At 32.0% G+C, this 140,414-nt stretch overlaps 9 protein-coding genes and 1 long non-coding RNA gene across 13 annotated transcripts; 5 read left to right on the top strand and 5 right to left on the bottom strand.

Annotated features, from left to right (window-relative positions):
• Positions 1-9,265: 9,265 nt before the first annotated feature.
• Positions 9,266-22,709, bottom strand: LOC148627766 (serine/threonine-protein kinase Nek6-like). The gene is made up of 10 exons (XM_088578381.1): positions 22,385-22,709; positions 18,731-19,012; positions 18,073-18,173; positions 15,502-15,598; positions 15,139-15,246; positions 14,580-14,745; positions 12,718-12,792; positions 12,112-12,172; positions 10,957-11,050; positions 9,266-10,556 (listed from the first exon to the last, which is right to left on the bottom strand). Exons 1-10 carry the CDS (start codon positions 22,532-22,534, stop codon positions 10,419-10,421), a joined length of 1,272 nt encoding a protein of 423 aa, XP_088434507.1. The 5' UTR covers positions 22,535-22,709; the 3' UTR covers positions 9,266-10,418.
• Positions 22,710-25,705: 2,996 nt separating this feature from the next.
• On the bottom strand, positions 25,706-34,588 carry LOC148627765 (uncharacterized). The gene is made up of 11 exons (XM_088578337.1): positions 34,377-34,588; positions 32,098-32,373; positions 30,777-30,877; positions 29,743-29,842; positions 29,131-29,238; positions 28,724-28,910; positions 28,275-28,322; positions 27,783-27,827; positions 27,458-27,548; positions 27,131-27,230; positions 25,706-26,493 (listed from the first exon to the last, which is right to left on the bottom strand). Exons 1-11 carry the CDS (start codon positions 34,527-34,529, stop codon positions 26,314-26,316), a joined length of 1,389 nt encoding a protein of 462 aa, XP_088434463.1. The 5' UTR covers positions 34,530-34,588; the 3' UTR covers positions 25,706-26,313.
• LOC148627764 (uncharacterized) lies at positions 34,536-37,635 on the top strand. Of its 2 annotated transcripts, XM_088578359.1 has the most exons (3): positions 34,536-34,614; positions 36,127-36,522; positions 37,097-37,635. In XM_088578359.1, the coding sequence occupies exons 2-3, from the start codon at positions 36,144-36,146 to the stop codon at positions 37,513-37,515; spliced, it is 798 nt and encodes a 265-aa protein (XP_088434485.1). In that variant the 5' UTR covers positions 34,536-34,614; positions 36,127-36,143; the 3' UTR covers positions 37,516-37,635. The 2 variants fall into 2 exon arrangements, with proteins under 2 accessions (XP_088434485.1, XP_088434476.1); XM_088578350.1 differs by lacking the exon at positions 34,536-34,614 and having other exon boundaries at positions 36,012-36,522.
• A 1,334-nt stretch (positions 37,636-38,969) lies between these two features.
• Positions 38,970-39,187, top strand: LOC148627763 (uncharacterized). The gene is made up of 2 exons (XR_015921500.1): positions 38,970-39,040; positions 39,100-39,187. It is a non-coding gene; the product is annotated as an uncharacterized LOC148627763 (long non-coding RNA).
• A 607-nt stretch (positions 39,188-39,794) lies between these two features.
• LOC148627762 (glutamyl-tRNA(Gln) amidotransferase subunit A, mitochondrial-like) lies at positions 39,795-51,697 on the bottom strand. Its single transcript, XM_088578309.1, has 10 exons — positions 51,576-51,697; positions 47,743-47,908; positions 46,960-47,161; positions 45,912-46,115; positions 45,151-45,326; positions 43,545-43,657; positions 42,947-43,139; positions 42,110-42,227; positions 41,547-41,752; positions 39,795-40,020 (listed from the first exon to the last, which is right to left on the bottom strand). The coding sequence occupies exons 1-10, from the start codon at positions 51,597-51,599 to the stop codon at positions 39,851-39,853; spliced, it is 1,572 nt and encodes a 523-aa protein (XP_088434435.1). The 5' UTR covers positions 51,600-51,697; the 3' UTR covers positions 39,795-39,850.
• A 20-nt stretch (positions 51,698-51,717) lies between these two features.
• On the top strand, positions 51,718-66,341 carry LOC148627761 (uncharacterized). Its single transcript, XM_088578324.1, has 10 exons — positions 51,718-51,947; positions 54,046-54,309; positions 55,809-55,912; positions 56,321-56,417; positions 59,460-59,567; positions 60,209-60,349; positions 61,439-61,840; positions 62,298-62,398; positions 62,912-62,996; positions 63,752-66,341. The coding sequence occupies exons 1-10, from the start codon at positions 51,840-51,842 to the stop codon at positions 63,875-63,877; spliced, it is 1,536 nt and encodes a 511-aa protein (XP_088434450.1). The 5' UTR covers positions 51,718-51,839; the 3' UTR covers positions 63,878-66,341.
• A 2,478-nt stretch (positions 66,342-68,819) lies between these two features.
• Positions 68,820-74,123, top strand: LOC148627760 (uncharacterized). Its single transcript, XM_088578295.1, has 4 exons — positions 68,820-68,910; positions 69,839-69,956; positions 71,476-71,630; positions 72,213-74,123. Exons 1-4 carry the CDS (start codon positions 68,853-68,855, stop codon positions 72,401-72,403), a joined length of 522 nt encoding a protein of 173 aa, XP_088434421.1. The 5' UTR covers positions 68,820-68,852; the 3' UTR covers positions 72,404-74,123.
• A 2,419-nt stretch (positions 74,124-76,542) lies between these two features.
• Positions 76,543-103,734, bottom strand: LOC148627759 (inosine-5'-monophosphate dehydrogenase 1-like). Of its 2 annotated transcripts, none has more exons than XM_088578284.1 (16): positions 103,519-103,734; positions 101,032-101,130; positions 96,808-96,856; positions 96,262-96,363; positions 95,458-95,532; positions 90,634-90,840; positions 89,488-89,575; positions 88,715-88,817; positions 88,232-88,328; positions 87,582-87,666; positions 86,038-86,133; positions 84,901-85,044; positions 84,301-84,445; positions 82,348-82,491; positions 81,947-82,030; positions 76,543-80,054 (listed from the first exon to the last, which is right to left on the bottom strand). In XM_088578284.1, the coding sequence occupies exons 1-16, from the start codon at positions 103,617-103,619 to the stop codon at positions 80,033-80,035; spliced, it is 1,641 nt and encodes a 546-aa protein (XP_088434410.1). In that variant the 5' UTR covers positions 103,620-103,734; the 3' UTR covers positions 76,543-80,032. The 2 variants fall into 2 exon arrangements, with proteins under 2 accessions (XP_088434410.1, XP_088434402.1); XM_088578276.1 differs by having other exon boundaries at positions 87,576-87,666; positions 103,519-103,733.
• A 5,757-nt stretch (positions 103,735-109,491) lies between these two features.
• LOC148627758 (methionine aminopeptidase 2-like) lies at positions 109,492-127,311 on the bottom strand. The gene is made up of 12 exons (XM_088578262.1): positions 127,148-127,311; positions 122,669-122,767; positions 119,169-119,216; positions 118,423-118,534; positions 117,177-117,282; positions 116,606-116,661; positions 115,171-115,352; positions 114,700-114,794; positions 114,054-114,150; positions 113,593-113,696; positions 112,699-112,814; positions 109,492-110,547 (listed from the first exon to the last, which is right to left on the bottom strand). The coding sequence occupies exons 1-12, from the start codon at positions 127,290-127,292 to the stop codon at positions 110,295-110,297; spliced, it is 1,413 nt and encodes a 470-aa protein (XP_088434388.1). The 5' UTR covers positions 127,293-127,311; the 3' UTR covers positions 109,492-110,294.
• A 279-nt stretch (positions 127,312-127,590) lies between these two features.
• LOC148627757 (protection of telomeres protein 1-like) lies at positions 127,591-138,266 on the top strand. Of its 2 annotated transcripts, XM_088578226.1 has the most exons (8): positions 127,591-127,766; positions 129,902-130,035; positions 131,349-131,485; positions 132,502-132,645; positions 133,245-133,355; positions 134,016-134,089; positions 134,817-134,952; positions 136,413-138,266. In XM_088578226.1, exons 2-8 carry the CDS (start codon positions 129,906-129,908, stop codon positions 137,505-137,507), a joined length of 1,827 nt encoding a protein of 608 aa, XP_088434352.1. In that variant the 5' UTR covers positions 127,591-127,766; positions 129,902-129,905; the 3' UTR covers positions 137,508-138,266. The 2 variants fall into 2 exon arrangements, with proteins under 2 accessions (XP_088434352.1, XP_088434362.1); XM_088578236.1 differs by lacking the exons at positions 127,591-127,766; positions 129,902-130,035 and having other exon boundaries at positions 133,250-133,355.
• Positions 138,267-140,414: the final 2,148 nt, after the last annotated feature.

Genomic DNA, 140,414 nt, shown 5'->3' with positions numbered 1-140,414 from the left:
ATCATTAAAAAAATTTAAGTTTAAATTTACAGTAAAGTGTTCGACGAAATGCGCAAATTTAGTTTAGGTTTAGATTGTTTATCAATGTAAGTCATGGGTCACCTTTATGTTAGACTAACCCATATTTCGTGGGAAATTATTGGCGCCATTGCTTAAGAAGAAAAAAGATGTGACGGAAAAAATATGTAACTTATTTTATTATTCAAAATATGTTTAATTTAACTAGAAATAAAAATTTTAGGTCTTACAATGTATATGGTTCAACAAGGCAAGGGGTTAAGTCATTACATGTAATATAAGTATCAGTGGTTGCTAAAGTTTTCAAATCCAAAAAAAGTTGGGACATATGACCTCAACTATTAGGGCCAAAAGCAAGCATTTCATAGAATTGAACTATATACTTGTAACTCAAGTAAAAGCAAATGAATATCTCTTATATTGCTCTACAATTTTCTATACCGCTAAGGTTAGACTGATATTGAACCTTTAAGAAATGTTGGGCAAAAAAGGGCCAGAAACCAGCATTTTTCTTAAATACCAGGTACAAGTATATTGATCTTTTTGAGATTGTACTACAAAGTGCCATTTTGGGGGTTGTGCCTTGATCTGATTAAAAAAAACTAGGAGTCAAAAACAAGCATTTTTCTTATGTCTGGATGATAACTTAAGTAAAACAGAACTGATCTCTTTGAAATTGTACCACAATGTGCCTTTTCTCCAAAGAAAAGTTCGAACCAAATGAGTGCCAAAAAGGGCCACATTGATTCTGATGAAATTCTTTTTCTCCGAATAAAGGATTTAGATTGATTTGAACCAGATAAGGTCCAAAAAAAGTCTTGTTGATTCTGGTGAAATTTTCATCCTGTGTCAATGCAATGAAAATTCAAAGCTGCATCAACCTTAAATGGTGTGTCCATAGTTGTCCCTACTTTTTCAAGGTTCAACCCTGCAGTCATATGAAGCTGACATAGAGGACGAACTTTAAAGGGTTATGGAGCCCCGTGCAGGTCCGGGTGTCAAAAGAATAGGCCTGCAGCAGCGTTAAGCTTGTCGTAAAAGGCGACTAAATAGTGCTCAGAACCCTAGCCGGGGGCTAGGCGCTCTGCCCACAGAGCAACTGGGATGTGTGCCCAAGGTGATGGAATGGGGTACCCCTGGCATGTTACATGCTGGGGTTGTCAGGCTATAATACGGAAAACCTGACCGCAAACCATAATGGTGCACCGTGTTGGGAAAGATGCCACGTTCCTCGCACGTTAAAGAACCCTGCTGTGGTATTCGATAGGAGTAGAAACCACTGCGCTCCGCCACAGGAGGCTAAATTGCCCGACCTTACCCATCCCTCCCTTTTTTCTAGTGGCAATCAAAATTTGTCGACCCTACTGTCCTTGTGTCCCATCCCATTTTTCATTTCATCATCGTTTCATGTTCATTTTATCATCCATTTCATGTTCATCGTCTGAATATAGCTGAAATATTGCTGCTCGGACGTTAAACCCCAACAATCAATCAATCAGTCAATCAATTAAAGGGTTATGGGATTTTACATTTTTTACTTTTTTAGAGTACAAAGATTTAACTGCAAGACATACACTGTATGGATGTGTTATTTTATTTTGCAGGGAATTACAGTGTTAGTATCAATGTGTTATCGTGTCATTTTCCGATTAGTAATCGATCCGTCAAACCGATCCGTTAAACCGGTGTTCATATCACATGACCTCCGAGCGGTAAATATATTTTACGGAATTCGATGTTTCGTTTGTCAATTTTTATACGTATTTACTAATGCAATGGATTCAAACATCAACTTTACATTTATCTAATTTTTGCAATGAAATATGTGGATTCAATACCTTAAATTTAAGATATATGTAATGTTATTATATTGGACCCGTTCCAGAGGAAATTCTACAATTTTCATGAACCGATCATCCGTCATTTTACATAAAAAACTGGGAACATGTCGGTCATCGGTTGTCGATCCGTCAGCAATTATTGAGTCAGTGGTAGATCCGTCAAATTGTTGCGGGGTACGGTTAAGGGGTTGTATCAGTTCTTTTTTTCTATGGTGGCCATGTTTTTTACTGTTCGAAAACCCAAACAGAATTTTTGTGCACGATACCCTTAGCCTAAGGAACACGCATACCACATTTCATTGCAATCTGTTGATTAGTTTCGTAGAACAAAAAAATTAAGAAAAGTTTACAGACTACATTGATGACTATAGCAACGGATCCCAAGTGGTGGCAATAGCTCACAGAGCTAAAAAAAGGAGTTACTGTTTTGCCCGATCTGGACAAACCTACTCACAATAGTCTCCACTAAGATTTTTTAAGTTAGGCATTTATCAAAAAGACGGAATTCGAATATATGATTGATTATAACAGTTTACATTTAAGAATTTAACTCTAGACATTATAGATTGCCTGAAGTATTCACGTAGATTTGATTAACTAGAATACGTAAAGTGAAGACCGCCTCAGTGGTAATCCCTTCTGTAATTTGGAGCGGGAGATATTTTATTTTGAGGTCAGACAGGGCCTAATCTAGAGGGACAAAATGAGCAAAAACTTCACCTCGACATTGTTTGTGCTCATTTCTCCCATTTGTCCTGGAAATGGAGAAGTTTTTGTAATATATCATTTAGACAAAAATGCCTATATTGTTATATTTCAAACAGACTTTACTAAAACCTCCTCTTTGTCATAAATGTTCAGATTAGTGGTCAAAAAGAAAATAGGCCTATATAGCACCAAATCCAGACGGTGATTATCTCAGTCGCACTCAACCTGAGCTTGTTTTTATAATTTTAAATTCAATTGTAAATATCATGTAGGCCAATCTAAATTTTTTGTATTGGTCCACTTCTGAAGGCCAGAAGGGCTTTGTTCCCAAGAGAAGGACCTTAAGAGCTACGGTTCCGCAGCTATTGGTCAAGAAGTTCTCACCAACCGATTTTTGCTGACGAGAACTATACTTTGACCAGTACATTATTGAATAGTGGTTTTAATGTGATGTACAACAGCAGATGTGAAATTGTCAACAACCAATGCCATAAATCAAAAGTAAATATTTTTGTGTTTGTAATTAATAACTCAACTGAAAATGTCCTATGTTGACTTAACATCCGAGAGTAAGTAGACTGTTTACTCAATCAGAGAGGTGCTCCTATTTTGGTGCTACATGTATGTAATTAAACCTAACTATTAGATTCCTTTGAAGGGAGGCATACAGTTAATAAAGTATTGATTATACTTTTACATACACAAGTACTTTAATTTTGTATCATTAAATTGCATATATGTTCTATGCCTAATCCAGTTGACTGTTTAGTGTTCGGATGTTTATACCAGTCTGATTCCGATTCTTACCAGAGACTTTTTTACTAAAATTACAGGTCTATGGCAAGCCAAAGTGGACAAAAATGCCTATTTATAAATATTTATAATTCATTTATAAATATTTATTATTCAATTATAAATATTTATAAATCATTTCTTAATATTTATAATTGAATTGTAAATATTAATAAACATGGCAATTATAAATATTTATAAATGAATTATAAATATTTATAATTCAATCCAAAGTGGACAAAAATGCCAATTTATAAATATTTATAAATATTTATAATTGTCTTGGATTTATAAATATTTATAATTCAATTATAAATATTTATAAATATTAATAAATGAGTTATAAATATTTATAATTGAATTATAAATATTTATAAATATTTATAATTCAATCCAAAGTGGACAAAAATACCAATTTATAAATAATTATAAATATTTATAAATGAATTATAAATATTTATAAATGAATTATAAATATTTATAATTGTCCTGGATTTATAAATATTTATAATTCAATTATAAATATTTATAATTGATTTATAAATATTCATATATGAATTATAAATATTTATTATTGAATTATACATATTTATAAATATAAGGCAATTATTAATATTTACAATTCATTTATAAATATTTATAATTCATTTATGAATAAAATCATCATTATAAATATTTTTAAATGAATTATAAATATTTATAACTCAATTATAAATATTTATAATTGAATTACAAATTTTTATAATTATTTCTAAATATTTATAAATAGGCATTTTTGTCCTCTTTGGCTTGCCTTACAGGTCTATGTTCTTACTGATATCATCAATTGGTCCGATGATATGAAGCTTTCCACTGTCGGCAAACTGTTCTTCAAATGGTTTGTACCAAAATTGCTCAAATGAATTGACAATTTTGTAAATACAAATTAATTTCAGGGGTTTCAGACAACGTGCAGACATTTTTCGTTTGCAGATAATGAAGTCAGAGACCTTCCGAGTGATTAAAGGACATATCACACATGATTGATATTGAATAAAAGAAGAACTTAATATACCTAAGCAAATATATATTCATGATTTAGATTGCCATTAGAATGATGAAAATTAGATTAAGTCTTGCATTTTTTAAAGAAAGTTCAAAACTGGAAGAAGCGAGTTCTCAAGTTTTGATTAAGAGTGTAAGGATAATTAGTCTTCTCTTCTCTCTGTTCAGTGCAATACTCGCTCTGGAGCATCGTAGCACTTTGGTGCAGCGTATATGCTGTGCTCTATTTACATGTGGCGGTGACATCAATCTGTGTGCGGTGTGCTAGCTTAAATAAGATAGTCCATGGTAAAATTTCATGCATTATGTTATGTGAATTTTATTTACATTACTTTATGTTACGACTGGAACTTTTGTTACAGGATAAAAGTTTACCGAAACAACTTTTATACTGGACCCACACGCACGAGACAGATTCTCATACCGACAAGTTCCTCGGAGAAATCAGTATGTATCGATACCGCGGATTAATCCAATTTAGTTCGTATGCATGAGAGGAAGCAATCTTTCAGACATGATAACTTTATAAAATGATGCCTGAGACCTTAGGGGAATCTACCTGCTTATATATCTTTATTCAGTAATGCCTTACAGGAATCTGTCATAATGATACCTTTAAAAGGGGAATCTATAAGACATACCTTTATTTATTTCCTTTATAGAATGATGCCTTATAAGAATCTGTCAGACTTGATAATGCCTTCAGAGAATATGTCAGACATAATATCTTTATGCAATGATGCCGTATTGGAATCTATCATTATCCTATACAGTGATACCTTGGAGGAAACTGTCATGCACGACAACAAATTTGTCCAGTGTGGTGGACGTGTTTTTCAGCAAACGGTCGGTATTCCAATGAGAACAAACTGTGCTCCTTTACTTGCTGACTTTTTCCTTCACTCTTATGAGGCTGACTTTATAGCTGATCTGATCCGAAAGAAAAAATATCGTTTAGCTAGATCCTTTAATCTCAGTTTCCGCTATATAGATGACGTATTATCTTTAAACAATCCTAATTTCGGGGATTTGATACATCGTATCTACCCCCAAAGAACTTGAGATAAAGGATACTACAGATACTGTGAAGTCGGCCTCATATCTTGACCTACACTTAGAAATCGATGGTAAAGGAAAACTAATGACCAAACCTTACGACAAACGTGATGACTTTTCATTCAAAATTGTAAACTTTCCTTTCATCTGTGGCAACATCCCCTCAGTACCTACGTATGGAGTGTTCATATCTCACAACTCATACGTTATGCCAGAGCTTGCCGAAACTACGCAGACTTTTTGTATCGTACTAGAACTCTAACAAATAGGCTTCTGGAACAGGGTTATGTTGCTACAATATTGAAGTCATCACTACAGACGTTTTATGGTCGTCATCATGAACTCGTGGATCGTTATGGTGTATCCATCAGCACCATGAAAACTGATTTATTCAACGGGTCATAGTTTTCCTTTCCTCGTTTGTCTACCCCGGACTTGACTTTTTATGAGCAACTCGGCGGGTGTTTCTAGAAAAGCAGAGGACGCTTACCCTACCGGTTCACCTGGTCCATGCTCCCAGTTTTTAGTGGAGTCCGAGTTGCTCATTTACTTTTGTTACTTTGTATGTATGATTTTAGTTACTTTCTGTTCTTTGCTGTGTATGTCTGTTTTCCATGTCTGGTCTTTGTCCCTGGATTACATTCTTTTGATTACCGCTATAACCTTGATTCCCTTGATTACTCTTTCATAATTTACAAGGATCACCATCACAAGCCTTTGACAGGAACTCTTAAATAGACTAAATGCTGATCACCAAGGCATCACTTCTCACCTCAATAATATCAGATTTTATTTATCATATTAATCGAATTTTGCAATAATACTTAAAATACTGAGGTTTTATTCATGTATTACATGTTGTAGAATCGGTGATAGATTCGGCTTCCTATTTCGATAGTTTTGCACTTCTTGTTTACAAGTTTTGGATTATTATCTTCCTTTATGAACATACTACTTAGTCATCGTAGACAGATACACAAAATTGCCAATTGTGGAAGGTCAATTAATGTTACAGCCCCACTGATATCATGTTTACGACGTACATAATTTACTTTTGGAATCCCAGATGAGCTAGCATCTGATGGTGGACCATAATTTACATCTACAGTCATCAGGCAATTCTTGTTTGTCTTCGATGGCATTTCCAAATAGCAATGGTAGAGCTGAAATCACAATCATTGTCTTTAGAAAGAGACAAATAAAAATTGCACGAATTAATGGTTTTCCACTTTTTCTTCTATGTGGTACCAATATAATTATTTTCGTCTACCTCAGATAACAAACATTGGATATAAAGCGTCTTGCAGACAAAAACAATGTTGTTTAGAAAACATGGGACAAAGTAACAATAACGACAAAAAGGAACTAAAACTTAGTTCCGGGCCTAATTCGTTATTTTACACGGAAAACTCCGAGTAACAATAATAATTATAATTTGAGTTACTCATTCGTATTGCTACTCAAAGCAGAAATACAGCTTTGGTAATTATTTTATTCTTCTTTTTTTTGTAATTCAAAAGACATTATCACTTCTTTCATTTTATATATCAAGGAGGAAAATAACTAAACTAACATGGTAGATTTTTAACTGACTGTTTGAAACGAATATTTTTTCATTAATTCTAAAAATTCTAAAATATATTGTTCATAAATATTTTTTTTTTTAAATTGCGTTTGAAATGTATATAAACTATATCGAGTTGCAAATTAAGCAGTATACCACACAATAAGTCCAGATATCAGATTTAATTACATTTTCACCTTGCAAGGTGTCAAAAGGTTAAAATATGTTTACATGAAAAAAGCATGTGCATGTGTGGGTAGATCCTCCGCCTCCCCCATTTTAAGAGATAAAAAAACTTAGTTTTCGATTGACAATTAGAAAGGGTTGCTTTTATTTTATTTATATAAATTTTTTTAAACTCGATGTTTTATGGATTAGATGAAAAGATGTTTGAAATCTTTCAAATACACAAGTCCCATGAAATATTTTGACAAATAGGATGAATGTGAATAGTTTCAAATACCTTTGATTTGAATAAAAAGCAGTTTTTTTTATTTTTTTTCAGCTCCATTGGTTTTTATTTGCAAGTGCGACAACTGTGGAATTGATAAAAAAACCAAAAAAAAACCCCTGAAATTTATGGATGCACTATGTGAAAGGCTAATACTCTAATTATTTCGTACTGAAGCATTAACTTTTGAGCTACTCTTTTATTGATATTCACAGTTTTTTTCTATTGTGTAATAGTTAATACTTAGGTTTTGCTCAAAAACAAATAAGAAATTCGTTGTTTTCTGTATATAATAGCTGCCTAGCTACAAGCTATAAGTACACTTATTTTTAATCATAATAAATAAATCAAATTATAAGTGATACTTTGCAAACATATTTCATTTAATTACTTATGATTATATTTAAAACTGATGATTAATTTTATTGATTTAATATAAAAAATATAGAGATTGAGCATTAAATTCATTGATAAATTTACACCCATTTTCTGAAATATTCATTTACATTTGAAATTTTTTAAACATCAATTCATTGCTTATTATGGTTTTTTTAATATGAAAAATCACTTTATTACTTTTTATTAAACTAGCAATTTTTGTTATTTATTCGGGAAACACTTAAAGAAAAAGAAATGAACCTAATAAGTAATAACTAATAAGTCTTGCTTAATCGTTATAAAAAAAAATAACATCTCATTAGTTTACAGTTTTGTTTTTACAAGAGTTTTTCTCTTGTATAAAATTCCCATTTCGCCTTAGTACTTTTTTACGTTTTTTTACCTGTAATTTGACAACAAAGGCGAAATGACAATACACCCATAATAGTAAAAGGCCATTACTCCATACACGTCAATCTTGATAAGCCCTCGGCATGAACTACGCTATAAAATCCCATTCAATACAGAAAACTGTTTGACAGTATTAGAAAATTTGTTAGAAGGTAAGAACTTATGTTATCTTAAGTGTTATCGATTGATCAAATCAATGATTTCATGACATCCGGGATATAATGGGGTTTACGTAGCATTGTTTTTCTTGAGAAGAAGATGCGTATAAAGAATATTTAAAAAGAGAATGATGTAGAGTCAGCTAGAGAAAAAAGATTCTGCTTATTTCACACAATTCGTTTCTCTTGATTTCATTTATGAGTGAAAAAGTAATCAAGGGAACCAAGGTTATAGCGGTAATCAAAAGAATTTAATCCAGGGACAAAAACCAAACATGGAAAACAGACATACACAACAAAGAACATAAAGTAACGAAAATCATAAATACAAAGTAACAAAAGCAAATGAGCAACTTAGACTCCACTAAAAACTGGGAGCATGGACCAGGTGAACCGGTAGGGTAAGTGTCCTCTGCTTTTCTAGAAACACCCGCCGAGTTGCTCATAAAAAGTCAAGTTCGGGGTAGACGAAAGTGGAAAGAAAAACTATGACCCATTGAACACATCAGTTTTCATGGTGCAGATGGATACACGTAACGATCCACGAGTTTATGATGACGACCATAAAACCTTTGTAGTGATGACTTCAATATTGTAGCAACATAATCTTGTTCCAGAAGCCTATTTGTTAGAATTCTAGGGCGATACAAAAAGCCTGCGTAGTTTCGGCAAGCTTCTGGCATAACGTATGAGTTGTGATATGAACACTCCATACGCAGGTGCTGAAGGGATGTTGCCACAGATGAAAGTTGACAATACTGAATGAAAAGTCATCACGTCTTTCGTAAAGTTTGATCAGTAGTTTTCCCTTACCATTGGTTTCTAAGTGTAGGTCAAAAGAACACTGATTTGATATGTTTATTAAATATTTTTACTAAGTTAACACAATTCATTAACACAGAATAATAAAAAAATATTCACGGAGCAAGATATGGACAAATATAGAAAGGTACAAAAATCACCTCCAAGCACCAACATAGTTTTAACAATCCAAAAATCACACACACACGCTCAAACACACACATATATATCGTATATAGTGAATACAATAAAGGATGAAAAATACAGCAGACGCATGCAAAATTTCACGTAGATCATTATATTCTTAGATGGCATAACATTATGATAATGATAGATGAGATTTTTAAACCACACTAATATTCCGTATTAGAAAAAGAAAAAAAATCATCTATAACATAATACAACACCTTTTAAATAATTTGATATACAAACAAATAAAACAACTCTAAAAAAAGAGCAATATATAAACAAATGTGCTTAACATATGAGCATTGAGGAACAATTCAGTTTATCCACCAAGAAAACTTTTTTTACCTTGTAAAATGCCTATAAACATAATATCACAGATAGACAACACCACAGTCACAGGTTTACAACTATAATCTAATGCTTCAAGCATAAGTCGTTAGAAATGTTGTATAAAGTAAAATGTGCTTTTTCAAATATTTAATTAAATGTATACTTCACATAGAAATGCCCATATTGATGTGTTAAGTAAAAAAAATAATATGCATTTTATATTTATACATTTCAAAGTACAGAATAAATTGTTTAATGACAATTATTTTTATGAGACAATGGGGAATAATAAAACGAGTAAAAAATGAACACTGCAGTTTTCTTTTATTATTTATTGTTTACATTTATCTTTTCTACTAATAAAAACATGAGTAAATTTAATATCTCTTGAGATAATATTTGAATTGATTGTGGAAAAAACCCATAATATCCGCTATAGCACAAACAGCCATGTAACTAATGTTTCTTTTTTTACCTTTTTTTGCAAAAAATCACATGAAAATTTTATTTTAATAGTTCGTTGGCACGTAAACTTCTATGTTCACAGCGTCATTTTCTATTACAGAATTACCATTATTGACGTTATGTACGTATCTAACATAAATTGTTATTGTGAAGTGTGAAATCGCATGATAATGTTAGTACTGGCCATTAAACTGTTTACCATAAATGGTGTTTTATTCAGCTGGGGCAGTGGAAAACGCCTCTTCATGTCCAGGGATTTCCCTGATACCTTCTTCTATCCCTCTCAACGCTAGAATGAACGGAAGGAGTTTTTCTGCCAATCGATCTCCTAGCACTTCTTTTACTTTTGTCTTTAAAGGAAATAAAATATTGTTGGTGAAAAAAAATTAACATGTTCTAAAATAACACAGAAACGCTCACTATAACTATGTGTAGTGTATTTCAAAGCGTCTTCACCATCTCATTGCAGTAGACTAAAGTAGTAAATTACATCCAAAACAAGTATTACAAGTAAGTGAATATTGCATATGTAAAAATACACACACATACCCCTAACACCCACGAAGTGCGTTGATAAGGAAACGCAATTGATAATGACAAACACAAAACAAAATTGATTTGTAAGAATGTTTCACAGTGTCTACAAAAATATATAAAAAAAAACGTAAGAAACATCTATTAATGGTATAATTGCAGTAGATTTATTCGAATTCTCTTCTTTTCATTATGAGTTCAAGATGATTTACTGACCTTCAATCCATTGGTGTCATTATGGTTGAAATAAGTCATTATTGTTTGTAGATTCCCTGTTGCGTTGTGTCTGCCAATCATTTTAATAATTTTCCTGAATGTTGAAGGAATAATAATAATTATTATCATATATTGCGAGTTTATGAAATACATTTGTGTAACCATAACAATTTTTCATTATCATGACTAAACGCTATATTTAAATCGTTCACATTCTAATCATTTGTAGAAATATTACTTATGTATAAAATTTATCATAATAATAGTTAAAATATTAGCGTTGTCAAAATTAGGTTTTAAAATAGAAAGACTTAGCCCAACTATTACGCTCATTGAGGTAAAGGTGTAGGAGCATTATACCTTGATGATATCATAACAAGAAAATTGATCAAAACAGTCACACTCATGTAATAGTTATAAGCAAAATTATTTCATTTATTACTCATACGTTATGCCAGAGCTTGCCGAACTACGCAGACATTTTTGTATCGCGCTAGAACTCTAACAAATAGGCTTCCGGAACAGGGTTATGTTGCTACAAGATAGAAATCAACACTACAGAAGTTTTATGGTCGCCATCATGAACTCGTGAATTGTTATGGTGTATCCATCTGCACCATGAAAACTGATTTATTCAACGGGTCATAGTTTTCCTTTCCTCGTTTGTCTACCCCGGACTTGACTTTTTATGAGCAACTCGGTGGGTGTTTCTAGAAAAGCAGAGGACGCTTACCCTACCGGTTCACCTGGTCCATGCTCCCAGTTTTTAGTGGAGTCCGAGTTGCTCATTTTTTTTTTACTTTGTATGTGTGATTTTAGTTTCTTTATGTTCTTTGTTGTGTATGTCTTGTCAATATAATGCAAGATTTTTCTTGAATCCTTATGGTACCCAAGTTTTTTATGAATTCAAGTCTCTGAAATTTATGTTGGCCCTACCAGTTGTCAAAATCCCGGGGAAATGGCCGAGGTGCATTTGAATCTCATTTAACTTTTCTAAGACATGCACTTTTTTTATTGAAACCATAATTAATTTTTGATTTATTGAAAGAATTAGACAATAATGATAGTAAATGTATAATTTTTGGTTTGCTAGAATCATGGGTTGGGCTAGATATATATATGTTATAGATAATGATGATCTTGTATCCTACTTACGCCTGCATACTCGCTGACTGTTTTTCAAGATTTGAATGTTCTGCATAGGTACTGCCTACAACTGGAACAAGAATTAAATCGTTACATCCTTTAGGATTGTAAAGAGGCTGTATGGTTAGATTAAGATTACAGGATTTTTGTTACATTCGATATTAGACACTGATGGGTGAAATGTAGATTATCCTTCAGTAATGAGTGGTTTAAATCATTTCTTCAGTTGAGATGCTGATATTAAGAACTTCATTATGCGAGTTTATCTAGCATAATAAAATCTTACTTCTTTGATCGAGAGTGGATCAAGAATAGGCTCGAGTAGAATAGGTTTCTCCAACGATATCTGTAGAACACTAATCAAATGTAAAATGGCAGGAAACCTCTCAAAGAAATTGTAAATCACCGTCAGATGGTAAAATATCGCCTACATTTTTTAATAACGTGGGATTTTTTTTTATTATTTATTTTTTTATTTATTTATTTTTTTTTTTGCATTTACGAGACTTAGTGCATGAACATAGTCAGACTTGAAAATGACAAATTAAAATTTTGGAAAGTTAAACAGCCTGTGTCTATCAGTGGTTCAACCAGCATAAAAAAAAACCAGCTAACCCACACTGTCGCCCACCGATTCAGAATAACTCCTATGTCGTGGTTCCATGGTTCCAAAAGCAGACCCATGCGTTACTGCAAAAACAAAACAGATACTCTATATATGATTCTTAAATCAACATCTTAAGTGAAGGTAAAATATCAGATTGATTAATTATTACATTTCCACATGTAGAAGGTAAAAGGGAATTAAATACTATAACGTGTAAAAACGCAGAAAGTGAGGCACAAGTTTTCGGCCTTTCGGCCTAAGTCAGGGGCAAAAAGTACTAATATAAAAAAAACACTGTCAGACCAGACTGTAGAGACAAGGTGCCATTCAAATTGATTTTGATCATAGTAGGGTCGACACGTCAAGTTCGAGATAGATTTAATGAAATTGCATGTATAAATTATTAAATTCAATTGAAATACAAAAAAAAATACCAGTTTTATATATTGTTGATTTCGATATGCTGTACACGTGTTTCAAGGAGTAACCTCTCATCAGCAGCATTAAAATCCAATATGTAGGAAGATCATAATCAAAATATTATTTGTATACAAGAAGTACTCATAACCAAAAACTATCGAAAGAGGAAGCCAAATCCATCACCGAGAGGTTCTATCATGTGCAATGCAAGGAATGAAGCCTCGGTATTTTACGTATTTTAAAAATTTGGAATATTGCAAGATTTCATAAATAGGGTAAAAATTAAATAATGTAAGTCTTAATTTTAATTATAAATGATACTTATCATATTTTAATTAAATGCAATGGAAGAGTAATCAAGGGAACGAAGATATTCTAGCGGAAATAACCAAAAAAATGTAATCCATAGACAAAGACAAGACTCACACAACAAAGAATATAAAATAACCAAAAGTATACATACAAAGTAACAAAAGTAAATGAGCAACTCGGACTCCACTAAATCTGGGAGCATGGACCAGATGCACCGGTAGGGTAAGCGTCCGCTGCTTTTCTAGAAAACCCCGCTGAGTTGCTCATAAAAAGTCCAGGGTAGACGAAAGAGGAAATTGAAAATTTATCATTTTACCTTTATTTCTCCAACATTTAGGTAAAACAGCCTTAAATCACTATAACAACAAAATGATATGTATTCATATCTAGGCCTATAATTAAAAATTGAAGAAACACAATGACATTCCAGCGTTAGCAAAACCAAAGTTTTTTTTATCAGCTATTGGCAAAAAACGCCGAATCGTCAGCAGTGGGATGATTCAAATACGTCAAAATCCAAAACATGGCTTAACCGTGAACACATGAAAGAGAGACGATCTCCAAGCAATGTAGCAAACCGAATAAAAAAGATTACACAAATACGATTAAAACATTAACAATAAGAACTCCCACAAAAATGAAAGTGACATCAGGTGTTTCCTGCTCCACCAGCGGCACCCGGCATATTGCAAGTAAGTATAATCCGGCAATAATCTAAAATACTAGCAATATGAACTCTCACAAAAATAAAAGTGACATCAGGTGTTTCCTGCTCCACCAGCGGCACCCGGCATATTGCAAGTGAGTATAATCCGGCAATAATCTAAAATACTAGCAATATGAACTCTCACAAAAATAAAAGTGACATCAGGTGTTTCCTGCTCCACCAGCGGCACCCGGCATATTGCATGTGAGTATAATCCGGCAATAATCTAAAATACTAGCAATATGAACTCTCACAAAAATGAAAGTGACATCAGGTGTTTCCTGCTCCACCAGCGGCACCCGGCATATTGCAAGTGAGAATAATCCGGCAATAATCTAGCAACAATAACGCAGCTCCGCGACACGTGTCAAACACAATTCACAATCATAATGTTAAGGTAAAATGAAAGATGTATTGTTTTCCTATTCGTACCTCCAGATTGAGTACTTGGCAGTGTCATAATTGTGTTTGGAAGTTGTTCAGCCACAAAATTTTTAACCTCTAATGCGGTTGGCCTGTTCACGGGATCAATCTCAAACATCCTTTGAATGATTTGCTTTACAGGCTGAGAGTAACTTACGGCTGATATATTAGGTAGCTGTTAGTTAAATGAAATAAACAATGAAATATTACAGACTGATTAAAATTAGCCCCTCCGATTTTTATTCGCTTGCGTACATCAAATATAAAAAAAAGCAAGGTCTAATTTTAATTAGACTGTGAAATATTATTAACTCTAGTTAAAAAATTCATTTTGATAATGGCAACGTATCGAAAGAATATGAAACTCCTTACACATGTTTTGATAGGTAACACAAAGTTATAATTTGACTGATCAATTCAATCATTTTTTTACCAAATTACTGAATTCAAAGATAAAAGTTTTTTTTGTTCATTTTTTATTTATCTTTTTTGATTGCTTATGTTATCGTACTTTTGTTTATATAAAATATAACAGATCTTTTTATGAGACCATCAAAACAAAAATTACCTCTCTAGAATTAACTTTTGCAGTAATATTAGAAAAAGATGAACCTCTGACAGCATATTCCCTAGTTGCCATCTCATAACAAACACAAGCAAGACTCCATATGTCGGTCTGAAATGCAGAGATATATAAATATTCTTAAAAAAATACTACGATAATTTAATTGGTGATTCAATGAAAATTTAAGTTATACCTTTTGATATGGCTATGCATTTTGTCAACCCATTTTTTATGTAATTATATATTGTGTAGCTTAATTTTACAATTGTTGTACTTCATTATGACTACAATAGTTTGTGGCCTAGCTTTGAATTCATTGCACTAAAATCATACTACTCTTCGGGAAGAAGTGCAAGCTAAACTCACCTTAAAGTCATAATCTTTCTTCATTAACATCTCGGGACTCATATAGTTTGGCGACCCAACTGATTTCGTCAATTTCATCCCAACTTCTTCCACTTTCCTTAAAAATTACCATAGTCGTATAACAAATAAGCGTATATTGCCCTGAACCGATATGAAAACGAATTGGTAACAAACTACAAATAGAATGTAAAAAATACCTGTTAATCACAATCACAGGAATTAAAAACGAAAATACAAGGAACAAATATGAGTGGACCGAAAGAAATGATTACAAACGAAGAAGCATAAGAGCGTATAATGTAATTGCAAATGCACACTGATCAGAATTCAAGTATGCTTTTTATTGAGAAAACTAAAACAAAATTCGGAAATCTTAAATGGGGACAAGAAGTATATGATTGCCGTGTTATTGTGTATGTTTGGGTATATATTTTAACTTTGACAGGAAAGAAAAAATACAGGTTTTAAACGAACAACATCACTATTTCCCACTACTAATTAAAAAGTATAACCACAATTTGCTATATACAGACTTTATCCTTAGCAACTGATCGCGCGGGTTAGCTCTTGCTGTAACCTGATACCCCAGGATGCATGTACCATTTGACCAATCAGATGAATGCTTGTATATGATCACGCATGTATCATTCTTGTAAACCAGAGATAAATCGATCTTACACTCATGACCCATACAAATCCGATACAATCATTAATGGATTGACCAAACTATTATGTAATGTAATATTGGGGACAAACATTCTTTTATTCTCGTATAAATGTTTTTTTGTGTGGTTATATGATCTTTCTTTCTATTTACCATTATTTTCGCATTTTTCCAGGAGTTTGTCTGTCAGTTCGACAATTTATCTAATTTAAAAAAAAAAAAAATTTTGAAATTTCATTTAATTCGAGCAAGGCTAATAATCCTATTATAATTGAAATATAACTATGTGGAAGAAAATATAAATCTTTTTACTTTGATAGACTGCGAACACCTTTCATATTCCCTTCCAATATATCAAAACATAATTGAAATTTTCAGAATTAGGTGTAAAAAGTATATCACATCGGTGTATTTTGAATATTCAAGAATGTTATGTCATCGAAACAACTAAAACATTATTTTAAAAAAACTTTAAACTGTAAATAAAAGCGAAAATTGCTGCTTCATTGTTTACTTTCGAATTGTTAGCATACTTTTGATGTTCAGTACAAAGAGTTAAAATATCTAAAATTTGATGAGGGAAAGTATACGATTACCCTTGTAATATATAAGTAATAGAAAAGAATATGACTTGGAATAGTTTACATATCTTCAAGTATCTCGATTGTCATGAAAATTATTTTAACGTATTTTGTTTTTTCAAGGGCAGCAACTTTTTTCAATTGTACAAAAACCTGTAATAAGGGTGCATTTATCATTCATACATTCTATAAAGATGAACGGTTGAGCCTCATTTGATTAAAATCTGTTTTAATTACTGTTTAAAAGTAGTTATTTGTGTTTGCTCAGAAAGACAAACGCAAAATTGTTTAGTGTTAAACATTCTTGAAAAGCTTAATGAGTAAATACCTGGAAAGAAAACATGTCGTGTTCAATTTTGCGAAGAAAATAATGTAAAATTTAAAACAGTGATGTTATTGTTTTTTTTTTATCAAATACGCTATGGAAAACGGTATGAGTACAGTTCAAAAGTCAGACCCAAAATAGGATTTTGAACTAGTTCTACAATGGCTTTAAATATTTTACTGAACATTTCTTCTGATAGTTCAAGTAGGATAGTTTTTGTTTGATTATTTTTTGGGGGGTGGGGAGGTGGGGATATCATCTGCAGTAGCTCTGAATATTTTTGTTCTCGTCATTTCATGGAAATCAACTATTGTGATTCTAAAACCGAGTAATTTAATGGTCCTGCATTTTGACCATAAATAGAAACATTGTATCGCTTAGTAAGAAAATTATTTTGGCTATTTTTTTTTGCTTTAAATAACATGTTAATGAATTTGAACAAATACAGTGGAATTACAAACGCGAACTTGTAGATATGACAGAACTATTTTTGCAGAGATTGGTTACAGATTTTGCAAATCTTTGCCTGTTATAACAATTTTCAGACGTGGATCAAGATATTCCACTAAGGGGGATTCAGCCTATTATATGCTTATTTCTGTCCAAATTTTGCACCAAAAAAAAATTAGCAAAAGTTTCCAAAAAAGGGGCTTCAAACCCCAACCCGCCCCGGGACCATATCTCTTGCATCCGCCCTTTTGTCCTTGACTGTGCAGCAATTTTCAGCCATCGAAGACAAAACTGCTTGCGAACAAATCTCCTACACAAAATGTATATTCTGTATTTATAGCTGTATACCTCTGCAACACAGTACTTCTTTATTCAAAATAGTATAAAGTAGCTTCGGGGATTTGTAACGAGTAGTTTATACATTTAAGATAATGCTAAGAAATATCTAGGGTCGGTTTGACAGAATAATGCATTTAATACGAAGAAGTAGCTCAACTTTGACAGAAAATGATGTGCAATTTTTATAATAATTATATTTTCGAATAACAAACCTGGCTACTCCAAAATCACTTAGTTTCAGTTCATAGGTTGCTGACAGTAGAATATTTTTTGTTTTAACATCTCTGTGGATTATCTTCTTAGTGTGGAGGAACTACAGAAATGTTAGTAATTTAGATAAACATGGTAATTTATTTGCCAAAAAAATTTCATCTGTAAAATTAGACATTTTTCGCCGCAAAGTTTAAAAATCAAATTGAAGTCTAAAAATAAAAATGTATTATTCATTGCGCAACTCCATACTACAGAAGGTTACGACCGTCTTCATAAACTTGTGAATCATCATGGTGAATTCATCAGCTTCTCTCCTTGAGAACGAATGTTCAATTTGTCATAGTTTTCCTTTCCTCTTTCTTCTACCCCGGATGTAACACTCCATTCACAACTCGGTGGGTGCTTCTACGAAAGCAGAAGACGTAAACGCTGCCGGTCCGCCTGGTCCATGTTCTCAGTTTTAATGGTGACCGGGTTGCTCATTTGCTTTTCGTTTCTTTGAACGTGTTATATTTGTTTTTCATGTTCCTTGTCTATTTTCTGTCTAAGCGTTATCCTTTAATCATATTTACATAAGTAATAGCAAAATATATTCAATTTTAAACAGTATAGTGTAGCAGAGATATTCGTTGCCGCATTAATATAACAAATTCTTACCTCAAGTCCATTTACTAACTGCCCAAGGTATTCAAGGAACGCCCTTTCCTGTATAGGATTCTTGTGTCTTACATAGTCATACAGAGTCCCTCCTTCGTAGAATTCCATAACAATGAAAAGATACTTGTCTTGATTAAAAAATTCCACATACTTGACTATGTTTGGATGGTTTTTCAATTCTGGATCATTCAATATGCTTATTTCTCTATCAAGCCATTCCTGTTGTTTCTTGTTTACCGACGATTTCGCAAGATTTATCAATTTCAGAGCTAGACTTGTGGGCTACAATTGGAAAAAAATCTTCGATTCATATCAAGTTTGATGGATATCTTTTAACATTTAATCAGTCGTCAATCATTTTTCATTTGCGCAAAAATAAATCCTTCCATGTACTTTCTCTGAGCAAATAATGCAAACGCACATGTTTTGTTTTTGAAAAGTTGAGACGAAAGTTTTATGTATAAAACTATTCAACTATTCAATTTAAAACTAAGCTACTAGTTTGATAAATCATGGACCCTTGATAGAAAGGAAACACATGTACTTTCTTTGTTCCCCCTTTTTTTAAAAACATGAAGATTTGATTTAGTTAATTATAGTAGTGGATAGAATGTTTTAAAACATATTCTTTCTTATTTCATACCTTAACAAACCGCAATCCCCTTAAATACCTTACAAGAAAAAAACAAGACATCTAGCTGGGTGGAAAGTCAAAACCATGGAGCATGCATTCATTAATCAAAGAACCAAAACCAACCAGCAAAGAAAAAAAAAGTAAAGAACATCAGCAACAGAAAACAGTATTTAAATATATACCTGCATATGGATTTTACTTTTTGGAGCTAAATAAAAGAAATCTGGGAAGACAAATGACCATAAGGAATGGCTGCGAGAAATAATGAGTTGCCTATCATATCCATTGAGTCTACATAAGGAATCCTTAACAGGAATTCACAAACAATTGAAACTAATTAACTTGTACAAAAAACACTAACTGGTACAGTTTCCTGAAATGACAAGGTGCAATTCTGTTTAAGTAAGCATAAACACGGGATACTTGTAGGCAAAGGGGTGTAGTCTTGACGAACACAGCGGAGGCACACAGTAACTTAACTGGTAAGACACAGAGAATTTGCATTATCGTACTTATGAAATATATGGAAGTTTCAGTGGCATCAAGAAGAGACACCAAGAGAGGGAAGGGGAAGAAATCTTTTCCACAATGAATGACAGTGAAAAAAAAACGCGGAGTTTTGATAATGACTTGAATGTAATCCCAGAAACAGCAGTTCAATGAGGTGTAGAAAATAAAATCAAAAGCCTTCTCATAAACAGTGTATACAATAGCTAATTAGCTAATACAAAACAGAACACTGCAAGAATATCCAAAATTAGAACACTATTGTACCGCATACGGAAACAAAACAGAAGCTCAACCAAAAGTGTAAAAGCGAAAATGGCTGATTCCAATGGTATAGCATTATAGCATTGTCTTTTTGTTTTACAGTACAAGATTCAAACAGCTGTCTTGTTCTTATCGTTTTATTACGTCTAGATATAGATATAGACATCAGAAATGCTTTATTTTCTACACTCACTTAAGGCATTTCATCTTCGGAAGCTTTGAGTTGAAGACGTTGATCTATGTTGTATGAAATATTACCGGACATAAAAAGACATAAAGATGCGTCCAGTACAAAGGTTAACATTTCTTTAAAGTCTGATATAAAATATCCGACCGAACGATTTATGAAAATATATCAAGTTTAAAGCCATCTAGAAATGCAAACAATACATCAGCAAAGCAAACAGATGCAGCAAGGTAAATAACTGCTTTCATCAAGGATTTATGAAGATTTACAAAACCAAAACAAGAGAAAACGTCTATATGATCCTTTTGTGTGGTAACAGCAAATCATTGAGGGAAAACAACAAACTACACCTTTAAATTATAGGGAATCTACATTGAAAGAATGTAGAATAGAAACCTAAGTCAAAATCAGTCCAGACCTAAGAAGATTATCTTACAAACATACACAAGATCGTGTACAGGGTGAAACGGAGACACACTCTTCTATATAGTGTAAAGCCAGTAGGAAAAAAATATGATTCCAATCGGTTTAAATTTCAAACTTATTAACCCAACAAGTTCAGAACCATATAGCTTTTAGTGTTGAAGGATGAAAATATTTCTTTGCAGTATTTCAGTATTTACACGGAGACGTCCAATTATACATGCCTTCTAACGAAAAGGATGTTTTTTGTTTTTTTTTTAAGAGAACACACCGGAGCCATCTCACTGTTAATAAGAGAAGCAGGAAATCAGGCATGGTGATAAACAACAATGCCAATTGGATGTCCCATGCACACTAAGTCCCGCGATATTTTTGGGCCAAGACCAGAATCAAGGAGAAAGCTACTTTGTGTCAGGCTGAACATTTTCAGTGATATTATTCTTAACTGAAAAAAAAACAGAAGAAAAACACATTAATATATGTATCAAAGTATGTTTACCACATAACAGTGACTTTTGCTAATCTTCCATCATGACAACAATGTATTTACAAGCACAATGAATTCTGGAAGACTTTGATGAGAAATAGTTAGTCTGGGAAGAATGAAATTATGATCACATGTATATGTGATATTTTATGCTGGATTTATCAACACTGTTGACGTTCTAGATTGATATGACTTTTTAGTTTCGAAGTTCCAAGTCCAAATCCAAGCGAAGACTTTCATGAAACAAGACGTCTTGGAAGTACAAAGAGAGTGCAAATAAATAAGTGTTTAAAAACTTCTTTTAGTTAAATCTTTGATTTAAATCACTACAGTTAAATAATAGTTATTGTAGAACTAACAGTACCCCCCCCCCCCCCCCGGATAGAACAATACACAGAGGTCTCAAGTGTACGAGAGAGAGAAGGAGTTTGCTGCTTTTTACATGTAGAGTTAAGTTACAGAGGGATGTCTTTCGCAAATTATGCTGAGAACAATAACATTGTTTTATGTTTTCACTCTTATGAGGCTAGTTTGTTAGCGAAACTTGTCAAACGCAAAACAAAAACAAAACAACGACAGAGCACTGAACCCTGCCATTCTGAATATTAGTTTACGTATAGTCCTGATCATTCATAAATTTTAATCAGCTTCATTTTATCTTTTTAAAGGCAGGCGACTAAGATCATTGTTAACTTTGCAATATCAAAGTCATATACCTTGTTGTTTTGTGTTATGTTATGTCTTTACATATGGCCTTTTCGGTAGGCCTTATAATGATTTAAGTCATCACCACTCTGCAATCATTATAACTTGCTTACCAATGTGTGTTTGGCAAAACATAGAGGTCATAATTAAGTTCTATCATCCAAATTTTATCAGACATGACATGTAACAACTTGGTGGGTGAAAAGCACGGTCGACCTACCTTATTGGGTGTACCTAGCTCATGCTTCCATCCCACATGGCTTTTCTATTTTTAGTTTTCTCTGTGTTTTTCATTTCTTTTCATACATTGTCTGTTGTTTGCTTTCGTTTTATTTGCATTATGTTTGTCACTTTAAATGTGAACTTGTTATTGTTTTAAGTGTAATCAAACTTTATTTTCTGGCAACATGAATTATTCTATACTCAAAAGATACTAAGTAAACTTACAATAAACGTAGCCCCTCCTTTTTCTCTCGCACTTTTGCATGTTCCTCGATACACTTTCCCAAAGGTACCCTCACCGATAAACTGGTGGATGGTATAGTCTCCAAAATCCTTCCCTATCAAAGAATCATCGTTTGTTGTTTGTATATCCATCGTTTACAATGGTGATAAAAATATTATTTTACTAAATACAAGATAAACTTCCTATTCCCATTCTTTGTCCCATTATGATACAGTCAACACTATATGATTGTAATAAGATATCAAAGCCAGTTATACTTGGGTAATCAAATAAATATATATATATCCAAATCAATATCAACACATTCTGTTCTTTAAATAACCCTGCGTAAATTCCTGGAAGCATATAACGTTTTTGAGTAATAAAATCTATTATGTGTCATTGATTACTAAGTACATCCTTATTGGAACTTATAGACTAATAGTTCATAAAATGTAGCTAGAAATTTAAGGGGTTTGGAGAGGATTGTTAGGACGAAATTGTTTCAAATGTAATAGTGCGTCACCAATTTAAAGTTCGTTTTAACAGTTTTACATGCATTTCATTTCAAACAGAGGGGGTACGAAATATGTGTATTTAAGTTATAAATATAAACTTAAATATTATATATGAAATCATTTAATAACATTACTTTATATACTACAATTATAATACTCGTAATTACTTGAAATAGGACAAAAATACAATTGCTCATAAAAGGACAATGGAAGAAAGAAATTAGTCTTCGAAATTTGATTAGCTATCACGAAAAAAATGTGACCGTGTTATTATTAAAACAGGGGATTTCTTCTTTTAATTTTACTTCGGCCATTTTCTTGCTTACCTGACAACCTACGAACCAATTGAGGTGTATAAAATGAATAACTTTATTGCATTCTTATTTTGACATTCTTAGTATGCCTTCTATGTGTTGTTATTCTATTGAGACCTCGAGAACATTATTAAGAAATGTTATTCACATGACTATCAAATCAAGGACAAAGAAAAAAAAGATTTTTATGGTTTGAAAACCCTGATCAACTCACGTAATATTATGAATTCCAGCGTTCATGGGATCAAAGTCTAAAGACTTCCTCCAAACATTGGAAAGAACAATTTCTAAATATATATCCTTGGGAGGACATGCTTACATTGTTAGGGACCCATTAAAGAATGTTCATCATGTTATTATACAAGAAGAGAGTAAAATGAAAACGGGAAATACCGGTACGTAAAAGACGCAAAAACCCTTTAAATAGAGTGGGGGAAAATAAAAGAAAAATATATAGGCCTTCAACGAGAAAATTCCCACACTCGCAAGCTGCATTCCACTGGTCTCTTAAAAAAGTATGCTTGTTCAGCGAAATGGTGTTTATCAAAGTTTAAAAGAGTAATCAAGGGAACCAAGGTTATAGCGGTAATCAAAAGAGTGTAATCCAGGGACAAAGACCAGACATGAAAAACAGACATACACAGCAAAGAACATAAAGTAACTAAAATCATAAATACAAAGTAACAAAAGCAAATGAGCAACTCGGACTCCACTATAAACTGGGAGCATGGACCAGGTGCACCGGTAGGGCAAGCGTCCTCTGCTTGTCTAGAAACACCCGCCGAGTTGCTCATAAAAAGTCAAGTCCGGGGTAGACGAAAGAGAAAAGGAAAACCATGACACGATGAACAAATCAGTATTCATGGTGCAGATGGATACAACGAAACGATCCACTAGTTCATGATGGCGACCATAAAACTTCTGTAGTGATGACTTCAATCGTGTCGCAACATAGCCCTGTTCCATAAGCCTGGCTGTAAGAAGTCTAGCGCAATACAAAGTCTGTATAGTTATGGCAAGCTCTGGCATAACGTATGAGTTGTGATAAGAAAACTCCATACACAGATGCCGAAGGAATGCTGCCACAAATGAAATGAAAGTTGACAATTCTCAATAAAAAATCATCACCTTCTACATTCCTTGTACACTATTTGTTAACAATAAAAATAAAAAAAAATAATTCGCTTGGTCGACAAAAACCCACAATACGAGACAATGTGGATTAAAATTAAACAGGAAAACTAATCACTACTAACATATTTCTTTTTTTTTCTAATATGCTTTAACTTGCGATTTGAAACGAAATAAATGATCTGTGTGAAAGGTATGTGTATGCATCAAATAGCATTCGTGCTTTTACCATACTAGGGACTAATGACATTTGGTTACTTTGAACAGAATATAATTTTCATCACGCACTAATTTCCGTGTCAATATATTTAAATTACTTTATACTGCGCATGTTAAATAATCGAACTCTACCCCATTTTTATATATAATTTTGGCGATGTCTTGACGTTAATTTCAAGTTCATTTCATAAATATTTTCTTGTGTCATAATCACATAAACCTAAATAGATATGCTTCATTATACAATGTTAATAGATATTCCTCAATGGAGTCGTTGTGTTCAATGTACCAAAATTAGACCATTTCGCACTGCAGAACCAGTAGAAGTAGTAATGTCATCTCATTATATTACGCTTATATTCAACCTTGCAAAAATTATAATTTTCGTATTCAGAAATCAAATAAATAAGAATTTGAGACTACTAGTTTTATATTTAATTAATCACGATTAACATGATAAAATCTATCAAATAAACTAAACACTATATCACAGTTTTTAAGAATAATATCAATTCAAAATTAGATATCACAGGTAGAAATCACACCATTATAGGATAATAATATCAATTCCAAATTAGATATCATAGGTAGAAATCACATCATTACAGGATATCATAGAAGTAAATTGCAAAAACAAAAATCATTTAAAGAAAAGAGATTTTAATTACAGTATACTTGACGCAATGTGTGTCTACATTATAATAGTCTCATTTTAGAAAAAAAAACCTGGAACACGGATTTCTGCTCAGAGAAAATCCACTTCGTAAGATATTGAAAACTCTTAAACAAATTTAGAATATTGATAACATCAGGAACTACTTTTTTTCAGCTGTTTTTATATTTTGGTATCTAGATTTTTCAGAGAAGTTTCCCGGGAGAAATTAGGACGTAATTCAAACAAAACATAAAGTCATGAGGTAACAAATGTCATGGATGACATGAAAATGTTCAGATAAGTTGTACAATTAATGGACTAAGACTTATGCACAAAATTGTCACAAGAATATGAGACAGGTCTATGTAAAGCACCTATAGATCTATATACAACATGTATATCATAAAATTATTCGTATTACTCATTGCACTTTTGATGAATATGTAGAGAAATCAAAGCGTGTATGATAAAGAATGGAATATTAAATTGTCTTTTTTTTGTCATGTATGCAACAGACAAGTAACTAAAAACAATAACATTATGATTACTTACATTGAAAATAATTCCGTTTGTATTTCGGTTTATTTTCGAGATATTTGTAATGTCCAATAGAACTTTTAGTTAAAGCTATGCATACTTTACTTTAATAATTTCAAGGATGAAATTGAGATTTATAAATGGACTACAATTGTACAATACATAAAGAACTTTTTATGGGATACCAACTTTAGTGGATTCATGGTTCTACCAAATAACCGACTCGAATTGCAAAAGATACATGACAATTTAATTCCAAAACTGCGACCATGCTATGCTTTAGTGAATCCACAGATTCACAGTCCAAAAATTGATACTCGGGTATAAAATACATTCAAAGTATTTCGTAGTTTCATAAATAGCTATTATAAAACTCATACTTAAAATTAAAACAAGGAGTCATTGTTCTCTAATGCCCTGTGCGGCAATATATTTTTCGGAATTATCAGACATTCTCGGCTTCAACAAACTTCAAGCAATAATCAAGGATGGCACCAGCCTGTAAGTTGAAGATCGCGGTCTCATAGATACATTGAATGTAAACAGACTGATAGTAATCAAGTGTCTACCGGAGAATTTTTATTGGATTTCGGAGACTTTCTGTCCGACTTTTGAGATTTTTTCTCTGACTTTGGGTTGTTTTGTAATGCTATTGCTTCTTCTATTCCTTTTAAAGCCAAAACTAACGGGAAAATTCTGTGGTAGCGCTCTTCTTTTACATACTTCTTAACTGTAGTCTGTAAATAAAGACATATCTTAAACTAGACTGTATTTTCATTGTTATATTAAATTTGAAAAGTTATAACACAAGCAGTATCACTTAAATATTTATATATATAGGGTTTGTAAGTCTCGTTCTAGTTTCAGTTTCCCTTCCGGAATTTCCGGTGTAGAACGTATTGAAATCCGAAGACCGATATGCATTTTAGTGTGTACTTCCGGGAAATTCAAACGCTGCTTCACGATGCAAAATCTTCTATTTTATGCTATTCTAAACATTTTTATCTCTTAGAACTTGATAATTGTCATTTTTAATCAGTATTTTTACCCAAAAATGATACTTCGCTTTTAATATTGAACTCAATGCTATGTTAATGACGAATCTCCATACATTTGAATGGTAGACTAGGACCCATTCTTACGAAACCACGGAGTCACCTGACGAGACTTACCTACCCTATATACAAATATTCAAGCTATAAAATTGCAATTTTTGTTAGGACGTTTTCATATGCTTTTTTTTTATTTGCTCTGTATTTGTTTCGTTTTCATGTAATAATATTGGTGTTGCCAACTTTGGTATGGCAATTATATGTTAATATCTTTTTTTCAATGAGTGCATTCTCTCGACAATTAATTGATAAAAATACCTACTTCTATTTTATCATAGTCAGCTGGATACCTCTTGCAAGCTTTCATGATTTTGGTAACATGTTCACTGGCCTTATTGTCGCCCATTAGCCGAACGATTTGTCTGGAGAAAAAAATAGAAAATACTTTGGTAATCATTTTATGGCACGTCTCTTATCATTGAAAGATTTTTTACAACTCAATTGATAACATTTCATGACTACTTGGATTAAACCATTCACATATAGAAGCAACAAAGATAGGTGTTTTTACTATATTTTTGTACAAATATGGGTGTTTTTGGTATTTTAATATTTGAAAGGGTGACATATATATCACAGTAACACATACGCCTGATATTTGTTGGATTGTTTGGTGAGGTAATCTTGCTGGCTCACTGTATCTGCCATAGAATTGTGTGTGGTACTCATATCAGTAACTACTGTAAAAAAGATCATTTTGAAGGATATCAATAGTTAGTAAAGTAATAGATTTTTCCATATACAGACAATTCGGTTATTATTGCAATAGTATTATTACGAAAAATGTGACTAACTTAAATTCGCAATTATGAAAACTTGCGTTATGCAATGTTAAGCTTCATAATGTAGAATTTTTCACAAAACCATGAAAATAAACTAGATACAATGTTTTATAACTTATTTCATGCACTGACCTGAACTAGGTGGAAGGCCGCTATCATGTGAGTTAATCGGGGTATCTACAACATAACAATTTAAAAAAAATATATCATGCATTTTTTAAGTGAAGGTATACATTTTCTTGTCCAAAGTTTGAAATTTACATTGAGAAAAATTAATGATTTTGATAGTAAATTAATGATCTAAAAAGTATTAGAAATCTATCCTGGTGCGTTTTAATAATTCATCTTAACTGATTCATGAAAGTTTAATTGAAAAAAGATAGAAGAAATTAATTAAGGGCCTATTTAAGAACGGAATAAAAGAGAAAGTCTAATTCTTGTACAATCCTCTGTGTATTTTTTAGAATTAGAATAATGAATAATAATGAACAAAAAATGGTTTACTCTATTCCTTCTCACATGCTCATTCAACAGAAACAAAAGTTATGTTTGCAAAACTAAGAGCAAGCAAGCGTATGTTTATCTAAGTGCACTATTGTCATGCTAATAAAAAAATTACCATACCTGGTTTTTCGCGTCTTAAAACTTTTGAATCCATTTTTGTTGGAGTAACTGCAAATAAACAAAACAAATTTTTATTTAGTATTTGTAATAAAAAAAATGCAATATATTACAACAGTGACAGTAATGACGTCATAAACTAAAATAGCATTGTGACGTCATGATTTACGATCAATTTCACACTTGCGACTTTTTGTGAAACCGACGCCAGGCACAACAAATGCACCAAAAGTGAAACACATTTGCCCTTAAAAATAAATGTTTATCGTCTAAGCTTTTAATATCATCAGATTTACACCCTTTGAAAGTGTTTCTTTCTTTCTTTCTTAATCAGGTCCTTATTTTTGAATTTTGATTTACCGAGTATTTAAGACATAAACAGGAAGAAAAATGACTTATACAACTGCACATTAAGTTATTAGTATTTAATTTCTAATATCACATATAGTTACCTTTGGCAATAGAAATTGCCCTGTTAATTTCTTTTGAAGGGTGAGTTTTTACGTTTGTACAGGTGTGTTTAGAAATGGACTCGTGGACTTGTTTTGCAGTAGGTCTACTGGCTGATTCGTTCTGTAACATACACATAATGAATTTCTTTATATCCTCACAATAGCCTGCAGACTGCATTGGTGGAAGCTGGAAGAAAAAAAAATCATATTTTACGTGGACAAAAAAACACTATATACATACAAATGTAAATCCTTAAATCCTTTATGCGATAACAACTTTGGCTTGATTCAGTTACAATTTGTATCATGGACATTTTGACAACCAAAACGTTCTCGTCTATTCTAACTTAATTTCAAATTTTGAGGGCAAAACAACATTATTTTTTTAGACTAACTACTTAACATACCTGTCTGTTTTTCACCAATTTCTTTATTTGTTGGATATTATCTGCTTTGAATGCATAATCGCCAGTGCCCATTTCATAGCAAGTACAACCCAAACTCCATATATCTGTCTGTAAAATTAACAATTCATTTAAATCTAATTTGCATTTCCTTTAATTATTTTCTTCAATGAGATAACAAATTAGAAAAAGTAAGCTATTGCATTGTTTGGTAAAGCTTTTAATTATCACTCCATATATAATTCGGACATTGCCTATGTTATAGGTGATACGTGAAGTTGAAAACGATGCCTTTTAGTCTACATATGCTATATGAAACGGTAGTCCATCTAGTACTTAGTTCTGTGTTTTTTAGAAACCCGTGCATTCATCTCCAAATAAAATTTCAACCAAATCAAGAATGATTACTCTTGCAAAGTGTTAATTTCTACACAACCGAATGACAAAGTATATAAGACTGGTTATGTGGTCTGTTACTTTTTCTTAATTAGAAATAAATGTGAATTTAATGGGTTTTTGCATGCATGGATCATCTCCTGTCTGATTTTCATAAAGACTGCTACTTAAAAACAAACAAATAAAATCGGGAAAAAATTAACATGAAATCAAATGTACCTTTTCATCATACGGTAGGTTGGACAGCATTTCTGGGCTCATATACTGTGGACTTCCAATAAACAGGGACATTTTACCAGGGACTGCTATAGGAATTTCCCTAGATAATAAAAAGGTTTAATGATCTGTATCAAATTAATATCACAGAAATGTTCTTCAACTATCGATAAATCTTTCCAGTTTTCATCGAGTTTTACTTATTTCGAAAAAATATGTTCTATAACAACAAATGCTCTGCTAGTATAGATTAATTACATGTTTAAGACTAGAATGATTCAGCCTTTACCATGATGGCAAGCAACACCAACAGGGCAAACAACACACAGCCTAAACGGATAAAAAAAATTGTGTGGGTGTGCACAAAATTGCATATACAAAGACATTCAAACACTTCTATCAGACATGACATCTGTAAATAAAACCTCTCACGAATTCAATGTAGGTAATTTACAACGTAAAGACGAACAGTAATTTATAAATCAACCGTTAGCAATTCAGACTGTTGAAATAAACATAATTTTTTTTTTTCAAATTTGGAAAGTAAAAACCATTATAAAAATCCCCTGAACACACTTGAAAACACTTCAATTTCTTTTGTTGAATATAAAATTATTAAAAACGTGAACTTTAAAAAAGATGTTTTGACATTTGTTTATATGCACAACAAGTTAAGTAGTTTAGTGAAAATTAGATGGTCTGAAACACAAATAGGTGACTTCCCCAATCTTCGAGATGGCTATCTACCAAGGTCGTTTGCAACACGTTATATGGTTGTCATTCTTTTAAGTCGAGTATTCAGTAGGGCAACTAATGTTTAAAACACGGTAATGCTTTTTGTAGAAAAAAATGCTTTTATTAGGAGTTATGAGAAACGCAACATTCAAGCTTTGTATGGCGGCTTATATATTATAGTTTTAGATACCTATCATACCACTTTTCAATCCTGGAAAAAAGCCAAATTTGCACCTGTTAGAAGCTTGATGAAAGACATCCTCAATAATACAGGAGAAGTCTCATATTTAACGCATAATTACCTCGCCACTCCGAAATCTGCAATCTTGATTTCATTGTGACCCGTCAGCAGTATGTTTTTACTCTTGACGTCTCTATGGAGAACGTTTTTATTATGAAGAAACTGAAAAGAAAATGAAACCCATTTATTTTCTTGAATATAAATCATTACATCTTTTAATGTGATCCATTTCATACTGTTCATGTTTTCATTTGAAGATTTAAATTTAAATGATCTGCTCATTTCTTAAAATTTGAATACCAAAGATCGAGTAAACTTTACGCCATATTAACTCGGTGTATTTAAAATAAAACTATTGAAATGTTCTACGGACAATCGGTTGTTAAAACAATGTTCAATGTTGGCGTAATACACAAATTATGAAGTTAATATTGTTGGCCGAGGGTTACTATTGAACATACTTTGGCAACCTGTTTAAGTTAAGAATTCCTATTACAGCTGTTCAAAATGCACTATTCAAAAGATATCTAATAATTGTATTTAAGAAAATCTTGTTGTCGCACCAATCACTCAGTGCATTACAATAAGTACTAGGTGGTTCTTTCTTTATCAGACTGAATCTTGTTACATGATGTCTAAAATTCAAAGCCATTCTTTTTGTATTCAGAAAATAATATATTGTATTTGTTTACGCTGAACATCGTTAAATTTCTTTTCAAATAAACAAAAAGTTGCGAGCACGGAAACCTTCTATTAGGTCTCCCCGATTTCTAAAATTTATCGAAGTTAATCTTTAAGGATAATACTGTTTTAAATTCCGATATAATACAAATATACGCATTTTTTTCGTAAAACCCGTGACTAGGCTTGTCTTCTTGGTTGGAGTATTTTTATTTTAGGGTTTCGATGAAGTTTAAGGCACATGGATATATCTTTGTAAAATATTTAATTTATTATTTCTATTGGTATATCTTCATAGTCAAACGATAGTGAAAAATTATATAACACACATTTGCAGACCAAATTGCTTGTGGTTTTGTAAAAGTTTATGTCACACTGTAAATTATGGAACTCCAAATCTACTATAACTCAAATAATGGCAACTTAATTTAAAAAGAAAAAGGATAATAATAACACTCCTCTTCAAGTTTTTTAAAGATACACTGTGTGAGCGTCATGTAGTTTTCAGACGCGGATCCAAGGAAAGGCGTACCGGACGTACGCCCCCTAAAAGTGGGGGATTTTCATGATTTTTGATTTTTTGATTTTTACCATATCTACCCGCATAAGTTTTCTTGCCTAGCTTCACTCCCCTTCCACCTGAAATCCTGGATCCGCCGGGGCCCCAGAACTTGGGAGTACTAATTTAAAATATAGTCTACCTCTAAGCCAGCAGCCATCTGTCTGACGAAATCAACAAATATATACTCATTGACAACTTTGACTTGTCGAATGTAATCATATAAAGATCCACGTTCACAGTGTTCCATTACTATGTATGCACAGTCGTCATCACGGAAACATTCCACATACCGAACTATATTCGTGTGTTTGAACTTCTTTAGGTCAGACAAAATCTGAATTTCTCTGTCTAGTAGTTCCTGCTCACGCCGGTTGGCTTTGCTGATATTAATAACTTTGAGAGCATAATTTGTTGGCTGAAAACAATCGAATTGATTACATTGTATACTAGTTATACTAATGGAAAATACAGATACAATACAAGTACTGAATAGGAACTAAAACAAGTACTATCTTTAAAATTTTTGTTCTTTTTACTTATAAGTTTGTAAATTTCATTCAAGAAAATAACATATGGCACGCAATATCAATTTTTGATACAGTATTTTTTCGAACGCCACTAAGTAATCGGTATTTGGCCGATCGGGAAACAGAATTACGACCAGGTGACTTGCGTTTCCATAGAAGAGCATCCTTAAGGTCGAAGGGTAAAAAGCGAAACTATACCGACAGCGTCGGGAAAAGCTTGGAGTAAAAAGAATACCTTTGCTTTATCTTATTCATATTAACTAGAGTATAATACCTAAAGTATCATATTTCGTAAAGGAGTATAACAGTTGAAATTAACAGTGCAAAAAATGCTTGATATTACAAATAAATAAAACTAGTCACGAAAAAGTAGGAAAGTCGCGGAAGCGTGTTGCTACCGTAAATTTCAAAGGAATAGCTAAACCTTTTTCCGAGTTTTCGAACGATTAACAATACTCATATTTTCATATCATCTTAAAGGACAAAACATGCATCCCGACTCTGTAAATCCGTAATTTTTTTTAAATCCTGGTTTTGTTTCGATGAAATATTTGTGATTTAATTAAATAAAAATGAACCATAAACGTGACCAACAAAATAAAGCCTAAACAGCAAGCTGGTTCAATATTATGTTACTAGTAAGAAGCTACTCAATTACGCAAACAACGATTTTATACAGATGTGCATTGGTACGTTTCGTATTATTTCATTCAATTATTTACTTTACAATTAATCAGGCCACAGAAGATTAAGCTCAAGGATATCATATATAACAGAAGGTAGAAGTTGTTTAGCTTTTTAAAAAACTTCCATACAATACAACAAAAATGATGGTCATAAATGTAAAGAGCTGTCGCCGCACTGCCATTTCCAAACTAGAAAGATTAGTATGGACCAAATCCACAAAAAAATCGATCGAGGGCTTTCAATCGATTTTATCACTCATTCTGCTAATCTGCATTGTAAAATATACGTATTTCGTTTTAATTTTGGTTTAAAAAAATAATTATCTTGTGTTCGGGTTCCTTCCATTCAATCCAAATGCCGATTTGAGAAATCCGAATGTTTACATACGCATTTTACTTGAAAGTAACAGTGGATAGATATGACTTTTTTTTTAATCGACACCAACTTTTATTCGTAGGAATTTTCCAATATCATAAGGATAAACCAAAGAATAAGAATGTAATGCATATTTTAAAGCCACAGACGCAAGAAAAATGTCAGATTAACCTTCAAGTTTTCACGTCTACTAGAATTGCCCCTACAAAGGTAGTCATTTAATTTATATCAAACGGATTCCCACGAAGCGTCCTACTTTAAATCACAAATAATACATCACGAACAGCAGTATATATGTAGACAAATACAATAGGAACTTTGTTTTTAAATTTTATATTGGCATACAAAGGGAGGTATAGACCTAAATTGCACTGACGTTAGCGTGTCATTAGTTTTAACAATCTATTTTAATAGTTCCATGGTCGAAGTCCATAGAAGGGGCCTAACATTCATTACTTTACAACAGAAAACAGAAAATGTTTAATATTACATGCGAGTCAGTTACCCATAAATTAATAGAGCCTATTAATGGCTGACTAGTATTTAATTGACGCTACCTAGATCGAGCCCATTCGTTAACTGATACTTAAAGTTATGTTAGATTTCAATACACCAAAGCATTTATTCTTTCATATTTTGCATAATGTTTACATTGTATTAAAATAGTAATTGACTGGTGTTTTTTTTCGGGCACATTTATCTAAAAAAAAAATGATTAGATTCTTTTCTTGAAAACTCGAACGACGTGTGCCCGTTTGCACACTGATAGTTACTCAGCATCAACACAAAATGAATTGTACTTGCTAAAAAATCAATAACAAGAGCTTACCTGATAGGTCCCAGATGTCTGAGGAGCCTGGTCGCTTCTTGTCGCCAAATAAACTTGACCAAATGTTCCTTTACCAATGTTTTTCTGTATAATAAAGTCGCCACACTTCTTTCCAGTCATTTCTGCCATTTTCAGTTGTCTTTGCACTGACATTTGGTTTGACAATGATGGCACAGTTCCAAATTGTTAAGTTTACGTAGAAAAAGAACTTCCTGATTGTATTAATAGAACTACCTAGGTAGGTAACATTTAAATTGTAAAATATCATTTCTATAAATATCGATTGCGTTAAAATATTTTATTTTTTTATATAGTTTTTAATTGAAATATCGATAATAACTGACATAGATTTGCCATGAGGAAATTTTCAGCAATTTTGAAATTCTTTCGACCGACATTTAAACTGGAACTTAAAGGGATATAACCAGAAAGGCAATAAAGAATAGAGAATATAACTAAAGAAGAGATTATAATAACTTAAATATTTTTAAAATCCGTTAGATTAATCTTATAGCTTCATAAGCACAGTTGCTGATAATATAGAAACTTAAACGAGGCCTGAAAGTCAACACAATAGTTCGTCAAAACAATGTCAAAACATGCCATTTGATCCTGCAAAATAAAAATACGAGAAAATGTGCACCCCAATTATCTTATATTCTGCAAATGTATAATGGTATCAGTTCAATCTAAATTTGATGTTAAGGGACAACAGTAAACACATGCCTTGCACATTTATACTGTGGAAGTTCTTCGCTTTCAAGAATTAATCTTCATCAAGGCATGGTGCTTGCAGTCTGCCACAGGTTCCATAAACTGTCCCCAAAACATTTGGATAACCAGCTATCTCGTAGAACCCTCCCCCCTTCTGTGTTTGTTCTACACATTGATGCTTGATGAAATCGTCGGTCTTCCTACATAATGACTTGCAGAAAGCTTCCTGGTGCATAAAATCTACGGGCAATCATGACTCGCTGTTCTACAGATGAGTGGTTTCCATTTTGATTTTAACACGTTGTTAAGATACTTAATCGACCTATTTGGTATGATTAAATTTATAGCAAAGAGTAACGACTTAACTGTCGCTCGTTATTTTGAACAACACTTAACGAACTCGTTGTTTTAACGACAAATTTAATGCCAAGTTGGCCTAAACATGTTTTGAACAACTGGGCCCAGAATGGCTAAATTATTCAGGTGAATTAATAAAATAATTCCTGTGTTCTATGAACTAAGCAAAAGCAAGTTATATATATATACACACATATAAAATTAAAATGAGCAACTATGACTTTACTTAAAACTGGGAACATGGAACACTTACACTGGCAGTCTCATCCATTAGCAGGTAGAGAAATAAAAAAAACGTTGAAGTAATCAATACAAAAATATATATTAACTTATAAAAGTTATAAAATAAAAGTTTCAATGCCATCGAAAATGCACGAAAGGCGTTGATAAAACAATAAGTACGGAAATGTAATACAAGACACAAGAAATAGCAGGTCACTCTTAAAAGGGTAAGCATTTAGAACAAACGAACAAAAATCAATATGAATTTAAAATTCAAATTGAAATTGAAACGACTTTCTGCTTTATTAACTTACATTGTATTTAAGAACAAAATATCAGCAGGCAAAGAATTAGCTACAATCCAAACTATTTTGTGGGTTAATATACATTAATCAAATGAACTGAGGAAACAGTGTTCTTTGAAGCCATAGAATTCATTTCCTTTTGGACTTCACAGTTACAGGAAATATAATAATGAATCCAACAGCCAGGAATTATTACAGAGATTCTAGAGACCCAAGAAAGAACTACCCAACAGCAGCTAAAGATGTCCACCTACAATTACTGGCAAAGCTGAGTAATTTGATTGACCCATCTGTAAATAGAGTTCAGTACGAAGCCATTATCAAAAGACTCACTCCGTACATGGTATCTGTTCTTTCAAGGAAGAACAAAAATTTCATAGACATATTTGAATCCTTGGAATTGATTCACTTTATTGAGATTGGTAAATATGGGCCGTTGAAAAAAGTTTTGAGAGAATTTGATCAGAGATACGTTCAGATCGTGGAGACGGCTGAGGAGGAAATAAGGATGATAATGAAGTCACACAGACAACCAAAACAACCTGTTTGTAAGTTCAAGATTTTAAAAATGTATATTCCAAAATAGATAATTAAGAGGTCTTCACCATTTTGACCATAGGAAAGAAATTCTAAGATCAAGAATTTTTATTAAGGGAATTTTCAAACGAGTACTAGATCCTATTTGCCCTAATGCCCAAAATCCTATAACAGATTGACGTGTCACACTGGCGACTCTTACCGGATTTTGCTCACCTGGAATGTGGCGGGTGCCGTTAGATAGCAGGGCATGCTTATATATCCCCGAAGTACCAATTGTCACTCCCGTTTTTTAAGGAATTCATATTGAAAGTGCTTTAGTTGTGTGTGTGTGTGTGTGTGTGTGTGTGTGTGTGTGTGTTTCTCTTATCTTCAGTTTTTTTCTTAAATGTAATTGCATTTTATTCTGTAACTAGATTGTGGATGTATATCGTATCTGTTTCCCATTTTTACATTTGACCACGCACTCGGATTCTGATGACTGTATTTTCCTTCTATTTAAGTGTATTCCGTGTATCTTTGCCGATATAAATAGTTCTTGCGTCGCGTATCAATTAAGCTGTAAGTAATTGTTTTCGATTGCAGACAACAGACCACGCAATTCTGAAGACAGCTTCCTGTCAACAGTATCAGAAGAGGCTAGTCAGAAATGGGTTGGAAGAGTACCTCGAAAAACAAAAAGCAGAATTCTTACAGAAGTGGACTTAGAAAATTTCAGCGAGGCCATAAATGCTACAAAGATGGAGGTGGTCAGAACAGCTTTCTGGTTGAATTCGAGAGAGATGGATCAAATCACACAAGAAGCTCGTGGGAGTTTATCTGAAGCAAGATTTCTTGTTCTTCTGAAATGGCAAGAAAAGAACGGGGGTAGGGTCTGCGTTAACGACATAATCAATAGACTTTCTGAAGCACAAGAACTTGACATGCTTTCTATAGACGTAGTTAAAGCTAGAAGTGCAATAGAAAATATAAATTTAGAGATGAAACAAAAGAGACAAGTTTAATATCATGTTTCAGTGGCGGATCCAGGGGGCGGGTGGGGAAGCCCCCCCCCCCCATTAGAAAATTGAAATTTTTAAAAATTATTGAAACATTGTTTAAGATACCCTCAGAATGCAGGATTTGAGGTTTAATATTTCGAAATTTTCTTGGGGGAGCATGCCCCCAAAACCTCTAGCAAATTCAGATCACTTCGTGATCCTGTCAAGAATTTTTTTTGTGCCCCTCTTCGCTAAAACTCGGGATCCGCCACTGTGTTAACTGCAAGGAATCGTACTACTGAACAATGGTTCTAGTCATGTACTACATTGTAGACAAATAGTACCGGTTAGTTGAACTACAACTAATCAATGAGACGCTCATTACAAACAAAACAGAAATTAAGTTCAGATTCATATTCTCTGTTCATATGTGCAATGTCATACCAAAAATTAATTTCACAAATACTAGTATCTGTACTTGTATCCCATGCCTAGATATTGAAAGAGTAATCGAGGGAACCAAGATTCTAGCGGAAATCAGAAGAATGTAATCCAGGGACAAAGACCAGACATGGAAAACAAACACACACAACAAAGAACACAAAATAAACAAAATAATACATGCAAAGTAACAGAAGTAAATGAGCAACTCGGACTCCACTGAAAACTGGGAGCATGGAACAGGTGCACCGGTAGGGTAAGCGTCCTCAGCTTTTCTAGAATCACCCGCCGAGTTGCTCATAAAAAGTCAAGTCCAGGGTAGATGAAAGAGAAAAGGTTAGCTATGACACGTTGAACAAGTCAGTTTCCATGGTGCAGGTGGATAACCTGTAATGATCTAAATTAATAACTCGATTTTTTCCATCTTATAAATGACATGGACAAGATATGTAAAGCACACATTGTCGATCATGCACCGATGTCACTAGTGTCTTAATACAGTAAGATTCTTGCCACGTTCAGATCGGAAAAAATATCTTATCAAGAACGACGTCACTTTTGAAAGAATGTCATTTCCGACAAAAAGAAACAGGACTAATATTTACATTTAAATGCAAATGCTTTCTTGTATTATTTATTTATACTTTTACTTCTTTGTTGAAAGTTCTGCATAATCAGAGGCGTATCCAGAGATTCTCAAAAGAGGGGGTCACCTGACTGGCCTAAGTGCCCCCCCTCCGCCCTTTCATGACTCTGTGATTTCTTACATAAATATGATTTAAAAAAAAACAAAATTCAGGTAGAAAGTAATTGGTATAGTTGACAGATATTAATTGGACCATACAAGATTTCACTTGCATATTTCTTATCATATGGTATGAATTCAAAGGATTTGATCATCAAAATAGTTCTGAAGTATTTTATTTTAATTATCAGAACAAAGATTATTTTTTCCTATTGCCAAGCTATAGAAAATTGGCCAAAATAATTCAAAATGCCTGAAATCAATTATTCCGTCTTTAAACAAGAAAAGTGGAGATGATTGAGTCATTCTTATATACCCAAACTTTGTTTACAGGGGTATAATGAACATACCTGTCAAGAACAGGTTGTGTTGTGGTATACAAATGTTTGTCTGTTATAAATGAACATACCTGTCAAGAACAGGTTGTGTTGTGGTATACAAATGTTTGTCTGTTATAAAGATATTGCATTCTAACTTGAAAACACTAATAAACAGTATTTCAAACTTCAAGCACAATTGTTTGTTATGATCTTATGGTCTGTATTTTTTGGAGTAAATTCTGTTTTAGTTTCAGAGTTGTGGGACTTAAGCTAAGAAGGGGTGTCAAGATTTTATTTGTTGTGCTATATCTTGAAAATGTTTTATTGGATTTACAAACTATGGTTGTTCGTTATTTTGTTTGAAAGTTTGTATTCTTTTTGGTGATCTTTTTATATTTTTTTTCTGGAGTTATTGAATGGTAACAAGCTAAAAAGGGATGTTTTTCACATGATACATCTTGAGAAAGCCCTATTTTAATTGCTTTAAATTATATAATGTATTAGCTATAATGATCTAAAGGTCTGTATACATTTTAGTAAATATAAAAACATTATTTCAGAGTATTTGAACTTTTCTTTAAAAAGAGTGAGTGGTTTTACACGTTGTACTGTACTTTGAAGATGCCCTATCTAAAATTACTTCAAACTACAGAGTAATAAGTTATGATAATTCCAAGGTCTGTGTACTATTTGATCATGGATTTTTTTTGTTTACTACTTATCGTAGTTGTTCAGTTTGTTTCTGGGTGGGGATGGGCATATCATGTGCTCATTGAGCAGCTGTTCATTATTCATTATTTCATGTAACTATATTTTTATTTTTACTTTGACACATATAGCAATAAAATAATAATCAGCTGCTGTCAAGATGATCTAAATTTAACTGTTTAAATTGTACTTCTTGTTCAAACCACTTTGCTAAGGTAAGCATTTGTTGATCTTTAAAGTTTTGTCCAATGAATTGTAATCCAATAGGAAGACCCTCAGCTGATAAACCAGCTGGGACTGATATTGCTGGAATACCTGAAGCAAAAAGCAAAAAAATATGTATTTCGTACTTTTATCATTTTATTTTCATTTATCCTACATATACACAGTTTATGTTAAAACCACTGTGACAGTGTCAACTGCACACAAAATAACATTAAAATTATAAATTACAAAAAATTAACAACATGTATCAAACAATCTACGGGTAACAATAGGAAGACAACATTTACTAATATGTGTGCACAATTCTGACATTGTTCTGTTACCATGGATTTTATTACTTTTGTTGCTGTGGCTTTACTATTTACTATTTTTATAGAGGGTATACAATGGTGTATTTTTTGCATTTCACCATTTCTGTTCCTTTCTATTCTTAAGGTAAATAGAACAGGTTTTATTTTCTACTGTGTTGATTGAGTTACTCATTATAAGGTCAGGGATCTATCTTTGAATAATTAAAGATATCTAATATCTAAGACTCTAACCTCCCATTTTTTATGCAAATGCTTTGAAAGACTGAATTTTTCCTTGAGTTGACATTTTGATTTTAATTAAATTGATCTAGAACCTACTATTCTTTGAAGGCAATCTAATCCATGGTTAGAACACCCTATATGAAGTGTTAGAATGAGTGCAGCATCTGTGTGTGTATTATAATAAAGAAAAAACAAGCAACCTTACAGTTAACAAAAATAAAAATGAAAGGGACAAAACTCTATTTTTACCAAATTTGATTGAACTGAAATTTGAATTTGATCAGTAATTCATGTAAGTACAACCATAAAACAAATATCAAGTCAATACACCAAACCAATACCACAAAGAAAAGAAAACTAACAATACAAAATGAACCATAAAACTATAGGGTATGTAGGTCTCGTCTTGTGACCCCGTGATTTCACGCGAATGGGTCCTAGTCTACCATTCAAAAGCATGTGGATTTTTTATTTAGAGAGCGTAGAATTCAGTGTTAAGGGCAAAACATCTTTTTGTGTAAAAAAACATCGATAAAAATGACAAATACATATTTCTACATGATAAAGGTATTAAGAAAAAGCAATAGAAGATTTTGAAACAGCGTTTCAAGCACCCGGAAGTAAACAATAAAATGCAGATCAGCCTTCGGTTGTCAATACCTTCTACATCGGAAATTCCAGCAAAGAAAATGAAACTAAAACGAGACTTACATACCCTATACCCGGGAGTTCATTTCATTTTTTACTGGTTTTCAAACATAACTAGTTGATGTGTTTTTCATGTGAAATTCATATGACTTCCACCTGCATTGAACAAATCAAATTTGTAACAGACTTCAAATTAAATTTATGTGAATCTAGTCCTCAAATGAATTTCATGTGAACTTGAACAAGAAATTGTGTTGAGTGAATTTCACATGAATCAGATAAATTTTTAATTCTGAACTTAACATGAATCAGATGAATTTCATGTTAAGTTCATGCATAGCTCAATTCTAATACCTGCTTATTTAGAGGGGTAATAACACTTAAAAAAAAAGGAATAGCTGATATGTTATATACATGTATTAACACTGTACACACCTGCCATATTTACTGGTTGGGTCAAGACATCTTGTTCCTCAGTATTGGTTCTGTTGTCCTTCTCTGTAAACCATTTGTGTGATGGTGCTGTCGTCAAAGTTGTTGGGGTCAACAACACATCAATACCAGAAGCAAACACTTTCTTGAAGTCATCAGCAATAAGTCTTCTTACTTTCATTGCTTTAGCAAAATACTTATCATAATTTCTAAAATTGTTACACAAATGCAATCATTAATAATAAGCCAAGTTAAAAATATTGTAACAAACAGCTTATCATGGTCAAAATAAATACCAATACATTTTTCCTAAAATAACCATGACCTGGAACACAAACAGTGACTGAGACACCAGACCCAGACAATAGTTTACTCTCTTCTTATAGAATCTTGGAGTAAAGTATAACTGCCTTTAATACATAATTAAGATAATTAACTGCCTTCAAAAACATATTCTCTGGTGTATTATTCGAGCAATCTTCCTAATCAGACTTAATTTTCTTTTTTATTGGTATTATGACTTACAGATCAGTCTTATTGTATTCAAACTATAGTAAATATCTCACTGTCTAAGTAAGAAGTAGTTGCCAGCCAGTATCCGTCCACGGACTGCATCATTAAATCCTTCATGTCTAGACACTGCATAAAGCTCCTCTGTGGAATCCTCTATCGATCCCCTGTGACCTAGAACATTAAGTAAGAAATAAAGTTTGGATTTGCACATCAGTAATTTGAAATATTTTCATGATGTACTAATTTTCACCATTTTTCTAACTGGAAATAAGGTGTAAAGTTGCGTCCTTGAAATCATTCTTCAGACATTTTTTTTGTGTAATGAAATAATCACATTTAGAATGTAAACATGTATAACAGTAGGGAGGTAGGATCCAGTCCCCTGCTGAATGCAGTTCAGCATTTTTCCAAAAGAAAACATTTTGTGAACTCAAACAATATCACACATCAGTATATCATCACCATGGAAACAAAGCAGACAGGAACCAAATCATTTCTTGCATATCTCAATATTATGCATTTCCTTTACAAAAAGCCATTCAGGGCTTAGGTAGAGTTGAACTGACTGACTTTTTCGTAAATAATAATTCCCCTTGGAACATCAGAAAAATTCCCTTTTCAGCATGCACATCTCTCATATAACGTACTTCTTTTGAATCAAGTTTTATGAAAATTCCAGAGGAGAAATAAAAGAAGCAAAAGCAAAAAAAAAAGAAACGATAGATTTACAGACTGTCTGATTGCCTGCTGAAACTTTTTTTTATAAAAACAAGTAACTACCTTTATATTTTGTACAAATACAAATTAGCCAGAATATTTGTTCTTGTACCTTTCATGAATACTTAATTCAGACTGTAAGTTAAAACTGCACATTTTTAAGTGAGCCTTACCAAACTCAACACCATCATATCTGGCCATATTAGAAGCAACCTCACAGGCATTAAGGATATTATAACAGATAATGGAGTACTGTGTGTGTGGTAGTGATACTTGGGTGACCTTTGCCCCTGCTTTCTCAAACATGTCTGCTGCCTTCATCCATGATTGATGAAATTCTGGAGAAAGACCTGGAGCATAATATTCCTATAATATCAAACAAACAGAAATAATTCAAGTTGGCTTTTTAAGAAAAATCTGCAACAAGCAAAGTTTTTCTTTTTCAATATAAGTGCTCATTTATTAAAGTCTCCAGAAACTACTGTAGTGAAAACAATGTCCTTCCTCAACAAAACAGCAAATGAGTTATTGCCCATTGTAAACACAAATGACAACTACTTTCATCTCTTTTAAATCTATTTATAAGCATTTATTCTTTTTGGAAGTTTACATCAGAGTGCTCATTACATTTCACAGAGTATTTAATCACCTTTTGTATAGCTTACATATTCCAACTCTGTAAAAAATCTTTTTTTTTTCAGGAATCAGAACAAAAGATACGATAATATTTGTAAAAATAATATCTTTTCAAAATTATCAGAAATTCATTACCTTTGGTATTCCTACATGAAAATCTTTGACGGAAACATTATCAGGCAATGTAAAAGATTTAAACTCATCTGTAACTGTTGTGGAGTCCTGGATATCATGTCCTGCTATTGCATCTGGAATTCAAATAAAAAAAATCTTAATATAAGATGATGTGGATACCTAAGTCAGCATGAAACAACATGCATTTTCACATGTTGTCAGGCTAGGTATATTTTCATTTTAAGTTTACAATTTCTATCAATGGTTACCTCTGACTGTTTCCCTCTTTTGTGGTGGATGCTTTTTTCATCAAATGCTCATCATTTCAATGGCAACAAATTGTGCTCCTCTACTTGATGACCTAATCCTCTAATCTTATGAGGATGACTTAATAGCTGATCCAAAAAAAGGAACATTGTTTAGTTAGATCCTTTAATCTCAGTTTCCACAATAAATATGAGGTATTATCATTAAAAATCCTATTTTCGGGGATTTTATACATCATATCTACCCCTAACAACTTGAGATAAAGGATACTACAGACACTGTGAAGTCAGTCTCATATCTTCACCTACATTTAGAGGTCGATGGTAAAGGAAAACTATTGACCAAACTGTACGACGAATGCGATGACTTTTCATTCCGTATTGTCAACTTTTCTTTCATCTTTGGTAACATCCCTTCAGCACCTGCATATGGAGTTTACATATCACAACTCATGTGTTATGCCATAAATATAATATTTATTAATCCCACCAAATTGGGCCATCCGTACAAGACCCAATAGGGTAGTCAAGGATGTTAAAAACCCTCTCAGTCAGTCTGCCAGAGTTTGTCGAAACTGCAGACTTTTTGTATTGCGCTAGACTTCTAGCAATTAGGCTTCTGGAGCAGGGTTATGTTGCTACAAGATTGAAATCATCACTACAGAAGTTTTATGGTTGTCATCATGAACTTGTTGATCGTTACTGTGTATCCATCTGTGCCATGAAAACTGATTTGTTCAACGTGTCATAGTTATCCTTTCCACTTTTGTCTACCCTGGACTTGACTTTTTATGGGCAACTCGGCCAGTGTTTCTAGAAAAACAGAGGACACTTACCCTACTGGTGCACCTGATCAATGCTCCCAGTTTTTAGTGGAGTCTGGGTTGTTCATTTACTTTTGTTACTTTATATGTACTACTTCGGTTATTTTATATTCATTGTTGTGTGTGTCTGTTTTGCATATCTGGTCTTTGTCCCTGAATTACAATCTTTTGATATCCGCTGAAATCTTGGTTCCGTTGATTACTCCTTGCAGAGTTGTCTCTTTTAAACAGCCTTCCATTCACAACTCAAAAAGGTGAAGATGCAAACCGAATTTCAAATCATTCAGATGGATTGAGAGATGAGCAAAGCAACCAGTCAATAGTTATAGGTTTCAAATCATTTAACACCAAAATCAAAAATAAGAAAATATTGACAAGCACAAAGGAGGGGCCTTCACGATTAAACTTCTACCGAAAAATTATGATTTAAAAAAAAAAAAAAACAATTTTGTTCTCTAAAACAACAACAAAAAAGACAAGATAAATTTGTCAAATAAGCAGGCAAATAAAAACAAGAAATAGTAAGTATAAACCTACTAAAGAGTATACTGGCATCATCTACTGTTTTACTGAAGATAGCTGGCACATCCATAGAGTTAACTAGAGGAATCAGTCCATGCCTTGACAACATGCCATAGGTAGGTTTATACCCAACAATACCACAATATGATGCTGGATTTCTTGTGGAACCTCCTGTATCTGATCCTAATGCACTAGAATAAGTAGGTTCAGTAAAGTGTGTATACAAAGTTATTTTGTTATTAGGAGATAGGAATGATACATATGGACAATTACATTAATGTGTTTGAAATCTGAACTTAAGTTTTGTCATAAAATCTTGTCCAAGTTTCTTATTTCAAATATGTAGATTTACAAAACAGTAAAACTAGACGAAAATGTATTTCTAGCACAACTTAATTATACACAGTTAAAAGTTTGAGCATAGAAAACCCCTACTTAAAAATAACTCCTGTACATTAAATATGATATTTATAGTTATATGTATTTTTAAAACATGACCTGTATTTTATGTTTCACGTTGTTGTGTTAGAGACTTAAAAGATTTGGTTGAGATATACTTTTGTCCAAAAAAGTCATAAACTTCCAATTTGAAAATGCCACATAAATACATCACAATCAAACAATTTGAAAATATTTGGTTGAAGGGCTCTCTTTGAATCATTGAAAATCATTAGTGAGACAAATAGAGACAATTGAATTGAGAGTCCAGCTTTGTGGCTAATGTATGCAAACAAATCTAAAGGAAGCAAATTCACAACTATTATCAAAAGACTTACCCAAAGCATGTTCCTGATGCCACAGCAACAGCACTGCCACCAGAGCTACCTCCAGTTATATACCAAGACTCTGTTGATGTATGGTAACTTCTGAGGTCCACTTGTTCTGATGATTCATTTTCCTGGTCTTTTCTGTAATGATTAGTGAAGTTATACCTCCATGGATTCTTGACTGGGCCATATAAACTGTCCACTGAACCTGATCTGTTTGGAATACAGAGATATGTAAATACATATACTATGAAACCTGTTTATGCCAAATCTATTTTGGAATGAAGGTTTTGTTAATTGAAAGTAGGTGTTTGGTACACATATGTTCAAATACACAGAGAAATAAAGGAGGCAGACTTGTATCAATCTCATGTAAGCATCAAAGTAACTTGGACTGATTTCATTCTGTTCCAAATGAAAACTTGATAAACTTTGGTGAAATTAAATATGATGCAAACATATCACTGATTTCAAGACTTATGTCCCTTACTCTAGGTCTACCTCCTTAAAAGATATGTGTTTCAGACATTTTTATTGATTAATTGAGGTTCAGTAAGATGGGATTCACTGTATAATTGCTAAGCTCTTAATTATAATTAACAGTGCATTTGCATCTACACATACAAACATTAAAATGTGCTATCTTAAAACTCAACATGGCATTTTTCTTTGTCATCCTAATGCACTTTGAGACTTAAGGTATACTAAAAAAGGTTGGTACAATCATTCACTAGTAATTGTGAAGTTTTGCCAAATCAAATGAAGTATGTCTATACACTTGATCATTTTTTTCTTAATCTTTGTGTAAAAAGTTTAATGAAAAATTGAAAAAAAAATTATTTTTACAGTGCATTCTGATCCATTTTTTTCAATTTCTATACTTTATCTGTATGTCAATAAATCTAAAACAGTTATAAATAATTTGTTAGTATCTTTGGAAAACATATAAAATTGAGTTATTTATAATAGATGCATCCAGATGGTAAATAATCACTTGATACTATTATGAAAGGTTTCAAGAAAGGGTAAAAATTATTTCTTGTAGAAACTAGCTTACCCCATGGCAAACTCATCCATGTTAGTTTTACCCAGTAGACATGCACCTTCATCCTGTAATTTCTGTACTACTGTAGCCGTGTAAGGAGGAATATAGTTCTGTAACATCCGACTACAACAAGATGTCCTAATACCAGCTGTACAGAAATTGTCTTTCACAGCCACAGGTATACCCTCTAATTTCCTCCATTTCATAGGCTTACCTATTCAAAACAAAAGCAGTAAAAGCTTTAAGTACCATTCTGTGTAAGAATCAGGCAATGGGTGGCACATCATAATTCTCAATTTGGTCTTTTTTGCCTCCAATATATTCAATACATCTAGAAAACAACTGAAGTACTATAATTTAACTTACTTACTGTTTTGGTCCTCATATTTGTTGATACAAGTAATCATTCTTGTTTAGTACATGTATGCTCAAATCTATTACTTAAAAGAGTTCAGAGGTCAACAGTAACATCTTAATTTTCAATTAAAATTTAACCATTGCATTTGAATATGTTTTGTATTAGATAGAATCATGACACATGACAACTGATAAACCAAGAATATAGTACTGGGTTACCATGAATTTTCTTCTAACATAAGACAACCTGAAACATGTACAAGTAATATGCTCAATTCCACACAAACATGAGTGATCATGTGTTCCAAAAAAAGAAACCCAATTTATGATGACTCAAACAAATTTTAAATTACTTCCAATCTCAGTGTAAGCAAAAGACCACTGATAAAAATTCCAATACTAATATGGAACATTTAAAGTTTTAGAATATAGTCCTACTCTTTTGTTTTTGTCTTCTTAAGTCGACTTCAGTTGCTGAATGTCTGCATGCATCATGAGTTTCAGAAATAAATGCATTTAACTGCTTAGTTTTCCCTAGTCTTTCTATACATTTATCACATAGCTCTTTAGCAGTAATACTTCCTTCCCTTATCTTGTGGACAGCCTGAAATAAATCATAAACCCATTTCTAGCATCTTGTCATGAATTTTAAATTTGCTGTCTAGATCTTTATATCAATTTTAATACTTTTGGTTCACCACAAAACCAAGTACTACATGTAAAAGTAGTAAACAAATGATGAATGAATATGTACCTAGAATGCCTTCCCACAAAATAGGCTAGTTCTAGACTTCTTTTATCTTGGTTAAGAAAGTACAACATTAAAATGAGTTCCCCACTACATCATATGCCTCTGCACAGTTAACAGTTAAAGACAAAGCTGTACAGAACTATATACAAGAGGATTAGAGATTTAGATAAAACTATATAGGAAAAAATGCAACATATTTTTTTCATATGTTTTTAAAACAACTGAAAAACATATGTTTTTTTACAAATTACAAGTAATTAATTCATGAAAAAAAAACATGTAATTAAAAATCATTCAGTATTTAAGTTTTCAGTAGGGTTTAACATGTGAAAAGTTTATGTTTTTTTTAAAGATTTTGGGAAAATATATGATTTAATGTATTTTTAAAAGCAAAAAATTACATTTTTACAATACTAAAACATATGTTGCAATTTTTTTCTGTGATGCTGGTGACAAATACAAATGTAATGTAATACATGTGTGCCTTTTGGGGGGTTGAATAGATTCAACACTGTAATTCGATTTGACATTTAACATATTACAACATAACTATAATATAGTTCATTTTTCATATAATTCATCCAAACTACTTTTGTAAAAATATCCTTAAAATGTAGCAGTTAAGATGCATAATTTGATAACCTACAATATTCTGATGACATTAAAAAAATGGCACACTAGATCTAAACCATTTCATTAAATAATTCATTCATTCATCGTTTTAAAAAAGAAAGGATTCTTTTGTATTGTTTTACATACAAGGTTTAAAACAAGAAAAGTAACATAACTAGAGAAGGTTTTATGATAATGATTCAATTGGTCTGGCGTATGGACCAAGGACCTTTTACTTTTATTACAGTTTTTTTTACTGTTACATTCTTTTAAATACAAAATTATCTTATCTACTGATCCAAGGCACTGGGTAGGTTTACAATAAAAATGTAATCCAAACATTACAGTAACATCCTGGACTTGAGTTAAGGAAAGAAAAAAATTGCAATAAGAGAACTGGAAAAAATCACTTCAAACAATCAAATGTAAACTTGAAAACTGGAAAACCAAGACCATTTCAGAAACGTATGTATCACCAATATGATAATGATGTTACAGGCAATTGAAATGGAAAGAGAAACATAAATAAATGTTCATAACATTGAACAACAATTTGAAAACTGAGAAATGCACGCCATTAAAAATCTATCTGAATATTGGACAACATTGGGAAGCACAAAAAATGGACCATAAGAGTAAAATTGAAAATTTACCACCAAATACTACCGTAGCTTTTACTAATGGTTCATGCAAGGGGAACCCTGGACCCTGCAGATCAGGGATTATTTGTTATATGAACAGGAAACAATTCAATATCCATCTCAAATAGAAGATCCATCCTACTTGCAGAACTTGTCACTGTAATTGTACTGGAGAAAGTTGACAACTACATATACCTCTCAATGAACCAAATCAACAAATTATCAGACACTCAGTCATCTGTTGGCATAATCACTCTAAATTGGAATTCGTAAAATAAAAGATAACCAGTTCATGAAATCAAAACAAGAAAAAAGAAATTGGAGGGTAAAGGCATTCTGGTAAAAATATTAACTGGGTCAGTGTCATGCATATATCCATGGCAACATAGTGGCAGACTGACTACCACAGAAGCTGCCAAAGATGCAGAAAAAGCAACCAAACATCAACAGTTATAACCAAAGAAAATATTATTCATGCCACTAGTTTATTGATTCCACTCAAATGGCAGAAGCAATAGGACATGAGTGACATGGGGAGGAAATATCATCACCCTAAGGTCAAATACGAAAGAAAATTAGACCATCAAACTAAATAGCACTTTATTTCATGAAATGAACTCAAAATAGGATACTCGAAGCTAAATGGATATCAACATTAGATTAATAGGCATGTGGAGGATAACAAATACACTAGTGGTGACATTGAAACATTGGAACTATACTAATGTCAATGTAATAAATATGATATGGAAAGAGAAAAAATGAGGCATTTCATACACTGTACATTTCAAAACAGAATTCTCACACTTCAATCAATCAAATTTATTTAGGCAACATCAATCATAATAACAATATAAAAAAGATATCAGCAATTTAAAAACTGTCTTTATGCAATGCACATTATCATATATAAAAATATATACATGAAAAGGAAACTCTTCAAAAATAAATTGGTTGCCTGGGATAACCCGTAATGCTGTATAAGCTTTTTATAACTTAAGATATGGACACCATACTTAGTATCGATGCAGGTGAAGATATTCTATTCACTCTGTGTGGTTACATTGATGAGACACACAGATTCGGTTCATTTAATCTTTTTTTTTCGACAGCGCCAACCTTCTATAGTACAAGAGTAAAAATACATCAGTGTTTACATAAATACAAATGCACAACTGAGAAGTACAAATGTACATATAGGATTATCTGTGTCACATTGACGCTTTTTGAAGATTGAATATAATCCTGGAAAGGTAACACATGGTTGATGAAGTTGCTGGTGGCAGATCCTTTTATATCAGAATTTTCATTTATTATGAAACTTTTAATGTTGTACATAGAAAAAAAAAGTTCTATCTTTTTTTGCGTTTGTCTACCCTGGACTTGACTTTTTATGAGCAACTCGGCGGGTGTTTCTAGAAAAGCAGAGGACACTTACGCTACTGGTACACCTGGTCCATGCTCCCAGTTTTTAGTGGAGTCTGAGTTGCTCATTCGCTTTTGTTACTTTGTATGTATGATTTTAGTTACTCTATGTTCTTTGTTGTGCATGTCTGTTTTCCATGTCTGGTCTTTGTCCCTGGATTGCATTCTTTTGATTACCGCTATAACCTTGGTTCCCTTGATTACTCTTTGCAGATTACTAATATGAATTCAAGTTAACTTGTAATAAAGATCTAAATATCACATTTTTATTTTTTTTCTGGCAGGCTATGAAGACATGATGTAGCAGTTTTTGCATGCAAAGTGATTAATTTTGATGGATTTTCTTTAAATGACCATTTGCATTTCCAATGGCAAGTATAGACATATGATTGGGCTGCCAAATCAGAAAACAGCATGGACACTGAATCAAAAAATGGAATAGCCTATCCAATGCCATATTTAAATGTACATACAGGATTTTTATAATCACATCTGCATCACTAGATCAATAACATAAAATTGGCCGTTAACCAGGTTTCATGTTAAACAGTGAAAGAACTACTGAACGACCAACAATATATATTTTGTATTATATGGTTGTTACAGTGAACAATTAATCTGGATCATATCCCGGATTATTTAAATTACAACGGTACAAATAATCAATGGAAATATATCAAGGCGTATAGTCCGCTTGCAAACAGTCTCTCCTAGTTTTAATACGGCACATACAAGTGTCACAATTTTGCAAAAAAAGTTATGATGATTTTAAGTCAAAGCAAGCAAAAAACTATCCAAAACTACAATAAAAGAATTGATACATGCATGAAATGTGTGCCTACCTCCTTCAATGTTAGAGACAACATTTCAAAACACTGTCAACACCAATTTCTCAGAATGTGTACTCTGCTGGATTCTGAGAACGTGAAATCCAGCCAATGGGAGATAACTTTGAACTTCCGGTTTCGCGTGAACCCAGAAGTAAAATGCAATGAACCCTAAAAATTGTCGTAGTGTATTGTCAAATGGAAATCGGACATTACAACAAAACAAACCCGATGTGAAAAGAGAAAGTTTTCTAGGTTGGCTTTGATAAATTTCACACAATGGCAGCGGCAGCTGGCCCTATTGAGTTCGAGTTGGAGAGGACTCTTGGAGAAGGTGCATTTGGAAAAGTATTTTTATGTTGCGACAAAGATGACAAGGCCAAGAAGGTACCTTATGATTCTAAAGTGTTCTAAAAATGCATGAATAATTCACACAATCTTTATTATAATTTAACAAAACCAAAACACTGTTTGATACCTATTCAACAGTTCAATGATTATGTGTATGTACTGGCACCAGTGCTTTAAAAGCGAAACTGAAAGTGGTCACTGACACTGGTCAACTTTCTAATTTGTAGCAATTTGATATGACTTCATATTTTGGTGTAAAATCAAATGTGTTGCAATTATGGATGTCAAAGTGCAGCCTTAACCATAGTACAGAGTAAAATCAAAATTCATCAATTGTTTGTTAACCTGATTTGGATATGTACATGTATTTCAATACATAAACAGGGGTGGATCCAGGATTTTAGGTTAGGGGGGTGGGGGGTGGGGTGCACAAGTAAAATTTTGCGGAGCGAGCGAGGCGAAAATACTTTTGAGGTTAAATTTTGAAATATTCTTTTAGAGTGGGTGCAATGCAGATATCTTTTTTGGTAAAATTAGCGAGAATTAAAGTTTCAATCTAAATCCGTCTAAATCTTCCACTGACAACCCATGCCTTGCAAATTTTAGGGGGGCACACGCCCGTCACACCCCGCCTGAATCCGTCCCTGATAAGTTTCTCCATATGCAATCTATTGAGTCTTAGCCTTTCGATGGATTAGTATATTTGTCTGCTACTGATGGAAATTTCACCTCAGATCAGTTTTATCTTTTTTTTTAAATTATTTTTTGATTCATAAAACAAACTTTCAAATTTTGGTGTTTATAAAATTTTGAACCAGATTCAGAGGCTAGATCCAGACTTTTAGACTTTCCCTAAAATGAAAGTTGCAGTTCTTTAAATATTCCAGTGGTGATTATACACTAATGTCAACACAAATTTTAATTTTTCCGCTCTTCTCAGTGGAGATATTGTGAGTGGAGTCACAGTGTATCCACTCTCCACTCTGGAGTCACCATTTCAGAAATTGTAGTAGTTCACTTCTCCTGTCTATACCAAGATATATTTAATGATTTTGACTGTTTAATAACATTTCACTAACTGAAAGAAAAAAATATTGAAAAGTATTGATATTGAGCAATTTTATCCCATTTTTTATTTTAGTGGTGTCACAGTGTAGGATAGGAGTGACTCCACTGTGAAGAGTGGAGAAATTAACTTTTGGTTGACAGTAGTGTACAAAATGTGTAAAACCCACTTGGGGCTTGTTGGATTTTTTTGGTAGAAAAAATCACTGTAGTTTTCTTTTTTATATCTTGTTTGTTTTTCACTGTCAGGATTTTACTACAACCCCACCAAAGTTTTGTATTTTTTAATTGTAATATATATACAAATACAGGTACTAGTCTGTTGGAAGAATTTGATGAAGTATTTTATACTGGAAAGATTGCATGTCTTTTTCAATAGATAAAAATATTTTGATCAGTCTTGAATATCACATCCAAATTCTTCCTCCCATTTTTCAAATTTCTCAGTAGGTGCATAAAACATATCATCTTTTTTCTTTTTATACACAAATTTAGCTTTTCTAACTGCTAACTGAGATTTCAGAAAATAATCTTTTGTTAGGAAATTTTGTAAATTAATAGTTTCCATATTAGCTCTAATAAAATCAATTAAAAAACAAGGAATTCTAGACAGTATTTCATCAAAATAATTACTAACAATTTTATCTTTTATTCTATCAAATGAACAAATATATTTAGTTCTTGGATCTATAATATCACACAAATTTTGTTCATCTGAAGTGATAAGGAAACTTCTCACAAGGTACAAAATTCAAGATGTCTAATGAAAAAATATCATTTATACATGTCTTAAAAATGGGTTTTGCTAAAGCCTTCTACATGCAATAACTTCCTATTTGAGAAAGTAAATTGTATAGTACAATATACAAATCAGGATCATTGCTGTTGTATCTAACTTTCCTGATTCTGCCTTGTTATTGTCATTTGTTACCGTATATTTGTCAGTATGGTATTTGTGTTATAACCCATAATTCTTTACTTAGTACAAGTGAAAAATTAATTCTCCCATTTTTACATCAAAAACATTAAAAGAAATTTACATTATATCATGGTGTATGTTTTTTTTTAGTATGCTATGAAAGTAATTGACTTGAGTAAATCTCCAGCTGATGAAAGAGAAGCAGCTGAAAGGGAGGCCAGATTACTGTCAGACTTTAAACATGATAATATTATTGCTTATATTGACTCATTCCAAGAAAGGGGTGCTTTATGTATAGTGACAGAATTCTGTGATGGCGGAGATTTATCAGAACTGATAGAAAAGCGAAATGGATGCCCATTCAGTGAGGACAAGATTGTCGAATGGTTTCGTCAGATTTGTAGTGGTTTACAGGTAAACAAAATTTTAACATTTGATCAAAAGTATATTCATATATTGTTATATCATAAACCAAGACTAAACATCTATCCTTTAGGCATTTCACTGTATAACAAAGCATTAATCAGAAAGCTATTGATAGGCACAGAGTCGTTATAAAACTCATTCTTCTTCTTTTAAAAATGTCTTTAAGCTTCATTTTTACATGTAAATTTTTAATATTTAGTTCTTTACAGGTACTTTAACATCACAAACAGTAAAATAAATAGTAATTACTCATGTTCTGAATCACTTTTTTTTTTCATTTATATGTGATCAGATGTAAAAGTGGGCATGGGTTATACATTTTCAACATATATTGATGCAATATGTTTACAGGTCCATCCCCAGCCAGCCAGCCATGAAAGCCCAGTAACTCATCCCCAAGGGTTAAAATTTACTTTAAGAGTAGAAGGTTCTGGAATTTTGCAAGTTTCAAAATAATTGGTCAACTTGAGGAAAAGGAAAAGCACACATTAGCGTGTCATTTAAAAGGGTTATAGATGCAGGACCCATGTAAACAAAATTTTAAAGGTCCAAGGGTAGAAATTAAGGGTCCAGGACCTTGGACAACCCCCTGTCTGAACCCCCTTATCCCAAATTATTGACAATATGATTGACACTGAAATACAATGTACATCTTATTAATCTTGTGAATGAAACAGATAAATACTGGTAACAGAACATGATCTTGGTTACTTCATATTAAACCCAATATAACTTTTAATTTTATACATGTACATGTACTTAATTTTAAAGATACAAAGATATTTTCAACTTTTGACAGACTAAAGTTTTTATGAAATTCATATTATTGTTATTTTTTTTATGCATATATAGGATCTATGAACTAAAATTATTAAGCTAATACCATGGAATACCTTGTATCTTTTAAATTACCATGGTAATGACAAATGTAATTTTGAAAATAAAAGGGTAACTTATTACAGTACATGTACATTGTATCTATGTCTTTTCTGATATAAATTTGTTCGAAGAAAAGTCTTACGTACGAGGAGAAAATGTTAACAACACTCAAAGAACACTATTAATTAATTTTGGGATAAGTAGGTCACAAAACTGTATATACACAATTGTTTGCATCTGGAGGGCATAATATCTAATTTGAGATTTTCATACCTGAATTTGCTCATAATTGATTTAAAATGAATAAAAAAACTAGAAAAAAAGTTTCTTTTTGTTGCTTTTTGGATTTGTACAGATAGTACATGTAGGGGCATGTATTAAGTTCACATATTATACATCCTCTCATCATAATAGTGATTGTATAATTTTTATAGCATTACATCTTGAGAGCCTCCTCCTGTCATTATAGCATTACATCTTGAGAGCCTCCTGTCATTTAAGTCATTTAACACTTTAGTTACATGTACAGTAAATTATCTTTCTAGGGTTTGTTATTCTAGATATTAACACATCTCTTATCATTTAAGGTATGAGTTTTATTGTTTCAGTACCTCCATGGAAGAAATGTTCTGCACAGAGATATAAAGACACAGAATGTTTTCCTGACAGGGCCAGACCAGGTTGCTAAGCTTGGAGATTTAGGCTTGGCTAAGTATGTTGTTTTTCTTGTTAAGCAGTGTGTTTTTTTTCAGGCCTTTTTTAAAAGTCTCTGTTTGGATAAAAAAAAATGAGCAAATATCAGGCCCCAATAAGGCTTGCTTTTCAGATTTATGAAGAGGATTGATTGCATCTTATTATACAGTTTAACCTGTCTAAAGCAAACCATGAGTAAATTAAAGAAATACCGTCTATACCAGACATATATTGAAGTCCTGTTAAATCTGTTCATTTTTTGAACTACTTCCTAAGCTAATGGAAATTTTTTCAATTGAGAGGTACAGTTCAAATCACATCATGTAATTGAATTCCTGTTTGTAAACTTAATGATTTATGAAATAAATAAGTGAATTCCAACTTTTCATTCTTTTCTTTATTTTAACCAAATACTTTCTACTTTCAGAGTTTTAGAAAGACCCACTGCGAAAGCTGTTACATTCTGTGGAAGTCCATATTACATGTCCCCAGAAATATTTGCATGTAAACCTTATGACACCAAAGTGAGTATGTGGTCTACATAGTACATTTATATGAGAGTTAAATTTTCCATTTTTTATATTTAATCAATGTGTAAAAGTGTTGACTGTAGCACATTTTCAAAAGCACCAAGCATCTGCAAAATGTGTAACCATTCACAAATGAAACATTTCATTCCTGTATTTACAATTGGTACCTTTCTCTTGTTTTATTTTATCTGTATAAAAGTACCTTAATTTTTATTACTTAGAAAATAGGTAATATACAGTGGTCAATAAAAGTAGTCCAGTAATTGCAAGAAATGTGTTCCAGTGAGATTACCAGTAGCATATTTTGTTGATATGCAAAGTAAATGTAATTATATAATTGTGAAACTGCAGTCCTAAGTGATAATGTCCACCTATAATTGTATAGATTTGGTAATGTTATGAATATCATCAAACTTTATTAATTGCTTCATTTGTCTTGGGGTAGCATGTTCACTTTTAGTGCAGGACTCCTCTGATATTTTGTAAAGACAGAGTATGTGATGAAATAACACACTTACTGGTAGTAGTCACTGTTTCTCTACCAAACATGCCATATTTAGGGAGTCACTGCTGGTTGCTTGGAGTCAAAATAATGTGTCTGAATGAGGTGTCATGCCTTTATGGACTGTTGTTCTGTTAGCTAGCACAATAAAGATCCTGCTCAACATATCTAAAACACATCAGGGCCTGTTCAATTGGTTAATAGGGTATGTAAGTCTCGTCACGTGACTCCGTGATTTTATGAGAATGGGTCCTCGTCTAACATTCAAATGCATGGAGATTCGTCATTAACACATCAATGGGTTCAATATTAAAAGCAAATTTTTTTTTTGTGTGTATACATACTGATAAAAAATGACAAATATCTAGTTCTACATAATCATAATAAAAATGTTAAGAAAAGCATAAAATAGAAGATTTTGCATTGTGATTGCAGCGTTTCGATTTCCCGGAAGTAAACAATAAACTGCAGATAGGTCTTCGGATTTCAATACGTTCAACATCAGAAATTCCGGAAGGAAAACTGAAACCAAAACGAGACTTACAAACCCTATTGCTCTTTTCCTGAAATGTATGAAACGAAAGGAGGATAAACATAATCAATCAATCAGCCAAGCTTTATTCAGCAGGACAGGAATACATATCCAAGCCTTATTCAGTAGAACAACACATGTACAATATTGAAACAATTTCAAGATGTCAAAAAAATTGGGGTTTCTTCAGGTTTATGCTTGCCTGTTTATCTTGCTGTCTTGGCTATCAGGAGTGATTTGAAAGTTCTCCAAAAAGAATCTTTAAATATTATTACATGTCTTATACATGTATATGTTTTAGTACATGTATGCAAGTTTATCTGGATGAATAAACAATCAAAAGATGATTTTTTTAAATGACCACGTCAAATTTTCAGTTGCAAAATGACATTTGGATGGCGTAGTCTTGTTATCAAGGTCTCGACAAATTATATATATAGACCTTTATGAAATTATACCACACTAAGAAACTTGGGGTTGTGACTTGAACCGTTTAAGAATTAGGAGCCAAAAAGGGGCCAGAAACAAACATTTTTATGATGTCCTGTCTGAAAGTCCAGACAATGAATAGTGTATATGTAAATGAATCTCTTTAATACTACACCAAAAGGTGTCATACCACTAAAGGAAGGCAGGGTTTATTTTGGGGGTTTGTGACTTGACCCATTTAGGAATTAAAGGGTCAAATGGGACCAAAAAACCAACCTTTTCATTATATCTGGACAATAACTTGACTAAAAGTGAATGGAACTCTTGAATAATGTACCACAAGGTGCCAGACCACCAACTGAAGGTTGTGATTGATTTTGGAGGTTTTGACATGAACTTTTTAGGAATGATTGGCCAAAAGGGGCTGGAAGTAAGCATTTTCATTATATTCAGACATTAACTTGAGTATATGTGAATGGATCTTTTTTGATATTGTATCACATGGTGTCATACCACAAAAGGAAGGCCGGGATTGATTTTGGGGCTAATGAATCGAACTGTTGAGAAATAAGGTACCAGAAAAATTAATTTTCCTTATGTCTGTACATAACTTGATTAAAAGTGAATGAATCTCTTTGGCAAATGTACCATAAGTTTCCATACCACCAAAGGAAGGCTTGAACTGATTTTAGGGATTATTATTTTAACTGTTTTTAGATAAGGGGTCAGAAACAAGCATTTTCATGTAGTCTGGATAACTTGACTATGATATGTGTCTCTTGTGCCACAATTTGCATACCTCAAAAGGATTGCTGGAATTGATTTTGTGCGTTTTGACTTGAACTGATTATGATTGAGGGTCAAAAAAGAGGGTATGAAACAAGTATTTTCTTAAAACAGAGATAATAACGCGAGTAAAAGTGAATGTATCTCTGAAATTATGAAGTCTGGGATTGATTTTGGGGGTTGTGCTAATTTATGAATAAAGGGTCAAAAAGGGGTCTTTTTGATTCTGGTCAATTTCTTTTCCTGTGTCAATATTTAATCACAATAAAAATTCAGGGCCATATTTAGCTTGAACGGTATATCAATAAATGCCCCAACTGTCCTCTACAGTTGCATAAAGCTGTGCCCTGTGAATTATTTTGTTTGTTATGATGAGATTTAAACCAGGTATCCATTTTGTATTTCTAAATATATCTTTCTTATTAAATACTTTCTTCAATCAAGTTACAGATATAAATTAGTACATGTATGTTTGTTATTCTGTGTTGTCCTTGTGTAATGAATTCTAATGTAGATTTTCGTGTGTACATCTAAACACCCCCTGCAAACAAAAATTTGAAGTATATAGGAATGATCTATTGGCTGCTGTCTGTTGTTCTGTTTTGAGCTTGCTCACAGCATTTATAGTTAGTTCATTGAAAAAAATCTTTGAAACTTTGAACCCTATTGGTTTTCAAGGTTTTTTGTTTAAAACACATTTTTGTCATTGCTTGTTAATATTCAATATCAGATCTAGTAGGGTATTATTTATTGCATGATAAAATATAATAATGATTTCTGTTTTCAGAGTGATATATGGGCAATGGGTGTATGTATATATGAAATGTCCACATTAGAGAGACCATTTGATGCTATGCTGATGCAGCAGTTAGTTTTCAAAATTGTACATGGAGAGGTGAGTTATTTTTTAACTTAGAAAAATGCAAATTTTCAAATGTAAATACTGCACCATGCCAAAACTGTGTTCCATTTTTAATTTCCCAAATTGAATCTATACAATTTATCAAAAAACAAATGTGAAGATGTGTTGCAAGCCATTTAAAAAATTTGTTCATCATATGAAAGAGAAAATCTTAAAGAGTAAACCGTTATGAAGATTTTAAGTTTTTGTAACCAAGTTCCCAAATACCAGTGATTACATTAAAAGAAAAGTTATGGAGTCACAATTTACCTATAAAAACAATGTATTAATTGAGTTCAACTTCTTGTTATTTCAAAGTCATCTTATCAAATTTCCAACACAAATAGACATATAAACTTTTGTTTTTTATCTCCCTGATACTGAAGCTTTTATCAAAGATTGATACATGTAATATGATAGTTTCACAATATATCTACTGAAAAGTGTAATTTTACATAGATTCTGTGGGGAATTTTTAAAATGGATCTCACTTTTGGCACAGTGCTGTAGTAAATACATTATACATGTACTGAATTTGAAATTTGATGTCAAAATGATACTTGTAATCAGTTAAATAATTATCTTTGAAAATCACCAAATTTTTTATAATAATGTCATATTTTTTTCTTTCTCAGTTACCTCCTATGCCTAACGAAAAATATAGTCCACAGTTTTGTAAGGTCTTAGAGAAAATGTTGTGTAAAGATTCCAAAGCTAGACCAACAGCTGATGATGTTCTGGCAGATCCTTTGTTCAAAACATTTAAAAAACCAAAGGTTAGTAGTAAAGTATACAGCTAGTTTGTATAATGCTAAAAACTATGTGTGTTTCCTATTACACCTTTGAAAAAAATAGAGTATGTAGGTAGGGATTTTTTAACTTTTTTTTACATTGTATCTATGAGAGAAACTGTACATTCTGACATAAACAGTGCTTACCGAAAAGTGATGAAAGGGTACACTACATTTAGCTGAAAAAAATAGGGTGGGTCAGATAATACAAAGCACACTTCTTTTTTAATTTGGCCTAATTAAAAATGTGTTTTGAGTTAGAAACCACCTCAAACTCATAGGCTGCAGCGTATTTCCTTCTGGGATAGTTCAGTTATTGAATGAACAATAATGTTTAACATAATAGGCAATACATTGAATCTACAGTTTGTGGCATAATTTACTTTGAAAAAACAAAATTGTTGTGCTGTAATAATTTTTTTCTGTGTGTGGATACATTATTTTCAGTTTTAAGTTACAGTAGAAGTAACATGTATTGCAGATTCTTGTAAGAATTAGGCAGGTCCAGTAGTAACAGTTAAACTTTGTGCAGCAATTTTTATTGCTGACATGTATTCGATGCTCTTTAAAAACATTGCATAAACTCATAAGTGTAGATTTAGGATGTTGTAGAGAAAAATAATTTTTTTAATATCTGTTGAAATGAACAGCACGATTTTGCCACCATTTTTTAAACAACCCCAAAACGGTTATGGTAGTATAATGGTATAGCCATGTTATCATCTTCCAAAGACACTTGGTTATCATCAAATAACTATCAACAAAGTCTTGTTGAAATTTTATCCTGTGCTAAATGTTTATCTGCAATCAAAATTCAAAGCAGTATCAATCTTGAATGGTGTATCCATACTTGTCCAAGCTGCTCCAATTTGACCTTTGCAGTCATATCGAGCAACACTATGCAAAGCATTTTATTTCCTTTATCTCTCTTCACTACACTATCTTAGCACTTTTATTCTTGCCAAGAGTGTTTTCTAGGTGTGTTGAGTGCATTTAAAAGATAAAACATTATATAAAAGTATTATAACCACCTGTCTAGTTATTTACATGGACATATTTTGTATATACTTGCAGACACCTCCTCCTAAAGTACCCCCAAGAAAAAGTGGATTTGCTACGTCTATGGGTAAGGGAGGATTCCAGAGTATTATCATGAGTGGGACGGTAGAAAACAAATCAAAGGCTTTTGACATGGGTGAATTAGTGAAAACATTAAATGACAAACAGAAGAAGTATGCTGCTAGTGTTTTGGCCAATTCAACTGCTGGTGTAGAGAACATTATGGAAGAAACAATTACGGACAAGAAGAAAGACTATGACAAAGACAAAACTATTAAAAGCTTGAGTTTCATGTCCAAAAAGAATCCAGTGACGGAAGAAACAGTTGATGTTGAACTTGAAGAAACAATGAAACCAGTGGACCCTAGACAAATGGTGAACCTTGTAGTACATACACTTACACAGATCTTCCCAAGGGTAGGTAAAGACTTCTTGGTTTCAAAATGCCAAGTTAGCAGTTTTAGATAGCATAATTATTTATAGACTGATTTATATAGTACTTATTCTTATCGATTTTTATTTTTTACATTATATTTAATGGTAAATTTGGGTTATTGTTATGTATATATATTTTACAAATATTACTGAAACAGGCCTTTTCTTAATTTCCCAGAAATTAGAATCATGTTATTTTAAAGAAATAACCTAATCTCAATAAATAAAAGCACAATTTTGTCTAAATTTTCAGTGGACCTGAAAAATATCTCCAAAGACATGGAACCAGAACTGTAATATATCAGTAAAAAAACACCATAGAAATTACATGATTGTTATATCTTTTATTATAATGGATAATGTATAAAAAAATAAGAATTAACACTTTTTCAATTATAGTAATTTGTATGCAAAGCCTGAGTTATATTTTCTCTCATAGGGTGCAGATGGTGAGAAAGATCCAAATCCCATAGTGTTTGCAGATACATCAAAAATGGCCCCAGATGAACTATTGCTGCATCAAATATCTAATCTTCAGGCGTAAGTACTTTTTATCTATGTTTCCAATGGTAAAACAGGACAGGTGTGGTATCCGCTCAACTCTGTCCATCCATTTTTCATGCTTTGGGTGTACTTAATTTGTGTAACTTGTAACTCAAAAAAAAAAAGAACCAATATTATTCAAACTATATACAATGTTTGTATGTATATGTAGATGTGCACCTTCTATTATGGAGTTGTTTTCCTACATTTTTACCATGTTGAAGTCAATTTGTCACTCCATGTTGTGAATTACTTACTTTGTGTAATGTGAACTTGAACAGAATGAACTCAATATTCAATCCTTGAAGAATGTTTATTTACATATTGAGGACCTGCACATCCTATCATAAAGAATTCTTTTTTAATTTAAACAGTGATTCTAGTATCCTGATGGAAGGATCTCTACCCTTGTAATTTCTTTTTGTGATCCTCTGTTTTTTATATGAATTCTGGAATATGAGTTTTGGTGTATCAGGTTACAGATGTTAATAGAAACTTTTAATTTTTTAGACATTGTTGTAAAGTATTAGGGATGCAGCTATTTAGGAGAGCGTATGACTTATTAGATGCTACTGATGATAATATGGAACTAGAGGTATATATTTTATTTTATTGTTGTCTCCTCAGAGAGAGTTTTTTCTTTCATATTCCTATTTTCCTATTACTTTTCAAAAATCATTTTCCATATAAAACTAATGCAATAACATTGCATATATGAGCACTATGGTTAGTTTATAAATATGTCTAATTGTTTAGGACAATGGCAATTCACAGGGTAATATGATAAGTTTGTATAATTATACCCCATACAAATATTTGCAGGGATGAAATGTTTTTGACTCATCTGTTCATAGCATTTCCTTCAAACTTCTATGAATGTTGAGTTGCAATAAAACTTAAATGGCATTAATTTTCACAGAAATCTGTCCCTTGTTGTATAATAGTTAAATAGGCTTGTTGCTTGGATTACACCTCCATATTTTGATGGATTTCCTACAAAGTTTGTACATGTAGAAATAAAATCTCAGATGGGATTAATTTTCACTGAAATCTGTAAAGGGGTACCCCTTGTTTTGGTATAGGGACCAGATAGTTCTAAGGAATGAAAATGTTGGGTTGTGAGGTATTGTGAGTATGCTAACTAAGGTATTTTTTTTTATTAAAAAAGCTTGATTATTTCCCGACTTAAATGATGCATTGTAATATAATCTTGAGCTTCATAGTTTATTATAAGGGAGAAAAGATTGATACATTATACATGTTTTATCCCCTTATTTTTATAGAAATATTCCTTTTCTTAGAAAAGGGATTTTGCTAATTCTATAAATAACTGACTTTGTTTTTTTGTAGGAAAAGCTCATTAAGCTGTTGACACCTGAGAAGTTTGCTTTAACTGGAGTACAACTCTTTTATTGTAAAAACTTTGAGTATAATTTGGATAAACTTTATGCAAAAGGTGGACAAACATTTGCATAGAAAGTGGTACATAATTTGAGTGAAAATGTCAAATCATATTTAATTGTATATGGGTATGATCTGTTTAGGAGTTATCCCATTGTGTGAATGATTTAACAGGATTAATTATATATACTGCATTTGTCTGCTTTTCTTTCTAACTGTGAAATAATCAGTATAGACAACATAAGTTGGGTTCTTACCAAATTTATCATCCCATCCTTTTTATGCCTCAAAGTCCTTCTCTTTCCAGATTCATGATTAGCTAGCTCATGATGTACCTGTGATTACATGAATTTGTAAAAGTTCAGAATCTGTGTATGGTTATGACTTAATTTGAATAGAGCTTTAATTTATTTTCTAGTACATGCTTATTAAAGCATGACAGCATATAATTCAGAAACCAACATTTTCTCAATTTTCATCCAAATAACAGAAGATTAGTACATGTAGTTGTAGCTTATACTTCTGTGTGGATTTCTATTTTATATCATTGCAATAAATATATAGTGTGTAGACTTTAAGTTTTAGGTCTGTCTGTCTGTTCATTTTAGGTTCCTGTTTCAGGTTATTATGATGTGATCACATTGTCATTAAACTTGATACTATTACCATCTGATAATTTGAATAGAGCAGCAGATTTATTATCATTATTTTTACAGAGAAACCTGAAATGTGGAAATGTAACTTTAAAATAAATTATGAAATTATGACAATCACAATATGATTTCTTCTGATTTAAATACAAATAAAAGGGTTATGAATGTGGACCCAAATGATAAAAATACAAACACTTTCGAGCTTATGGTACATGTATAAATCATTTTATGATTGGACTACTTTGTGTTTTGTCAATATATTTGTTCTTGGTGTTTTCAGTAGGTAAGAGTTAGTAGTTTTATCTTTATTGGCTCACCAACAAGCTTTTATCATCACTTGGCATCTGTCGTCATCCTTGTCTGTCATCTGTTATTAACTTTCTTTAAAAATCTACTCCTCTGAACAGAATTTAATAAAACTTAATAACAATCATCCTTGGCGTGTATACTCCCAAAATTGTATCCATTATTGTCCCTCACCAAACAACAAGGCCACTATTCCTAGTAATAGAACATAGGGTTATCACCATATATTTTTATTTATACCTCCAAAACCATTATTGATAGAAAAAATCTGAGACATCTTATGCTCTTTGGCTCAAAGAGGTCTATCTACCTTACTAATTTCAAGATAAACAATTAACTAATTTGTAGTTATTGCCTTTTTTTGCTGATTTTACTTTTTGGCAGTTTTTGCCTATTTTTTTAGAGAACGAAAGCAGATTGTAAATTGATAAAGTGTTCGGTATTTTAATATCTATTTTTGGTGCAAATTTCAGAAAAATCTGTTGACTTCTTGAAATAATGGCCATAGAAAATGTCATTTTGACCATTTTCCTGTTTTTGCATGTTGTTAACAAAACATACAGATTGATGATTACTATAAATTCAAAAATATATATATATATATATATGTACGGGGTATAAGTATGTAAAGATCTATGATGCAAATGTGGGAAAATGTTTTGATTGCATTTTTTAATGATTTTTTTTTTATTTGGTACTTTTAGCATGTTATTCAATTAACATAACTAGAATGATGATTAATATTAAAATGTTCAGTAAAGAATCATCTGTGCAAATTTGGTCAGAAGTGTTTGACCTATTTACATTTTGCATGTATTCAACTTTTTAATGCTGTTATATCAGATGAGTGATCCAGGGTCTTGTTTTTAAAGTTGTACATGTAATTTGTTTTACAAGTGATATTTGTTATAATTGTTTGTTTAAGTGCTTTTTATAATGATACAACTTATATGGACATAAAACAATGCTATTATAAATTTTTGTTTCTTGTTTTTTAATATATTCTAGAACAATTTGGATAATTTGTGAAATTTTGTGCTGAACTTTGTGATACTGCTTATATGCATGATTATAATTTTAATTTAATGATATTTATTTAAATTTGTTTGGAATTTTATTGTGGGGAAGCTTAAGACTGTATAAAAATAGCTCAATATACAATGTATGAACATTCACGTAGAATTTTTATTCACTTTTCTAATGTATTTATATTATTTGTAATATACTGTGTAGAGGTAGTTAAGGTGAGTAGTTCTGGGATTTATCTTACCTTGATTGAGTGGCAATGATAGTTAAACTGGACAATTTACAGGGAGATTTTAACTTTCTCTCATTTCATAGGTTCGATAGAAAGTTTTAATCTCTTTGCCCATTGTCCATTTAACTACCTAAGACATTTCATCAGTTGATTGTTATTCAGTCAAGAGAAAATTAACTCTTTTCCCAGAAGTATATTACTTGCTGTAATTCCTTCATAGTCACAGCTGATGGAGTGTAGACAGATGTAAACATAATTATTCCATTATTCAAATCTACTAATGTAATTTTATATTAATATTGATAAAATTATTTTATTTTGAGTGGTAGAATTGGTTTATTTTCTTATTTTTCCATTCTTTTTTTTTTAATATATTTTGCTATTTGTAGAAGCTAAAAAAGTCACATTTCTGTTGCTTTTTGCTTCGTTATATAGCTTTCTCTGTCTTCATTTTTAGCTCGCCTGGCCAATCCCATGTGAGCTATTGCCATCACTTGGCGTCAGTCTTCATCGTCCGTTGTGATCGTTAACAATTATAGAAAACTTTTCTCCTCTGAAACTACTTGAATAATTAGAACCAAACTTGGTATATCGTCAAAAAACATGGCTGCCGTTACTAAAAATAGAACATAGGGGTCTGACAGTAGTTTTCCGCATATATCTCCCAAACTGTTAGGTTCAGTTAATTCTGGCATGGGTAAAAGTATTTTGCATGATGAAATCTATCTCTGGTAAAATTTTGGTTTTAATCCGTTAAGCCATGTTGGAGTTATTGCCCTTTTTAACAATTTTTGCTGTTATTAATGTTATTTCTTTCAAAAATCTTCTCCTCTGACACTACTTGACCAATTGAATTCAAATTTGGTATGAATGTTCCTTGGGGTGTCCTGCATACAACTGTTATGGGCATTTTTGATCCTTCAAAAAACATGGCCGCTGTTGATAAAAATAGAACATTTGGGTCAGACAGCAGTTTTTCGCATATATCTCCAAAACCGTTAGTCTTAGCCAAATTCTTTCAGTTGCTGAAATGATCCTTATTATTAGGACTACAAAAGTCTTCAGGGATATAAGTTATCAGAGGACTCCTTGCAAGAGTTATTGCCCTTGAAAGGTTAAAAATGACTTTTTTACAGTTTTCAGTCAATATCTTGAAAACTATGATAGATTAAAAAAAATCCTTTCCATAGACTTCTTGAGTCAAAATTGTTGGACAACTTCTTGTTAAATTTATTTGAAAGGCAAAATTGAACCAGGTGACCAATTCAGGCTCCTGGGAGCCTCTTGTTACTTGTTTTCTCAGAAAACAAAAATTGATTAATCCTTTTTATTATTGAAATAATTCAACATCATCAGCAAGAAATTTTACAAAAATCTTGTAAAATTCACATATGACTTTGTAAGAGTATTTGCCCTCAGAATTATATATTCTACTTTCTGTGAAATCATAAATTATTAACCTTCAAAGTTCTTACCATCAAAATTCTCAACAAGCCGGAATAATACAGGAATGTATAGGATTCAACTAGCCAGAAACAAGATAAGTACACATCATTTCAATAGCCGAATCAATTTTAACTAGCCCTGGGGTTCAGGCTAGTGGCTAAAGTGGAGCACTGCCTTGGAGCTAATACTTAAATTCACACTATACTCAGACAATGAAATGATTAAACAAATAAGAACAACTTGGTATCAAACTAATTATTTGTAAGTACCAATCCATATCAAAGGTAGAGGTGACCCAAATAAATATATCTTGTTTTAGTCTTTGTATGCTATATTTCCATGTTCTTTTTGTGTACAGATGTGTATTTCTGTAGAAAATCATACATTTAGATTCCACTTAAATCAACTAGATCAGGAACAATAACTCTTGAACAGTGCCAGTTTCATACAGATATGCCTGTTTTGCACACTTGAAAATAACCTGCTATGCAGATTATTGAGAATGCACCACATAATTGAGGTCATTTCTTAATAAGATAACAGTCATACGTAACAAATTATGTATCAGAGTATGATTAGGTTAAGAGTGTGTATGCATTTTTGTATAGCATATTTTCTTAGTATTGTACATATTTGATTTAGAAAACCAATCTTCTTGAAGTACATTAAACTGTGTGTATGTGATATTTAATTTTCACAATAAAAGATGTGTTTTCTCCTTATATTTAATCCTTGTGTCACTTTAAACATAATGACATAATTAAAAACTACATTTTGCATTAATAATGATTGATTGATTTATTCAGTTTTTGTATCTCTAAAAATTATTTTAACAGAGCAAATGGTTGGCATTATCGTTATTGTTTTAGATATAAAAAAACAAGTTCAGAATATATACACAGCCCTATATTAATTCTACGAGGAGGAATGACCCGGCCAGCGAATGCGTTATTTTAATATAGCCTAGCTGGCCGAGTGGTTTGGGGCGCTGGACTTTGCTTCCTTTGCCTGAAGTTTCGTTTTGCACGCCGTTTCAATGATGGTTGAAAAACATCTTATTCTATATAAAAGTTGATTGATTGATTGATTATTGGGGTTTAACGCCCGAGCAGCAATATTTCAGCTATATTCAAGCGATGAACATGAAATGGATGATAAAATGAACATGAAATAATGATGTATATATAAAAGTGCAGGGGATATTTATATGTGTTGGACCGGTACTTATGACCTATTAGATATTGATAAACCCATTAAGGATTATCATACTAAGTCTACCTTAATCGTGCTATTTTCACCTGCATTTACCTTCCCAATTATTTCTAGAAATAATTATTAAATGGTATGGTAGTCATTGATTTTCCCCGTCGTTCAGATATTGGAAAAAATGGCGCTTCTCGGAATCACCGATTGGAATATTTTATTTGTTTACATTTTTCTGGAAGGTAAATATAAACAACAATGAACTATTTGTCCACCCTGTCAGCTCTACGCTTGTTCTAAATCATGATATTGCATTAAGAACATCACAGACTCTAGTGTATAGAGATAATTGAAAGACCGTCGGACCATGGAAATACCGCTAGCGGGATTGACATTGCCCGACGATCGTCCAAGTATCTTAATACAAGAGACCATGTGAGCACTAGGAATATATATATATACAACGTCTCAGAATGTGACGACTCTTCTCTACACTGCTCCATCGGATCAAATTGATACAGGGAAGATAACGTAAACTTATAGAAGGGTCTGAAAAATTCCCAACGATGTTAGAACTGTCAAGTTTGCGAAGCAAATTTTTGTCGTTCCCTCCGCGGGACTCGAACTCGTACCGCTGTGACATCTATGGCAACACCGCCTGCACTAAGTCCAGCGCCCTAGACCACTCGGCCAGCCAGGCTATATAAAATATAGCTTTCGCTGCCGGGTCATTCCTCCTCGTAGGATTAATCTAGAGCTGTAACTTAGTACACGATGTATGGTAGTACGGTACGAGTTAGAGTCCCGCGGAGGGAACGACAAAAATTTGCTTCGCAAACTCGACAGTTCTAACATCGTTGGGAATTTTTCAGATCCTTCTATAAGTTTACGTTATCTTCCCTGTATCAATTTGATCCGATGGAGCAGTGTAGAGAATAGAGTCGTCACATTCTGAGACGTATAATTTTGATTTGTTGTGACATGCATCATTAATTTGATTGCATTTCTATGAGCACATGAAAACTTAAAATTTAATCATCAGAACCTGCATGAATCCGCTGATCCCTGTACATACGATACCCCAAATGTCTACTTATCAGCATTTTTCTCAATTGTTTCTTTTCTTACTAGTGTTGTTGTTTTCTCGACTTATTGAACGTTACCTTTCAGTATGCCAATCGTTTGAACAATGTGAGGAGTATGACCGGTCACACGCAGTGCAATACTACAAGTACTGTGAATATAGCTGCTGTGGATACATCTATAACCGTTATTGTTGCGAAAATTTGTAAGTATAAATTATACAGGTACGGATAGTTAAGGTTTCTCGCTCATTGCTATAACTGGCGTGACAGCTCTCATTTCTGTCCATGGTGGCTTAACATTGATGACTATCAGAAGCTAGTTTACGTAATTGATGTAAAAAGTAGTGGAAATACCCGACATAAAATTAAGATTGATCAATATTTAATGAAAATTTTACGGAGCTTTAGGATTTTTGAGTACGTGGAGTACTTGCTGATCTCATAGTACTATCTCCTGATGCTTGTGATTAAAACGTTTTGATATTATCTTTTAATTGTATTTTATATGAAAGCTTGTCTCCGCATGGCTTTCGTCGCACTGCATGTCAAGTGTCAAAGGCGATCATCAACGGGACGATAATTTTTTTCCCGGAAGATGTTAAAGGCCATGAATAAAAAAATGTGGCTTTTTCGAGAATTTTAGCAAAGCTGCGATATTCACAGACAAATCTTGAGTAATTTGACAAAATAATTACCATTTGCAAAGGATGTATAATAATGCGTCTTTTGTTTCGATAGAATGCAAAAAGCAATTTCACCCTTTGTATTATACATGTAGCATGTTGATAGACGCATCATATCACAATTTCGATTTTTCTCAACTGTTTAGCCGGTTAAAGATTCATTATCTATTTTGTGTTGACCTAAAGACTTATCACTGGTTTGTACAAACTTGTTAGAATATATAGGGCAAAATGTTGACTCTTCATTTCCTAAATAAAAAGTAGACCATTAAAAAACGCTTTACTACATGTCCTCTGCAAATGGTAATAAATTTCGATTTGTTCACGATCAAGCTGCAATATTTATTATCGATCTGTTTTGGTTGTATATCAGAACATTTCAAACCGTCGTCTTCGCGGGTGCTTTTATTCCCTACTTTATTTCGTATGGTATGTTGGGATATTTTATCTTGTCTTCACATAAACCATTGGTTGTTGAACAATGATTTTTTATCATCAATCTAAGGATAGCAAGTTCGTTTCCGTCTTCGTACACGGATAACACAACATTAAATTACTTCGTACTTGATAAGTTAAAAAATTTGTAACTTCATGTTTTTAATCCAATTGAATTATTTCTATGGTAAGGACACAAACATGAATAGAAAGAAAGAAACAATACACATTCAAAATAATATAGAAATAACGAGGCTGCAGAAAAACTGTGCTCTAACATCTTGTTCATTTCCTCGAAAACAATGTCGGGATATATAGGTATTCGTATGCTTGTCTGTCCCTTGGTTAATCAAATCATATTTTTCACGGTGGATCGTGAAATCTTATGTTGCTGGATGCAGTGGCGGATTCGGGACGGGGCGATTCCCTTTTTGCTAAAAGATTTTGTTCATTGTGCCAAAAACAGGTAAAATAAGATAATTATAGCGTGGAAACCCCCTTCCTTAAAACCCTCCTTTAACAATTTTCTTGATCCTCCCTTGATAAGATTTCTTGAAAATGATCAAATCGATCTGGACAGGTGGTACTTGTATTTGTGTTTCAGTTCTGGTGTTATAGCTGGAGCTGTCGTGGGCTCCCTGGTATTCTTAGGCATAGTAATAACGGTGATTGTCTGTGTTCTGAAGAAGAAAGGCCAGCGCGGAGCTGTCATTGGTCCAGTACCTGGTGGACATGTTACACAACACTCAGTTGCATTTGGTGAGTTGTCTTGTTTTATACTCAAATTTAATTGAACTATTGAATTTCTGAGTTTTGCAAAAAGTAATACATTGTGTTAATTTCAGTGTACAAAATGTAATTACATACTGGCAAACAAATTGATAGAAAAACTAATAAGACAAAAATTCTGTTAAAGAATATCTTAAATAATATCCGAAAAAGTCCAGAATTATAAATGTCCGAGAACCGATGGGAACAAATCTCGAACATAAACTGCAAAGCGTCCAGATATATCTACATTATATCAAATATCGTCACTCTCTAAAAAGACATATGTAAAAGTTTGGACAATCAACATGACAGACGGACGGACTGATGGAATTAAACCCTATGATTCCTATCGGATCTCGCTGCTTTAAATATGAGATTGAATATTTGTAGACGTGGATAGGGTAAAACATCGACAGGAATTGATGACAAATATTGAATGGTAAATCCGAGGTAAAAATATTTGATCTGATTAAACGGGTCGTATGGGGCAATCTATTACAATTCATGTCATGATCCTTAAATATTCCACCAAATGAATTTTGTATTTAAATATGAACTGACTTATTTCAGTAACAGCAACCCAAATACAACCCAATTACTCCCAGCCACCTCCGGCATATGGTGTTGCTCCAGGCTACCAGGCAACCTACTCCTACCAATCAATGTACGGACCATCTAATTCTTACCCTCCACCACCTCCGTCGTATAGCTGCACACATGACAGTTCTTATCCACCAACAATACCAGCCTTCAGAGATTAAAACTGATTTGATGCTACGTGAAAACGAAGTTGGTTAGGTGGTTACGGCTGTGATAGAAGACCTGCATACAATAATCAAATACAATTTGGTTCAATATTTAATAGTTACATTTATTATACCCCGCTTGTTTTAATCTTTTACTATATATGTATGCTTCCTCTTTTTTCCTGGGCTTAGATTGTATTCATTAACAACTTTTAAATTTAGCAGTTTTATTTGAAAACGTTTTAATACACTTAAACCATTGCTTAAGCAGAATTTTAGCTAGTTTTCAGGAAATGGGAAAATAGTGAAAAATAATAGTATTAATTGGTCAATTTGAAGTTATGTGTAAGAAGTGGTTAAGTATTCATTCAATTACACGTCTAATTTCTATAAATATGACAAATACACATAAAATGGATAAATGATAAATTCAATTAGTACAGATATGAAGGAAAAATAATATGTAGATACATAAATGAATCATCAATAATATGATTATATACAAGAATCTTGGAAAAAATGTGAAGCTTAATAAATTGCATTTGACTTGCACATAATACATGAATTGGTTATACTCGGCGGTTTCAGACGTATACTTTTAACAATGAAGTATTGAAATGAGTTAAAAGATGACAAAATTCGCAACCATACAGATGTGTAGACACGGCCTTTGTCATCACGGGTATTTACTAAAGCCCTGATATAGCCTTGCAGCTCAACTACATAGTAAGCCTCTGTATGAATTCCTTTTTTTTCTGCACATAGCCTGGGTTCTTTTACATGTTGGGTTACTTTGATACCCAGGTGTGTATAAGCATTAGATAGTTTGATAAATGCGTTTCGAGTTGTCCATTTACCTTTAGGCTAAAAACCACTAATTCCACTTCCCATAGGCTTCTATGCTAATTTCACAATATTCAATGGCTTCTCTGGACTTTACCTTAACTTTAACCTGCAGATGACTATATATCAGCATGATTCTACATATGTCAGCTCACAATCCTCAGAATGGCATGTGGGGTTAGCAGACTTGCAGTGCAGTACTGGTCACCGGAAGTGAAGGGTCTATAAATAGCATGGGAAATCCCAGTGTTTTCACAAGATAGGGGTATATTTAAAATTCATTATGGAGATTAGGCTTCACATCACAAGAAGCAAAATGCACATATAAAATGTACAGAAATGTTTTTCCTTTCAGAAACTGTTTAAATTTTTTAAATAAGATGAGAACTTTTTTCACAGCACTATGAGGAACAGGGGTAATTTCTGCGTAGGACTATTTTTGCGTACGTTCCAAATGCTCATTGGTTGAATTGGTGGTCTGTAACCTTTACACTAATGTAAATTAAAAAAGGGCTTGTTTTTTTTTTGTTTCTTGTTTTTGTTGGTTTTTTTTCCTCGAGAAAGAATATACTAAAATTGTTGCATTATTTTGTCTAGAATGTTTTTTGATTGGTGTGTCCAATTTCAGAAGAAATAACGATCATATTCTATTTGAAAAAAAACCTAGGGGGTTTAACTACACCACACAAATATGGAGTTTCTGAATAGGGGTTTGGATTATATTGAACACACTTCCTGTGATCCAAATCTGCCAATGAATAATATACCATCACAAAAGATATCTGTTGTTGTTCAGCTTAATAAATTAAGTATGTATTACAATTTCAAATAAGCGTTATTATAATTTTATAGAAAACTTCATATTTTTCTATTGTTACAATTTTATGTAGAAAACAACAAATAAAACGATTTCATAAAATCAAACCTTTGTTCTAATTTGAGCAACTGGTTACTTTAAACGTTGCTTCAAGTAATTTATATGACTTCAGGGAATATAATTGGTTTATTCCATTGATTTAATGATACTTCTTCAGGTAATTGACAAATACATTAAAATACCTTTGAAATGATTGAAAATATAACTCCCTTGACATTTAATTGTCCACTTACATTTCATCAGGTAAATGGTCATTCAATCAATGGAGGACCAATTCAAACTGAAATAGAAAGGCTGTTAAGTCTAGCCTTGGCCAGATATTAAAAAAAAATACCAGTCGGATCCGAAAATTTCAAAACAAGAAAAAGATGGAAGATATAAAAGGGTAGGAAGGATGACATGTTTAACTCCTTGAAATTCAACTTTTACATTTAATTGAATATTGAAACTAGAAGAAAATACTTACACCTTATTAATTTTGACACATTTCCTTAAAAAAACGCAATAAATATATGTATTCTCTATCAAATCACAAATATATCAGTTTTCATCCAGAAACTGTGAAGAATTCACACATAACCGTGAAGCAAATACAGAAAATAACCTATTGATACACTCTTCTCTGAAAAAAACCTATTACTAGTAATCATATTCTGATTCACTGTGTTACAATCTTCTAAAATGAAGTTGTGCCTATGATGTAGTAATTTTCACAAGGCATAAACACTACCCCAGTGTATGGAGGACTTCCTGGTACACAATACTAGCTTACTGTCTAAGTCAAGGTGACAAGTTTTTGTACCTGATGTGCAGTACTGTCTTACAGCCATAGACATGATGACAAGATTTTGTACTTGATGTGCAGAACTAACTCACAGCCATAGACATGATGATAAGATTTTGTACTTGATGTGCAGTACTGTCTTACAGCCGTAGACATGGTGGCAAGGTTTTGTACTTGATGTGCAGAACTTACAACCATAGACATGGTGACAAGTTTTTGTAGTTGATGTGCAGAACTAACTTACAGCCAAAGATAAGGTGACAAGGTTTTGTAGTTGATGTAGAGTACTATCTTACAGCCACAGACATGGTGACAAGGTTTTGTACTTGATGTGTAGTACTATCTTACAGCCATAGACAAAGTGGCAATTTTTTGTACGTTATGTTCAGTACTATCTTACAGCCATAGACATGGTGACAAGATTTTGTACTTGATGTATAGTACTATCTTACAGCCATAGACATGGTGACAAGGTTTTGTAGTTGATGTGCAGAACTTACAGCCACAGACATGGTGACAAGGTTTTGTACTTGATGTGCAGAACTAACTTATAGCCACAGACATGATGACAAGATTTTGTACTTGATGTGTAGTACTATCTTACAGCGATAGACAAAGTGGCAATTTTTTGTACGTGATGTTCAGTACTATCTTACAACCACAGACATGGTGGCAAAGTTTACTTGATGTAGAATACTACATTACATCCATAGACAAGGTGACAAGGTTTTGTACTTGATGCACAGTACTTATAGCCATTGACAAGGTGGAAATATTCTGTACTTTGTGTACTGCACTACCTAACAGCCATGAACAATATGGCAAGGTTTTGAACAGTTTTAAATTGCAGTCATAGATAGTTGGCAAGGTTTTGAACTGTTTGTACAGTACTTACTTATAGTCATAGAAAAAGTGGTAAGATTTGTACTTTGTGTACAGTACTAATGTACAGCCATAGGCAATGAGGCAATATTTTGTACTTGATGTACAGTACTAACTTAAAGCCAGAGAAATGGTGGCAAAGGTTTGTACTTAATTCTACAGTACTTTTCACAAGGCATCAATACAACTCCAGTATATGGGACTTCCTGGTGCATTGTACTTACTTACTGCCATGAACAAAGTGGCAATACATGTATTTTGTACTTGATGTACAGTACTAACTTACAGGCATAGACAAGGTTACAAGATTTTGTAGTTGACGTAGAGTACTATCTTACAGCCAAAGACATGGTGGCAAGTTTTGAACTTGATGTAGAATAATAACTTGCAGCCATAGACAAGATGGCAAGGTTTTGTACTTAATGTAGAATACTAAATTACAGCCATAGACAAGGTGACAAGGTTTTGTACTTTATGTTCAGTACTATCTTACAGCCATAGACAAGGTGGAAAGGTTTAGTACCTGAGTGCAGTGCAGTACTTACAGCCATGAACAAGATGGCAAGGTTTTGTACTTGATGTTCAGTACTATCTTACAGCCATAGACAAGGTGGAAAGGTTTTGTACCAGTGTGCAGTACAGTACTTACAGCCATGAACAAGATGGCAAGATTTTGTACTTGATGAAGCAAGGTTTGGTACTGACCAAAGCATAAATGTAAAAGCTTAAAAAAATGTGTAAAAATGTCTCATTCCAACCAACAACACATTTTACTTGAAAATAACATTCTTTTATTGTATTGAGAACACATTAACATGTAAATTTCTGACATACTAACAATGGCAATGTATAACATGGAATATACAACAATAAGAATACAGCACTAATCCAAACATTTCTTTACATTCAACAAGTAACAAGACCACCTTAACCTTGCATACAGATGCTAACATACTACATGTATATACAATTAGAGAGTTATATAACAGATTACTGACAACTCTATTTCTGCATTTATTGGCTACAAGAAATTCTAAATGAAATTAGAATTCATATTCAGAATATGAATTTACATAATTTGTAGAAGGGGTGTAATAATCTGCAATGATGTCCACCTTATTAATGTTCATGAAACAGTATGAGATTTAACAACTGTTATGATGTAAGTCTCCCTAAGGTAAATATATTCAAATGAATAACCAACGACAATTGTAAAAGCAAAGAAACCCCCCCTCCAAAAAAAAATCCAAAACTGAGTTTTTATTTATGCATTTTAATAAATATTCCAGATCCTAATAGAAAATCATTCACCATAAAAAAAAAATGATAAAAAAAGACAAATAAGTCATCAACAGTCACCAGATTTTAAGAAATTTTCAAAATATTTCCTGGAATAAATATCATCAAAGTGTTTCGTTGAGAGGTTTTGTATTTTCAAGGACAAATGAAATAGACAAATAACACAAATCATATTTCCAATACACATAATCCTGTAAATGAGACCCATGTATATTGATATAAATGGCAACTCTGGAGGTAGGGAATACATTATCATTACCTGACGTACCAATATATGTCCAAATTTATGCAAATTTATGCAAATTAAAGCTTATATTTACCATGTAAATTTGTGAGACCAGATGAAATTATGCAATTTTATGGTACAATAATTAGTGTGTCAACCCGATTCAGACCAAGAAATTTATTTTTAAAAAAGGGGGGATGGTTCTAACCAAGAAATTTATAGAAAGAGTTTTTTTCCAAGTCATCATTATTTGCTAATTTTGCCAAATTTCGTACAAAAGTAATAAAAAAACAAACAAAAAATCCAACAAAAGGGTGGCACCTACTTCCCAAACCTCTCCCTGGGTCGGCCGCTGAGGTTTGAAAATAAATAACAGAAATGAAGGTACTAATTATATAAGATAGAACACTTCAGGTAAACAACTACTAGTATATTATGAATTTAGTACTGACTAATAAATTTTCTCTACCAAAAGGCACAGGTAACTAATGTTAACACATGTAAAACTGAAAAGGCACAAATCAAAGTTGAGTGAAATTGGTAAAATAGGCTTTAAGAAACAAAAACAAAAAAATATGAACATAATGGTGAATTAGACATGGAATTTCAATTAATAACAAATTTATGAACAATTTGTGTCAGTAAATAACTTGACTATTCAATCTTAGCACCCAGGATGATAAGCACAAAATATGAATAAGTTCAGAGATTTGTTTACCCAAAAAACAATGGACCCACTTCATACTATTTACAAGACATCACTCCAGTCTGATTTTGATTGACTCTATTTCCAAAGCTTACCCTGTAGCTATTTTCCTTACATTATTAAGGCCTGAATATTTTTTTCTGTCTAAGAAGAAATAGCCTCATTCATATGGTGCACACATATGCATTGAGGTAGTTTCAAATAGACAGAAAAATTACAAATTTTGTTACAACTTAATTTTTAGAATCAATATTTAACGAGTATTTCATTAAAAAAGATTGAAGATGTCACTGTCACATAGCAAAAGTAACAAACATTTTTGTTGAATTTTATAGGAAATCAAATAAATATGCATGAGTCACTTAATTCAGAGATAAATTGCATTCATAAAAGACAGATGATTACTTCCACTTACATCAAAATAATTGTTTATAAAATGATAAAATCTTACAAGTGACTACCAGTACCTCAGATCACATATTTTACTACTAGGCAATAAAGAAAGCAATTGAGAGATTGTTTTGGCTACACTAACTCAATTCCAATACTGGCACTAATCAGTAACTCAATTCCAACACTGGCACTAATGTTTTACTTAATAACTATCAATAACCCTATGATAAAAGTTTACGTCTTCACATTTCAATCAAGCACATCTACCGGTACATTACTCCTGCTTAAAGAAAACAAACTGATCAGATCTTTAAAAAGTTACCAAATAGATTTACAGAAAATGGTAGATAATACAAAACTTTCAAATTATGATTTAAAATTTTGTGACGTTGTATATTACATAATTACTAATGATGAAAAGGTCCAATTATATCGAGAACTAATTGCACATACGATTTCATATAACATATATATTGCATCAACTTCGTACATAGTAATAAAACTAATCTACAAAATATTGTAAAGTAAATGTATTCACTGTCATGAGTAAAATCCTTTTCATGGGTAATAAATGATTTTCCTGAAAATTGAGCTTCATGTATAATGAATTGGACTATAAAGAAGAAAGTGATATTACTGATGAAGCACTCACCATTTCTTTAGAGTTTCTGATATTTTACATTAATGTTAATATGAAACTAAGTAGTAGATTTCAAAAGTTAAACATTGCAATAACTCTGAACTTCAAAATTGAGCTAATATCATATTGAGTAAATTGGCAGAGTCCAAGATTTATGCACTAAATGCTAAGTATTTAACCTGGGTATCTTATTTGAGTTTCATTAACTGACTTGAAACATATTCGTAAATAAAGATCAATGATGAGGATGTTTGTAACATCCATGCTTTACAGTGGTAATAGTTATATTTCTTGGGATCTGGTGGAATTCATGTATACATACAAATCAATAAGAAGGATAAATAGATATTGAACACTGTCCTTAAAATAATAATCTTTTCAGCCGGTCTGTTGATGAGATAATTAATTAGAGTGAATAACACACAGATTTGACCAGTGTGCAGAACTTCCAGGCAGGAGTTAATTCGTCTTACCACCAGTATATATATTTTGGTTATTTACAACAACCAATTGATTCTCCTATTTACAGTACAGATTTCTACTTAATTTATTGCTATTATCAACATATGTTTTTAATTTTGTGAATGAAAGATTGATAATCATGTTGTGACATTTTAGTGGGAAAAAGCCCAACTACCAAATGACTTCACAATGTGACTTTTAGATATTTTTTTACTCAGGGAACATTGAATTAATCACTGTTATCTATAAAATAACCTTGTTTCTTTTCTATACTGCTTTGCATTGAACAGTTAAAATAATAGGTAACATTTTCATTGACTTAAAAAGAATGTTGTATGTAACCGTCAATTTCATTTGTTAAATAAATACATTTTCCGTTGATCCTAACCCTTTGTAATTACCAACCAAACATATTTTTGTTAAAAGCAATAAAAAAAATCTGCTTCCAGGAAAATTGTTCACACCAAAAGTTTCAGCTGATGTTCCAAAGTGCAGATTAATCTCCCTTTGGTATAGTGTCTATAACTACTGCTTAGTAGAGTCTCTTTTCATAGCTGAAAAAGAAAACAACAAAAAATTGTCACATAATTACAAAAATAAACATGATAAATAAATAACTCATTTCTGTAAAAAGAAATAAAGGTTTGTGTATCACCAATGTTGAAAGTATATTAACATTTAAAAAAAACCTCTCAATTAAAGAAGTTATAACTTGCATACTATAAACAAAGAAAACAAAATGGCATCTCTTATGATCCCAAATGCTAGATGTAAAATCCTCAGTTTTGATTTACAGATGTTTTGAGTTTATTGATTGTTGTTTAAGTTTCTGATAATCCTTTATATTAATTTGCAAAATGAATTTTATAGTGTTGTAAAAACCACTATACCCTATTTCAATACAAAACATCTAATTGTGAATTTTGAGTTATGAGTTATTAAATCTTAAATAACTTAAATATAAAAAGCTTCACAGAGCTCAGCATGATACAACTGCAGTGGTCAAACCCTGAACAGTTGGGGCAAGTGTGGACATAATATTAGTTTTTGACACACTTAAACATAAGGATTATGGATACAACAAAATGGTTTGGACAATATTTTGCACAAAATTTGAATTTCAATTAAAAATTTTCAAAATCAGACCAAAAAGAAAAGTCCCTTTGACCCCATTTAACTCAAAAACCATAAAATATCTGAAATCTGATTGAGGGATTTTTATAAGGAATCCAATAAAAAAAAAAATTGAAATTTTACAAAAAGGTTGAATTTTTTAGGATTGTCAATTTTAACCCTCTAAAACTTGAAAACAGTCCAAAAACACTAGAATTACATAAAGAACACAATAAAAAAGAATAATCAAAATGGGAAGGAAAACAAACATTCTCCATGGGTTTTAATGACACCTATTTTTACCCTTTTTTACTCCTTATCCTAAAAGGGTAGGGGCCACATACCCCAAATTAAATAAGAACCTTCCTTTAGTGGTTAGTAAAATCATATCGAAATTTTATAACAATTGTTCAACCACAACTAAAGTTGTTGCACTGAAACAAAGTGTCCCCAGACGATGATGACTGCACAATAACATTATATGATCACTAATGTTTGTGTGGTTTAAAAATGAAAAAAAATACAAAACAGAAATCAACAAACATAATACATTTATAAACCATAAAATATTGTATATAATTCAAAATCTTTTTAAAAATCATTTTCTAATTTCAAATAATGTGTTAAAAAATAACCAACAAAATTCAGATCAACAAAATGATGAAACAATTCTTTTCAAAATAAACCACAGAAATAATCATATTACAAATGAATTGAATCTAAGCCAAAAAATAGTTAAATTGTGACAATTCAAAAGGGGATAGCCATAAAAAACAACAGCTTACAACCTTTAGATCAGGAATAAATAGCCAGGTCAGATGCCCTATCAAGAAGATAGAAAAATAACATTTGCCCTTGTTTACTTTGGAAATTCAGCTCTTGAAAGCAATCAAATGTTGTAATAAATGCTAATGTCATGCAAACAAATTTTACAGGGTTGACATCACCAATGTCTGAATAAATAGCATATTGTAGGATAGACTATTTAGTAAAATCAGCACCACAAAATCACATTTTTTGTCACTTTTCAACTTCCAAAACAAAAATGAAATGATCAGATTGTCTATTCAAACACTCAATTCAGGAATTGTGCTGGTTTTAGCAGGATAAATCACACTTGTGGGTCACACCTTACCTTATATTCTCAACACACTAATCAAAGAAATAAAATAATCAGTGCTACAAGAACAAAATTATTCTTTCAGAATTACCCAAATGCTATGTACAAAAATACCCAGCAGAAGCTTTAAAAAATATGACGTGAGCATTAATCAAAAGATCAGTAAAGTAAAGAATTAAATATAGCATGCAGAGAGGATGACTAAAGACCAACCTGTGAAGACTGTGCACACCTCCTTCAATCTGAGCTGATGTTGTTCTCCTCTCAAACTTTAACTCTCCAGAATACATCATTGACCTGTTTAAATAGAGATTGACTTTAAAATGTAAACATGTTAAAAAGTTGTTGCATACCTTTCGTATCTTAAATGAACATCTAAATACATAAAGAATCTAAAAGTTTACAATGACTTGTTCTATGCTCAACAATTTCACAGAATAAATACATCTTTAATTCGGAAACAAAATTGATGCAAAACAAATCTGACTCAATTACCATAATTAAATTTTGATCTCAAGGCTTTTTAAAATATTTTTTTTCCTCAATTGACAAGCATTGGCAAAATCATTTACAAAGTCATAAGCCTCATTATGTATTAAAATATACCAACTTACCTAACATGAGACAAAGTCCTAGCACCAATATCCTGACATCCATGTTTGATCCCAGCGATAAGGTAAGGAACAAATTTCTGAATTGATCCCTTGTCAACAATAGAACCAGAAACACCTTGGGCTACCTTTAGTTTGTCACTCTCACTAGAAAACAAATGAGAATGTAAAAATAATACCAGGAATACCACTACTGTGAACGTGCTATTGTTCGTGGGGAAACAATTTTCGTGGATTTCGTGGGCAAGGTAAACAACAAAATTTGATTCCCAATGAAAAGGATTATTTATTTTAAATTGTATGACAGGATCATCAAAACCATGAATTCAAGAATCAACTTCTGCTTTTCCCCTAAACCATGAAAACTGACACCCAAAATTTTGTCAATAACATGAACCCTGCTTTGTATTTGTATATAGTTCTTGGTAGAGATTCCTCATACTTTGTAAGAAATAATTACAAATCATCTTCCAAATATACAGAGGAAGATGTTTACAAAATGCTGGAATTTTTAATTGACAACATATTTGTCCAGTGTGGTGGACGTGTTTTCAACAAACGGTCGGCATTCCAATGGGAACAAATTGTGCTCCTTTACTTGCTGACCTATTCCTTCACTCTTATGAGGCTGACTTTATAGCTGATCTGATCAGAAAGAAAGAATATCATTTGGCTAGATCCTTCAATCTCAGTTTCCGCTATATAGATCATGTATCATCTTTAAACAATCCTAATTTTGGGGATTTGGTACATCGCATCTACCCAAAAGAACTCGAGATAAAAGATACTACAGACACTGTGAAGTCAGCCTCATAGCTTGACCTACTCTTAGAAATCGATGGTAAAGGAAAACTACTTACCAAACTTTACGACAAATGTGATGACTTTTCATTCAGAATTGTCAACTTTCCTTTCATCTGTGGCAACATCCCTTCAGCACTTGTGTGAGGAGTGTTCATACCACAACTCATACGTTACGCCAGAGCTTGCCAAAACTACACAAACTTTTTTTATTGCATTAGAACTCTAACAAATAGGCTTCTAGATCAGGGTTATGTTGCTACAAGATTGAAGTCATCACTACACAAGTTATATGGTTGTCATCATGAACTCGTGGATCGTTATGGTGTATCCATCTGCACCATAAAAACTGATTTATTCAACGGGTCATAGTTTTCCTTTCCTCGTTTGTCTACCCCAGACTTGACTTTTTATGAGCAACTCGGCGAGAGTTTCTAGAAAAGCAGAGGAAGCTTACCCTACCGGTGCACCTGGTCCATGCTCCCAGTTTTTAGTGGAGTCCGAGTTGCTCATTTACTTTTGTTACTTTGTATGTATGATTTTAGTTACTTTATGTTCTTTGTTGTGTATGTCTGTTTTCCATGTCAGGTCTTTGTCCCTGGATTACATTCTTATGATTACCGCTACAACCTTGGTTCTTTTGATTACTCTTTCAAGCTGGATATTTTTACACGTTAGCAACACTAACAACAACCCCAGGAAGGGCAGTTATATTTTTACACATGCTAACGACAGTAACAACAACCCCAGGAAAGGCAGTTATATTTTTACATATGTTAGCAACAGTAACAACAACCCCATGAAAGGCAGTTATATTTTTACACATGTTAGCAATAGATAACAACAGCCCAAAGAAAGGCAGTTATATTTTTACACATGCTAACAACAGTAACAACAACCCCAGGAAAGGCAGTTATATTTTTACACACCACTGTATTCAAATAAAGTAACTGTCACAATTTTCTACAATAATATGACTAAGACTTGATTGAGAAAAACTGAAAACCAATTCAAACAGACTTTGGTATGACATAGCAAAAATTCAAGCCCACAAATTTCAGTACACTAAGGCTACTACTAGACCCCAGACCCTTTACTTCAAGACAGTTGTTTTCATCATGAGCATATTTTTTTTTATTTAATTAATGCTATTACCTGAAGTAACGACTCTGACTGCTGCGATGTTTCTCCATTGCATCTAAAGAACCCATCCCTCTGTATTTCTTCAGCCTAACACCATCAGCAAAGAAATATTCACCAGGGGCTTCTGTTGTACCTGCTAACATTGATCCCATCATAACTGAAATAGTGAACTTCCCATTTTTAGGTATTGTTAAAATTATGTAAGGGTTAAACTGAAATTAAATTCAAAGAGAGTTCACATGATTAAATGAATCATTCAAATCAAATTTTGAAAAGCTGCTTGAAAATGAAATTTTGAGAAAAAACTCAGTGTGGTAATTTTTTAATGAACAAAGGCAAAAGACATTTTAATAGACTGACAGTCAAACTTAATAAACCATAAAAATGCATTGCTTTATCTAATCAACCATCAGTTTTGATAAGTAATGGATATGATAACTAAAACTGAGCCTAATCATTGAATTTCTTAAGATGTTGAATTCAAATAATGATAACAACTATTTGTTACAAAGTCTATTTATTACAATGGGTATACAATTACAATACTACAGTATATACACTGAGAAACCTTCCCACACAGCCTATAAATGGCCTCCTATGATTCATTCTTACCTGTAGAAGCACCAAGTGCTAAAGCTTTAATGATATGTCCGACTGTCTGTATCCCACCATCTGCAATGACTGGTACCCCAAATCTTCTGGCATATTCAGCTACTTTATACACAGCTGTACCCTGTGGCCTTCCCACTGCCATAACTAGAAATGGAAAGTATTAATATTAGGCATTCACAAAAATAGTCTTAAAAGCCACCTCGGAAATAATAATATATCACTACCAAGTGTATTTAAAGTAAACCTAATCTCACTTTGTAGCGCATTCTATTTTAAAAAAAACTTGTACGTCGAGACCACCAGTTTCTTTTCAATATCATGATTTTGCTCTCATATGGGAAGTCACTTTAGACAGGTTTGACTGTAAAGATAATATTACAGTAAACCCCGATATAATGCCTCTCAAGTTATCGCCAAACTTGCATAATGCCATAAATTTTCATTGTCCATAATTCTGGACATGCAAACAACCCTGTTTTACTGCCAAACTAGCGTATCTTCATCCACAAATGTACTTGAAGATCAAACAACCATTTAACAGTTAATAAAACCTCAATCACAATGCCAATCAATATATTTAAACATCAATGATAACAGAAGAACATTGTCGTAATTAGGTACATAAACAATCTGTCAAGAAGATTACAATAACCTGTCGAAGTAATTAAGATATTGTTGTGAAAACACATTTTTATTTTCTTTGCAATACAATTTTACAACCCCAGACTTATTTTTCATTCTGAATAAAGTTGAAAAAATAAAAATGTTGCTATTGTTGTTTATTTGATCAACATGTCAGTCGTAAAATGTCCTCTTCTGGATGTCAGTCCATCAGACATTCCATTATAGTCATCAAACAAACTTCCAGTTTTTCATCAAATTCAATTTTTCGCAAAATTCATTACAACGCCAAAATTTGCCTGGACAGATAGTGGCATTTATAACAAGGTTTTACTGTATCATGTTGTATAATTGTCGCAAGAAAAAAATTTTGACATATCTAAGTGAAACTGAATCTTTAATAAGGAAATGGAACCTGCATAAAGTGGATAATAAGACAATGAACCAAATAAAAAAATCTTCCTCCAAAAAATTTAAAAATCATAAAACCTTGAAGTACAGGTATCATTTACAAACCTTCCTGTGTAATACAGATAGATCCACTCCCCATACCAATCCTTAAACCATCAGCTCCTGCATCTATTAAATTCTTTGCCTGGGCTGCTGTTACAACTAAAAAGAGAAACACATCATTATATGTATGAGCAAGATAAGCCAGTGACATATCCTTGTAGAGTGGTCAAACATTCTCTTCCTGAAATGCATAAAACATCTGCCATTGAATGTTAAGCAATAATCAATCGATCAATCAAGAGTGTTTCAAAAATTGGAATTTAATCTTTATTTTAAAAAAAAAAAGGCACATGAATTTACATGTATGTCCATGAGATAAAAAGATATCTTCATTTTTATTGTAAAGATAAGGTATGTTAAGGCCATATCGCCTGAATATAGCTGAAATATTGCTGCTCCGGCATTAAACCCCAACAAACAAACAAACCCCTCCCATGTAAAGAAAAAAAAAGTTTGAAGTACATGATAGAAATGTGATATGCACTCTTAAATGGTTGATTAACTTGTTTTATAATGGTTTTAAATTTTCGCAATTACATCAATTGTCAGTTTTATGGAATCCTAAAATCTGCCAAAAACAACAAAATGGGCAAAAATGCCAATTTCAATTGCTACCAGTGTTATTTTCAATTGTTTCCACCAATGTGATCAATGTTTACCTTGACTGATTTGAACTCCTATCAAAGTGGCATTTAGAAATCGTAATTTTGGGTGAAGCTGGCAGTCAGTCAGAAATTACAAAAATCTTCTGAAAAGTACCAAATTTTGGCATATTTGATAGATTTTTGCAGATTTCTGAATTTAAGGTATCATTTTTCAATCATTGAAATAGGTTGAATATGCTAAACCATACATTTAACATTCTAAATAACAGAAAAAAATTCAAATTTCCAATTTCCTGTCATGATTTAGCCAAATATGGGCCTAACTGTACCTAGCCTACAAATCTTTTTCTTAATTTGTTATCGGTTTAGTTGCACAAGGTAGGGTTCTTGAAATATCAAGTAAAATCAGTCAAAAGATCTGAAGATACTGTTTGTCTAAAGCTATTAAAAAGTGGATACAACAATGAAGTGTTAGAAATAGATATTTTAGTAGAGAGGGTGATGAGAAAAGATACAAATATTGGATAAAAAGAATAAAGAAATACTAAATACAGCACAGTAGATGATACAAGGATAGAATGATAGATCAGATGGTAAAGGTATAAATAAAAGAAGAAATTATATGCAAGAAACTAGCTATGGGTAGTAAAATAGGCAAGAAAGAATACTTAAGCAGCAATAAGCAAATTTATGAAACAAGTTAACAAAGCAAATTTGGTAGGATATACAGTCTTGTCTAACAGAAACTAAATGAATGAACACAGGCTCTTATCTTAACAGTTAGATCCAAGCTTATGGAGGCTACCTCTGTGAAGAACACTACTGGGTTTTTGAGAATAAAATTAAAATTTTGCCAATGGGAACTTTCCCAAGATCTCTCACACTTTGAAAGGAAGGGGGATGTGAGAGGAGAAAGAAAATGCCTAATCATCATACCATTACCACCAATGACTTGTAGCTCTGGATATAAACTTTTAGCATGTTTGATGAACTCTATCTGATATATGGAATTCCCTTGGGATGAATCCTAAAAAAAAAATAGCTAGTTAATAATGACTAAAGGTGTAAGATCATACACTGGCAAAATTTATATATTTCTTTTATTCGACTTCATAGCAATACAATACCTTTTTTTAATCAAGAATTGAATGTTCTATTCAATCATTGTAATACAATGAGGAACGATCACTTTAAGTAAATTGTATAGCTACTGGAAGACACGATGTAATGATTTCAACTATTGAATTTTTTTACTGGAGAATGCATGGTGAGAGGTCCAGTACAATATAGTTGACTTCCCCAAACCTTCTTTAAAGAATATCAGACTTGGGGAAACTACCTCCTACAAAACTCTGTGTCTTCTTATTCAAATAAATAATTTTCATCAATGATTTTTTTTATTGGAAGTTTGGTCTCCATTTAATCTTGCCTTTTGACTTGCAACCTTAAAACTGATAGGGTTCTTGATACTCATAAAACTAAGAATGTGCTATGTTTTGTTCGAACTCTATGATTATGTTTTTTCAGTGTTTTTCAATGGAATGACAGACATTAAAATACTTTTACACAAGGAGATTTATAAGTAAGCATACCAGAACAACAAAGTCTACTCCTGCTGCCACTAATGCATCTAATCTTTTCTTATCTTCATTGTGTGTACTAATTGCTGCTCCTACTAACAACTGTTTTCTGTAGAATTGAAATCAATTATACAATGAATAACATACAGTCAGGAAAATACTGTAGTGTATTTTGATTATAAAAAAAAAAAACAGGAAGGATATTGTACCTTTAATACATTAGTTTAAATTAATTTAGCTCAATAAAATTAAAATTACAACAATGATATCATGCAATATTGACAACTAAAAATGGTGAAAGAATAAAATCATTATTTGTACCTTAGAACTACTGATACACAAGCAATACTTACCACATAAAATGTGTGACAGCAAACATCATGAACATTTGAATTCAAAATACTCTTTTTTAACACTAGCATGTGTTGGTTAAAACTTCTTTTAAGTGCAATTATAAAAATGTGTGTACAATATCTGTTGAAAGATGCAACTTACTTTTCATCTTTAGATGCAAGTGGAAATTCTCTGTTTTTCTTTGTGTCAGTTCTAGCTATCAATGATACTAATTCGCCTTTGTCATTAACTATGGGAAGTTTCCCTGTAATTATTTTTTGCAACATTAATATCAACAGTAACCATAATTATTTCCACTCAGTACCAATAACTTACGGATTTTTTGATAATTGCTTAAGTCAACAGAAAATTTAATGTATCCTACAGATTTAAAACTAATATGGGAACTGAAGTGTATGTTAAAAATTGCTTCATATGTTTCTGTGATCAATCAAGCAAGCCAAAACATAATAGAATATATAGAGTGCACTACCATAAAGACATTATTGAATGCAATTACCAAGTTATTTAAAGAGCATTACATGCTCCTTTAAAAGTCATCCCACCAAAATACTATTATACATTTTGCATACTCATAAGAAGGTAAAAAAAAGGAAAAAAATAATACTATCTTTTAGGCATAGCTTTAAATAAGTGTTCTAAAGTTACTATGAGTGGTGATGTTACTGTTATTGTAAAATGGTTAGATTCACGACTTTACAACCATGAGTTCTACTATGAACATAGATTACAGACCAGCATGTATTGAGGGTTATAGACACTTTCCATCATTTTGGCAGTTTCAATACTTTGTTCATTATTTGTATTGTTTAACTTTGGTTCCCCTTACAAACTCTGGTGACTACATGAGACCTAAACCTGGCAAATAATTTGTAAAGGACTCCCTTTTAACTGATACTATAAAAAAACTCTACCTTTTTTACTTTTCTGCAATATGGAATTAGCATCTTTTAGTGTAACACCACAGTGAGCCACCACTAAATCTTCAAATTTTGTCATAACCTATAAAAGAATATTGATCCTTTCTTGTAAAATTATTATTAAAGAGTTTTTTTTAAGGTAATAGTTGTATTTTCATTTTACAATAAATTAATTTGATATAAATACTGTAATCTGATTGGTTAAAATAATTTTGTTATATCTCAATGGATAAAAAAAAATATTGACACGCCCCTATTCAGTTAAATTCAGAGCTACTTTTCTCATGTTTAAAGATAAAAATATGTTTTAAAATTAATTTATAAGAATTGGCTATGATAAAAATTTTGTCTAATGAAAAATAACATGAATTTTCCATGTGCATATTTTGTTTACTGTACTTCGCGCAATAAACAATATGCACATGGAAAATTTATGTTATTTTTCAATAGACAAAATTTTTATCATAACCAATTCTTAAAAGGAAGTCAGAGATCAGCATAATTAAGATATACTAAGAAGTACCCTTGTCTCTCTAATTTCTAAACAAGTCATATTTTGACAAGTTTAAAAGTTTTATATGAATTTCAACCAATGAAAAAAACCTGGCTAAACCAAATCAGGATTTTTAGGCACCACAGATTTAAGCATTCATGTTTAAAAAAATATCTACTAAATAAAACTGCATGTTAAAAATCAGGAGTTTTTTCATGTATTGTAAATCAGGAAATTTCTTTTATGACATTTTTTTCATTGTATTTGTTGCATCATTTTTATAATGAAACCCTATATAAATATTTTGATGAATTTTGTATTTGAATATATTTAAAGCAATCAATATGCCATTGGGTATGATGGGCAGTACATACATACACAACAATCACAAAAAATAAAAAGTCCATTTATGGGGGTACGGTCTCCTTTGGCCCTTTATATCTCAAAAACCATAAGAGATATCTGATTAAATATGAACAATGAATATAGTTTAGCAATGATGAAACCCAAAATTCAATACTCTGCAAATGTTGTTATATATTATCCAATCAAACACACTACATGTATGTGTAACATTCTTCAAAATTATCTACTGTACTTCTTATAAACAATATTGTAAAAGTTTTTAATCAGAGTAAGTAACTTACATCAGACAATGGAGTATTAAATTCATCTTTCAACAAGAAATCAATATCTCTCTGTGTGACAAGTCCCATCAACTTTTCACCCATATGTCCATTTTCTGTAATTGGAATCCCAGAGAACCCAAACATTTTTTTGGCTTCTACGACATCATTAACTGTGTTGTTTGGGGACATGACCACTGGATCCAGAATAAAACCTTGTTCATATTTCTGTTAAATGAAAAATAGAAATTACACTACTTCTATGTGCTACTGGTCTTTAGAATATGCATGTACAGGGCCTAATCAAGACATTGACGACAAAAAGTTTTGGTCAATTCTGTTTGTAAAATAACAATATTGACGTTTTTTTCTATGTATTGTATTAAAAAAACTTTTCACTGTCAAATACAAATATGTGTTAGCTGCGAAACATAGCTCTAACTATTTTTTTGTATTTTTTTAACGCTAGATTGCAAAATAAAAAAAAAGATCAAAAGCTACGAATTCGCAGCTAAAATATGTGTATGAAAAGTGAGCACAAACAAGGAGAATTTTTTGCTCATTTCTATCTCTAAATAAATTAGGCCCTGCATAAGTTTTCATAATGGAAAGTAATGGTATTGTGCATATAAAAAGACATGCAAAAGAATTATTTTCAAAAAATTATATGAAAAAAAAAGCTTCACCAAGCAAAGCATGATAAGACCACAGCCAGTTGAACACTTCATTGAAGGCAACTGTGGACACAGCGTTAGTTTTTGAAACACTTAACACAGGGATTTACAGTTGTTAAGGACACAATTCATTTGGATACAATATTGCACAATATTTTAAAATTCAATTTTAGCATAAAGGTCTGCTGCAGAGTATATTCATGGATCACTTTGTACTTCTTATCTCAAAAACAGTAAATGATAGGGTTAATTTGGTAAGCATACCTCTTAAAGCCCTTATATTTTGGCTGGGATTTTCATATGGAATTCAATAAAAAAAAAAATTCAAAATCACAACAAAAAAATAAAAAAAAGTCCTTTTTGGGGGTATGGTTCCCTTTGACCGCTTATAACTAAAAAATCACAAGAGATATCTGAAATCTGCTTGAAAAATGCAGTCAGAGATTTTCATGAGGAATCCAATATAAATAATAATTCAAAATTGCACCAAAAACAATTTTTTGGGGGTGGCCCCCTAACAAAAACTGTAAAAGATATCTGAAATCTGATTGAAAAATACAGGCAAGGATTTTCATGAAGAATCTAATAAAAAAAAATCAAAATCAGAAAATCAGACCAGAAATTAAAAAGCTATCATCAAGAAATCAGAAAAAAATTAAATGTTTCTGACTTCTTTATGACCCTTTATTCTTACTTGGCTCAAGTCACAACCAAAAATATCAATCCAAGTCTTTGTTTCTGTGGTATGGCACCTTGTAATTCAATTTAAAACAGATTCAATCACTAATAGTCATGTTATCGTCTGGACATCAGGAAAATGCATGTTTTTGACCCCACTTTTGGCTCCCTATTTCTGAAAAGTTCCAGTTTTTACCACAGAAATCAATCCAACTCTGACCATTGTGGTATAGAATATATATGCTTTTATTGGAGTTATATAGTTAAATTCCATGAAATGCTTGTTTTAGGCCCCATTTTGGTCCCTAATTCTAAAACGGTTTCTGGCCATAACAGTAACCCCCAAAATCAATACCAACCTTCCTTTTATGGTTTGGAACATTGGTAAAAATTTTATAATGATCAACCTACTAATAAGTTATTGCACGAAAACCAAGTGTATACAGACGCCAAAGACATGGACGAAAACGACAGCCTCATACCAATACATGACCACTGTATTTTTGAGATCGTATAACCATACTCTTTTCATATGTTAAGGCCTATGGCAGACTCATATTAAGCCAAATGATTTTTATTTCTTTGTTTTTTCATGACTGAATTTGATTGTCCAAAACTTTTGTTTTTCTTGATGATTCGCAACACATGAAAAATATATGAGATGCATATGTACAATCAATGTCATACACAGCCTTGACTCATATGTTAAATCTCCACCAACTTAGGTTTTTCTTTACAATATAATACCATTAATGTTTTTGTTTCATACATCAATGTATTACATGAATTTCAATTACAAGACAACAAAGATGCACTAGTTACAGCATCAGATTTTCATTTTCATAATAACAATAATAAATATCTTCAACATGCACAAATACTACACAAGTTACAAAACAATTGCATGGGTAACAAATTACCATTTGTATATATACTTAAGATAACATATACTTCTAAAAAAATTCCACAGGTAAAAATTCATTTTTAATCTTCGTAAAATTGTCATCAAATGTCTCCATAAAAGCAGGTAGCAAGTCTTTAATATGTACATGTATATTAATACAGTGTATACATTGAATAGTTTTAATTCAATATTTATTAAGTAACAGATTACCAGAAACTTAGATAAACCTGGTTGTATCCTATTTTTGTACGTAGCTGGACACTATACAAACTGTTTATATGCATTAAGCTTAAATTAGTCACACTTAAGGGACACTCACTACACATAGTCTGTGACTCAAACAGTATTGACTATAAAAATAATGATAATGGATATGGTGAATATGTCAGAGAGACAACAATGGCACCTGAATGTAAAATGTCACAGGTATTACTGAAACTTAGCATTTACAATCATGGAGAAATTCAACAAATTATTTTCTACATTACTTGCATGTTTAACATAGCTGGTTTTTTTTAAATTATATTGAGGATTAAGCCCATTTTTTTTAAGAGTCTTTAAGAATAAATCAACAAAGTTATTTATGCATTTATTGAACATCACATAATCCAAACTTCTGTTTTTTCCATAATTTTGTAAAAGGGGATACGAAAAAAAAAATCAATCTGTGAATGACTTTAATAGATTAAATGACACATTATATAAAATCTAGTTGTCAACTAATTTACTGAAAGCTGTAACAGATTAAAATTGTTTGAGAAGTAATACATCAATCACAAAAATAGGTGCAGGGATCATTCCAGGTACAAACTTAGTGGAATCTAATTAAAATTAGACCTATCAATAGTTCGAATCATTAACTGCATGTATGATCTAACAACACTCCATTCTACTTTCTGTTCAGATAACCTTTTCAGAATCCTCAGGTTTTCCCTTTGAATAATACCCTCAAAATCATGAGAGTTGAAATGATTGGCTGTTCAGAGAGATCATCTGAACAGAAAGTAGAGTGGGGTGTTGTTAGATCCTAAATGCAGTGACTGAATGGAACAAATGATAGGTCTAATTCAAATTAGATTGAATTCAGTGGAAAGAACAGAAATCTCAAAATCAGCTTGATTTTTTATGTATGGAAAAAAAGATCATTTTACTTTTTCACTTTGGATATCAAAATTGATACTGGTACCTGAAGGCAAATACTTTAATTCCTAGAAAGAAACATATTTTGTTCAATACATTTAATACACTAAGTCTTGTGCATTTTTTGCAAGTGCTACAGTATCAATGCTATTTTGCTGTAGTAGCTGACATGAAATTGCTGATTCAGTAATAAATCAGGAAGCCATTATTAAAATTAATACCATAAAGTTAGTATTTGTTTTACATGACATGGAAAATTAATGAGTAAGCACAAATTAAGTAGCAATCTCATCACATCATTGTAGGGGATCTAGTTGATTGAGAGATAATTAAGACGCCATAAAAATGGTGGTACTTAAGAAATTAATAAAGATCACAGATACCATCGATAAATGTAGATGTTTTTGATCTTAAATATGTCAATTCATTAATAGTTAACTAGACTGCTACCATTCTAAGCCAGTAATTAAAATGTGTGTGACTTTTTAACTACTACGCAGTGATTAAATTTGGTCATTTCACATTTACAAGTTTTATAAAAATTTCATGGGAAACAGATTCTCCTTCAGCCTATTTTGGATTTAAAATATTTCTCCACTCTTTATGGTAAAATTAATGATTAAGCTTGCATATCACAAAGGTAATGGACTAGAATTTTACTGAATTTTGAATATGAATGTTTTTGTTGGTCCTGAAAATGACACTATCCTATCATTGTTCTTGAATGTTTATATATCACTGTTACAACTAGGCTTATTTGAGACAATTTTGTAGACAAAAGGTGTGTTTGACTTATTTGTTTGAATAATCTGTTTATTTTTTTCTCTCTTAATTCTTTGTTCTGGGGTATATTATTTATAACCAAAACAAATCACAAAAAAATCAACTTAAATACATAACTTCAATTTAAAATGGAAACAAATTTAAGTTTTGCAAAACCATCTCAGCTATTACTCAGTGACATTATTTGTTGCTCCTACATAACTTTCTTCATTCGTACATGTACATAAATTTTACCTGACTCTAATAGCAAAGCAAATAATATAAATGATGCATGTACAATGAATACCAGTAGATTTTCTCATAATTCATCAGTGTTCTCATTAAGAGCCAGAAACCAGTGAAAATCTGATTTCCGTTGGCCTATGTTTATTTTTCCACCTAATCCTAAAACTTTACCTTCTTCTCAAAAACTTGTGAAAACAGTGTTCATTAGCCTCAAGAAGCATCTTAGCATGTGCAAGTAAATGATATACTGTCTACAAAAAACAAAGTCATTTGTACATAATACTGCTTTAATTATTCAATTCATAAAGAGTTCAGAACAAACAAATGTATCTCTTAGTAAGTTCTTCGTATATTTTTTCAGCTGAAATCTAGATGCTGATAGTTTTAACTAATATAGTTTAAGGTACCGTAAATACATGACTTAAAAGATGAAATACCGACCTTGACTTTGCGTACTTCATTCGCTTGGAATTCTACTGAACAGTTATGATGAATGACACCAACCCCTCCACAAAGCTAAAATAAATTAGGAGATAGAAATCAACACAGAAATGTCACAAACAAAAACTATTTTACACCATACAGACTTAAAACCCTTTACTTTCAAGTGATTCTTAATTTTTTTATTCCATTAAAAATTGTTCTAGGAGGTTTTCAATGCCTTTACATATATATGGATTATGTTTTTTTCTTCCTCTAAATTAGGCTTATTTTTTTTCAGTTTCTTCAAACACAAAATTACATACATGTTAGTATATTAAATCAAATTTTCACAATCTATCTGGATAGCATAAACAGTAAACAAATAACCTTTTTTAAGCTCTTCAATATTGACTTAAAATTCCATTGTTTTACTTCCTCAACTTAAAATTGAACTCTGGTTAACTTTATCATAATCCTGCTTATTTCAAATATAGGTCAAACCTTATACTTGACTTTAATCAATCATTGTATAAGATTAATCAATAGCAGGGTTTAAAATTGCCAAAGCATTCTCCCATAGGGCTTGGCGAGCACATTTGAAGGCAGGCAAGTCACAGCCCCCTAATTTTATGTTTACATGTAGTATGCACCCTACTCCTTATTGATGGCTAGACTCAACCATTTTGTTGAATTTTAAACAGAATTAGATGACTAGATTCTGAAGATTTTTTTCCCTCATGCATTTTTTTACATGCATTTTTAATTATAATTTTATAACTATCATTACACCCTTACATTTAGTATAATTTTTATATAACTTACAGCCATTGCAATAGCCATCTCAGCTTCTGTCACTGTGTCCATGGGTGAGGATACCAAAGGGGCTTTCAGTGAAATCTTTCTTGTCAAAGCTGATGTCAGATCCTGAGGTCATAAATTTGGAATATTCTCAAAATTAGATCTTATTTGTTAGATTCAGATGTAGATTTTTTTTCAAAACACCTGAGACATATAGTTTCAAAACCAAACAAATAAAATTGACTTTATGCTTTCTATTTTTGCCACAAAAATAACCATTATCTCAAAATGACGAAGTTCGGAAAATAATGTTAATTTTTAATATGAATTATGCAGGTTTTTTTTTCCTTTTTGTAGCAACAATTCAAACAAAGTCAAATAATAATTAGCAAAATAGCAATAATAAATGCACACAATACTAGTAATGTCTGAATTTACATGTAAGCAGTCTTTATTCCTACTAAAATTAAGGACAAATACTAAATTTGACATACATATATGACATACTAGTCTTGAATTCATGAAATATTGAAAATCATTTATTAAAGAAACAATATTCTCAAGTCTTACCACTTCATCTGCTGTAAAATCTATAAACCCAGGTAATATCAGGAAATCACTAAAAAAAAAGGAAAAAATGATTACTTACTGATACTTTATTATGTTTCATTTCATTACAAAATCAACATTTCAAATCTGAATAAAAATCAATAGATACAGATTTCTATTTAAAGTTTACATCAAAGTCAATAATAATATTTTTATTAAAGAACCCATTTCCCACTCAAAACATTCAGAAAGAAGAAATCTACACCAGCACATGTAAGAATATACCTAGCAAAAACTTTTCATGGCCAATCAGGATTTAATTTTCGTGTAATTCCAATTAACATTGATGGCAAGCTGTAAACTACAGCTTATTTAATTTTTTATTAGGAGCTGTGTTTCCTCAACCTCATATAACACTCTGCTTTCCAGGGTTATAATTTTTGGCACTGTTTAATTTGCAACATATTTTTTCTTCCAATACTACAATTACTGTGCTTAAAAAAAAATAAAAGGTCTTAAATGCTGTACTATGCCAGAAATCGCAGTAATATCATTGAAAATTTTATAAGCCTGCTAATACTGGACTTAATACATAAAAAATGATTAACCCTGAAAATGTCATAAACATGACAACTGAGTCATAACAGCATGATCATTTCAAAACATTGACAGTGATGTACAATACTGTTTATCTTCCACTTAAACAGTGTACAATAAACAAGCACCAATATACGTGTATGAGAAGGTTGGTTTAAAAAAAAATTGTAGAATTATTTGATATATAAAGGATGTTAACTCTATTTGAAAAACTGCTTGATGATGGCATCATTATGGCTTAAGTAAAAAACCAAAGTTTTCTGTTTTTGGCTGATGCCACATTAATATTTAATCAGGATTTAGAAGTTTGTGTTCAAGGTAAAATGGAAAACTTTGGGGGTTTGAGAAAACAAATTTAAAAGTTTAATTTCTAAAGTTCATCATACTTGCTGTAAGTCATATTCTCTGAAAGGAATCTAAAGATTACATATATTCTGAACAGTCGCCTCGGTGAAAATCACATAAAGTCGATCATACATGTACAGAACAATGTAAAACATGCCAGTAAAATTTGAAACTACATGTAGTAAGTAGTAAGTTAAAGAAGAAGACTATGTTATTGTGCAAGTCATAAATATCAAAACTAATTTGTTCAATGTTCATGAAAATAAAATAATTCCCTTTTCTTAACTAAGTAATCACGATTTATGATAAGGGAATTTGAATTTCCCGTGCCTATTGGCGCCACCACCATCGGTTCAGCTGTGACGTCCCCAAGTCATTTTGTAAAATGAAAGTAAATAGGTAAGTGATTAAGATGTCCAAAGAAAGTGCAAATTTGGGACTATAATTTAAATCCAAATATACAGAAGAAGAGATTTAGGCACAACGTGTAAGCAACACTGACGAACAACAGGATTTGCTGCTTGAAAATGGGTATGTCTAAGGTCAATCTCTGAATGCCATAATGGCTAGTTCCGAAGAGTGTTTGTGTTGCCGGTCAAAAAACTTTTTTAATATTTCTCTTTTCCCATATGTGCAATCCTAAGCTTGACAAAACAGCATGCTTTGGTGATTAGAATAAGAAGCTCCCAGGAGCCTGAATCACTCACCTGGTTAAATTTTTGCCTTTTAAGGGCAAGAACTCTAACAAGGAGTTGTCAGACAATTTTGACTCCATTTGATTCACTGGACACATCTGTAAGCCTAATAATAAGGATCATTTCAGCAATTGAAAGCTATTGGCTAAACCTAACAGATTTGGAGATGTATGCAACAATCTGCTGTCTGACCCCATTGTTCTATTTTTAGAAATGGCAGCCATATTTTTTCAGCGATCAAAAATCTGTCTTTTCGTAAAGGATACCCTATAAAACAAAAATGTCAACTTCATTGAATTCCGTAGAGTAGTTTCTGAGAAGATTTTTTAAAGTAATAACATCATAAACAGAAGAAAACGTCCAAAAAAGGGCAATAACTCCAACATGGCTCAACACATTTTCACCAAAATTTGATCACAGATAGATCTCTTCATGCTGAATAATTTTATCCACATCAGAATTTGGCTAAACCTAACGGTTTTGGAGATAAAAGCGAAAAACTACTGTCTGACTCCTATGCTCTATTTTTAGTTAAAGCAGCTATGTTTTTCGACGGATCAAAAATCCCCACATCAGTTCTGTACATTCATACCAAGTTTGGTTCAAATTGGTCAAGTAGTATCAGAAGAGAAGAGTTTTGAAAAATTGTTAACGACGACGACAACGGATGCCAAGTGATGGCAATAGCTCACCTGGCCTTTGGCAAGGTGAGCTAAAAATAGGATTGTAGAAATATTTACAGAATATTCTTTAACTTATTTATATACAGTACTTGTAACAGTACCAAACCAACTTAGTGATGTCACAAGCTGATTAGTAGCTATCAGTAAAAATAGTCTAAAGTCAGCTTATGATCTTCCTTCAGACAAAGAGTTTTGCAAGATGGCTTTCCACATATATTTCAAAGATTTAAAATTTTGCATAGCTTTGTGTATTTTACAAAAGCATATTTTTCATTATAGGTTATTTTTTTTTTTGTTCACATCGGTATAATTTTTCATAAGAGTAAAAGTGGCTTTTCCTTTAATTAGCCTGAATGATAATTAAGCTCATTAAAAAAGGTTTATGTAAACAATTAATAATTAATAAGAAAACAGTCTTAAAGCTAAAAAAATTGGATTTTTATACCCAGCTAAAATAGTTTAAAAACATAATGATAAATATAATTAGTAGGTTTTTATACATGTAAATGCTATTGGATGGATTAACTAAGGGATAGATCGACCAGGCATTGGTAAATTAATGGAACAGACAGGACAGAGAACAGACTACAAAAATTGGCATAGATTGTCTAGCATTCTGTGTACAGGTACATTACAGGTTTTTTTTCCAAGATTTTGGAAGCTTTAATCATTTTTGTGTGAGAAAATGAGGACCATTTTAATGGTATATTTTTTTAAAGTAGTATTTGCATCTCACATAAGATAGTTCAGCACCGTGTAAAGACATGAAACAAAACTTGAATGTACATTGCATATGAATAAAGCACATTATTTTTTTCACTATCAGTATTATGTAAGCATGTTTTCGAGACAATCCAAACAACAAACCTGAGATTTACAGTAATTAATTAACAAAAAATACTCCCCAACCTTTAAGCATCATCAAAAATAGAAATCCATTTACACTCTTATACATTAATCAGGGTCATACATTCATGGCACAATTTTAAATGTCTTTCATGTAAAAAAAAAATGCTGCTTTCTGCATGGCTAGCCTCTGTAGAAACACTAAAATACATCTAGCACAGTGTGTATATACAAAAAATGTAGATATGAACTGCCTTAACATGCATCAAACAGATATATTTTCAAATAGGTATTTGAATTGTGTTGCCTCACGAGATTCTATTTTTAGCACAATTTTAACTGTGTATTAGGGATCCAGACCAAGTTAATGACAAATTTACGTCATTATTTCAGTTACTGGCATATTTAGTATTGGTCCCTAAGGAGTTCATTGATTAGCATATATGATATTTTCAAGATCGTAAATATTCCCAACATGTGCAGCTACAAAATGCAATGACACTGGGGAAGACATCCACATTTGGTTAACAATCAAGTTTAATGTACAAAAATAAATGATAAATAACTGTCAATGTCATTTTAATAGAAAGTTAAGCAGAACTAAAAGAATTTCCCCAGTAGAATTTTTACCAACATTAGAACACCAAAAATTTGCTTTTATTACAAAATCTCCTACATGGGACAGAGTCAATGGGACAAAATCTCCCACTTGAGCTGTTCCAAAAGTAACTGTTTATAGCAGGTATGCCTTAAAAATACCAGTCCTTTCAGAAGATATACTCAGCTTCTAGATCTATAGACGTCTTATTCTGTAGTTTTGACAGATTTAAACATGAACAAGTACTACTACATGCATACATGTATATCATTTGACTTTATTACAATGTTTCAAATTTATGATGTATATATACATGTGTTTGTTAAAATAAATACATGTAATTCACACACCATACTGTAATATATAGTTTTACTTGATAGACAGTGCCCATCCCAGACATTTCTTAGACAATATTCAATAGGAATCATAGCACAAAAATGTAGATTCTGGATGTACTTTCGTTTTTTTTATTTCCACTAACTTGTATGTCAATCCATCTCCGTTGGAAAAAAGTTGTGCTCCTGTTAAACCATCGTCTGGTACATATCCAGTTCCGCCTGTGATTAAATAATCAGCCATTCTGTAAATAGATATTTTTCTTTTAGTCACAGCTTTTCACGTTTTTCTTGGTGAGTCATCTGGTAACTTCACCCAAACATGTTGGGAACCAGTAGCTGAGGTCAGAGGTGAACAGTCGATTGCTGGGATTGGATAATCATCGTGGCACTCATTCAGAATGGACTAAGTCACTTCGGCCCAAGAAAACAACACACATTACTCTGTTTCATTATTTTTAACTATTCCAGTAATCGACATTCTCATTTAAAAAACCTCTGACATTATAAATAGGGTTTGTGTACATCAAGGAGTTTAATATGCTATGTATAAATCCTTGTGTACATATATATAGGTCTCTGTTTTAACAGACTTATAAGCCATACCAGGGAGTGTATATAGAGTCCTTGGTCATATCAGCCAATGACACTCTACACGCTGACATACTCCCAAACAGTTAGAGTGGAGAAACGCTCTCGGACCCATGTGGAGTCCGGGAGTAGGCCAGAGCGTCAACACAGCAGCCCAGCCGCTAGTAGGACATACTCTGACTGGGTTCTTCGGTCAAGTATCCCGAAGGCTGGGCTCCGCTACCTTCTACTACTAACTGGCATTACTAATAGAATACCCGTAGGGGGGCGGTCGTGCGAGATCCGTGATGATAGTCAAGACCGTAAAACCCCCAATTATCATCCAGCCATTGGGTGTAATTTAAGTCCCTGGCAATATCTTTCAAGGAGTTTAAATTATACACACATCTCATGTTTAAAACTGACTATTAACCCTCTATAACCTCGTCAATCTGTCAGCGATACGCTCATGAACATTTTCCTGATATTTACTCCAACAATGCTAAAGATGTCATCTAACCGTTGGAATATGGAGGAACGGAATTCCAACCTCTTCCATTATCTAGAATAATTTTATTTCAAAAGTAATACGATTTCTAATTGGACCAAAAATTTCGTTTATCATCTCATGGACTAACTTTTGTAATGAATGTGACGTCATCAAACATTTTTTAATCATTTACTCGTTAAATTTTGGTACTTTAATTAAATCATAACGAATGACTGTTATACTTTTCTCGGTCTGTTTGAAATAACCTAAATGCCCGAGGTACACACTTTAAAATAACCTGCTACGCAAGTTATTTAGTGTGCACTACGTTTTCATAGGCCGAAATATATAACAGCCATTCCTTAAATAACTCGTTATCGAGGTGATTTAAAATAGGAAGTTTGTGTTAGAGAGTGTTTACAAATAGAAATGAAGGACAAAGATTTCATTAAAAAATGCCAAATTATGGGACGTACGCTGAGTCCACTCCCTGTGAAGGCTCGTCTGATCTGTGAAATATAGCTATTCAAAGCTATTTTGATATAAAAATTAGTAACATGATCGAGTGTGACTTTTTTCAACTTGAAATTAATCTGTCGCGAAAAGAAGGCACTTTGCTACTGAATGAAACGCTAGATAGTCGATGCAGAGACATTTAAATCATATATTATGTCGGAATTCTTTATGTAGTCTAAATGAAAAAATGTTGATTGAGACCGTTGAACCCAAAGTCTTGAAAAAAAAAATCGGTATATGGGGGATACGATTATGGTATAAGTAATTTACAAAACACCCGCAATTTATACAACAGAGTTAAACAGATAAAAGTTCGTCAAACCACCAAACCCTTTTTTCAATATAACCAAATGTGCATACTGAGTATTTTGTGCACGATTTTAAATGTTTATAGAAAATGAAAAAAAAAAAGTAGAGAGATGTTTTGATAAGATCATCGACTTTGTTCTATAGTGGTCAATTAGGGGCCATGGAGTCGATTTGGCACCAATGATATTTTTTACTATATATAGGACTTTAGCGTTCCGACAAAAACATATGTACAAAATATTCGGAAAAAATCATTTTCAATCTATGACAAAAATATCGTTTTCGGTCTGGCAACCAAAAAAAAAAAATTTCACTAATTATATCTGTCGCATCCTTGTCAATTAAAGGAAGGTGCAGTTGTACTTTAAAACTCAAAACTGTAGATGCGGAAGAGCTGGTACTATAAGAACCGAAAATCCACCCTGACTTTAACGTTGATGTGTGTATACTTATAAACAATTCAATCAAAGAAACATTTGATTTGAACTATGTCACTTTAGCTAATCACAGGAAGAGGGAGTTTCCGCATTCTACATTTCGGCTATCTGTATATGTCTAGTTAAGTTTTAATTGCTTATAATGCACATGTACATGTATATTTTCCAATCGTACGATGATTAAAATATATATAAATTGTAAAAAACCAACTCCATCTTTCATTTTCAAACTACTCCTTCGAACGCTTTGTTTGTGATATTGTATGTCATTGTAATGGTGCTATTATACATTTATAATATACAGTTCTTACCTTGCATCCGATGGTCCAAGTTGGTTCATACGTTCGTTTAATCTTTTCCCAGCACATGGGATGACTTGGTGGGTTATCTGTTGATTTGCTTGGCCTTCCATAGCGTACAGTGTTGTATTTCACTTGTCCATAAATATCGAGCGTATCCTTTTTTACACAGCTTAACTGATACCAGTGTACATATTTGAAATAATAACCATACGATGTTATATACTGTACATCATAACAAAATCAATGGTAATGGAGTGAACTCCTTACATAACCTCTATTGTTCGTCCTTGTTATCCTTGCAGCCCGTGTATCCGTTCATAAATATATATCTACTCTGCAAAACGGTATCCAAAATCCATCCAAAACCAAATCATCATAAAATTTTTTAATATGTATCTGATTGCCAACCTCTTATTCGACAGGTTGACTGATTAAAGATTATAGATACATCAACTTGGTCGATACTTACACAGCGCAAGTCTGAAAGATGTTCCTCGATCAATAATATTATGGAACGACAAAAATCCATGGTTTTCTGACATTTTGCAGCTTATTGCAAATGTGTGAACAGCTTGTTAAAAACTGACACACTCAGCCGTGAACGACTTATAGTTTTTGCCTACTAACTCGGTTGTGATGATTTTAAATGAAAGTAAGCGTATTGATACTGTACTAAACCTATGTTTATTCAAAATCTAAGTAAATTTTACAGCTTTCAGTTTTTAATAGAAACTCTATATACAATAGGAGAACCTATTCTCGAGAAGATTTCCCAACGATGTTAGAACTGTTAAATCTGCAAGGCAAATTGTTGGTCGTTCCCTCCGCGGGACTCGAGCCCGTACCGCTGTGGCATCTATGGCAACACAGCCTGCACAAATTCCAGCGCCCTAGACCACTCGGCCAGCTATTTTTCATTTTAATGAAGAATATGTATCCAAATTACTTTCTAACAATAGGACATGTTATATTTTACACTATACATTTCACTGAGCAGTTCTCGGCTAACGTAGTAAAAATGCGTTTTGGAACATCGCACATTTAATCCGTGAATTTTAAAGAGTCCCATATCAATATGCAGATTAGCACAGTTTAAAACAAATTTCTTTGATTTCAGTTATTACTTATATGTAGTAATTGTTTGACTTGTGTCTCTGTGTTTCGTGTGCCAGTGTTGTTTTGTAAGACTGAAATATTTTTTTTTACCTAAATGTGAAGCTAAAATATCGAAGGAATCGCATAATATAAAATTAATAGAGGCGTAGCAGGTGCGAATATTTCAGCGGATTGCTAAAATGGGAGGAGGTTCATTGTGCCGCTGGTGGAGAGTAAAAAACTTAGTTTTTCTTTAAGTTAAGGTACGGATAACTGTACCAGAGTCGTATAAAGGATTTCTGGTTAGGATGCCATAAATAAGAAGAATTTGCGGAAAATCAAGATTTCATTTTTATCTATGGTCGGATGCATATTACAAAAAGAAAACAAAACAAAACAAAAAAACAACAACAAAACAAAAAAAACAAAAACAAAAACAAAACAAAAACAAAACAAAACAAAAGTTCTGCAGGGCTTGTGCATCCGACTATAAATTAAAAATTCTGTTTTTTTTTTCTGTTCTGTACTGTGTTCATGCAAAAAAAAAAAAAACAAACTTTACCCAATTTTAGAAGGCACACGCCCTACACGCCTCTTCTTAAATTCGCACTTCCGTACTTACGGAAAATTCATGATACAGCTGATTCCGTGGCTGCCGTTTCACACATAGTAATTTTATTAATAATAAAAAATAAACTAAGAAGAGGGCACCATCTAGCATTCACTACTTCAGAGTACTGAATGGAATTTTTTCTCAATTTTAAGCAAAGAAAATGCTTCGCATGGTGCATGAACATTTGCGGAAAGCTTCAAAGAGGTAAAGCTATGACGTCAAACGTTTGACCTAGGATAATTCTTTGACCGGAATCGGAGTGGCCCCTTTTACTCAAAAATAAATTCTAGCCATCATTTGGTGTACGACACCTAGTGGTACACATTTCAAAGCGAACAATTCACTTAAATTACGTAAAGCTGCATTAGCTGCCAAATTTGTATTTCAATGAAAAAAGTTTGTAGTAATGCAATTGAAGCAATAAATGTCAATAATACCTTCAGAATATTGCGAAAACATCGTTTTTTTAATCATAGAATACCGATAGCTCTGATCTAATTATTTTTCGCCATTACTTCCGAAGATTGCCGAAAGGACATTCACCTGGTCTAAAAATACTTTAACCTTGGCAAAAAAATAACAATAACGGATACACAGGTAAGCACGTGTCTTGTTTTCATTCATTTCATCTATTTCTTGATTAGTTTTCAAATAAATAACGACCATATTTGAGCCACATTATATCACAATACGTAAATTTCAAAAGGATACTTGCGTTATATTCGAACTTTTGAGTCCGTCGATCTTTGCCCTTAAATACCACTTTCGCTTTGCAATCAGATTTGTTATTGGAGAAGCGATCTTTACAGCACATGCTCGGATCAAGGTCACCACAAGTCACATGCATACGAATTTATCTAGGTCGTTTTTTTGTCTTGCAAGACAGTAAATATACAGACACCTATTTCATGCATTTAATGCATTTTATTTGTGATTATACAGGAAAATTACAATTTAAAAGAGATAATTCAAAGTTAAGGTATATTTCAATAGAAACAAAAATCTACGAAAATGTCAGTTTAAGTTATTGTCCAGACAGAGGGGAAATGCTTGTTTCTTGTCTAAAATTCCTATTAAGGTTCAAGCTTTCTTTTTATGATACGGTACCTTGTTTCAGAACTTCAAAAGAGATCCATTCACTTCTATTCAAGTAATTTAAAATCGGGATAATGTTCGTTTCAATTCTGGCCCAAACTTTAGGAATTGTATTATCTTGAAAAACATACGGAAAGCAGGTTATCAAAATATATATCTATAATATTGACTATTTACAAGTATAAAAGGAGGAAAATCAAGCAAATTTATATGCCATGACAGTCCAACACACCTAAAGCTTATACAGACTGAAATATAACTGAAATAACTTTAAAACGAGCATTTTACTCTCTCACGTTTTCATACTAAAATGTTACAAGCAGAATATGAAAATCCATAAAAAATAGGTCCCAACATATCTGAATGTAAATGCATTGAGTGATTTGACAAGTTGAAAATTCAGGCAACTTAATAAAACTCCTTATTGTAAATGCAGTCATTACTGTAAATTAATGTCAGTTCAAGTAACAATCGGGCAGTAGGTGAAACATAGTATGAAAGAGTAATCAAGGGAACCAAGGTTATAGCGGTAATCAAAAGAATATAATCCAGGGACAAAGACCCGACATGGAAAACAGACATACACAACAAAGAACATACAGTAACTAAAATCATACATACAAAGTAACAAAAGCAAATGAGCAACTCGGACTCCACAAAAAAAACTCATCATTTTGATAGTGTAATTTCACTATTTGCACAATCAGAATCAAGGAAAACAGACAAGATTTTCCATATTATGCAGGACCATTGATTTACAATTACATTGACATGCACCGAATATGAAAATTAAAGGGCAGATAACTCTGTAAAAAAAATCTCATTTTTCTAAAATTCTATTGAAATATTTCTGAGCAAATCCAATGATGCAGAGATCAAATAATGGTCTTTTCAAATAGACAAAGCATCCTTGAGTGATATTCCATTGTCAGATTGGTGGGGTTTTGAAATGCATGTTTCTGATTTTTCCAAGTTTACCTGATTCTTACTAACACTTACACTTAAAGGATAAGAAATGTTCTGCTGCACATTAATCTGATTGCTCAAGATCAGCTAGGAGAATCAGTTACCAGGCAGGAGTAATTAGATCATCTGAAATACTAATACCAAATATCTGAGAATTGAAATTGGTTTTACCTCTAGTTATGGGAAATACTAATGCCCTGATAAACTAGCATGTCTGACAAGGTTCTGCCTGTTGTAACATATTTATTTCTGGCCTCTAATTCCTAAATGGGACTCTGGCAGCCACCTTTTATGTCCACTCTAAACAAATAAACACAAAATGGATCTATTAAAGAATTCCTTCCCTCATCATTTGTTGTTAACAAGGATTATGTATGTATAGATATTTTCCAAAATTATATTTCTATCAAGTTCCTATGGCAGCTTCGAATGGCTAGCAATCTGAGTGTCACCAACATAGAATTCATTGTTGACAACAATTATCAGTTTTTAAGCATAGTATCTACTTGTTGTTTGAAAGAAGACAAACTTAACAAACAGAATTTTGACCAATTGGATCCAATGATGACCTTGGGAATGCATATTCTTAGACCATATAGAATGTTAATTTAAAAGTCCTTCAATATATCATAGGAAAAATAATCAATTAAATTGATGACAATGTCAGATGCCTAGTGACAGCAAATGTCAACTTTTTTAGCAATCAAAAGAAATTAGTTACTAATTTTTAATCGACAACATATTTGTCCAGTGTGGTGGACGTGTTTTTCAACAAACGGTCGGCATTCCAATGGGAACAAATTGTGCTCCTTTACTAGCTGACCTATTCCTTCACTCTTATGAGGCTGACTTTATAGCTGATCTGATCAGAAAGAAAGAATATTGTTTGGCTAGATCCTTCAATCTCAGTTTCCGCTATATAGATGACGTGTTATCTTTAAACAATCCTAATTTTGGGGATTTGATACATCGCATCTACCCAAAAGAACTTAGGATAAAAGATACTACAGACACTGTGAAGTCAGCCTCATATCTTGACCTACACTTAAAAATCAATGGTAAAGGAAAACTATTGACCAAACTTTACGACAAACGTGATGACTTTTCATTCAGAATTGTCAACTTTCCTTTCATCTGTGGCAACATCCCTTCGGCTTCTGCGTATGGAGTGTTCATATCCTACTCATACGTTATGCCAGAGCTTGCCGAAACTACGCAGACTTTTTGTATTGCACTAGAACTCTAACAAATAGGCTTCTGGAACAGGGTTATGTTGCTACAAGATTGATGTCATCACTACAGAAGTTTCATGGTCGTCATCATGAACTCGTGGATCGTTATGGTGTATCCATCAGCACCATGAAAACTGATTTATTCAACGGGTCATGGTTTTCCTTTCCTCGTTTGTCTACCCCGGACTTGACTTTTTATGAGCAACTCGGCGGGTGTTTCTAGAAAAGCAGAGGACACTTACCCTATCTGTGCACCTGGTCCATGCTCCCAGTTTTTAGTGGAGTCTGAGTTGCTCATTTACTTTTGTTACTTTGTATGTATGATTTTAGTTACTTTATGTTCTTTGTTGTGTATGTCTGTTTTCCATGTCTGGTCTTTGTCCCTGGATTACATTCTTTTGATTACCACTATAACCTTGGTTCCCTTGATTACTCTTTCAAGCTAACTTAAAAAAAATACAGCTGTATTTGTTCTCAAGAATGAATGAAGATTTTGATATGTAGGTTATAAAAAATATGTGTGTATTTCTAAATACATTAATTTGAGATAAATACTGTAATCTGGTTAAAATAATTTTGTTATTTCTCAATGGATAAAAAAACAATGACACGTTCCTATTCAGTTAAATTCAGAGCTACTTTTCTCATGTTTAAAGATAAAAATATGTTTTAAAATTAATTTATAAGAATTGGCAACAATAACAATTTTGTCTATTGAAAGATGACATAAATTTTCCATGTGCATATTTTATTTATTGCACTTCGCGCAATAAACAATATGCACATGGAAAATTTATGTTATTTTTCGATAGACAAAATTTTTATTGTTGCCAATTATTAAATCATTTTCATTATGATTTTTCTGGAGAGAAATTAAAATTGATAGTATAAATCGAGTCATTTCTATGTCATTTCATCATGAGGCAGCAAGGAATAGTAGACTTAATAAGTACAGTTTCAAGAAGATACAAAAGGCAAGTCTATGATGGTTCACTCATTTATTTCATATGCAAGATACGTAAATATCATACCATGATACACCAATTTGAATGACAAGAGGACAAATACTTTACTTTTCTGAAATTATCTCAAGAACAATTAAGACTTGATACAACTTAATCCACACCAAAAGAAAACTTTTGGTAATATATAGTACAAACAAGTTAGATTATTGACAATGCAAAAGAGACATTTTTTTGGTAAAAGTCTCTGCCTCCAAAATCTCTTTAGACATGATATACTATTACAATGGTGTTATAAATAAACATTAATATAACATTTTCTCAATAAACGTGCATGATCCCCCTCACTGTTCTATGAAACAAACTTGACACCATCATCCAGTCAAACAATCCATAATACATGTAATATAACTTAAATAGCAAGCAGAAAAAGAGCTTCTTCTTCACGAAAGGACTGAAGTGATTACTTTCTATTTAGTACCAGTGTTATGCAATATTCCATCATGTAACATTCTAGAAATAACACTTTCCCAATTCATTAGTAATATCAATTCAAGTTCAGTGTAATATTGCGTCAATTTACACAAAGGTGACATTGCATATTAAGTAAATAATTTCAAGCCATTTTTCAAAAGAAGAAAATTATTTTTGTTTCCATGCTATTAGTAAGACAAAACATAGTGGTCTTTTTTTTCCCAGTAACATTAACTTTATACTCTTAAAAAGTAAGAAAAGTAAAAGTATTGGTATTAATATCTGTACTCTGACAATGAACTTGAACCTATCCTTTACAAGTATGAGATTGCTTTGTAGAATCACAGTTTAGTAATCATCACCCCTACTAATTATTTCCTTACAAGTAGGTCTTAACAATATTGTATGTTCGAACTGAGCAGTGTAACATCCTTTAACGTCACAGAGTGGAGGGTAAGCATCTAGAATTCCAACATCACAAAGATTCTTTAGAGCAATTAAATATTTAGTCTGTCCTAGTCTATCCAGCCAACGTCTACAGAAAGCTAGGGTGCCAAAGTTCTGGTTGACACAATTCAGCAGTTGTTTAGACTTTTGTACTCTGCAAATTAACCAATGCAAATTAAAAAATTATATAAAACAAGCAAATAATTTACTTCATTGATAACTTATTTCAGGACGAATTTTATAATGCCAACTTCTATAATTTTAAATCCTCTTCGTCTCTGGTGAGACATAAGGCTGCTATGAAGTCAAATAAGGAATGGGAATTCGCAAAATTGAAAGTAATATGCCCAAAACAGGGTTTGACACTAACTTTTCTAGCTTGGTAGCCATAAGGACTTTCTGATCAACAAATTAGGTAGTCCTTAAAATTATCTTGCAGCTCTGTCTTTAGGTATAGTAAAATTTTAAGAATTAATTTAGGTAGTCCAAAGGACTACCCATTAAAATTTGAAGGTAGTCCTCTCTCAAATTAGGGTGGCACAGGACTAATGGACAACTGTTAGTGTCGAACCCTGCCCAAACTATTGAAATGGTAAAATTCTAATTCAGAAAAGAAAAAAAAACATATTCAAACATAAAAAGAAATCATTTCTATTATCGGTATTTGTGGGTAGTTTTGCCTTATTATATATAAATTTCTGTATTTTAGCTAATTAGAACCTCCCATTGATTTTACAAATGGGACACAAAAAAGCACAAAATCTCATATCTAATCAAGAGTCGATGTACTATACAATGCCTTTACATTTAAATTACATGTTTCATACCTAAACATATTGCTGATTTAACAATGTGATATAATACTTTGCTTATGAAATATTACACGCTCTAAATAAAACCCTCGTCAATAAGAATTAATAATAGAATAAAACTATTTAAAATTCCTTTATCAAGTTGATCTACTGGTGTATTGAAACCAGAAATAGATTGGTTTAAGAGCCATTCTCTTTAAGAATCAGGCAGTGGGTACATCATTGTGAAAAAAAAAAACCAAACAAATCTTTCCATGAAATCGTGTTCAAATTGTTATCTGAAATGCAGAAATGGCATTCATCTCTTTTCCAAGTGTCAATAATTAAAGGTATAAATTATATGAAATCAATTGCAATTTCATCACCAAATGGAGATAACTCACCTTTCCCCTATCATTCTATTGTAACTTAGAACTTGCTTTTCTGCATCCTCTTACACTTCTAAGATAAGCAAACTTTCAACTATACTTCAGAAGATCACGAACATTGAGCCAAAGTTGTCAAATTCCTCTGTTTTTGCTGAGCATGATTCATTCTTTTACTGAGCATGATTCATTATTTTTCAATTATGCCTGATTCTTTCAGATTCCAGCACTTAATCAATTAATCAACAGCTTGAATGAATGAATTAATTATTTTATTTGCTTTAAATAATTGAATTTACAAGTGTAATGTTTTGTTCATTTAATTAGAAGTATCACGTACAACAGGATACAGTTTACATAAATATATATGTATATATACAATTTAATTATGTTGACAAAAAAATGTCTCTGAAGATTTTTCATGGAAACAACACGGGTAGAAACATAAAGTTACATGAAGCTCAACAACCAAAATCATTGCCAACATAAGCCCTATCTATATGAAGCAACATATCAAATTTTAAATAAATTCATCCTTTGGAAGACAAGACTTCAGTGACAAAAAGTAAAAAGCAGGAAAGTTTCATGAAATGAGAAGTTGATATCTGACAGCACCCACAATTGCTTACATAAAGCTACACACCGCAATCAATCAGTTAATTTGTAGCAGAGATAATTGCAATGAAATTTGGACAGACAGATGGACAGATTGACAGACGAACAAGGTGATTCACAGATTGACAGACGAACAAGGTGATTCACAGATTGAGTACATTTAAGTCTTGTATCTGATATTTAACTTGTGAAAAAAAATCACAAGGGACAATTTAAAAGCTCACAAATGGAAACAAGAAATCTGTTAACCAATGCTCACTAGTCATAACCCCCAACTTAAGTATATGTTTAAAATATAAACTGAGTTGTTGAACAAGAAGTTATTACTCAAGTAGGAAATAAATTTTCATAAATATAGAAGTGTTACAAAAATAAGAGAGACAGAGAGATGGACTGACAAGAGTACAATAGTAGGCCCTTCTCCTCATATAATAAACCCTGACATTTCTTGAAATGATTGAAAATTCTTTAAAAATTTTGTTGTATTCATTCGTACAACTACTATCAACTTACCGTAGAGGAACATGTCCAACATCAAAATTCTTCATATAATGTGATGTTTCCATGTCATCATGTACCACACCTTTTCCTGTACTACCGAAGGTTTCTATAGCATAAAACTCCATTTCCTGTCAAAATAATAATTTCTACGGTATAAAGTTATGATAAATAATACGGTCTATAAAAATTTAAAGTGAAAAACACTTTCAAAACTCATGCTGTCACCAATCCTCTTTCTTACAGCTATAGGATGCAATATTAACTTGGCATTTGAAATGTTTCCATAAACATTTATGTGATATAGGCTTATGTTATTCACAACTTGCTAATACATTCAGGTTCTGAAACCGAAAAAGTACGATATGATACCTGTATTACTTCCTCGCATTTACATACAAATGTAATGGGCTACAAAGGCTGTGAGTGCTTAATGAATAACAACAGTGTTCTTTTTTAAGTAAATTTTCTTCACAATATAGTTACATTTCCCAATTAAATACATTGTATGTAGATATAATAATATCTTAATATTCCTCTGGCTTCATTGCAGATGTTTTTATCTGAAAGTCATATCAATTATATGCAAAACTATAGTGAAACCTTTGCTATCCTATAAAAGAAAAAAATTACAAAAGACAGAATTGTTGCTGTAATACATGCAATACTAATGTGAAAGTACTGCAATTTGTGGATCCCAATTTTTGTGGATAAGGGAAGAAACACAAATTCAAGGATTCTTGAATTCATGGTTTTGAGGTTTTCAGTATACACATCAATGGGAATTTTCTTTACATTGGAAACCAAATTTCATGGTTAAACCAACCCACAAAAACCATGAAAATTGGTACCCACAAACAATAGTACTCTCAGAGTATTCGACACTTATACTGAAAACATAATACATACCTCCATTCTTGTTGCCTCACCACCCTTCACAATAGGAACAGTTTTTCCAGCATGTATTCTATATGGACTTATGGAATGACCATTCAAGTTTCTTATTGATTTCACTGAAAATAAATGAACCAATGGTAACTTCAGTTTATATAAACTTACCAAGAAAATCTTTATCATTTTATCAAATCACTTTCATACTATCCTATCTGATATATATATATATATATATGTTTCATTTTGGTAAATGACCTTCTGTAGAATACTGTAGTTATCAAATTCATCAGTTTCAAGATACTGGTATAATTTTACAAAGCAAACAAAAAAAGCCAATATTGGAAAAATCAGAAGTAAACAAATTGAGTTCAGCTTTGAATTGAAAAAAAAATCATGTCTGAAGATATCTAGGATTAGCTTTCATTATTTTAAGGTTAAATTTAACTCTCATATGTAACAGTATAAAGAGAATATACCTTGGTAGGTCTTTCCATCAAGTTCTACTTCATATGATTCCATAACTTCCTGTATAGCTTCACCAATATCACATAACCTCACATCAATACCAGCAGCCTTAAAATCAGAATGAATGAAAAATCACCATCAACTATCAAGATCAATAGGGTATATCAAAGTATAAGCTAGAAAACTAGAAAAACTGTCAGCTTTGTTCACTTGAAGATACCCACACTCCCTTCCCTATAAACCCATATAGAAAACCCCATAAATCAATCAGAGAGAAAAACAAAATAGGAAGTGTACAATGGAATCATGTGATCAAGACATTGTGAAAGTTTCATTAAATATCATTCTGTGGTTTTAAAGGAGTTGCTGATTAGAATTGCGGAACAACGAATGGACAGACAACATGATCACTATATAACGTCCACTTTTCAAGCGGGGGTATAACAATAAAGAAAAAAGGAAAAAAATCAGCAGAAAAAGGGAAATAAAGAGCACATATGTCCATCACCTTTAAGCTCACTGCTAACTGCTTAATAAAATCAACCCCAAAAATATGTATTAATCTAAATACATAATAAAAAGGTATAGACCAATAGAAAAATTATCCCATTTTAAATATTTTATATAAACACTGACAGACACAAAGCATTACCATACCTTTATACCCGTATTTGTTGCATCTTTTACTGCTTGTAATAATTTGTCATACTTAGGGTTGAAAGACATGGTGAATGCGCAATCAATAATTCTACCTGGAAAAAAAAAACCATGTCTTCTTAATTTGTAGGTATAAAAAATTAGATGAAAAACAAAGCAGGGCAAAATACATTACTTTTCACATTAAAGTAATTTAATGAAAATGGAAACTGACCACGATTACCGGTAAGTAAAGTTAACTCGATACTGCCTCTTAAAAACTGCTCTGTTTAAACTTTCTCATAACAACACAGTTGAAAGTGAGGGTAAGTTTGGAATGGCTCACAACTTAAAATGATATTGACATTTCACTTTTAAAAATGTTTTAAAAATACAAATGAAAAAAACAAACTGTCTATTTTGTCTGTCAAAATCTTTTATGTTTGACTTTATGATTTCAAATTTGCTCCAGATTCTTTACTAAAAGCCTACCATTTATATGTGTTCCGAAATCTATTTTACAAACATCATCATATTGTAATACTGTAGGGTCTCCAGCATTAGGTGTGTAATGGGCAGCACAGTGATTCAGAGAACATCCTGTAGGGAAAGCCAGGCCTGCTTCTAAACCTTTCTCATTGATCATCTTTCTTGAAATACCTTCTAATGTTTCACTAAAAAAAAGAGAGATTTTTGTGTCATAAAATTATTGTTACATAAAGTACTGACCATGTAAGGAAGTAAGCTTAGCTTCTTTGTTGTTCATAATAACATTTACTGTGCTTATCATTACATGTTAATCTTATCAACTGGATAATTCAGTTTATACATTTTGTTCCATGAGTCAATGAAACACATCTTTGAGCTTTATATATACTGTAAGCGCATTAATTTTTGCGGTTGCTAATATTTGAGGATTCTTACAAGTGAACATATTCGTGAGTATCAATTTTCACAGATTGAAAAAAAATGATAAGCCTTATATAGTGTTAAAAAATCGATTTTGTGGGTACAATTTTTTTGCGCTATTATGTTCAGTGTGAAAATAGCCAAAATTAGTACACTGCGAAAATTGGTAATTTTACAGTACAGGTCACAACCACAATTATGTGGATTTCTTTTATTGACCACAAAGTATTGCTTATTTTCTATGTATGTCTAAAAAAAAAATAAGAGAAACAAATTAAATGTAATAGCATTTCTTTCCAAAATGTGTGACCAGCAAATGTTTTAGCAGCCCAATGAAATATCAAAAATAAAACATTCATTTATTAATTACTATCCTCCACTCAGAAAGTGATGTGATTAATTTAAAAAGTTCCACAGTAGAATGTGACATGGATTCAAGTACAACAGTCCAATAAATTCATACTAACTCTTAACAAAGACCAAGGTGATATTCTCATTAAATCATTATATATCAAACTCTATAGTATAACAATAGATTATTGAGTCAGAACCTTCATATATTGACATATGGAAAGAAATATACAGCTTTCATCGAAACAAGAATAATAATTCTTTGAGCAAATTATACTACATTTTACACTGATAACTTCTTTAGTCATTTTCCATGCTCCTAGATTTTCACTCATTTTTCGTGCTCCCAGTTTTTCACTCATTTTTCGTGCTTCCAGTTTTGCATGTTTTTTTTGGTTATTTCATGTTTTTTCTTGTGTTCATCTGTTTTTCCTGTCTAGTCATGGTAGGAAACTCCTTTAAATTCTGTCCTGAATACAATTTTTCAATATATTTACTATATGGCTATATAAATTTTGCTAAAATCAGCCAGCCCTGTCAAAAAATAGCCAGTCTTGGGCTGGCGAGCAGGCTACCACTTTTAACTCTGGTCTAGTCTTTATCCTGATTATATTCTTCTGATTTCCGCTTGAATCTAGGTCTCTCTTGATCACTCTTTCTAACTTACCATATATCAATCATAGTCAGGCCAGGTTTTATATAATTCTGCATATATTGTCTGGTCTGAAAAAAGAAGGTTATATTTTATTATTTTCTAAATATGGGCAGAGATAAAAGAGTTTTTGGTACAATGTATATTAGGAACAGGTGGGATCAAGTAGAAAAAAAATATACAGTGTATCACTTAGTACATATTTTGCAAAATTTGGTGATGGAATCAAAAGGCTAGGAATGGATTTAATCAAATGATTACATCCCATTGAAAAGAAAATTATTCAGGAACTCTAGATAATAAAACTACAATAACTTAATCAGACTCATAAACTGATGAAATTTGTAATATGTATGATCATCTTATAAACTGCACTTTTCTTGTTAATATGTATCCCTTCTTTTAATTTCACTGACACAACTCACCACTGAATCTACATTTAACTTTCATCAAATGGATAAAGAAGTTCTTTAATTGAACGTAACTGAATATTTTCCTCCACACGTTACAACCATAATTTCGCAATAAAGTACAAGAAGGTTATTATATCATTTATATATCCCAATTAACTATACCCATTTCATACCTGTCTGTGGGCCTCAGCAGCTTGTCTTACTTCTTGATATATGTAGGTATTTGCTCTGTCTAATGCTCGCTTTTCTTCATCTGTGAATCTGTCTTTAGCTGTTTGACTGACAAATTTAAGATAATCATGAGATTCATAATTATTGTGATGGTAATATTTTTCTTAGATATTGATTTTTGTAGTAGTCAATTTCGTCTTTACTAATTTGTAGATTTTATAACAGGGTCCAAGTTTTAATAGAAAATTTATACTTCATTTGGAAATTTATTGACTGACAGAACATAAAAAACCCACTGAAATTAGTACCTTACAAAGAATAGTATAGAATAGAAAAAATAGCATAGCATAGCATAGCATAGCATAGAATCTTCCATAGTATTTCAGGTTTATTAGATTATTTAATATTTTTTTCAGTGAGATGAGCATGAGAAACTCCTGCGAGTTGAAAAAATATTTAATAATCCATTAATCGCTGTTTTGCTAAATTGTAAGGTATTAGTTTTCTTTTATTTTAATTTTCCTTGACCTAAATACGTAAGTTTTATAAGCACTGCAAAATTTCCTTTTGGGACTATTTTTCAGCAATGTGCCACGTGACATCACGTATGTTGGGCAGCTGTGATACACATTTTAAAAAAAAAAAAATCAGTTAATTATGACAATCGCATGAAAAATTTGTTAAATAATTTTTGGATTTATTCATTCTAATCAAGTGAGCTAATGTATTTAATCATTTTCCATTGTAGATTACAAAATATTGCCACAAATTAGCCATTATTTCATACGCAGTAAACAAACAGATGGTTATTTGGGTTGTCAAATATTCATACGCCATTGCTTGTATGTCACGGGAGGACATAGAAACTAGCGATAATTTTCATTCTCACTCGACTGGTGCGAGATTGAAAATTATCGTATAGCAAGATCAAAGGGATTTTAAACAAAATAGTGATAATATATAATATCAACTGGTAATTAGTATCATTCAATTAAAAAGAAATAAGTAACATTTCAGCCATTAAAAAAAATACTTTTTACCATCCCAACCATATAAATATGTGCAATTATGTCTCTTTATTTACTTCCACAGATTTTTAACCAAGTTTGTCTATTTTTGATCAACTTCATCTTTGGCAGTTCAAAACAAGTAAGTTTTTTTCTAATATCAATTGCTTTACTGAAGTTATAGTTACCTCTTGTTAAACCATAACTAATAAGCAATAATTTATACCACAAGTATATTTACCAATCCATATCTTTGACAATGGGATGTTTCATAATTTCACCTTCTGGATAATCTCCATTTGGAAACAGCTCTGATATTGGTATGGATGGGGGAACTGTCTGTTGTTTCTTATCTGAAAAATATGAAAAAAAAAAAACTTTAGTATCAAACTCTCTTTGTCCAATATAGTTGCTTTCCATCAAAAGCTTTACTATATACGATGTGTGCTATGTCATGCTAGCAATACCCCTCCCAACCAATTACAGTCAACATATAGAATAGTGAGGAATCTGGAAAGGGGAGACATGGTACAAGTTATCATGCAAAACCTAAGCATTCCCTTCAAAAGAAGCTGAGAATCTGTTACAGAAAAATGTAATAGACAGACATTATGATAGGCACCGATTGTTACTTTGTAACAGAAATGTACACAGACAATTTGTAACATGATGAGCATCATATAATAAAACATAATCTGAATGTCATGCCAGGAATATTCAAACATATCCAAGATTTAAAAAAAAATCTTGAATCCTTATTCACCCCGTAATGCCTGTACATATTTTTATTTTTAAAAAATTCTCCATATTTTTAACACCAACAGAACAACCAATCTCATCATTGTACGTGTGGCTATACATTTAAATTATAAAAAGTGAAACTGAGAAACAGCAAAACATTCTCCATAATGAAAACAAAGCATTTTATTAGAAATGAGGGTAAGAAAACAAAAATGTGACATTAGTAAAACATTTGAATAGACTTACCTCCTTTCTTCTTTTTCTTTTTCTTGCTTGTAGTACTTGCTGGCTGACCTGTGCAAAAAAATATGTACTTTTGAATTAAACAAGCATTCTGAGAGTATTGCAAAACAACACATAGTCCCTAACTGGCTGTTTATATCACTGATACAATACTACTTTGAATCATCAAGTATAAATGACAAACTGAGGAAATGACCTTGATTTTTGAACAGAAGAAAGGATATGGACAAAGACATGAAAGATGTTCAAATCCATTTAACAGATGCAGATTTGCAAATTTTTATGTATGAACAATTGGACAGATTAGGTTTAATACCTAAACTTGATCTGAAACTCATCAGGGTAGAATCACATACCAAAATCAGCTCAATATCTACAAGCCTTTTGAAAAAATATGAGGAAACTTTAAATTTTGATAATTTTTTAAAGTTCAAGGGCCATAACTCTGACAAAAATGAGCAAAATGAAATGTTAACTTGATCTGTAACTCATAAGGATAGACTCACATACCAAAAATCAGCTCAAAATCTGCAAGCATTTAGAAGAAGAGGCTCCCGGGAGCCTATATCGCTCACCAGGCTAAAGTTTGAAGGGCAATAAATTTAACGATGAGTTGTCCAACAATTTTGACTCAAGAAGACTTTGGTAGGAGTATCAAAAGGATCATTTCTGCGATAGAAAGTTTCTTTTCCATCTATCCTAGTTTTCAAGATATTGGCTGAAAACTGTAAAAATTCATCTTTCAAGGGCAAGAACTCTTATAATGAGTCACCTGACAACTTTGATCCCTGAAGACTTTTGAAGGCCTTATAATAAGGGTCATTTCAGCTATAGAAAAAATTTTGCTAAACCTAACTGTTTTGGAGACGTGTGAAAAACTACTGTGACCACTTTGTTCCATTTTTAGTTTTTTTTTTTTCAAAGGAGAAGATTTTTGAAAGAAATAACATAAAAAAACATCGAAAAAGGGCAATAACTCCAACATGGCTTAACAGGTTAAAATGAAAATTTGACTACAGATAGATCTCATCGTGTTGGACAATTTTATCCCCATGTAAGAATTTGGCTAAACCTAACAGTTTTGGAGATATATGCAAAAAATTACTGTATGACCCCTATGTTCTATTTTAAGTAACGGCAGCCATGTTTTTCGACGGATCAAAAATCCCCAAATCAGTTCTATGCAGGATATCCCAAGGAACATCCATACCAAATTTGGTTTCAATTAGTCAAGTAGTGTCAAAGAAGATTTTTGAAAAATTATTAACCACGATGGACGACGACGACGATGACGGACGCCAAGTGATGGCAATAACTCACATGGCCTTCGGCCAGGTGAGCTAAAAAGGCGAAAAGATTCATTTTTTTTTCTAAACTGACAGACAGACAGATGGACAGACAGAGTGCAAATCTAAAGTCCCCTTCAGCTTAATCTGGTAAAAAACTAACTATAAATATCATATTATCTCATGTACTTTATTTTTTTGTTCTAAATAACATCAAAATATGAACCTGGAAATGAAACTGGCACCACTATGATAGAAAGAACAGTGATGTTGAAGCATCAGTTATTTCTTTAAAAATGTTGTAAAACAACACAGCATTTACCTGTTGTTCTTATATAATATAATAAGCTAATATACAGATGTCACCTTCCTCTCCCCTTCCGCACTCGATGGAAATATATGTATACGAAAAAAATTTTTTGGGGTGTACCTAGTTTGACACTTTGTTTTTCACAAGTTACCAATATTTTGGTGTGTATAGTGCGCATTTGTGTATAATGCGCAGGGTGGTTTTTCCTTTAAAAGTTGATGTATGAAACTTTTTTACTGATGTATGTTTGTATTGTACATGGTGAAAATAGCGTAACTTGTTAGAACCACGAACATTACTGGGTTCAATTTTTTTTTAAATAGAAGGGACCATTTTGTCTGTTTTGTGTATTTATTTCAATGAAGAAATTTATTTTTGTTACTTTTTGTATTTATCTGTTTTGTCAGTGTTCATGTGTATTCATTTACTATTCGGGTAAGAAATGCGTAACGTAGACAATAGCTGAAATTGTTAGCTTGGACATATGCTTTGATTACCTTTGAAAGGTTTCTATTGAGAGTAATAAATTTCTGAAGATAGCTAATTCTAGGTCTGTTTTTACTACAATCAATTAAGGGGTCTGAGCGAACAATGCTGACGGTCATCAAATAGGGCATGTGTGTTGATAGCTCGGCCAAGTGTGATAATGAGATGCAGAATTTTCTCCGATGTGTATTGGGGATACATAAAGGGTTTATGTTTAAAAATATAGTTTTTACGTTGGATAAGGATTCTGATATTTGTTCAATAAAAAAAAGGAAGCCAATATTTTCAAAATGTAGAATATCAAATATCTATGAAGTAGAGTTCAATACAATGTGTAAATAACGATATTTTTTTTTAAACCAACTACTTTGTCTAATGGAAATATTTTAGGGCTCTATCAGCAATGTGCCCAAGATTTTGTTATTTAGTAATTAAATTGTTTAAATTTGTGTGTATTTTAATTACTTCTTTCAAATTGTTAACAAGTTGTGTACATCGTAAAGACATAATTATATACACATCGCAAAGCAATTTACAATCTCCTTTGATAATACCGGTAACTAATTGTCTTGTGTCTTCGTCATGATTAATTAATCCCCTCAATAAATATGTCAGTTGCTTGTTAGATATAAAATTAACAGGTGAAACCATAGTCAGTGACATCTAAATACCCTTTGCAATGCCTCAATAACCATGTGACAACATTAGTTAATCCATACACAAAAACGAAAGTATGGCGGTTGTAAACATACATGTAATCTGCCATGTTCTTTTGGGAGGAAATAAATTAAAACCAGATTATGTTCAAGAAGATTTTATTGACAATCTATGCTTACAAAGGTAACAATTCAACAAAAAACTCATGAAAAATCCATAAATATGCTTTGGCAGCTCATAAGTGGTCTCTGATTCGATGTTGACTCCCTCGAGGTCATTAATTTTCGACCCATCTAAAGTCTGTAAAAATGTGTTGAAACGATGTATGGGTGTATTATATGCACCCCATGATCCGAAATTAGTTTCCTGGTAAAAAAGTGTGCACAACACACACCAAAATACGGTACAGAATCGATCCCGTTGCTACATGTACAATCAAATAAGCATTCCTATGCGAGTTCAAAGGCATATTAATTACCCTGAAAGTGATGAATAAACAGCAGAAACTTACCATTTTCTGACATGTTAGAATTTGTTTTGCTTTTGTTCAACCGTGTTAGCGACATGTACCGTGTTAACGATATCGCATTAACCCGGGTGGATGTACTTGTATAGAAAAATATCAACATTGTACCCCCCTCAAACATACATACAAAAAAATATTTTCTTATTTGTTAGGGTTAGATATAAAATACCAACATAACTGTAAATGAATCACAGGTTTCCTTTAAGCAATTGTATGTAGGCTGCAGAAATGTACTTACTTGGATCTGGCTCTCCATTTTCAAGCTTCTGATTGTTTAATTTGTCTGTGACTTCAGAAACATCACCTTCATTTTCACCATTTTCTGCGTTTTCTCCTCCTAAACAAAGGAGAAAAAGAATACATACATATACTTCCTGGAAGATACAAAAAGTAAATAAAATGCTTCGCATGGTACAGCTTGATACAACAATAGAGGTTAATGTTGAACAATTGAGGCAAGTATGGACACAACATTCAAGCTTGAAATAGCTCTGAACTTTGACTGCAATTACCATAAGTATTTGAAATAGAATAAAAATTTGACAAGAATTGAAGAGGTCCCATTTAGGTCCCTTATTCCTCAATCAATCCTATCACAATCCTCAAAATCAATCCCTGCCTTCCTTTGGGGTGTATTGTTTTCAAAGAGATCTATTTACATTATTCAAACATACCTATACATTTGGGGAACAGTGTCAATACACAATTCATATTGGACACAATTTTTATGGAGGATAGACTAAGCACTTTTGAAACAAAATTTCACTGCCATTCTAAAACACCCAACTCCAAACAAAAATTATTACTATTCTTTTTTGTTGCTGATATTAATTCCTGACAATAAGCACAAAACTCTATGGTAATCTAACACTCCATTTAGTTTCATTACAATCCTGTGCATTGTTCAGGAGGAGTTGTGGACAATGCATCAGACCCAAGATTTGCTGAAAACTGCTTAAGTCCAACAGCCATAGTTTCTTCACTTTTTGCCCAAACATAAAATCTTTACCATATGGACATTCCAATATGGTAATTTAACATGCCACCAGGTTTCATAACAATCCTATAAGTCAATGACGAGGAGTTGTGGACAACACATCAGACCAAAGATTTGCCAAAAAATGCCCAAGTCCAACAGCCGTCATTTCTACAATTTTTCCCGAACTTATATTCCTGACAATATGCACATCCTGATATGGTATTTTAACATGCCAGTAAGTTTCAAAACAATCCTGCAAGCTGCTGTGATGAGTAGTTGCTCTCAGTCTGGTGGTATACTACCATGTGGAACATTATTAAGGAAACTTGTTTATTTATACTAGTCAAGTGCTGTCCAGACTCAAGAAAATGGTTGCTTCTGGCTTATACCCTACTACCCTACCCAGGGTTCTCCATGGAAGCATGGAGGAAAATTTTTAACGGCACAATTTTCGCTGACACCTACACAATCAAGATTTGACAACTGTTCATTTCAATGTTTTGGGGATTTGTGTAGAATTACGATATCCATTTCATTAAATGCATTCTTCCCTCACTTTTTAAGTTTTCTAGTACTTGTTATTTTCATTTTTTAGCATTAAAAATATCATGTACATACAGGTATATTACTCTGACCTTAAAAAAATTGTTGCCAATTTCCAGGAAATTATTAGGTATATTAAATGTACACTGAAAAGTCCATTTTTCTTTCTATTTTCCCACCAAAACATGTTCTCCTGAAATTGGGAGGAAGATACACAACAGAGATAACAGCATGGTTGTGTAAACAAAAGCCAGCCATTTTATTTTCAATTTAAAATGTTTTAGCAAGTATCAGATTGAATAAACATTGTTTTGGGGATTCTATATATTCCTTTATCAGTTAAATCTGTTTCTTTATGTTGAAAATGCTTTTGTATTCAACCTTCATTAAACTTTGTATTTAAAAACAGTCACGTGCATTTGACCAAGAATGATTTAGCTTTGACCACAGTCTTTTTATTGGCTCACTAAATATTATCATCTGACTGACACTTCCCTTAAAAATTAATTTGTGGAATAACTAATTAAGAATCTTATGGGCAATGTAATCTTATCTTCAGATTGGCATCAGTTGTAAATTTATCATGATTAATTGGTTAATATAATCTGAGGCAGTAATTGATGGGTTTCTCTGGCATTGTAGGCAAATAATGGTAATTAAAAATTAATCATGGAAGATGACAATTCTGGTTCAAGCACTCTTAAAGTCTGAACTGTTCTGGATCCCAATTAACTCAATGTTATTTAAAAAATAAAACAATTCCCTACTTTTTCTTTTACAGGCCGCAGGAAACAAGACACGTCACAACCCTCGAAATCAATCAAAGCCTCCTTTTTGTGGTGCTATAATTAATTAGTAATTAAGGCATAAGTGGGTATCATCCTACTTTAGTAACAGGATGCAACAAGTTGCTTTGAATGGTATGATATAAAATGTATCTAGCAAAATACTATTAGTAAGTGGAATACCATATAGTTCTGTTCGGTAATTGGTCAATTGCTCTATTTTCATTGATGATCTCCTATCAGCAGACAAATAAGTGGTAAGGAAAATTCTGTCATCCTACATGATTTAAACAATAAATAGCTTGGGAAGGTCAGTTGGGAATGCAAGTGACGAAGTATCATGAGATCCAAAACTACTTTAAGAGTAATACAGTACTCCAAAACAGCATACCCTAGAATAAGTGACAACTGCAAAATTATAGACACACACATATATTAATATCATTCCCTAAAAGGCAAATTTTAAGAAGAGGTTTACTGTATAAATACAAAAAAAAATAAACAAAAACACACACAAAAAAAAACACAGAGATTAAAAGTTTTGCCTTACACATGTAAATCCATGCAGTCTTCAAGGATTTTTTAAAATTGAAGGTTTCTAAAGGATAACTTCAAATGAAAATCAAAATGTCCACAACTGAAGTCTGCTATTAAAACTTAACAAGCCCTCCCTGAAATTCAATTTTTCTACGTGTCAAAGGGAAAGCAGAACATAAATAACTTCCTCACACCAAAATTGGCCTTGTCCTAATGATGGGCTTCATGGAAAGTGTAATCCTAGTAAGTAATTACATAACTAGAGTCAGGTACTATATACAGATAAACAAAGCAACATGAGTTCTAACAGGAGAAAACAGGGAGAAGGGACTTCTCTTTCAGAGAGACATCAGGGAGAAATGGGGAGGGGTCAGGGAGAGTTAAGATTATTACAAGTATGTGCACAATTCACCAATGCATTTTTATTAATTATACACTACATGTATGTGATATACAAATAACCATGTATATGTTGTTACATAAAATGCTCATGTATACAATAAGCAAATTTCTTTAGATGTTTATTTTCTTTTAATAAAATAAATGTTACAAGTACTTTTTTCTGGAAGCTACATGGAAATGTGTAAGTATCTAAATATTTTGGACAAAATGATTGATTGATTAATTGTTGGTGTTTAATGCCCAAGCAGCAATATTTCAGCTTTACCTGGGCGATGAAAATAAAATGGATGATAAAATGAACATGAAATGATGATGAAATAAAAAATGGTATGGGACACAAGGATAATAGGGTAGATGACTTTTGATTGCCATTGGAAATTAGGAGAGGTGGGCAGGGTCAGGCAATTTAGCCTCCTATGGCGAAGCCAAGAGCCCTAGCCCCCAGTCTGGGTTCTGACTACTATTAAGTCGCCTTTTACAACAAGCTTACACTGATACAGGTGTATTCATTTGATACCTGATAAAGCTGTTACCAAATATTTGATAGATTTTGAAAATTTTTACCAATTATTTTCACTCAAATGGGCACCATTTTTGTTTACCGATATTCGGCAATGTCTGAAAAAGAAAGGGTGACCACTTTGCTTTAAGTGTCCCCTGAAGGCAAAGTGATTGACACCAGGACAACTATTTTGCCAAATTACCCAGTGGCTTGAGCCCTGGAATATTTACCCAAAATTGCCCAACAGCATGAGCCCTGCTCAAACCACCTTTTTAACTAATTATAGAACACGACCATAGTAAGACCTAGTATGGAAAACAGCTCAAGTGTCTGGTCACCAACAAAGATATACTGCGAAAGGGATTATACCAAGAGTGTATCATTTGAAGATAGATGAAATAGTAACAGATTCACTGTACTATGTTAAATCACACTATTTAATCACAATGGACAATAAACTTTGCCTCCCCACCCAAACTCATTTCCACTCATTTCTAAAATGCTGGATCACTAAATCAGTTTAAACTATATACATTGTAGGTCAAAATTGTGTTTGAGTCTGCGCCAATGAGTAGACATTGATGTAGTGATGGTGTTGGGATTACTCAAAGTATACCAAGTTATGCTTTTATGTATATGTCCATTGTTGGCATTGTTGGATTGTCGATGCAGCCATGTTAAGTCAGATGGCAATAAATCGGTTTTGATGTAGAAAGTTTTTCACTAGAGCTATATAGCCTAGAATCATGCATTCATGGCACTGATGGATTGTCATTAGACCAAACATACACCATAACATGTGTAAACCACCATAATATACTCTACTCCAAAGAAGTTGAAACAAAAATTAGAAGTAAACCAACGATTTTGTACATGAAGTCGGGATGTAAAAAACAAAATGAATGAGAGCCTGTAAACATTACAGGAGTGCATGCAGCAGACTCCGTAATCGTCCTTGGCAAATCGTACCAGATTTCTTTTTTTTCTTCTTCTTTTTTTTCTTTTTGACGACTTCTTCTTCCTGACCTTCTACGGGATTTTTGTCATCTTCATCCCCGTTTAAAGCTTCTTGATCTTTACTTTCAAGATCATTTGCAGCAACTTGGTCGGCCATGCTGAACTTGTAAAAAGGCTACGTTTCCACATGACATCTACGTACGTCGGAGCGAAAATTACCGAAAAAAGACATTACAGGCGACAGAAACACAAGATCATAACGCCTTTAATTAGAAATTAACTACATTTAGAAGGCTATTCTAATGATTTGAGGATTTTCAAACATTTTTTATTATCTTTCACGTCAATATTTAGACCGTTTTTATCTAATGTTATGTTTACATTTTTGGTCATTAGATAACAAAGGGAAAAAATTCGTAGCCAATTAAAATTCAGTTAACAAAATCGGTTCGGCTTTCGCTTCAAAATGGCTGATTCCTTTTGAGATTTCAAATTTTCTAGCACTCACAGTGAATTTTGCATTTATGTATTAGTAATTTCAACAAAAATGTAGATGATTCACTAACAGGCATTTAAATTCCATATGAATCCGAAATCTATTTCATCTTAGTTGTTTACGATTAAATTCAATGTAGGTCTAACAAGATACTTTAGCTTTACTTTTACCAGGGACTTTATATTATTGGGACTGGTCACTATAAAAATGTCAAAATTTACCTATAAAAATCAATAATTACTTATTATTTATCAGAAGGTCTCGCAAGGAAAATTAATGAAATTGGTCAACTTGTAACTGTAACTGTTAATTAAGTATTTCAAACTCGTTGTGTCATTTATATTTTTTTTCATTTTGAAGAAGTTTCTTTGATCTTTTAATTGGTAAATTAATGTGGTTAAACAAACTTAAAGACACAATAATTAACAGTTTACTGGGATATACTCTATGGAAATGAAAATTTTGATATCTCAAGACATAGATACATTTTTTATTTCTATTCAAGGCTCATTTATTAAAAATAGCCATTGCCATACAGCAGATTTTTCTCTTTCATATAAAATTAATTTCATTTTAATAAATGCAATTGTTTTCACAAACATTCAATGACAAATCATCCTTCATGAACCTTTTAAAGAAGATTTTTTTGCTTATTTTTCTTAAAAGACATATATTTGAACTTAAAAATATTTACATTCCTTTTATTTTAGATAAATAAAAAAATATGCTGTCATTTTTCGATCTTTTATATTTAATTTGGTACATCACTCATCACTCATCAAAATCCACCCAGTGGTTTTTACATCCTTACCAAAATTGACCCATTTTCAGAATTTTGAGAAAATTATTGCAAATAAACAGCCAAATAGCAGTGTTCTATATAAAGAATTACAAGTGATTTCTCCCTTTAATATACACTTACTAGTAAATATGTAAATTTTAGAATTAATTCTAACAGAACATATTATATATGCCGCTATTCATGTTAGTCCGAATTTCTCTGACCCTGCAACCCTCCTGTTTTTTATTTTGATATTGATATGTCGGGTTGGGGTTCATGTGTACTTTGCAAATGTGTTTGTAAATGTAATGTCAATATTTAATAGAAATATGTCTATCTATCTATATAACTATAAAATTTATCATTAGAATAAACATTTTTTTCAAAAATAATTGAAATATTAATTTGTCTTTTGAACCCTAAATTGATTTTTCTTTCACCTAAAATTCTGACATTTTCATATTATTTGTCTTTGGAACTGAGTTTGGGACAAAAGTAAAAGGGATGACATTGATTGCAATTTGACATTTTTATAAAGTAAGCATCATCCACACTTCCAATCCTCTCACTGTTTAAGTTCTTAAAATAATTATTTGGGACACTTACTGTTATTTGGCATTCTCTCCGCAACATGTCACTTCTAGATGATGTATTTTTGTTCTCATCCTTCTACACCTTGCCAACTTACATGTCCATGTTGCAGATTGAGCTTTGCTTGTTATAAGCTCATACCCTTGTAGCAGCTTGGTCTGATGTTTCACATGCTGTTGTGAAATCATGACCATGCATGAGTTGGAGAAAATTCATACATCAGAAATCCCTTTTCCACCATCTTGTGTTTTTTCTTTTCTCCTCCATCTGAGGAGGCTAATTTTTATTCTGCTAGGTTGCCCAACATAAGATTTTTAAAAAAAGCCTCAGTGAACATCATGACTATCTGGACTAGATTTCATTTACCTGTACATTTTAATCTTACATAAATCAAGGGTAGATCCAAACACTTTGAAAAGGAGGGCTGACAGCCGGGCTTCCTCAGATAGAGGGGGGTGCTAGGATATAATTTGCCATTTTTTGTCAATTTAACACTTGAAAATGACTAATTTTCCAATAAAAAAGGGGTTGCCAACCCTCTGCATCCCCCTTGGGATCCACCACTGAAAAATTCTGACATTTTGATGTTATTTGTCTTCCTAACTTTTGAGCAAAAGTAAAAGGACTATCAATACATGCAATACACATCTATTTATTGTCAAATGCCATACTCATGAATTTAGGATATAAGTATTTTAAATCCTCTTTTGCCATTTAAGTTTGATTGCAAACAAATTAATACAAACTAAAAAAAATATTGGAAAGTTCTGCTTTCTACAGTTTTGTATCTTAACCTCTTACATGTACCTTATGATTAGAATTGTATAATATAACCATTATCAAATGATATTTTGTGAATAAGCAACGCTAATTGTTTTATAAAAAATTCAATTTTTAGCACAATGAAAAAGTCAGCTGTGAAACAAAGAGAATATAAGTATACTGATGTAAAGAAGGTTGAAGCCAATACAACTGTTGATATATATGGAATTGTCAAATTTTTGAAGCACCCGTTTAAAACTAGAGGAAAAGGTAATCTTCAATATTATTTAATTTTTAATTTATTATATAATATAAGATTGGTTATTGAAATGCTTTACAATCCTCTACAATAACCTTTTTTCAACTTCAATAGGACAAGTACATACAAAAACTTTCTTGTCCTAATAAAATTGAAACATGTTCGAAAATGATTTAGTGGATTAAATAATACAATAAACAAAACTTCCTTGTCAAAATTTGTTAAATTCACTTAAACATTTATAACACACACTACTGTCAACACAAATTTTAATTTCTCCACTCTCCACAGTGGAGATATTATGAGTGGTGTCAGTGTCACCACTTTCCAAAGTGGAGTCACCTTTTCAAAAAATGTTTGTAGTTTAGTACTCCTGCCTTTATACGAAGGTGTATTTGATGGTTCTAGCAGTTTAATTACATTTCTCAGATATGGACAGAAAAAAAATATTGAAAAGTAAAGAAATGGAGCAATTTTATTTTAGTTTTCATTTGGGCGAGTCACGGTGGTAGGACATGATTGACTCGACTGTGAAGAGATGAGAAATTAAAATTTTGGTTGAAGGTAGTGTACATGTATGCCTGTCAGTCTTCTTTTATATTCTGTCTCAATGTTATCATTTTAATTTCAATAATAAAATTCCTGTCTATTAAGTGCACTTCTGATTTTGATAGACTTATTTACAGTTATTTACCGGTATGTGTTCTTACTTTTTCTAAGTATCTGTCAAAGAACCAAACATAAAATTATTAACTACAAGTTGTGATTGACAAATTTAATAGTTATTTTAATTCTTTTCTGTTGTTTGTGTATTAGTCTTATAGTCACAGTTAACATACAATATACATCATAAACGGTGGATTTTATGTTCTTTGTACAAAACAATTTTACTTCTCTTGTTGGACACGCTTTATTTGAATTTTACTTGTCTGACTGTTATTTACTCTTGTATCAGACAATTGGACAAGCGTTACTGTTGAGCCCCGACCAACCATTACCATTTAAAAAAAAAAATGGTTTTACCATTTATTGAATTAATATTCCTCCAAGTCTCTGTTTTACAATGTACTATTGATTGTTATTTAAAATAAAATTATTTTTATTTCATTTTTATATGTTACTTCAACATTTATCAATATACTGTACATATGTTATGTTTGTCAAAATAGTACTACTTGACAGTTGTTTTAAAATTGATTTTAAATGCAAATTTAGTTCAAACTATGAATAATGTAATTTTCTCAACAAGAAAACACAAACATAAATCAAATTACACATAAATGACACCTGAATTTTCTAGTTATTATACTTCTTGGTTCTTTAGATTACTGTATGGTTGTCAGCTTGATGGACCAGACTTGTGACACAGAAGAGAAACTAAAGTGTTTGTTGTTTAACAGTGAGCCTGATAAACTACCAGTGTTATCCATTGGAGATATTGTTAGATTTCACAGATTAAAGGTACGTGTATGTATTAATAAATATGTATGAACAAATTACTGTTACACATTTTCTTGCATTTAGCACACCTAGTAACGTGTATTGTGATGAAATAGCTTGGTGGAATCTTTCTTTATCATCCTGAATCTGCACTTTGTGAACTATAATATGTATGGGATTTGTTACTTGAGTGCATTGAATGTATTTCGGGATTAAAAAGTTCCAAACTTTTGCTTTGGTGTATCACCATTTCTTTTTAGGACCAATCATTATTGTTAGGATTTTAGTTTTTCTATCACACTTGTTAGTATGGTCATCATAATTGACAGCTATTCAAACTGGTGTTAATAACATTCTAGTAGAGAGTTGTTTAAAACACACTGAAGTCTACCTAAATTTGTAATGAAAACAATACCAGTTCATTTTATATTGCTACCAACCATGCTTAGAAGGCATCTTCATATGTTCAATATAAGTTCAATACATGTTCTCGGTGTAATAAATTTTAATAATTCATATTGTGAAATAAATGTGGTAATTTTACTGTCATATTCTCTCCTGTCAAAATGTAACTACACAAATATCAATCCACCAATAACAAAATTTTAAATAATGCAGAAAATAGCAACAAATTACGGAGAAAGTATATATAATAGGATAATCAATGGGTAATCATGAATATCCAAAATAAAACAACACTTGAAGATTTAATTTGTGCTCTGAACAAGTTTCCCACACTTGTTGAATTGTTAAATCTGTTTGTTCTTCGGCACTCAGTCATCATATAATGATTATTCATTCTTTTCAATAAATTATCCTATTATTCATAAACTAAGCAGTCATAAACCCAGTATAAGGACAGCTTCATAATTTTTCAAGTTGAGAAATAAGCTCAAGTTTATTTGATAGACATATACTGTTTTAAAATGGAAATCATATTACACAAAAAAGATATAACAAGAATGACTTTATCATGTTTCAGATTCATTATGGTAACTACACAAAAAGGCATTTTTAGAGTTTTATTCCCTTTGCAGATATCAATATTTAACAATGAGGAACAAGGACAGAGTGGTCCAGGATTTGCTTGGGTAGTTTTCTCTGGTGAAAAAGATGGTTCATTTGAAGCTAAGTCTTCATTTTCTCCAAATTTCACTTTTACAGATTCTGATAAGGAAAAGGTAATTGGATGACTATGTACTATTATGGTTGGGACATTCAACCTGATACTACATGTAATAAGGCCATAAATGCTATACATGATAATTTAAAGGTGTAGAAGCATCTTATTATCTTTTCAAGTATAGACAACAAATTTTCTTATTGAGAAAGCACAAGTGTTTCCTAGGTTAAAACAGAAATTTAACTGTATAGAACATTTGTAGATAGACACCCACTACTGTCCCCGATTAAGGGGAGGTTTGAGTGCTTACAAACATGTTTAACCCCGCCACATACTTTATGTGTCTGTCCAAAGTCAGGAACGTGTGGTCATGGTTGTTGTATTTTATGTTCATTGTTATTTACGTTCTACATTTTTTCTATAGTTTAAGTCAAGTTTCATCTTTTATGAATAGTTTAACATCATTTATATTGGGGCCTTGAACAGCTTGTTTTATGGTATGGGTTTTGCACATCATTGAAGACCATGTGGTGACCCATAGAAGTTTAATTGTTTGTTGCTTGGCATTTGGTGGATGACTATCTTATTGGTAATTATACCACATCTCCTATTTTTATATCAATACCCATATTGGTTAAAGATGAATTTATTTTTAAGATTAGGGGTTTAAGAGATTTGGTAGAGTCTATAAAGGAAGATGAAATCAGAAGCAAAGCTGTTAAGTTGGAAAACATCACACCACAATTGTACTTTGATTTTGTATGCCAGGTGAGTTTATCCTAACTTGATAATTGATTTTGTCTGAAGAATCAATGTATAATTGAATTGATTTTTTGAAAACTATGCAACAGGGGTAAAGCTCAGATAACATTTCTGTTGAATACTTGATATATGTTCAACTAAAATTTACCCATGAGTTTGGTAGCCCATCTCAAAATTAAGTTGCCATTGGTGACTAGGCTACTGCCAGGCTTTATCTCCCTCCAAATATGACCAGAAAATCTGAAAAGGTAATCCCTAAAATGAAATAAGGTAACAACAAAATTTAGAACTGGTATCAGATGACACAGTGTTATGGGAACTTTTGGATGATAACTCAAGAATAAAACTTGAGAGCCTCTTAACCAAATATTTTTTAACTTTAACATAATGCTTTGAGCCATGAAATACAGTCATTTAAATATAGGTTTATACTGCATTTTTCCAGTTGCCAAATGATCTAGAATATATAAAGTGTACCTGGTATGCTTTTACTATTCCACTGTTGAAGACTTAAGATTGGTGACATTTTTTACAATAAAAATATTTGAATGTAATGGTACTTTTTAACTTTCTAAACTTTCTATCGGTAATTACAACAGTCACTGTCGTGTGATGTACTGTAATATTTTGACTAATTAAAGATATGCACTTACCTATAACTTGCAGGTTGTAGCCACTTGTTACTATGAAGATGATCATTGTTTAGTGCTGAGAGTGTGGGATGGCACAATTACTATTTAGTGAGTAAAAATAATAAAAGGGAAACCCACCAAAATCAACCTGCCAAGTGTAGAACTACATTAAAAAAAGTACATTTCTAGTCAGATGCGGCATGAGAATAAAAGATTTATTTTTTGTAAAATTTATGTTTTACTTTCTTTTTAAAATATGGAAGAATTTCTTTCTGCAATATAAGACAGAAACCCCCTCCCCCACCCTGAAAAAAAAAGAAAAAGAAAAAGAGATGTATACACAAAACACAAAAAAAATCTAGAGATATACTTCCTCTGCTAAAGAAGATATGATGAGAACAAATATATATTGGTTCAAGGCAATGAATAATAGAGTGTTTTTAGTATGGTAAGTGCATTAATAAAGAAAATTAGACTGATTATGATACACATAAACAATTTAAAATAAATTTCATTTTTGGTATGCATTTAACACATTTGAAAACAGTCTTGAAACAAATGAAAGTCCCAAGATAGTACAGTTTATTAATAGAGATAATATAGAAAACACAAATGTCTGCAAATGGTAGACATTTTTGAAATACAACCAACTTAAAACTTATTTCTTTTTTTTACATTCCTAGATATTCATTATTTAATGTAATGGGACTTTTCCATAGTTGTATCTATCTAATCCTTATAAACAATTATTCATATTCATAACACCTTAAGTTCTTGGATCAATTCATCTCGGGAAACTAAATAAAATATCCAGTGTACTTTTTTTTTGTTCTAGTCAATTGAGGCAGTTTGAGTTTAAAGAGGAGTTAGTGCCTCAGTATGATCAAGAATTAATGAATAAAGCTGATGGTTTCATTGCTGATGTAGCATTGTATGATGATCATTGTGACCAAGCCAAAAACAAAGTAAAGGTATGTCAAATAGGAACATTCAATACAATTCTTTGTAAAAGTAAAATGTCAAAAACCCACTGATCTAACAGTGTTGCATTTTGACAGAGTTATTGACCCCTAGATTTTTCATTTGGATAGTCCTATAACAGAAAGTTTCATTGCTTCAGTATGTTTTAGATGTCTATATTTGCAGCTTGAAGTCTTATGTTGGAATCCATTCTGTTTTTAGCAGTTTTCTAAAGAAACTTAATGGCAACAATTGTATCTTAGCAGTTTTAATTGACTATCAATTATATCTTTTCTTATGTCTTATTTAATTGGTTTTAAGGAATTTTTTAATGTTTTATGAACATTTTATTCATGATACTGTCATATATGCAGACATTTAAATGGTGTAGGAATCCCATAATGCTTTCTATGGATATATTTAATTTTTGAAAACATATTTTTTTAAATTCTTAATATGCTTCCAGTTTTTAGTGGAATCTGAGTTGCTCATTTACTTTGTATGTATTATTTAGGTTATTTTATGGTCTTTGTTGTGTGAGTCTGTTTTCCATGTCTGGTCTTTGTCCCTGGATAACTTTCTTTTGATTTCCACTAGAATCTTGGTTCCCTTCGATTATTCCTTAATACTGTTAATTTTCTAGTTCCATGGGAAAAAATATGGGTAGATTATTTAAATACTACAATTGTTTACATAAAACAATATACTTTAAATAAATAATATCTGATGAACACAGGTATTCAGGTGTATCACTTTGTAATTTAATTACAACAGGTAATACATATGTATAGTAAACTTCAGAGAATACAGTTAGTCTTTTCTTGATTGAATTACAACCACCAGATCAGCTTCCTTTAACAAGTAGTTAACTGGTCAGTTGAAAAAGAGATTTAACTTTTCTTTCTAACTTAAGATTAAAGTACCTATGGAATGATAGAAAGTATGAATCTCCTTGTTAATTTCCTGTTTACCAAGATGTTTCATCTGTTAAATGTCAGTTCCTGTAAGAATCAGGAAGTTGGTAAAACATAGTATGAAAAAAACCATCATTTTGATAGTGTAATTGGACTATTTGCACCATCAGAATCACGGAAAACAGACAAGATTTTCCATATCATGCTGGACCATGGAGTTATAATTTTATTGAAATGCACTGAAAATGAATATTTCAAGGGCAGATAACTCTGTCAAAAGACTAATTTTCCTAAGATTGTATTGAAAAATTTCTGAGCAAAGCCAGTGTTGCAGAGATCAAATAATGTTCTTTTCAAATAGAGATAGTATCCTTGAGTGATATTACTTTGTCAGATTGGTGTGTTTTTTATATGCATGTTTCTGATTTTTCTCATTTTGCCAGATTCTTACAAATGCTTACACTTAATGTTAATTCAATCAAGGGAATACTAACTGTTCCTTGAATAATAACTTTTTTACTTGCCTTAAATATCCATCACACACATTTCTCTTTCAGCCAGGTGATTTTATCAAGCTAATCAATCTCCATGCAGCCATCTACAAGACACTGAACACATCAGCATCAGATATACCAACTCTGGAGCTTGTGTTACACAGAGGTAAATCTTATGGTCGAGGGTTTGTACCTGCTGATGATAAAATTCTGGAAGAGCATTTAACATCTGTTGGAAATCTGCGAACCTTAAAAGACACCAGTACGAAGTTAGTCAAGAAAACTGTCAAGGATATAAATACAGATCAAGTTGTTGTAGATTCACAGCAGCCATGTACTTCAAAACAACATCAAAGTAATGAAAAAGAAAGTGAAATATCAGAGAGAGGATCTAGAAAAAGACATCATTCTCTATCAAAAACAGATATGAGTAAAAACATTGGGTCTGATTTGGTGACATCAACATGTCATGATGAGCAGAAATCTCAAGATGGTTCTAATTTTCAAGAGATGGAAGTTAATGATCTTGAAAGTAAGAAGAGTAAAGGATTGTCACAAGGCACCCAAAGTAGTGGCACTCGATGTATGCAGCAAACTGTGTCAATAATCCTCGGACATCCTCATATCAATGTTACCAAAATTAAAGATGTGATCAACGGAGATATTCCATACAAATATAGAGTGCTTGGACGAGTTGACAATTTTTTCCCTAATACTAGTAACGTGAATGAGTTTTTGCAGTTATATTGTAGTATGTGTAATTTCCTCTCTGACATCCCTAAGAAGGGAGAAAAGACCTTACCAGTTCAGAAACAGCAGATTGGGGTTAGTTACTACTTTTGCCCACAATGTAACGAAAATGCCACCAAATTACAAGACAAAAATCGATCAGTCTTGCAGTACATTTATATGATGAGATTCCAATTATCTGACAGTTCGGGTAGTATACTTGTTCTGATGTGGAAAGATGAAGCAGTGACATTTTTCCGTGGTATAGATCCTGAAGATTTGTTATCAAGTGAGAGTTTGTGGAATGAACTGCAGGATGAGTTGACCCATCTGTGTTCAGTAGACAAACCAATGATTGAATGCTGCATAAAATCCTACACTGTGGAAGATCAAACTAAATATCAGATCTTTGATACATGCTTAGTGTAAACATGTCAGTTTTTGACTTTGTTACGAGTGATATAGTTAACTTCAGGGAACAGAGTTAATCTTCACTTGACTGAATGACAATCACCTGATGAACTTCCTAGGGTAGCTAACAGGACAATTGACAAAGAGATATAAACTTTCTATCAAACTAACTAAAATACCTATGAAATGATACGAAGTTCTTGTTCAGTGTCCAGTTTACTACCTAAGACAGTTCATCAGGTAATGGTCATTCACTCAAGGGAAGACCAACTCTGTTCCCTAAAGTTATCTACCAGTTTATTATTCACTGTAAATATCAAATATAAAAATGCATGTTTGGTTCAAATGTAACACATTATTTTGAGGTATAATTGACATCACACATATTGTATGTGATGGAAAGTTACTTAATGGTGTAAGACTTGGAAAAAAAATTATTTTGAAAAATATTTTATGTAAAGTTAGAACATTTATTTTCATGCAAGCACGAAAATAATTAATTAATTTCAGCAGCTTTTTCAGTTAAAAAAATTTATTTGAAAATCTACATTAAGTAATGGGGGAAATATTGAATCTTAATATTTTTTTTCTTTCCATGATTGTACTAGTTATTGGACAGTGACTATTTTTAATATTTTTCAATCACAGAAGACTTTGTGGAAACATCTTCATAGAATTTACTATGTGATTCAAATCAGTATTTCATAGCATGTATTGTTATGAAGTGTAGATGTCCAAACTACACCACCATTTTGTTGAAATAAATTTTGTAGTAGTTATGGGAATCAGGTTTATACTAGTACTTTAAATCTCATCAGCAGAAATTTAACTATTTTTAGCATTTTTGTCAGGTTAAGATTTCTTTTTTGACAAACTGATTACCTAATTATTTATACATTAAACATTTGTTCTCCAACATGTTGTACATGTAAATAATAAAAAGTAAAAAATATAATAAATAACATAAATTAATTATAAGTTTACCTATGTTAAAACAAAATAGAAATTTCAAATAAATTTGGAAAAACAATTTTTCTGACAAGACTAGTTAAAACAAGCATTTTGACAGTATTGCTGATGCAATACAGTGTCCCCTTTTGGCCTTTGAACTCATTGCCTTTATGAGATTTTTTTTTATATATGTGAGGTCTCACTAACCACTTCTAACGTTTCCATTACTTTACATGTTAAAAAAGTAATTTTCAAAGTCTCACTGTGAATTCCCAGGACAAATGACATCTTAAAGTTGCATACCGTTGCAAAGCTTGGAAAGTAAGGCTACCAAAATCATTATGCTAATGGTACGATGATTGTAGAAATTCTTCACAAAATTTACTTGAATAAATAATACTGAAAATCCACATTTTTACCTGTTCTGCTAACTGACAGCATGGAGTCAAATTACTCACACATGTAAACAATATTCATACACTTTTGTAGTTAATTACATATATGATTTTAAAGTACACATTCTCAGCTTTATTTTGACTACTTTTAATCACAATACACACAAATAATGCACTTACAATGCATATGTCTAGGTTCAGTGTGTTTTTGGTACTACATAGGGGGGTGGCCATTTGACCCGGAAGTGGTTAGTGAGACCTTAAAAACATTTTATGAGTTTTTATGTTTTTCTTTTTTTACATTTTGTGAAAGTTTGTGGTATTGTGAGTCTAATAAGACCAAAACTATCAAAATCAGACATAGGACTACAAAGAAATGGTCATTTTTATATCATGCCTCTCAGTGATATTTCCCCTAAATTACTGAAAAATTACAATTTTAACTAACTTGTCACACCAAATTGATACCTATGATAATTCAAGAAGTTGTACTAGTAAATATCATTTATCATTATGAAAAAATAACAAATTTCGACAATTTATATCATACCTATTTCATTACTGTGTGATTCCAAGTCTGTGCTGTGTGACTATTTGAGTACTTTGAATATCCCAATCAGTGACGTTGTGTATTTCATGGATGACGTCAAGTTATGAGTCACTGTTACTGATAAAAATCTTGTTGCTATGTTGTTTTTTAAAATACCTTGCACAATGCACCTCTTAAAATATAGCCAGATTACCAATATCACTACACTGATTTTATGGGAAAATGGAAATAATGACCAGGAAAGGCAATTTTCCTCAAATTATGCATTTCTCTGAAATATGCCATAATTTAATTTATGGTCTCACTAACCACTTCTAACGTTTCCATTACTTTACATGTTAAAAAAGTAATTTTCAAAGTCTCACTGTGAATTCCCAGGACAAATGACATCTTAAAGTTGCATACCGTTGCGAAGCTTGGAAAGTAAGGCTTCCAAAATCATTATGCTAATGGTACGATGATTGTAGAAATTCTTCACAAAATTTACTTGAATAAATAATACTGAAAATCCACATTTTTACCTGTTCTGCTAACTGACAGCATGGAGTCAAATTACTCACACATGTAAACAATATTCATACACTTTTGTAGTTAATTACATATATGATTTTAAAGTACACATTCTCAGCTTTATTTTGACTACTCTTAATCATAATACACACAAATAATGCACTTACCATGCATATGTCTAGGTTCAGTTTGTTTTTGGTACTACATAGGGGGTGGCCATTTGACCTGGAAGTGGTTAGTGAGACCTGAACTAACAATGGATGGTGTTATTTTTTAACAATCAAGAGAAAATAACTCTTGAACAGCTAAAGCAAATTCCATCAAAATCAAACCTGAGCTTCATTTTACAGTAGATAATAACATTTTTGCATTACAGAAAGCTGCATAAAGACATTCTCTTTCTATCACCTGGAAAGTTGAAAAAAACTTTTTTATTATGAATTAAAGGGCAAATAACTCTAGAATGACAGCAGCAATTTGCATCAAAATGATGAAACATAAAATTTTATGTAATTTTCT

This window comes from Perna viridis, chromosome 1 (assembly GCF_037379345.1).
Source record: "Perna viridis isolate PV_CMFRI_1.1 ecotype Kerala chromosome 1, ASM3737934v1, whole genome shotgun sequence".
NCBI classification, from domain to species: Eukaryota; Metazoa; Mollusca; class Bivalvia; order Mytilida; family Mytilidae; genus Perna; species Perna viridis.
This window is presented reverse-complemented; position numbering and strand designations above follow the sequence as displayed.

Excerpts from the sequence above, each read along its gene's own strand:
- LOC148627766 (XM_088578381.1), bottom strand. The coding sequence starts at position 22,534 with ATGGATATACAAACAACAAACGATGATTCTTTGATAGGGAAGGATTTT. Across the intron at positions 14,746-15,138 it reads CAAAAGTTAATTCTAGAGAG|CTACCTAATATATCAGCCGT; the intron begins GTAATTTTTGTT and ends TTTAACTAACAG. Across the intron at positions 12,793-14,579 it reads GCCAAGTACTCAATCTGGAG|TAACGCATGGGTCTGCTTTT; the intron begins GTACGAATAGGA and ends TTGTTTTTGCAG.
- LOC148627765 (XM_088578337.1), bottom strand. The coding sequence starts at position 34,529 with ATGTCAGTGCAAAGACAACTGAAAATGGCAGAAATGACTGGAAAGAAG. Across the intron at positions 30,878-32,097 it reads AGATGGCTGCTGGCTTAGAG|TTTCTTCATAATAAAAACGT; the intron begins GTAGACTATATT and ends TTTTCTTTTCAG. Across the intron at positions 26,494-27,130 it reads CTGACTATGATAAAATAGAA|ACTACAGTTAAGAAGTATGT; the intron begins GTAGGTATTTTT and ends CTTTATTTACAG.
- LOC148627764 (XM_088578359.1), top strand. The coding sequence starts at position 36,144 with ATGAATCCAACAGCCAGGAATTATTACAGAGATTCTAGAGACCCAAGA. Across the intron at positions 36,523-37,096 it reads ACAACCAAAACAACCTGTTT|ACAACAGACCACGCAATTCT; the intron begins GTAAGTTCAAGA and ends TTTCGATTGCAG.
- LOC148627762 (XM_088578309.1), bottom strand. The coding sequence starts at position 51,599 with ATGTTGTCTCTAACATTGAAGGAG. Across the intron at positions 47,909-51,575 it reads TGTCTCTAACATTGAAGGAG|GCTGTCCACAAGATAAGGGA; the intron begins GTAGGCACACAT and ends GATTTATTTCAG. Across the intron at positions 46,116-46,959 it reads ATGGATGAGTTTGCCATGGG|ATCAGGTTCAGTGGACAGTT; the intron begins GTAAGCTAGTTT and ends TATTCCAAACAG.
- LOC148627761 (XM_088578324.1), top strand. The coding sequence starts at position 51,840 with ATGGCAGCGGCAGCTGGCCCTATTGAGTTCGAGTTGGAGAGGACTCTT. Across the intron at positions 60,350-61,438 it reads AAACATTTAAAAAACCAAAG|ACACCTCCTCCTAAAGTACC; the intron begins GTTAGTAGTAAA and ends ATATACTTGCAG. Across the intron at positions 61,841-62,297 it reads TTACACAGATCTTCCCAAGG|GGTGCAGATGGTGAGAAAGA; the intron begins GTAGGTAAAGAC and ends TTTCTCTCATAG.
- LOC148627760 (XM_088578295.1), top strand. The coding sequence starts at position 68,853 with ATGGCGCTTCTCGGAATCACCGATTGGAATATTTTATTTGTTTACATT. Across the intron at positions 68,911-69,838 it reads TGTTTACATTTTTCTGGAAG|TATGCCAATCGTTTGAACAA; the intron begins GTAAATATAAAC and ends GTTACCTTTCAG. Across the intron at positions 71,631-72,212 it reads ACAACACTCAGTTGCATTTG|TAACAGCAACCCAAATACAA; the intron begins GTGAGTTGTCTT and ends GACTTATTTCAG.
- LOC148627759 (XM_088578276.1), bottom strand. The coding sequence starts at position 103,619 with ATGGAAGGCCAAGCAAATCAACAGATAACCCACCAAGTCATCCCATGT. Across the intron at positions 90,841-95,457 it reads ATGAAGTACGCAAAGTCAAG|AAATATGAACAAGGTTTTAT; the intron begins GTCGGTATTTCA and ends TTCATTTAACAG. Across the intron at positions 84,446-84,900 it reads AGCACTTGGTGCTTCTACAG|TTATGATGGGATCAATGTTA; the intron begins GTAAGAATGAAT and ends TCACTATTTCAG.
- LOC148627758 (XM_088578262.1), bottom strand. The coding sequence starts at position 127,292 with ATGGCCGACCAAGTTGCTGCAAATGATCTTGAAAGTAAAGATCAAGAA. Across the intron at positions 118,535-119,168 it reads AAAGAAAAAGAAGAAAGGAG|ATAAGAAACAACAGACAGTT; the intron begins GTAAGTCTATTC and ends CATATTTTTCAG. Across the intron at positions 116,662-117,176 it reads CTGCTGAGGCCCACAGACAG|ACCAGACAATATATGCAGAA; the intron begins GTATGAAATGGG and ends TTCTTTTTTCAG.
- LOC148627757 (XM_088578226.1), top strand. The coding sequence starts at position 129,906 with ATGAAAAAGTCAGCTGTGAAACAAAGAGAATATAAGTATACTGATGTA. Across the intron at positions 132,646-133,244 it reads CAGATTCTGATAAGGAAAAG|ATTAGGGGTTTAAGAGATTT; the intron begins GTAATTGGATGA and ends TTTATTTTTAAG. Across the intron at positions 134,090-134,816 it reads GATGGCACAATTACTATTTA|TCAATTGAGGCAGTTTGAGT; the intron begins GTGAGTAAAAAT and ends TTTTTGTTCTAG.